The 142,444-nt window shown below is 47.8% G+C and overlaps 2 protein-coding genes, 1 long non-coding RNA gene and 1 pseudogene across 6 annotated transcripts; 2 read left to right on the top strand and 2 right to left on the bottom strand.

The window, feature by feature from the left end:
- Positions 1-22,536: 22,536 nt before the first annotated feature.
- On the bottom strand, positions 22,537-25,674 carry GBX2 (gastrulation brain homeobox 2). Of its 2 annotated transcripts, XM_039470199.2 has the most exons (3): positions 24,738-25,302; positions 24,434-24,471; positions 23,591-23,740 (listed from the first exon to the last, which is right to left on the bottom strand). In XM_039470199.2, the coding sequence occupies exons 1-3, from the start codon at positions 25,266-25,268 to the stop codon at positions 23,632-23,634; spliced, it is 678 nt and encodes a 225-aa protein (XP_039326133.1). In that variant the 5' UTR covers positions 25,269-25,302; the 3' UTR covers positions 23,591-23,631. The 2 variants fall into 2 exon arrangements, with proteins under 2 accessions (XP_039326132.1, XP_039326133.1); XM_039470198.1 differs by lacking the exon at positions 24,434-24,471 and having other exon boundaries at positions 22,537-23,740; positions 24,746-25,674.
- Positions 25,675-40,901: 15,227 nt separating this feature from the next.
- On the top strand, positions 40,902-42,066 carry LOC101029502 (nucleophosmin pseudogene; annotated as a pseudogene).
- A 9,259-nt stretch (positions 42,067-51,325) lies between these two features.
- Positions 51,326-129,904, bottom strand: ASB18 (ankyrin repeat and SOCS box containing 18). Of its 3 annotated transcripts, XM_039470205.2 has the most exons (6): positions 129,621-129,904; positions 106,432-106,554; positions 102,889-103,156; positions 77,938-78,442; positions 60,882-60,995; positions 51,326-59,668 (listed from the first exon to the last, which is right to left on the bottom strand). In XM_039470205.2, exons 1-6 carry the CDS (start codon positions 129,823-129,825, stop codon positions 59,483-59,485), a joined length of 1,401 nt encoding a protein of 466 aa, XP_039326139.1. In that variant the 5' UTR covers positions 129,826-129,904; the 3' UTR covers positions 51,326-59,482. The 3 variants fall into 3 exon arrangements, with proteins under 3 accessions (XP_039326139.1, XP_039326138.1, XP_039326136.1); XM_039470204.2 differs by lacking the exon at positions 106,432-106,554; XM_039470202.2 differs by lacking the exon at positions 129,621-129,904 and having other exon boundaries at positions 106,432-107,250.
- On the top strand, positions 75,996-77,470 carry LOC141584523 (uncharacterized). The gene is made up of 3 exons (XR_012517590.1): positions 75,996-76,119; positions 76,360-76,459; positions 77,269-77,470. It is a non-coding gene; the product is annotated as an uncharacterized LOC141584523 (long non-coding RNA).
- Positions 129,905-142,444: the final 12,540 nt, after the last annotated feature.

Raw genomic sequence — 142,444 nt, 5'->3', positions numbered from 1 at the left:
GGATTCACTTGTATGCAGGGTCCTCTCAACGTCTTGCGAAGTACTCAATAGACGCAACCCATCCAGGTGACTGTGCAGATGGTACCCTCCTTCCTGCCCTCGGGCTGGGGAGGAGGCCGAGAGTAGCCCAGGACTGCGCCCCACGTGTATGGGTTTTCCAAATGTACGGCAAATTGCCTTTGCCAAACCACACTCAGCTGGGACCACAGGCATGCACCATCACGCCTGGCTAATTTTTGGCAGAGATACGGTTCTGCCATGTTAGGAAGGCTGGTCTTGAACTCCTGGGCTCCAGAGATTCATCTGCCTTGGCCTCCCAAGGTGCTGGAATTACAGGCGTGAGCCACCACACTGGCCTGGGATTAAACTTGATTTTAATTTCTTCTTTCTGCTTATTTGAATTGTCTGACTATTTATTATTTCTATAACTATTTTTAAAAGAAAATGAAATGAACAATTATCAACCCCCCAGAGATAGGCAGTCTTAGAATGTGGATGTGTGTTCTGGCATCCTTCTTAAAATATACACGTACTTCTTTTTTTTGAGATGGAATTTCGCTCTTGTTGCCCATGCTGGAGTGCAGTGGTGCAATCTCAGCTCGCTGTGACCTTCGCCTCTCAGGTTTAAGCAATTCCCCTGCCTCAGCCTCCCAAGTAGCTGGGATTACAGGCACCCACCATCATGCCCGGCTAATTTTTATATTTTTAGTAGAGACAGGGTTTCACCATGCTGGCCAGGCTGGTCTCGAACTCCTGACCTCGGGTGATCCATCTACCTCAGCCTCCCAGAGGGCTGGGATTACAGGTGTGAGCCATGGTGCCAGGCCACAAGTACTTTTAATTTTATTTAATTATTTTATGTTACTTTTGAGACAGAGTCTTGCTCTGTCACCCGGGCTAGAGGGCAGTGGAGCAAACATGGCTTACTATAGCCTTGACCTCCCAGGCTCCAGTGATCCTCCCACCTCAGCCTCCTGAGTAGCTGAGACTACAGGTATGTGCCACCATGACTGGCTAATTTTTAAATTTTTTGTAGCGATGAGGATCTCACTATGTTGCCCAAGCTGGGCTTAAGCAATCCTCCTGCCTTGGCCTCTCCTAGGGCTGGGATTATAGGAGTGAGCTGGCATGCCCCACTGTACTTTGAAGAATAAAACAGTATTCTTCAAACTATCTTGTAGGTTATGCATCCCTTCAAATACTTGTTTTGAAAAATGTCAAGCCAACAGAGAAGTTGAGGAATTGAATAGTTCAGTGAACACTCAAAGATGCCCCATCTCGGTTTACCAGTTGTTAACATGTGAACACATGGCCATCTCTCTAGATAGATAGACAGATAGACACTATACTGAAACTTTTTTTTTTTTTAATAGAGTCTCACTCTGTTGCCCAGGCTGGAGTGCAGTGGCACGATCTCGGCTCACTGCAACCTTTGCTTCCCAAGTCCAAGTGATTCTCCTGCCTCAGCCTCCGGAGTAGCTGTGATTACAGGCACGTACCACCATGCCCAGCTTATTATTTTTTATTTTTTTGTATTTTTAGTAGAGCCAGGGTTTCCCCATGTTGGCCAGGCTGGTCTCGAACTCCTGACCTCAGGTGATCAGCCAGACTTGGCCTCCCAAAGTGCTGGGATTTCAGGCGTGAGCCACCACGCCCAGCCACATTTTAAAGTAAATGAGCAACAGCAGAATTTTACACCCTTAAATAAATAAATAAGCACAAGGACTTTCTCCTCTGTAACCACAAAACCATGATCACTCCCAGGATGGGCACCATTGATATGATATAATACACATATTCAAATTGCCTCAATTGTCCCAGTAATGTCTTTCTCAGCTGATTTTTTTTCCTTATCCAACATCCAATCACTAATCACACAGAGCTCTTAATTGTGAGAACCTACTTCTTAAAACTTAAATGAATATGAACAACTTTTCATGGCAAAAAAAAAAAAAAACAACAACTCTCTAACAAGATTGAACACTTATCACAGGGAATAAGGCTGCTGGGCTCCCCAGTACTTCACTGATATGGGATAACTTTTTTTCCAGTTTGAAAGGCCAAAAACAGTTTCTCTTAGTTTATCCGCATTTTATTACTATTAAGGATAAAATGTTTTATGTTTAACGGCAAATTGTATTTTGTGGTTGTTACCCTTGCATAGTCTTTATTCACTTTCGTATTTATCTTATTTTTGTATTTTGTATTTTTTTTATTTTTAGAAACGGAAATTTGCCGTGTCACCTAGGCTAGAGTGCAGTGGTGTGAACCCCTGGGCTCGAGCCATCCTCCCACCTCAGCCTCCAGAGTAGCTGGGATAACAGGCACAATATTTTGTTATTGATGCGTTAACTTAGAAGATACTAACCCTTTATATAACATAATGCGTTACAAAATGTATCTCTTTCTTCTTTGTAATCTTATGATTTTTTAATGCTGCAGAACTCTAACATTATGAACTCAAATCACTCTTTACTCATGACTCCTGACTTCGGTGCTATGCTGAGGCAACAAACCACACTGCCACTTATGTACCTATGCAACAATCCTGCATGTTTTTGACATGTACCCCAGAACCTGAAATGCTATAAAATATGTGTGTGTGTGTGTGTGTGTGTGTGTATTTATTTATATATATATGAAAAGAAAATCCTTCTTGTGGCTGGGCAAAGTGACTCACATCTGTAATCCCAGCTCTTTGGGAGGCTGAGGGAGGCAGATCACCTAAGGTCAGCAGTTCAGAGACCAGCCTGGCCGACATGGCAAAACCCCATCTATACTAAAAATACCAAAATTAGCTGGGCATGGTGGCAAGTGCCCATAGTCCCAGTTACTCGGGAGGCGGAGGTGGGAGAATCGCTTGAACCTGGGAGGCAGAGGTTGCAGTGAGCCAAGATCGTACTATTGCACTCCAGCCTGGGTGACAAGAGCAAAACTCTGGCCCCCCGCCCCCTAAAAAAGAAAAGAAAATTATTTTTTGCTTAAGAGTATCCAAAACTCAATATCTTTCTAGTAGACGTCTATTTTATGGCATTTTATTACATTCAAATTTTCATTCATTGTTCATTTGTGAAATTTTTACTTTTTCCAAATGGTTAGCTAATTGTGCCAATTAACGATAGGATGGAAGTCTTTTTTAATGCATGACACATAAATTATGGAATATTCACATGATAGGTTAGTATTAGCCACTGAAAAGAATCATGTAGACCTTCATGTGCCAACATGGGAAGATGTGCAGAATATACTATTAAATAAAACATTTGGCTATGTGTGGTGGCTCATGCCTGTAATCCTGACACTTTGAGAGGCTGAGTCGGGTGGCTCACTTGAGCCCGGGAGTTTGAGACTAGCCTGGTCAACATGGCAATCCCCGTCTGTACAAAAAAAAATACAAAAAATTAACCATGTGTGGTGGCAAGTGCCTGTAGTCCTAACTACTCAGGAGGCTGAGCTCGGAAGATCACCTGAGCCTGAGAGGTTGAGGCTACAGTGAGTCATTATCTCATGACTGCATTCCAGCCTGGGCAATGGAGTGAGACCCTGTTTAAAAAAAAAAAAAAAATCAAATTGCAGAGGAGTGTATAGACACGTAGCATAGGACCCAAAGCAGAGGCTGTGTGTGCTCACACATGCACATACACACACACACACACACACACACACACAACACATTCTGTTGTCCCTCTTGCTTTCCTTTCTGGCCCCTCCTTCTCTTTTGATTTCCAAATGTTGGAGGTCCCAGGACTCAGTCATCAATCCACGATATTCGCTACCCACAGTACTTTTTAGCCAATCTCATCTAGTCCCAGAGGGTCCAGTATTAGCCTTTGACTTCCAAATGTATATCTCCAGCCTTGCCACTCCCTGGATTCTAGACTCATATCCACTGATGAATAGGTATTGAATGTAGTTAGGAATGCTTTTGGCTGCAAATAATAGAATCCTCAAATAACAAATGCTTGTACTAAAGACATGTAATGATATCACATAACAACATATTTAAAAACAGCCAGTCCAGAGAGTCCAGAGCTGGTCTGTGGCTCAGCAATGATATTTCTTGAAATCGAGTTCCCTCATTTTGTTCCACTATCGTTAGCAAACCAGTTGCCACCTCACAGTCAAAAGATGGCTGCCATGACTCCAGACATTACATTCATGTCTAAAGCAAGAATAATGGGATAAAGGGATGAAACTTGCCATACCTATCATTTCTATCAGGAGAGTAAAGACATTCCTGGATTTTCTGGCATCTTCTAGCAAACTTTCCCCTGTGACTTTCTCATTGGCCGGAACTTGGTCATATGGCCATGTTTGGTTGCAAGAGAGGTTAGACAAGCAAGTATCTGTCCCTTCCAGCCAAATGCTCCGATAGTGGGAAACAGAAAAAGGAGCTGGGGACAGGTGTTGCCGTAGCCAAGAAACAGTGCCTCCGATGGCAAACAGTCATCTCGGGTGTAACTCCCAAAACAGAAATGCACAATTCCTTCCCTGTTTGACGCTCGTAAATGTACCCCATTTAGGAAGCAGCAGTTTGTCGTCCCCAGATGCTTGCCCAAATGGCCATAAGCCATCCTACACTCCTCTCTCTCCCCACCTCCAATCAGGCTGGTCTGTCATCTCCAGAGACCCATCCTAGAGTTGATCACGTCCCTGCCGCAAATCTGAGCTCCTGGTTGCTCCAGTCGCCCCAAGCTGGTTTCCTGCTGCCCCAGGTTTCATCTTCACTAGGAAGCCAGAAAAACCCTCTTAAAGTGAAAGTCGGCCTGGCGCAGTGGCTCACGCCTGAATTCCCAGCACTTTGGGAGGCCAAGGTGGGTGGATTGCCTGAGGTCAGGAGTTTGAGACCAGTCTGACCAACATGGTGAAACCCCATCTCTACTAAAAATACAAAAAAGTCAGCCAGGTGGGGTGGCGGGCGCCTGTAATCCCAGCTACTTGAGAGGCTGAGGCAGGGGAATGGCCTGAACCATGGAGACGGAGGTCACAGCGAGCCAAGATCACCGTCACTGCCCTCCAGCCTGGGTGACAAAGCGAGACTCCATCTCAAAAAAAAAGAAAAGCGAAAGCTCATGAAACCAGTGTTCGCCACGCAGGCAACTTCTTGGCCCCCCAGGATAAAAGCAAGATGCCTACCACGCCCTGCAAAGTCCCACGTGATCTGGCCTGCCTCCTCTTCTGGATCACTCATCCTCAAGCTCCTCCAACCCCGTGCACTGCCCCCACCCTCAGACACACCAGCCTCACTTTTTCTGAACGACCTAAACCGGTTCCCACTTCTGCCCTGGCGGTCCGCTTCTCGCCCGTCCCCTGCCCCGTTAGCTCATCTTCCAGTCTCCCCGCGGCTCCTCCCTGGCTTTCTTTAGGTCTCTGTTCAAAGCTCACCTCCCTGGAGAGGCACAGCCTGCCCCTGTAACTCAGTCCTCTCTCTCCTCCCTTATTTCACCTTCTTTGTCTCTGGGGCGCTTACCGCTACCGAGCAACAGCGCGCCTTCACTGTTACCCACTGGAGTCTACATCCTCCGCAGCACGTGAATCCCAGGAGGACAGGTCCTACTTCTGTCTCACTGTCCACTTTCTCCCAGCACCCAAAACAACACCTTGCACATAGTGTTTAGTCGATCTGATGAATAAATCAGTGTTGCCCTCCCCTCGCTGCTCAGGAAACTCATCAGCTGTAATTAACCTGATGGGTCTGTCCCGGCTCCCAGCTCTGGCCATGCAGAGTTGCCAGGTGGAAAGCAGCTGGATGGGTCGTCAGTGGCGACATCCGAGTGGCCGCGAGGAGGAATTCGCGATTGCTGCTGCTGGCTTGCTCTGCCTGCAGTGTCCTGGTGTGCCCTGGGATGGCTTCAAGCCACGTTCAGACGGACTCTGAACAGCTGCTCTGCCAAGGACCCAGAATCTGGAGGTAGAGACGGATGGGGCACAGCCGCCACAGCCTGAGACTCCTTCTTCCTCCCAGGTCCTGAGACTCTCAACCCCCACCACCTGCATTGCACCAGAGTCACCCTGTTTGTGGGTTTCGGGGAGGGAAAAACACCAAGCGCTCAGGAAGGGGCACTTTCTGCTCATTATTAGGCGGTACAACCCCAGATAAATCAGCTCCCAGCCACTGTGCAGGAGTCCACGATGGGGAGCAGGCAGGGCTGAGCCAGACTGCCGAGTGGACCCTCAAGGGAGGCCCCAGAAATGTGTTCTTGGTGAGAACCGGGTTGTCCCCTTCAGCCCTGACTACCCCAGGAGAGGCCTGAAAATCACAGAAATGTCCAATAGAGGGCACTGGTTAAAGAGGATATGGACTGTTCGGGAGTTAGGAGGCCGAGGCGAGCAGATTGTCTGAGGTCGGGAGTTTGAGACCACCCTGGGCAACATGGTGAAACCCCCTCTCTACCAAAATACACCAAAAAAAAATTAGCCAGGAGTGGTGGTGGACACCAGTAATCCCAGCTACTCACAAGAATTGCTTGAACCTAGGAGGTGGCATTTGCAATGAACCAGGATGGCACCATAGAACTCCAGCCTGGGCTACAGAGCAAGACTCTGTCTCCAAAAAAAAAAAAAAAAAAAAAGACGATATGGATCACATGGGCCAAGAGAGCCAGGCCCTTCCATATGTTCTGTGTGTTGTGATTATGGAAAAGTGTTCGTGATATAGTAATTTTTTTAAAAGTCAAGATACAGAATAAAACATCTCTGCTAGTATGAAATACAACACATAAACTTATCATTTACCGATTTATATATACTGATGCATGCACGAAAACAATTTCTGGAAGGAACACTTAAAACTCTCAGCTGCGTAGTGAGTCCAGCAAGTGCCGTGACTATCCAGCCCTCAGGGAGCAGAGGTCTTGTGAGATGTCAGTTACCTGGGCAGTGATGTGCTGGTGGTGGTTTCGCCAGCTCCCACCAGCTGATCATGAGTATCTCTTCCCAATTCTGTGTTCTGTGACATCACATGGGTGGCTTGGAGTTGGCCGTGGTGGGAGTATTTACACCGTGGAAATTGGCAAATGCTACAAATCAAGCTCCTGTACACACACACACACACACACACACACACACACCTCCAGAGCCAGTTGTTAAGCCTTTACCACCACACCTGAAATAAAGTGTTCTGCTCTATAGAACCTTCAAAGATAACATGACGTTGTGGTCACATATATACAGATGGAAATGCTGAATATGGGACCTCGCTCAGCCTCTCAGGGCTCATGCCCCCCCTCAGCGTAGTGGAGTCTCCTGAAACAGGTTGAGTAAGGAGGTCTAATTTAACTAATTGGCTTTTACATGATGTATCTTTTGTTTCTGTGTTCTCAAGGACATCCTAAGGAAAACATAAGATTTTGAGTTAAAAACTTTCATGATCTTTGTAGTCCCATTCACCTACACAGTGTACCATTCTAACGCCATGACCTTAAGCACAGTATTTGCCCCAGGGCAGCACAGCCACGAAGGGTTAGGCATCCCCTAGGTAGGAGCTCATCATTGTCTCCATCTTACGGAGGAACAGAATGAGGCATCAAGAAGTCAGGAGCCTGCCCAACGCCACACAACTGTGTGAAAAGGCAAAGCTGAACCTGGTCACCCCTTGAAGTGTTATTAGCTACATCCCTGGGTGAGTGATCTAAGCTCTGGCGTGGTGGGTGCCTGCCTGTCCACATGATCTAAGCTCTGGTGTGGGGGGTGCCTGCGTGCTAAACTTACACCTGAGGCAGCCGTGGATTAAAAAGCAAAGGGAAGCATTCCTGGCAAAGTCAGGAACACACCAAAGATGCAAATTAACACCACGACTACTCATTACTATATTGGAGGGTCTAACAAGTGGAATAGACAAGAATAAAAAGTAGTATAAATATCGGAAAAGGAGAGAGAAAACTCATTAAAAAATCAATTGCACACTGACAGCATCTGAAATTTTCACGTATGATAAAGGTTCCCATTTATAATAACAACTGATATTTGTTAAGCACCTAGGAATCCACTGCAGAAGGCATGTGTGAGGCCCACGTGAGCAGAAGTCTAAATCTTTCCAGAAGCACAGCAGAGACCTGAAGAACAGGAGAGCCGGCCATGATCGTGCAACATGAGTATATTGTGAAAATGTTACCCTTCCTTCTGGTAGCCTATAATTTCAGGACATTGGCAGTCAAAAGTCCAAATGGGTTTTTCCAAAAAACTCAAATAGGTTATTCTAAAATAATAGGAATGGACAGATTTTACCTATATCATTTGGAAGAGAAAATGTGAAAAATTAGCTAAGAAAAAGTAGAAAATGAAGAACAACAAGGAAGAACTGCCCATACCAGATATCAAAATTGTAAATATTCAGGTGATATGGTGTTGGAGCAGGAAGTAACAAATAGATCAGCCTGGCACGGTGGCTCACGGCTGTCATTGCAGCACCTTGGGAGGCCAAGGCAGGCGGCTTACCTGAGGTCAGGAGTTTGAGACCACCCTGGGAACATAGTGAAACCCTATCTCTACTAAAAATACAGCACTTGGCCGGACACAGTGGCTCATGCCTGTAATCTCAGCACTTCAGGAGGCTGAGATTGGCAGATCACAAGGTCAGGAGTTCAAGACCATGGTGAAACCCCCTCTCTACTAAAAATACAAAAATTAGCCTGTAATCCCAGCTACTCGGGAGGCTGAGGCAGGAGAATCACTTGAACCCGGGAGGAGGAGGTTGCAATGAGCCAAGATCACACCACTGCACACCAGCCTGGGCAACAAGACACGACTCAGTCTCAAAAACAAACAAACAGATGAGTGCTATACCTAGGTTCTAGAAGATAGATCATAAGCATATGGGAATTCAGAATTCTATAAAAGTAGCACATCACATCAATGGAAAAAATTAACTATTTAATAACTAGGGAGGGACAGTGGACCAACCATTCAGGAACAAATATCCTTAGACTCCTACCCCACCACATGCAAAACATAAATTCCAAATAGAATTTATCTAGCAAATGCAAAATCCAAAAGTATTAAAAAATATGGCATATTTTTAGAATTCTGGACTGAAGAAGGCTTTCCTCATCAAAATATAAAAACCAAAAGCTTAGAAGAATGGACAGATTTTAACTGTATAAAAATTATACAGCAAAATGCATCATTTGTTTTTTCTTAGAGGCTTTTTTTCCCTCAGCACTTTAAGCAAGGCATCAGCAATACGAAGTACAAAGGCTAGAAGAAGATAATACTTTGACAAACCTAGTCGGGGCGGTACATTCAATGAGGATACTTGCATGAAACCTTCAAAAAGTCAATGTCATGAAAGGGAAGGGGGGTGTTCTAGAATAAGAGAGACTCAAATTTGACTGGGTGCTGTGGCTCATGCCTGTAATACCAGTGCTTTGGGAGGTTAGAGTCAGAAGATTGCTTGAAATCAGGAGTCCAAGACCAGCCTGGGCAACAGAGTGAGATCCCATCTCCACAAACAAAAAATTAAAAATTAAAAAATTATCTTTTTTGAGATGGAGTCTCACTCTGTCACTCAGGCTGCAGTGCAGTGGCACCATCTCAGCTCACTGCAACCTTCGCCTCCCAGGTTCAAGTGATTCTCCTGTCTCAGCCTCCCAAGTAGCTGGGATTACAGGTGCCTGCCACCACACCTGGCTAATTTTTTGCATTTTTAGTAGAGATGGGGGTTTCACCATGTGGCCAGGCTGGTCTTGAACTCCTGACCTCAAGTGATCTGCTCACCTCATCCTCCCGCCGGTTCAAAGCTATTCTTATCCCAAGCTCCTCAAATATCCTCTTGGGGTTTTGATTGGAATCCCACTGAATCTTACAAACCAGTTTGGGAATAACTCACACGCTTATGACATTGAACCTTTCTATCTAAAACTGTGGTGTCTCTCTCCTAGTCGGATGTTCTTTCACGTCTCCGAAAAATTTTTATAATTTTTCCCATGTATTTTATATTTTTATTGTATATATGTATGCATGTATGTATGTATTTTTTGAGACAGAGTCTCACTCTGTTGCCAGGCTGGAGTGCAGTGGCACAATCTCGGGGCACTGCAACCTTTACCTCATGGGTTCAAGCGATTCTCCTGCCTCCGCCTCCCGAGTAGCTGGGACTACAGGTGTGTGCCACCACGCCTGCCTAATTTTTTGTTTGTATTTTAGTAGAGACGGGGTTTCACCATGTTGGCCAGGATGGTCTCGATCTCCTCACCTTGTGATCTGCCCACCTCGTCCTCCTAAAGTGCTGGGATTACAGGCGTGAGCCACTGCGCCTGGCCTGATGTTTTCCAATGTATCTTTTCATGCTTTTACTTTCCTCTTCTTCATTCTATGCCTTTTATTTAATTATCTTATTGCTTTGGTTAGGATATATAGTAACAATGTTGAATAAAGGTAACAAGAGTGGTTTTCATATTCCTTTTCTTTTTAATAAGGCTAGTCAAGGGAAGCAGTGAGACTAGAGAAGGAACAAAGAAATCTGTAACTCACTGTGATCGATTAGTTGTAGACACCACTGCCCTCAGACTAGCCCATTCCTGTGTTTAATGCTTATTGTTTAACAAACATAAAATAGAACATTTTAGCTCCACCTCCTGAACATAGATCCCTTGTCTCTCTTGTTTGGTGTTGCCTGCCCAACCCCTCAAAGATTATGTGGCTTGGAAGGGCACTGTGGTTTATGCCTGTAATTGTAACACTCTGGGAGGTGAAGAGGTGAGAATTGCTTGAAGCCAGAAGTTTGACATATGGGTGCACTTCAGCCTGGGTGATAGAGTGAGACCCTGTCTCTAAAAAAAGGCCGATTGTAGTGGCTCATGCCCGTAATCCCAGTACTCTGGGAGGCCGAGGCAGGCAGATCACGAGATCAAGAGATTGAGACCATCCTGGCCAACATGGTGAAACCCCGTTGTGAAGCCCACTACAAATACAAAAATTACTAGGGCGTGGTGGCGCACACCTGTAGTCCCAGCTACGTGGGAGGCTGAGGCAGGAGAATCACTTGAACATGGGAGGTGGAGGTTGCAGTGAGCTAAGATCATACCACTGCACTCCAGCCTGACAACAGAGCAAGATTTCATCTCAAATTTAAAAAAAAAGAAAAAAAAAGAACAAAACAAGCATGATCTGGCTCAAGGTTTGTGGTGGTTGCTCAGTTAATATTTACTGATTTAGTGAGCAGCTATATTTCTTCCAGCCATGGATGAGTGTCCATCTAACTGCGCCATATCAGTGTCTGGTCTTAAAAATTTTTGATATTTCATTTTGGTTTTAATTTTTATCTCTTTGAGTTTGAACAATTTTATATGTTTATTAACAAAGAAAAAAATGGGCTCCTCATGTCATAACTCCACTAATATCTTCCTCTATCACTTGAAATAAAATTCAAAATTCTCTGCAGAGCCTCCAGACCTCCTCGTGATGAAGTGCCTGGCTACCTCTATGGACCCACCGTTCATCACACTCCTCCTTGCCCAGTTTACGCAGTCAACGTTAGTCTCATTGCCTGTCCTTCTGCCCGGAATGTTCTTTCCCCAGCTCTGTGCATTTCCTGTTCTCTTGCTCCCCCCCTCCACTCCCTTTCCCTTCCCATTTTGAGATGGAGTTCTGCTCCGTTGCCCAGCCTAGGGGTGCAATCTTGGCTCATTGCAACCTCCACCTTCCAGGTTTAAGTGATTCTCCTGCCTCAGCCTCCTGAGTAGCTGGGACTACAGGCACATGCCACCACGCCCAGCTAATTAATATGATTTTAGTAAAAATGGAATTTCACCATGTTGTCCAGGCTGGTCTCGAACTCCTGCCCTCCAGTGATCTGCCCGCCTCAGCCTCCCAACGTGCTGGGATTACAGGCGTGAGCCACCATGCCTGGCCCCTGGCTTCTTTCAAAAAGCTATTCAACAGTCACCTTATCAGCAAGAAGGTCCTTGACTTCCTCATCTAAAATAGTGCCTTCCACTCCCTATCTCCTTACTGTGCCTTATTCTCCTTCCTGTCACTTACATGTCATCATAACACCTGAGACTTTTATTACATGTCACCTGTTGATTTGTTTAGTGTCAGCCTCACCCCATAGAAAGCAGGCTCCATCTTCAAGCCCAGAACGGTATCTGGCAAGTCATGACTGCCCCACATGTATTTGTGGAATCAATGCGTTTGCTTTTCACCACCTATGAACTGGTCATCCATGACCTTGCCCAATTTTCTTCCGCTTTCATTCTAGCTCTTTATGTGGAAACATACTAATTCACCTTGTCATGTTTCTGACAAGCATTTTTCCCAATTGTTCCTCATATTTTCCATTGCTTTTGATCTTTTTAGTGAAAAGAAACCTCTGTTTTTTATGTAGACAGCTTTGCTAGTCTTCCCTCATGTTCTCCCCACACAGCAGATAATTATTCAGCTAATCCTCTTTCATAGTTTTAAAGGTTTCCTTTTATACATCGAATACTTTAATCTGTCTGTAATTGATCTGTGGCAAGGTGGGAGGTGACGATTGTTCCATCTTTCCCCCCAATTAACCAGTTTTTCCAAATATATATGCAACAATTTTTCCTTTTCCACAGATTTGCAGAGGTTTATCATAGATTAAATTTTCTTGCATTCTAGAGTCCATCTCTGAATAACGTAATGTGTTGATTATATAATGTAATCTTATGAGCACAACCCCTAGAGCCAACCTATCTGGGTTGAACTTCCCAAGAAACCAGTGGCTCTTCATGACCTTGGACCACATCTTATTTTCTCTGTGCCTTGGTTCTCCAAAATGTAGATGACAATAATACACGATGACCATTTTGTAGGCCTCAGCATCATCAAATACCCGCAATTTTGTAGGGTTAAATGTAACACCTACTTGCTAGGGTTGTTGTGAGGCGTCGTGAGTGCCAGTGCTGGAAGAACACCCACCGCCCATGCACACCGGGCAGTCGCCCCCTCCTCATTATGCGTCCCTTTGAAAACTCTCCAGCTGCATTCATATGTTTATTCTCCCAGATGTGCTTCAGAACCATTTGGTCAGCTTTCCAAGATAACTCTGCTGGGATCTGTTTGGGATTGCGCTGAACTAATAAATGAGTTTGGGGAGCGCTGACATATTCGCAGTCCTTGTCCCCCCACCTGTGCCCACTGGCCTCCCCGCTGACTGCAGTCACCTCTGAGGGCCCCAGCAGAGTTGATTTCATCTGCTCTGGAAGGGAAAGAAAGGGAGAAGGTGCACAGGGCTGAGCATCGGGAACTGCTCCCAGCCTGCATCTGGAGGGTGTGACACAGGCCTGGACAAGGAACGGGGCTCATCTCCCTAAATCAAGATTATCAGAGCAGAGCAGCTCTGCCAAGTAGAAATCACAGAAACTTTCCAGAAGCCTCATCTAATTCCTCCAGCTGGAGCATAGGGGTGCCGGGGAGCTGGCAGGCTGTGGGTTTAATATGCTGAATTACTCAGAAGTTGTGGACTTGCCCTCACCAAGGACTTCACTAAGTGACTCCAAATTAGACTGCAAATCCCTCCGTCTCCTTGGCTGTCAGGCGGCTGAGGCTGGTTACTGTGTGGAGGAAGGGTTATTATTATTTGTTAAAATTTATCATTATCTACTATTCATTCATTCATTCATCTTGAGAAAGCATTCCAAAGGCCCGGGGGGTTAGCACAGCCACCTCAAGAGCTCTGCGTGGCTGGAGCAGACCCCCAGGAAGGTCCACATGCCCCTGAGACACACCAAGGGTTCCTGAGCCCGAGGAAGTGGCCCTTGAATCAAGTAAGTGCTGTCCAACCTTGGTAGAGGAGAGGTGCCTTGAAGCCCAGGTGCCCACAGGGCAGGGATCCCTCAGCCACTGCCCCGGCTCTGGTTGGTTGCGATCACTGAGCTTGAATAGTCAAAATCACTCCTAGAGCTTCAGAGGCAGAGTGAGGCAGGACTACTGGAGCCCAGAGGACCTCCGAGGGGAGGAACCGGTGAACTTGGAAGCCTATGGTCAGAGGCCATGGAGCTCAGGTGGCCAGTCTGAGTGAGGCCTGAATGCAAACCCCATTGTGTTGACTGCAGGCTATGCGGCCCAAAGCGTCTCCACTGCAAAGTCATTCCCTGGGGTGATGCCTGCTCATCCCACAGCCTCTGCCCAGGGCTCCCTGGCCCTGAGCACCTTCCTTGTATACTCTGGGGATGAGGCCCCTTGCTTGAACCTCAGAGCACACTGGCCCCCTCACACTGGAGCTACCTGTCTTCTTTGTGGGCTCGGAACGCCCAAAGGCATGTACTGCACACAGGCGCCTGTCTGCCCCTCATGCCTAGCCCAGTGCCAGCAGAGGACACTTAACCGGGGACAGTTCTGCTTTCCTTGGGGGCACGTTTGGCTGTCACATGACAGGGTGCCCCTCTGGCATTCATGGGCAGTCCCATACCACAAAGACTTGTCATGTGCCAGTGCCCACAGCCCCAGTGGTAAAGCCCTGCCTGTAGGTGGTGAGGGGGTAACTGGAGCCTCTGTGTGGCTGCCACCTACTCAGGACCAAGAGCGCTGCCACAGTCCACCCAGCTGGTCCTGGTGGCCTCCCCTTTGCTGCAGGCCTGCCTGCTAGGGGGAAACAGTAATTAGAGGAAGAATGGAAATCTCCTGACTTCACAAATGTGACTTTGCAAAATGAAGCAGGAAGACAAATCTGTCTTCACTACTATTCATTAAAGAAAGTCCTTTATAAATCCCAAATTAACAATTTCTCATTTAAAGATGGGCGATTATCATTCTTTTCTGGCAATTTATAGCTTTCAAAATGTGAAAGTATGAAAATTATTGGGGGGAAATTCCAGCTGAGGTCATTGAAAATGGAAATTCAGTTTAAGACAATTGATAAACATATTTGAAATGATCAATAACCTCAGGTTCAAAAGTAATACATACCTATGTGTGAGGTGACGGCTTTGGTGATAGAAACACTCTGAGTGATCACATTAAGGTCGACATTCTGCATCCAGGCGGCACGGAGCCCCACGCTACCGGAAAATCAAATGATTCGTCTGGCGGGATCTTACCCAGCTTGGAGATTCTTTGCCCAAGGGTGATGGCAACACAGGGCTGAAATTCTTATCTTAGTTTTGGCAATGCTTGGGGTCCTGCCGTCTTTCCAACTAAACCACCAGGCACCTCTGCAGGGAGATGGGTGACCCCATGCAAAGGAGGAATTGTGCAAATACTAGGAATGGAAAACACCTTTCTGAAATGACAGTTCATTATTCAAAATTGACACCACCTTCATTGAGACCTCCTCGGCCAGGACTGAGAATAAGACAGGGCCTGAATCCTGCCTCTACCCCATGTCACCCGCAGGGACCTCTGCCTCTGGATCTAAGATGTCAAAGTAGATCCAATAAGATAGGACATGAAGGTAATGGAGACGCTCTGGTTTTATGGGAAAAATTGAGCTGAGATGGGTTGAGGTGCGTAGCCGTCCTATGGAATCATCTCTGGGGACCATGGTCACCAGCGCTCAGCGCCATCTCCTTCTACAGACGGAAAGCTCCTCAGGCGGAGGGCACAAGCAGAGGATCTGAAGCTTGTTTGCTAAGTGAGTAAAGAGGGTGCTACCACAAATTCCAAAGCATCTCTGCAACGGCTATGAATGACATGGCCTTAAAATGTGTGGAGACAGATCTGGGTTGAGCAGGTGGAGGGGCTGTCGTGGGAGAACCTGAACCAGACGCACAGCGAACCCTAACCAAGGTCCAGCCACACAGAAGGACTGCCCTGGAGCCTTGTATCTGTTCAGCCTTCAGCAGAAGAGCCAGCCTCTGTGGCTCCGGTGACCGGGGCTCACTGTGTGTCCAGCTCGGCACAGCACTCTTTGCTTGCATTGGACCAGCTGGTGCTGAGGAAGAAACTGAGACTTGGAGAGTTAATCGTCTGAGGATGGAAAGTCAGATGGTCTGAGCTGAAAGCTGTGCACTAGTCCCGAGTGAGCTGCTCGTGTGGGTGTGACATTATCACGCACTGCACCTCCACGACATCACTCCCCTCCTTAGAAACCAAGCTGTCTCCCCTAGAAGCAAAGGGGAAGAAGCACAGGGGCCGCTGGGTGGAGTGGTTTCATCACCTTTGCTAAGGGGAGCCTCTGCCAGGAGGGAGCAGATGCCTCTCTGGTCTCTTGACACAGCTGTGTACCTCTCCTGCATGTCCTACCCAACTTCAAATAACGATGATGAACTCGGCTGAGAAGAGAAGAAAAAGGAAACCTTGAAACAAGAGTCAACATCGGCAGCTGCCCCCCAGCACCATCCCATATCCACCAGGAGGGGTGGTCAAAGCTCTGCCTCTTCCCCCTCCCAGGACAGGGTCCGTTGTCCAGCCCTCCCCCCAGGCCGGGCCTCTGCCTTGAGCCCCGACCCTGAAAAGAAGTCAGTGCCAGTGGCCTTGGCTCAGAACCGGAGGCTTGAGGAGGGGACGAGGTCAGGCTTTGGAGGGATCCAGGCTGCTTCCACTGCAAGTGGGGCCCTGCCCTAGTCCCCTGCCTGGGTCTGGCTGCTCTGTCTGCAGAAAGGGACCATCACCCTGCCTCCAGGCGGCTGTGCCATACGAGAGGGCAGCTGAGGTGCTGGGTGCAGGGACACGTCTTTCCCGTTTCTATAGCACCGCGGTCCCCAGCTGGTGCGGTGGGAGAGGTGCCTCGGAAGCTGCCACGCAGAACCGCAGAGCGTGCCTTCGGGCGGTCTCGACTGCACACACCTCGGCGAGCTCTGAGACCCGCAGGCTGGGGTGGGGTCTGCCCCGGGGTCTGCCCCTTTCTTTCCTTCCTCGGCCTGGCCGGCTCCGCTTTTGTTATTTAGAGCCTGGGCGCCGCTCCCTTCCTGGGGTCAGGCGGCCACTTCCAAACCCTTACCGCACTCAGCTCTCTGCCGGTCCCCGCCGAGCCAGGTGCATCGGGGAAGTCGGATGGGGGCGGGGAGAAGGGGAACGCGAGAAGGTGGGGGTGGGAGATCGGTGTCCTCGGGCCGGGTCCTGGGGGCCGGCCGCTAGCGGGCAGGCTTAATGGGATCAGGTCGGTGTAATCCCATTTCAGCCATTGTCATTCAGGAGGCCGCCGGGCTGGAGCTGGGGGGCCCGACCCTTTAGGATGACGGCGGCCACACCAGAGACACACCGGCATTACAAAGGCCGCCAGGGACCCGGTGGCGGGGAAATAAAGAGATGAAGGCTTCGGGGGTGCGTGCCCGGCGTGACGTCGGTCTCCCGGGCCGGGTCCTGCCCCAGGCTTTTGCCTCGGGCCCTCCGTTTCGGCCTCAGGCCCCGGGGAGTATCAGGAGAGCAAAGTCGTCCGAACTGGATCGCCGCGCCCCCGACGGCCTCCCCAGGTGTCCGAGCGGCCAGGCCCGTGCCGCAGCGCGACCTCCCGCCTCTCTCCCTCGAGGCCCGCGGGGTCTCGGCTTCCTCCAGGGCCAGGGGCTTCTCACAGCCTGGCGGCCAAGCCCTGGGCTACCTGGCCTCGGTTTCCCTTGCCCTAGCCCGGCGTGTGGCGCAGCTTGGGCCGCACACTGGCGTCCTTCGGTGCCGGTTCGGGAGAGGGGATGGAGGGTGTGTCCGACCGCGGCCTGAAGTGGGTGTGCTGGGGCGGGGGACCGCTGGGAGTCAGCGGAGGAGCCATAAGTGTGTGTGTGCGCAGCGGGGGCTCGCGGCGGAGGCTGCGGTGTTGACGGCGGACTGCGGGGTTGGGGAGCCGGAACAGCCCGGAGGCCAGACCCGGGAAGAGCTCTGAGGTTCAGGTGGGGGTGGAGGCAGTGTGAACCGCGGAGGGACAGAAGGTAGGGGGTGCTCCACGCGTTGGAGGTTGGGGGTATGTGGGGAGAGCTCAAAGGACAAACCCTGGCGGTGGGGGAAAGTGGACAGCAGGATGCCGGGTGGGGGCGACAGACAAGAGAGGTGGGGGGTGCGGGAGTCCTCTAGGCAGTGGGGAAAGAATGGGGGAGGGGCTTCCCGCCGCGGAAGGGATCCACTGTGAGAGCGGCACTCCGCAGGGGCAAGCTGGGGGTGGGGGGCACAGGGGCCATTCAGTTTTGCTGGGTCCCCGGGGGCAGCATTTTTGGCTCTGCCCGTGGGGTCGGACCCTTGGCTATTAGGAACTCAGATAAAGCCGGCAAAGCAGGGTTAGACGTGGAAGGGACGTCTAACCCTGCTTTGCAGTCTTTATCGCACAAGCACACACTCCCACTCTCACCTGCCCGCGCGCACATACTGCAGAGCTTGCACACCCGCGCGCACGTGCACACTCGCACCCCTGCTTATCACAGAGCCAACTCCAAGGGCACCTAGGGAGGCCCCCACAGGGACTTTTGAGTTCAAGCTGGAAAATCTGAGCGGGTTCCAGGGCAGCACCAGGCACGGCCGGGAGGGCCTGGATCAAGGGGCAGGCTCTCTGGGGATGGACCCCGGAAACATGATTGCTGTTGGCGCCCCAGCCCAAGAAGCCTGCCCACGGCTCCCAAGTGCATGGGCCTGTTTCCCGACCCTCTCTCTGCCCCAGCCCTGCAGAGCCTGCTGACTTCGGTGGCAAAGTGTGCTGCCTGCCTCCCAGGCCCCTGCCCCAGCCAGCGCTGCTGAAGACTCAGCCCAGTCCCTCCAGTCCCTGCCTGTCCACGGACACTGCTGCTTGACCTTTCCCCAAAGCCACGGAGGGCAGGGCGGAAGTCAGCTTAGGCCCCCACTTCTGAACTGTTAAAATAGGCAATCAATTTTTATGATGTAATTTATAATTTATGCAGGTTGTCTTCATACATATGGTGTTGCTTTTGTGCGTCAGGGTTTCAGGTGCTTTATTACTCTGACGGTGTGATCTGCATTCATGTTTGGTTACCAAGATCATATTTCTACTGTTTACTCCATAACGGCCTAAAATGAAGATTAATGCTGCCTCCCTTTGTCTGGGCTGTCCCTCTAGACCCCCGGCCTCAGCTTCCCCAAGACCCCAGAGTCCTGCGACCCTGAAACTGGGCCCTGAACACTGCATGAAAGCTGCCTGGAATGACCCAGCAGCCAGAAGGTCGAAGCAGACCGCCTGATCTGGCTGTGCGCGCCTGGGGTCTCTGCGGACAGAAATAGGTGTGTGTGCACTGGAGCCTCCTTCCCTGAGAAGCCGCAGCTGGGCATGAGCAAGCCACTCTCCCATGCCACTGCCAAGTCCAGCAGGGGAAAGAAGAGGGCCCCGAGTGGGTCTCTGCTGCCAGGGCTGCTGAACTCGTGGACTGTAGCCACTTGGGACTAGGAAGGCCCTGGGATGAGAACCAGAGGGTGATCTAGAGGCTCCTGAGGCTGGAAAGCTACAATGTCACTCCCAGTCTACACCGCATCTAGAACCACCTGCCACGGGGAATAGCACGGGACCTAGCGCAGGGCTCTGCTCCGGACAGATCTGGGGCTGGAGGGAGCAGCCTTGGAAGGCCTGTGCAAGCCTCACCAGACGCAGTTGAAATGAGTAAGCCAATTAAGCCCAAAGAAACAGAAACGAGATAGAGAGAGTGCTGACCCCGAGAGGGAGGGTGTCTTGGAATGCAGATTCCAGCAATAAGCCCAGACTGGTACAAGCAGCCAGGCTGAAGGCCAGGCACACAGACAGCGGTAGAGTTAGGATGTCTTCTCAGGCCAACACAGACTCAAAAGAGCCTAGAGGGCCACCCCCTGATCTCCATTTAGCAGACAAGGTGGCTGTGAAGGAACCACCCAGGGGGCTGAAGACGGGAGGCAAAGGCTGGGCACACAAGCCTGCACTAAGTCTTGAAAATTCCAGCGCAGGTTGGGATTTGAGCAGCCTCCAGTGCAGGTGGTCCAGGCTCCTGGGAGGGTACTCCCCGGCTCCTTTCCGAAGAGCAAGTTGCTTGAGGCCCAGGACCAAGCTAAAGAGGGCCTGCCCCAAGGACAGGGAGATGGTGGCAGATTTTCAGCGTACCTTCTGTTCTCCAAGGGGGCATGGGGGCCTGGCTTGCCAGGGAGCAAGGGCAGGGGGCCACTGGGTGGAGTGACTGTTCTTGGGGCCCCCACCAACCTCTGCCTAGGTCGGTGGCTGCAGGGTTCAGGGGCCCTGAGGCTTCCCAGTGCACAGCTGGGGGCGCAGGTCCGATGAGCTCCCTAGCGTAATTATTTGATCTGCAGATGTAAGTGGAATTTATTGTAACAACAAATATAGTGATGTCAAAACCCAACCTTGGATTAAAGCCGGCAGCCAAAGGGGAAGTGTATTAATTTCCAACAGCATCTCAGGCCAGAGCCTATTAGAACAAGCTATTCTTCAGGCCCCCCCATCAGAATTAATCATTGGGAGTTAATTTGAAGCTCAGACAAGTTGCTGTTAATTTAGTGCAGGGAGGACGGGATGGAATAAAAAGCTGAGGTGCTGGCCGAGCCTCGTGGGTCTCATTAATCAGCCAGCTGAGACGGCCTGGCTTGATTACAATTTGCAAAAAAATTCATTAGGGCTCGGGCGATTGACAATTTTTCTCTCTGCCTGTGATGTGACTCATTAGGCAGCCAAATGAAAGCCATGATGACGGCCATGATGACAGCGGCCATCAAGCTCCGCTTGTTTATCTTCCTCCCCTCGGCCTGTCTCCCGGGCCTTGGCCTCCCCGCCGGGATCTCGGGGGCGCCCCGGCGCTCAGGGGTTGGGGAGAGGGGGTCAGCGCTCTGAGGAGCAGGAGGGCGGGCGGCGTCGGCCGGCTCCGGGAGCCTGGGCCCTTTCCTCGTGCCTCCATAGGGCGAGGACCTCGAGGCTGGGAGGGCCCAGAGCTTGGTCCCAGGAGCCCGGCTTCCTGATAGCGGCCTCCCGGTACTACTGGGCTTCGTTTTCCCGCCGGGTTTGCGCGGTCAAAACTTCGAGTCCCTCTGTGCCCCTCATCCCTGCCAAGGGCTTTTGGAGAAGGCTGGTGTGCGTTACACCTGTTACGGTGGAAGGGGATACGGGGGGCATTGCAGGATCTGCGGGAATGCCAGGGTCTCTTTCCCCCACCCGCAGTCCCGGCGGGACGGAGGCCACAGCTCCCCCACCTTCCCGGCTAAACTCAGTGCCCCCAGCTACGGCTCTCGCCAGGGGCTCAGATCAGGCTCGGGGGTAGACTGGCTCAGGTGTGTGGGTCGGGGGACGGCGTCCCTGCAGGCCTCGAATGCTGCAGCAGCGTCGTGTGGCCAGTGGGGACCAGCCCCGAGCAGATGGCGCTCACCGGCGACCTGCGCTCTTTGCGTCCTGGCGGGCGGGATCCGGGCCGTGCGGTCCCCGCGCCGGGCCAGGGCGTGACCCGGGCGCCATCCCCTCCCTGCCACGCTTATGGCACAGGGCGTGGGGCGGCCAGGAGCCGCTGCAGCTCACGCGGCCCCGCAGAGCAAGCCGAGGCCCTCGGAGGACTGGCCCTTCTATTTTATTGGGCTCGAAAACCAAGCCTGGGCCATTTTCCGCCACCGGAACTGCAGGGACCGCGGCGGGTAAGGGTGACTCGGTCGCTGCCAGCCTTCACCCTGCGCCTGAAGTTTGAGTGGAGGTCTCGTCTCCAGGCCCCTCCGCCGCGGGGAGGTGACGGCCTGTAAGTAGTAAAAATTAAGTCATTGTTAGTGTTAACCCACGGCGGGCCGCGCGCCGCTGCATGGAGGCGGCTCCCCGGCCTTCCCTCCCTCCACTCGAAAGGCTGAGGCTGGCGAAGCCCAGGCTTCTCTCGCGCTTCGGGCTGCTGGGTTGGTGGCATCACGCTCACCCTCGCTGGCCCGCTGCACCGCCCTGGGCGCCCCGGGCCTGTCCACCGCAGACTCTCGCGGGCCGGGCCGCAGCATCTGGCTGCGCGCTTCCGGGGGTGTGACAGGAATGAGCTTGGGGACCCGGCACGCCCCAGCGAGATGCGGAGACGCCCAGCTCCCCGGCCCCTGCACACCGACCCCCTGGCTCCCCTGCGTAGCCTCTCCCCTTTCCCCCTGCGGACCACCGGGGCGTCCTCGGGGTGGGGCGGCGGCCGGGTCCCGCCCCCTCGACCCCGCCCGGAGGGGGAGGTGCCGGGGCCGTGGGCGCCCCAGCCCGCCTCCGCCTCCGACTGAGGGCTGCCGGGAAGCCGGCTGGGCTCGCTGCGGCTTTGCTCCGGTCGGCAGATAACGCCGGGAGCCTGATTTATGGACCCTCCACTCTGCGGGCAGGCGAGCGCCACTTCTTTTCGGGTCTGAGATATTTGTAATGGAAGGACGTTTCCTCCCTGGCTGTAGTCGGTTCGGAGCATCAGGAGTTTGGGCAAAGCCACCAATACCCGCACTCGCTTGCCCCCTCCGGGTACCCACCGCCTCCTCGGGCCGAAGTTTGCCGGCCTGCGGCCCACGCATCGATTAGGCTGTGCAAAACGGGAGATAGATTTCTAAGGTGAGAATTCGGCTTTTTAAAATTCGTAACGCTATTGGCGTCCAGCCTCCTATGCTAGGTGGCTCGAGTCCGGCCTGCCTAAGGAGACCTGACCAGGGGACGTTTCTCCAGTACTGCTCCCAGACCAATTGTCTGGCCACACACTGGCAGTGCCCGGACAGCCAAATTCTGGACACACTGCTGAGGCCCCGGGATTGGTCTTTCTTCCCCCTCTCCTTTTTATTATTCACAAGACTGAAATTGTTTAAGCGTCATAACTTATAAGAAAATAAGCTACATTGAAATAAATTAACACAACGGAGACGTGCTTCACATGGCTCAGATAGGACAGGCAACCCCAGGGGAAACCAAAGCCAGGCACAACCGAAGCAAAGCAAAGCGAATTTCCAGGCCGCCTAACAGTGTCTGCTTTTCAGTCAACTCAAAAAGCCAGAACGCAAACCAAAATCGGTTTCAACCCCAGCGCTTGTTCCTGGGTTTCACGTTTACCTTTGGAAAAGTACGGAAAGGAGGCTGCTAACCGCGCAGATTACAGCAGAGATTCTGTTTTCTTCTGAAATGAGTGGAGAACATTATTGGGTAATTAAGTCCTATAACTTTCAAAATACTGCAGCTGAGATCCAGTCTATGGAGATATTTATGTACAAAGTAGCATAGTATAATAAATATTTCGAGTGTCTTCTGGTGTGGCAGTAAGCCCCTTCAAAAGCAGTCTTTTAAGCCCATGTAGTGAATATATTCTAAATTTGCTTGGGATGGTCACAGTTGGGCTGTGACTTCGAGTGTTGCTTCAAACACAGTGGAGTCCACCATGGGTTCCCTCGGGTGCCGGGGCTTCTCCAGGTGGGTGCCAGACTCTGGCCCTTCTGGACCCTCAGGGCCGGGCCTGCTCTAGCTGCTGATGCTGACTTCTAATGGCGAACCTGCTGACATGGACGGGGATGGGGACGACGATCTTAGGGTTCCGGGAGGGCTCCCCTGTCTTGGAATTGGCATTGCCTGCCTTCACCCGTTTCCACTTGGCCCGTCGGTTCTGGAACCAGATTTTCACCTGCACCTCGCTGAGTTTGAGGGCATGGGCGATCTGCGAGCGCTCGGTCAGGGAGAGATATTTTTTACAGTGGAACTCCTTCTCCAGCTCCAGCAGCTGCTCGCTGGTGAAGGCAGTCCGCCGCCGCCGGTTCTTGCCCGTAGACGTGGTGCTGCCCGCCGCGCCGCTGCTCGGCGGGGTCTCCTCCAGCGCGTGGCCCGGGTCTTCCTCCTTGTGAGCTGCCTGGCCAGTCAGATTGTCATCCGAGCTGTAGTCCACATCGCTCTCCAGCGAGAAGCTCTCCTCCTTGCCCTTGGGGTCGTCTTCCACCTTTGACTCGTCTTTCCCTTGCCCTCGGACAGCCCCGACTGAAAGCAAAACCAAACGGCATTTTATTACATTTCTCACGCTGGCCTTCCTTTCTCCTTCCCACCATCACTTGGGCAATCGCCTCCCCCCCCCGCCCCCACCTTTAGCGGATTGTCTTTCTATGACATTAACACATTGTGATTTCCTGGCCTTTGAGGGGGTAGAGGAGGGGTGGGGGGAGCGTGAGAAAGCTCAAAGGAGAGGAGGCAGCCGCAAAGGCCCTTTGCCCAGAACCATCACTCAAAGGGCTGCCATGCCTCCCCCGCACCCTCCCAGCCTCGGCAGCATCGGGAGAAGTAGCAGGAGGCTCGAGGCCCAAGAGATTGCCCGCTTTGTCCCAGGAGTGGGAGCTGGTTGAGAACTGAGAGGGGATTCACGATCCATCCTGCCTCCTCCACCATCAACATTTAGTGAACCTCAATTGCTTCCTAACCGAGTGGGGGCGTAGGGACATGCAGATCCCAGACTGTCTTTTTTGAGACAGACAACGTGGGTCAAAGGGATGTTTTGTGGCCTTAGAAGTTCCCACCAGACACTCCCAACACACACGCAGACACACAGCCTCCAAGCAATCGGTTTCTCCCGGACGAGTAGCAAGACCAGTGAAGGGGTTTAAAAAGTCTGGGCGCCCGTGGGCACACGCACGGGTGAGACGCGCAGCCCAACCGACTCCCCTAGAGGCTGCAACCTACCCGGGACCCGAGGTCACCGCCGAGCGGGACAGGCAGACCTGGCCAAACGCGCCGCCAGATAGAAATGCGGCCCAGGGCAGCAGCTGGTCGCCGGGCGCTAAATGCCCCCCCACCCCCAGACCCCGCTTGTTGCGTGGCTCTGAATGCCCCCCGGAGGCCCAGCGGCACAGCCTGGCCGCATCCTCCAGCTCCTCGGGCGGGGGTCGAGCGGGGGCGCGGCCTCGCCCCCCTGGTCTCCCGCGGGAACCCGGCGCTGGCCCGCCCCCGCCTCCTCCCGCCCCCGCGTCCCGGCTGCGCGCGCCGCCGGCTCACCGAGCGAAGCCTGCACCGCCTCGGCCGCGGAGAAGGCAAGCAGCGATCCCTCCTTGGCCAGGAAGCCTTTGCCGTCCTCCGCGTCAGCCTGCAGCGCCTCCGCCTTGTCGAAGTTGCCGCCGCCGGGCAGCGGCTGCGGCGCGAACTTGCGGGCCGCTGCCGCCTCCTGGTGCTGGGGCGACGCGGAGAAGCTGCCGGGGAGCGTGGCCATGAGCGTAGAGGTGAGCGCCATGCCCTGCGCCAGGCTGGAGCAGAAGCCAGTGGGCAGGCTGGGGATCTGGTGGTGCGGGTGTGCCGGCGGCAGCGCGGGCTGCAGCGCGGCCTGGGGCAGCGCGGGCGGCGGCGGCGGCGGCGGCGGCAGCACTACCGGCCGGTAGGGCATGAACATGGGGTAGCCGGTGTAGACGAAATGGCCAGGGCTGGGCTGCGGCGGGCTGCCGATCAGCGAGTCTATGCTGAAGGCGGTGCTACTCCCCAGCGGGCGCTGCATCATCATCAGCGACGGCGGGAACGCTGCGCTCATAGACGCGCTCGGGAGAGGCCAGCGAGAGGCGAAAAGTCCCCGCGCCGCGCCGCCGCCGGGAAGCCCGCCGGACGCCGGGAGCACCTCCGGGAGCGCCGGGCAGGGACCGAGCGGGGCTCGGAGAGCAGACGCCGCCTCCGCTCAGTCCTGGGCCCGCTTCATGCCCGGCGGGTGCGCGGGGTGCGCGGGATGAGGCCGTGCGCCCCGGAGTGGAGAGGGCGCTCGGGCCCCGCGGGCTCGCCGGAGCCCCGGTCCGCCGCTTGCCCGTCGGAGCCCGCGCTCGTCGCGGCTGCGACCCTCGGCCCCGGTTAGCTGCCGTCCGTGCGTCCGTCCGTCTGTCCCGCGGGCCGCTGGGGAGCGCGCGAAGCCGGCGTGCGTGTCTCCGGCGGGCGCCGCCAGCACCTTTAAATCGCGCTCCTCTTTCTCATTCACATTTTGCCTGCCGCCCGGGCCGGCTCGCCTCACGTGGGGCCGCGCGCCGCTGGCCATTGGCGGCGCGGGGCGGGGGCGGGGCGAAGGCGGGGCCCCGCCCCTTCCAGCCAGGCCGGCCGCGCGCGGGCTGCGGGCGCCACCGTCGGAGCGCGCAGGCTGGCTGGGGAGCCGGAGCTGCCTGCCCAGCCCGCGCGGCGCAAACTTGAGAGGGGCGGATGGCACCTCCGAGGCTCGGACTCTGGTGCCTTGCGGCCTTGTCGAGGCCGCCTCGAAGGGCAGCCTCCCGGGCCCGCACCCCCGCGGCTGGTCCGGGGGTGCCTTATTTCTTTTACTGTGTTTGGAATGGAACCAACCTGCCTGCCGCTCACTCCAGCGCTGGGTGTTCCGGCTGCGCCTGGGGTCCCGGCAAGGGTCCTGGAGTTGGGGGCAGGGTCCTGCCCCTCCGGATCCACCCCTGGGGCGAAGGCTGGGAGCTGGCAACCTCTGCCCGCCGCCGGGAACCCGCCGGGTTGCTCGTTGCGGGTCCGCGCTCCGGGTGGGGCGGGGAGGCTGCTGCTTACCCCGTCCCGGGCTGGGCCCTCCCGCGAGCGATCCCGCCTCTCATTTTTCATGACATTCTTAATCATCGCACCTATTTACACACTTTGCCTGCGCGCACCAAAATAACAACCACGATAATTATGATAATAATGAGAGTCCTTTATCCACTCCATCCTCGGGGAGGAAGGGGGAGTTGCTGCGCCTCCAGATTGTATAACGTGAGATTATCCTGATGAAAGCTTTATGATGTTTGCTCAAATAAAAGCTGCGTTTTGTAAATAGGCGCTAATTAAGCACGTTGCGAACGCGGGGAGTGCTCACTCTGGCGCCGCCGCCCAGTTTCCAGCGCGAGGACTCGAGGGCGCGCGGTTCCTCTGCTGACTGCGGGATGGAGCCGATCCCTCAGGATGTTTCCCTTGTTCTCGACAATGGTAAAGACCCTCAGATTTGGAAGTAAGGCAATTTGGGGATGGAGGGAAACGAGGGACGTTCTTATCTCCTCCTCCATTTTAAAACAAAAACTTTCAGCTCTTGTCTTCCCTTTAAAAATGGAATCATTTGTGACAAGGGCAGACCGTGCAAAGCGCGCCAGCGCGCACGGGGCTTCCTCGCGCCTCCAAGGCCCGAGCTTCAACTTCCCGGGTCTAGACATCAGCCCTGAACCGCCAACAGCACCGGGCTGGGGAGAAGGAAAGAAGGGCATTGTTAGTTAGGTCATTAAAAATCTGCTCACGCCGAGGAGCTAGTGGTTGGGGAGTTGGCCCGTGTTGGACGTGTGTTATGTATCACTTACAAGCACATTTAATTGGGAGATAAAGATAAATCGATCTTTATGAATTTATCGACCCGATTCTTTGAAGCTCCTTTTTCGCGTTCTTCCTCCTTCTCTCGCTCTAACCCCAATCCCCCCACCCCCCACCCGGGGGACGTCTTAATCCCAGATCAGCTCCTCCGCCGGAGTCCCGCTGGAGACCCACTGCCCACCCAGCGGGCCTGAAGGAAAGAGGGGAGGGTTCGTCCTTCAGGGGCGCTGGGAAAACTCGCTGGTCCCGACAGCCAGCCCTCTCCTCCTCCTTGCCTCCTCCTCCCTCCCCACCACCACGCGGACAAAGACGTCTGGAGCGCGTTTCCCCACTCCAGGCCGCAGTAATAGATCGCTCCGGTAGCAGGCGGTTTGAAAGGAATTCATTAGGACTCTGCCTGTATCGCCTCCCCTGACTTCACGCCCAGACCCCGAGGTGGCTTAGGCGGTGTAAGGGGAAATGAATTCCCTTTGGGATCCATGGGGAAGGAGGTGTCTGTGGGGTCTCCAGGCTCTGCTCCTCCTTTTTCACTCCCAGAAAAGAAGAAAAAGAAAAAAAAAATCGAAGCTCAGGGCAAAAGGCTGATTTCTTTATGAGCATAATAAGTACTCCTTCTCGTTGTGAGATAGTTACAGTAACACAGATTTGGGTGCCATTACCTTGTTTTTTGAATACTAAGAAACGCTCCGCTCCTTCCTTGAACAGCCGGGGCCCTTCCGGCTTGCCACTGGCAGGCCGGGGAAGTTGTTATTCATGTTGCCTAGGTAGGTTTGCCATGCACTTTGCTGTTTCGCCCCAAAACTATTGTTCTAGGGACTTTTGTCGCCTGATTACCCTCCGAGAGACAGGGATTCCTTGGATTATTTTGGTAATAATTCTACATTTAAAGTTCAGCAAGAAGATTTAGGTCTGTTGAATTATAGCTACACTTGAAATAATTTGATGGCATGTTATTTGCATCCATAAATTGCCATAGAAAGTATTGACCGCAGGGGTTATAATACTAATCTTTTATTAGTGAGTTCAGATAATTCTCATCAATATGAATTTTATTTACTAGTGCCTTTTTTGCGAATGCGATGCAGTAATACTTTCTCATCTAATGCTTAACTGCTTAGAAAACGACTGTTCGCGTCATAAAAGGACCCTTGTGTTTCGGCGTGATTAACAAGATTCATTGGGGGCACCTCAGCTACCTGCAAAGCGTTCACAGCGTGGGGACTGCGATGATAAACGTCTTTAGAGTTTTTCCTCGGCTTCTCGGAGAGATTTATGGGCAGGAGCGACAGATACAGGGCTTATCCACCCTCCAGATTCCTACCTGCTTAGCTCGCAGCAGCCTCCAACTGCAGGGTCTTCCGTGACTCAGCTCGGCCCAGTCGGCGCGGGAAAATTACGGGGCACAGATGTTTGCAACTTTGTCCCCTCCCCCCTCCAATTAGGAAAAATGAAGGGCGCACCCGAAGGGAGAGCTGGGTCCTCCAACTCCAGTTAACTTCGTGGACTTCCCTCCCCCCTAGATGAAGATAGCTCTGCTCCTGGGCACTTTACTCGACAGGTGCTAGGCTAGTGCCAGGTTCACATTATGCCACTTAAAAGCGCAGACATTCCGAGAAAGTGATGCTAATTAAGTTGGCCCCTCGCTTCGGGGCTGTCCCAGGCTGCGCTTGCAAGCAGATGTGTGAAGGCTGAGGGTAAAACAGAAAACGCGAAAGTAAATGAATATTCATGCAGCAAACTTGCGCTGGCCTGCCCAGCCCAGGCCAGCCCAGAGGAGGAAGCACCGCGCGAATCGCGGGCTTTGCTGCCGCCGCCAGACTCGATGTCGCGGGTGGTCGTGGAGAGGAGACGCTGTGGGTGCCCGTGGTCTCGGAGGACGCCGGGAATCCTGCGGGCCTCGCGGGTCCGGCGCGCTCTCCAGTCGCCCAGTCGTAGGCGACCGGCTGGTTTCTCGGGCAACCGAGTTGTTTTTATTTACAGGGATTTTGAGGAGCCCGATCGTTTGGTCATTACTGCAGCTCTTGCTCCTGGCAATAGTTGGAAAATAACTTGGGATGGGTTTTATTTATGGAAGGGCAATTGGGATTCACACTCAGCTAACCCTGAACAGTCCCTCCCGAGCCCAGGATGACTTACAAAGGGGTGCTTGTGTAAAATTCCCCATCAGACACACCAATTTGCAAGTAGCAGAAAGCATTGAAGCCTCATCTTTTTAAACATTTTATTCAGCTTTTTTTTTTTTTTTTTTTTTTTTTTTTTGTAATCTGAAAGCCCAAAATAGACTCCATGTGGTTCTAAGTGAAGTCAGCCTCTGGCTGGCTTTGAAATAGCTCCTGCAATTATGTAAAAGAGCCATTCACCAACAGGGCCGAATTAAAAGGGATCTCGCCCGCTTCCCTTTCATTGCCCAACCTCTCATGTTTGGCTTTTCAAAGCACTTCCAACACGATGTCTTTCTCTAGGACAAAAGGCAGAACAAAAAAAGTCCCCAAACTTGTAAATTGAACGTCAAGGGAACTTTAAACAATTTAAAGCCCATAAATAATGATAAAGGGGACTGGCAAAAAAGGCAAACCCATTCAATTAATAGAGTTTCCCAAGCAAAGATCAAGTGGTTTATAAAATAAAAGTCTTTGGTTTCATTATTCAGCTCCTTGGGCATGCAGAAAGCAGGACAGGGGGTTTTTCTAAAGCGCCCTGAAGAAGAAACACTTTGCGGGACTGTGTGTGCTGTGACATTCTTATGTAGAAACTTTGCTTTTTGTCCCCCACCCTCAAAGTAGCAGAAACAAAACAACCGCAAAATAGAAATGTGAAGGGGAGGGACTTTTTCCCCTTCTTTATTTCCTCCTGGGAGTTGGAAAACGTTATCCGCAGGCCTGAAGGCCGGGAAACGTGACCCTTTACACCTGCGCCACCCTCTCCACCCCAGCAGCGAAGAAAAGGCGGAGCCACAGCCGCTCGGCCTGCAAGGCGAACCCTCACGGGATCTGGGGACAGGAGAGAAGGGGGTGGAATTCTGCACAGCCCCGGAGCCCCTGGGGCTGCAGGCGCTCTCGGGCCGACGGCGCACCCGGGTGTAAGCTGCGTGCGCTTGGAGCCCGGGGCTCCCCCAACTCCACGCGGAACTCGGCTCCCCTGGCCGGTGTCCAGATGTCCGAAGACGCTTGCGGGTGTCCTAGTTCTTTTTCAGAGCAGTCCTCAGGGTTGAAGTTGGGGAGTTCAAGACCACTGGGGATGACTGATCACCCATCACCTTCGTCCTGGAATCCCAGCGCCCGTGCTCACCGCGTGTCTCTCCGGGAGCGCCCAGCCAGGCCAAGGGAGATCGTGGAGACTGAGCCGTGCACTCTCCCCGGGGCTCCCAGCCTGGGAAGAGGGAGCGCCAGGCGGAGTCCAGGCTGGGGGCTCCGGCCCCAAGGGCTGCAGCTGTGCAGGCAGAGGCTGGGGGTAGGGGTGGGAGTGGTGTCCCTTTGTGTCCCGCGGGGGCTGGCTTCGGCCGGGGTTCTGGAGGCCACATCAGTTGGCGAACCCCAGACCCCGGAGTGTTGGGGAGGGAGACGCCGCCGCCGTGCGCTTCTCACCTGGCTTTATCTCCTCCCATCTGCTCCCTCGGATTCCCGAGGCCCCACCTTTCGGGGACTTCAAACGCGCCCTGCCACCCAGAGCCCGGCTTTCATCTCCCGCACAGCAGGCATTGTTTGCGGGACTTCACAGAGATGCTAATCCCCTGCCCGGCCTGGGAGGCGGGCGGAGGGCACACAGGGGTGAGGGGGTGCGTCTTGGCCTGGGCTGGGGACCATTGGGACAACTGCACCCCTCAGAACCCCGAGGAGCCGGAGTCTGCTACGGTGTCGGCGCTGCATCCTGCCTGCCTCGTCCTGGAAGGCGGCGGATATGTCGCGATGGGCCTGGGCTGGACGAAGCCAGCGTCCAACACACGGAGAAGGAAGAAGCGGCGGGCCTGGGACGATGGCCGGGAGCAGTTGTGGGCCCCATGAGCTTCCAATGCTCGCCAGGAGACCGTGTGTCTAGGAGAGGGAGGCCACGGACCCTATGAGTCTTCCCTGGATGCTGGAATCCCGCGAGACTCTGGGACACCCCAAACCAAGTTCCCAGCTGCAGCCTCCACCGTGGTCCAGATCCCCTTCAGGGACCTGGTCTTTTAAAGAGAATGCCGTCTGCCTAGAGTGCACGCATTTAACCCTTTAGAAACCTCACCGGAGGGAGCAGGGGGGTGTTGGATCAACAGCCATCCATGCCAGGGGCACCCCTCCAACTTTAACTTCTTCCGGGAAAATCCTGCAAAGCAGAGCCTGAATTTTCTCTGGGTATTTCCTCCTCCCATACAAAAAAGAGACCTGAAAAGAATGTCACAAGACAGGGCCCAGGCACTGGATATGAACGGAAAGGAGAGATGTTGGCTAAATGGGGAGGGAGAATTGGAATGGCCTCTGTCACTCGTAACAAATGCCCCAGGTGGAACTCCCAGGGGAAAGTCATTGTAAAAGTCATTCAAAAGTCATTAGAAATTCCAGAGAAAAGTCACTCGGAAATAAGCTCCTGTGGAAAACTCAAGGGTAGGTGAGTCTGTAACTGATCAACTAGCCCCATTGACATTGCCCTAAAGGACCACTGTGCCTATCAGAGAAAGCTCCTCAGGGAGATCAACCCTAAGTGACGGACTTTTCCCAGGAGAGAACTGGAGGGAGTGTGTGCTGATGTGAAGTGGTGGTGGTGGTGGTGGTGGGGGGGTCCATTTTGTTAACAAAAAAGTGAGGGCAACAGATTCCGGCCCCTTACAGAAAGTAAATAGGATCACTTCACTTAAAGTAGGACACCAGACTTACAGAATCAGGGAAAAGGAAACTTTCCCTGAAACCACCTGGGGCAGACATATTTCCATATTGGAGGAGCATCCCAGGGTAGATCACAGCTCTTGTTTGAGAGGCTTGAAAGCCCTGGAGAACCAGAGGCACTGGCGACAGACTCCGCTCCCCCGCTGCCTTCAAGCTCTTGGAACCCTCACCTGTCCTGGGCTCTGAGGTGGCCTGTGAGGTCTCCCAAGAGGCTGAGCCAGCTCCTGAGCTATGAGAACTGCAAGGTAGACTGGGGTCATCTCAAATAGTCCCACAGTCAAGTCACACCTCCTGTTCATTCTCTGCCACTGCCAGAGAAGGTCGGGGTGAGTTCACAGGAAGGAGAGCCTCTTTGTTTTTAGATCTGCAATTGTTCCCAGTGCCGGGTTCTTTAAGTACATAACCCCTTCTTGGTGATCGCAGAAATAATTGGGAATAGTGACCTCCTTGGCCTTTGAAACAGAAGAACCTCTGAGTTTCTTCCATTTATCATCGGAAAAAATACAGAGAACTCCATTTGCATGACTTTGCTGCCAACAATTACATCTCCCTATGGGTGTGGCCTGAAGTTTCCAAGCTTTAGAAAAAGAAGGAACCAAGAGTGAGGTCAGAGAACAAATCCAAAGATCCCAAAGTATTTCCAGCTAGTGACCAACAACTGCTAGAGTGCGTGTGAATTAAATGGGTAACTGAGGGAATGAGTAGAGTAATTCTTTGAGTCACAGTGGGAAAAATCCAGAAAATTGCTGGAATCTAGAATGCTGTCTCTTAGAAATTCCTAGAAGACATTTCTGGGTTTTGTAGGAAATAAAAACATTTTGCATGGGGCACCTGGCATCTTCTCTCTCTCTCTCTCTCTCTCTCTCTCTCTCTCTCTCTGTGTGTGTGTGTGTGTGTGTGTGTAGCGTATTTTTTCCCCCAAATGATGAATACAGAGTAAAAGAAAAGATGTTCAGACTTCACTATCTGGTATTTATTCTGCACAGTGACTTTAAAACACCCCTGCAGGGGAAAGTCATTCACAGGACCCCGTGTCATTTCCCTGTGGTTCCTTTACACCCACCCTGGAGGCGGGCAATTGCTGTCTGCAGGGGACACAGCCATTGACACCAGAAGAGGAGCTGGGGGCTGGTTCTGGGGGGGTCCCATGTGTGTCACATGCCTAGTGTGACCAGGCCACAGCACAGCAGCCACTGCTGACAGCGACTTTGTGAATGGACCTCTCCTCCCAGCTCTCCTTCTGGGCATATGAGAAAAGCTAGTATGGGAACTAACCCAAAGTCAGAAGCTATCTGTCTTGTCTCTACCTGGACAAACCTGTTCCCTAAGTCTGTGACAATAATGAACACTGAAACTTTAGAAAGAGCTGAAATTGATCATGGCTCAGAAAATGACGATGATTGGACTGGATAGCATGTGACCAACTTTGATGCCTTCATTGAGTTCAAGGACTTTCTTCTTCTTCTACTTACCCAACCTCGTTCTCTCCCCATCTCCCTATGTTATGAAGGTGAGTGTTTTAGAATCTAATGTTACTGTGACATTCCTAGTCTATCTCTTGGCTGTTAATCAATCTCCCCCTGTTCTCAACGTTTCTTGTAGACCCAGTTAAAGCACAAACAAGAAAATCCTGGAAACCTTAAGAGATGAGAGACTTTTTAGAGTTTAACTTTATTCTAACTAAAAAAGCTTCACATTTAGTTCATTCCTCATATTGTAAGTTATTTGAAGATTCACACTTTGTAGTGAACTTTGTAATGTAGTTTTACTATATATATATATATATATATATATATATATATATATATATTTTTTTTTTTTTTTTTTTTTTTTTTTTTGAGACGGAGTTTTGCTCTTGTTACCCAGGCTGGAGTGCAATGGCGCGATCTCGGCTCACCACAACCTCCGCCTCCTGGGTTCAGGCAATTCTCCTTCCTCAGCCTCCTGAGTAGCTGGGATTACAGGCACATGCCACCATGCCCAGCTAATTTTTTGTATTTTTAGTAGAGACGGGGTTTCACCATGTTGACCAGGATGGTCTCGAACTCTCGACCTCGTGATCCACCCGCCTCGGCCTCCCAAAGTGCTGGGATTACAGGCTTGAGCCACCGCGCCCGGCAATATATTTTTAACTAACAAGTTTATTTCATATCTGTAAACAGAACTCAAGTAAGTATTATAGATTTTATATTTAATGAGGGAATGGCAGGAAACAGTTTTATTTAAGGCTTCACAATTTCTGAACTATTAGCAGCCTGAAGAGCCTTTTGAGTGTGCAGGGCGCTCAGCCCCCGGAGCGCCCCCTATGCACCACGTGAGTAATGGCATCCGCGGTGGAGGCTGGGCTCTGATCCAGGGTCGGATGGGACTGTCCATCCCCAGGGGTCAGAAGGGCTGAGGGGTATGTCTTTCTCATGCTTATAGTTGGACAGGAAAAATTTCTCTAATTTCTTTTCATTTTAAACACCCAAGCCACCCGAGAAGCCTTTGACACAAACGATGGGGACAAAAGATCAGACCTCCCGGGTTGCTGAAGTTGTTAAGAAACAGCGTCAGAGTTTGAAGGTGATCTTAGAAAACCCACCTCGGCTTCCTTACAGAAGCCATGTGAGGTTCTCCCGGCTCTGCCTCACCCTGAGCCGGTCCTGAAAGGGGATGGATAGGAAGCCCTCGGACGTCTGGGCCTGAGGGTCCTGGGCTGCCCCTGAGTCCACCCTGGCCTCTGCAGTTCTATTTGTCTAGTGGGCAGAGTCCCCGCTCTCCTCCACCAGCGGCCTGTGTCCCAAACATGGGGATAATTAATATAGTGCGTGTATCAAGAGTTGTTGTGGTCACTGGGCACTGAACTCAATCGTGTAGCACACGTGGGCTGGGCACCTGGCCCAGAGAGGATGCTTGGGAGGGCATCTGCAGGGGAGGGAGGGCAGGCTGCAGGGCGTTTGGGGAGCGCGGGCCAGCTAGGGGTGAAAGCTTGTGCTCTCTTGGAGTGAGGGTATCCGTGAGAGGGCAGCCTCTGGACACCAGATTTTGGAGACCAAATTTATTTAGTATTAATTAATTTTTGAGACAGAGTCTCACTCTGGCGCCCAGGCTGGAGTGCAGTGGCACAACCTCTGTCTCCCAGGTCCAAGCAATTCTCCTGCCTCAGTAGCTGGAATTCCTGAATAGCTAGACTTACAGGTGTGCACCACCAAGCTTGGTTAATTTTTGGATTTTTAGTAGAGACAGTTTCACCATGTTGGCCAGGCTGGTCTTGAACTCCTGACTTCAAATGATCCACCTGCTTCGGCCTCCCAAAGTGCTGGGATTATAGGCGTGAGCCACCGCACCTGGCCTCTGGAACATTTAAAAACAGACCAGAGGCGATACAATGGAGCAGGATGCAGTGTGACATTTCACAACACAGGACGCCTCCCCGGGAAGGGAGAGCCTGCGAGCACCTCTCCTGGGTGGGCGCAGCGGCATCCCCATTGCACGAAGCGAGAGAGGCGCCAAGACTGTCCCTCGCCCTGGCGAGTCATCCCTCTGCCGTCTGCTCTCAGCACCGTCGGGCATCGCCAGGGCGCCAGGCACAGCCTTCCCAGGGAGAAGGCTCTTCTGCCATTTTCGATTATTTTACTTTAAATATGTGTTAAAAACCTCAGTTACATTCTTCTTGTGGGCCAGGGATAGGCAACCCGTGCATCTAGGCCTCCTGCTTCCCCCCCACGCTCCGTCTCCCCAGGGCCACCCTACCCACCCATGCCATCAGAGTTTTGAACCTCGCAGGAGATGGAGCGGGGATGGGCACAGCTGGGGGCAGGACGCGAACTGCCAGCCAAGGACAGAGGGCTGGGCTAGCCCTTCGCTCCCACCGGCCCCGTTCTCGCCGCGGGACCCTGGCTTGAGCGCGCCCCCTGCGGGCCGCGGTGGGGATCGGCCCCTTGGAACGAGGGAACTGGCCGCGCGCTCCGGGGCAGGCGGGGCGCTGCCTCCAGGTCCCCCCGGCTGGGGGTCTCCCCTCCCAGACCCCCGCGGGAACCCGTCCTGTGCGCTCCCGGATTTCCGGTCTCTGACCAGCCGGGGTTTCATTTCTCCACCTGCTTTTGCCGCTCTCCTCCTCCCCACGCGGTTTTTTTTTTTTTTTTTTTTTTTTAAGGAGCAAACATCCCCAGCTTTAATGCGGCCCAATTATCTCGTTTGCACGACTTAAAATGTTTCTCTTTAACTCATTTCAATCTAGTAAATATGCTTCAGCAAGTAGCTAATTTCTCAGGGATGGCTTCGTCTCGCTATTTGCATATAAAACGCGTTGGGGGCCGGGCCTTTCTCGGAGTGCGTGGGGTGCGCGGGCGGCAGGCAGCCAGGCCTCCTCGTCCAGGGAGGTCGCCTAGGTTTGGCCTAGGGAAGGCGGAGGCTGGGGTCTGCGACAGCGCCTGGGGGCCAGGGTGGCAGGGAGAGCAGATGAGCTGGGTCCGGGGGAGGGGGCAGGCCCCTCTTCTGAGCCCCCCGACCCCCGCGCCGCCCCGACCCCCCGGTCCTTATCCCGAGGAGGGGGCGCCCTTGGGGTACCGCGTCGGCGCGAGGGTCGGGGGCGCATTTATCCTCAGGTGCGTTTATTAAATCGCGCCTGGAGATGGATGGACGTGGATACAGGAGAGGAAATCTCAGGGCTCAGTCGAGCAATCTCCTGGCTTTAGATTCCGAATAAAAGTCTCAAATATTCCCGGGTCATGGGGGCACTGTCTCATTAAAACCACTCTCGTCCTGAAACTGCAATGCAGACATTAAAGTGCAGTATTTTTCAATTAGAGCTGACGAATTCAATCAAAATTCCATAGATTAGGATGAAATGAGGCATGGGTCATTTACAGGGGAATTTAATTGCCGAGCCATTAGACAAATAGTATATTTGCCATTCCCACGTTATCCATCATTTTCGACATCAATACCGGGGCCGCATCTCCCCGTCCCGCGGCCGCCCGGCGTCGGCTGTAAACACTCCCTTTCCTGTATCTTCTGATTATATCTGATTTCATTTAGGGCCATGGGGGATTATAAATGTTCACGCAATCAAGTTCATTAGGACTTCAAATCGCATTTCTGATTGGGATCGCTCTGCAGCCGTCCTCCAGCGCCTTTCAAACCCCAGCGCGAGGCTTTCAAAACATCTTTTTTTGAATTTAAAGCCTCACATCCTTTTGTCTTCCGACGCCCCCTCCCGTCCCACCCCGCCCGGCGGCTCCAGGCTCTTCTGGCCTCCTTCCCGGCGGAACCCCCCTCTTGCGGCGCGTGGGGCTGGGGAGGGAGGGGCTGGACCCCCGCGCCCCCCCCAGGCCCGCGCGGCGCTGGGCTCCTCCGCAGGCTGTCGGAACCCGACCCCCGCCACCCCATGCCATGCAGCCGCGGGGCGCTCGTGTCTCTGAGGCCTGAGCTCGGCGCGAAGGACGGGCCCCGCGTGTTCGCGGATCGTGACTGGGGGCCAGCCCCGCACCGCCCATCCTGGCTGGGTGCTGCGGGTAAGGGAGCGGAGCGGGGGGGCGGGTCGGCGACTCCCGCCTTTGAATCTCCTGGCCGAGGGCCTCTGGGCAGCGATTAGACCCAGCCTTGGGGACTGGCGCTGGGGACCCCTTCCTGGGCTGGTCCCATTCACTCCAAAGCCTCAGGTGAAGGCGGTACCTGGGGGAGCAGCGCCTCTTTCTTATCAGCAAACCCAAGAAACAAAGGGGAAGCCTCTTCTGGGGAGAGTGCGACAAGAAAGGCTCCAGACATCCCTTCCAGCACAGCTGAAAAATAATAGCTTAATATTAACTGCTTCTCATAAAAATATACTTTCACAGAGACACAGTTACAAGAAGCAAACCCTCATTTTATCCAGTACTTTGTGCTCATGGCTGTTAGCTGCCTCAGTAATTTAATTGGAATGGAACGTGAGAAATGTGTCATTTTTGAAGAATTTATGCATCACTTCCTAGAAATCTCATTGTGTTAACTAGGAGCCTACTGCGTTCTGTTTAGAACCCATAATCACATTTTTATGTGTCTGTATTACGAGTTAATGTGACCTCCTGTCTTTAGCAGATAAAAAAAAAAATGTTCTCTTGCGATAACATCTGTATCAAACTCTGACTTACATCAAATACGCCAAAACCCTGGTTCTCCAAACTTACGAACTTTCTTAAGAGCAGGGAAAATAAATGTGAATGGGAAAAGTGTCTACGAAATGAATAATTACCCACCAAATTAAAACCCTGCGTTAAACATAGTCGACAGCAAATCCTGCATTCTCAATCATGTTTATTGCTTACAAATTGCATTACAAAGAAATCCACTCTTTTTATTGGAGTGATTAAGCAAAGAATGTTAGGACTGCAGAAGTACCATTCTGGAAAATTAGAGGAAGGCTGAAAACCCGGCTAGTTGCATTGCTATAGTAAATGTATAATTTTGTTAAAGAACACGTTTAACACACAGATGAGGATTGGGCTGCTATTATGGCATCATAAAAGAGTCGACTGAAAATTATATTTATTTATAAACACATTGCCTATAAACTGCACATATTTAATACAAAGGAAGCTGGCAATTCCATAATCGATATTTTAATTACTGAATTTTTTATTATGGGAGCCCGATTCTATGTGATAGTTTACGAATCTGTAGTTTTCCGGGCTCTCCTCCCCTTTTGCATGTGAGCTGAGATCTTCTGTTTTCCTCCGTTTTGAATTCTGGGGAGGGCAGGTTGGTGAGCGAGGGTGAGACCGTTTGCTGATGGCGCCACCTGCAGGCCTCTCTGAAAATGAATCTCAATAGTCCCTCCGCAGTCTTCCGCAGGGTTCTAGATTCTCAGCCTTATTTTAGCAATTTAGTGAAATTAATTTCTGTTGTAACAGAGAAAGGCATAAACAATTTCAAGGCAAATCCGGGAGTTTGAAAAGGATTTTGATGTTTCCAAACTATACTGAAATCCTAGAAATCAGATGCAGTATTGCCATCATCGAAACACAGGGGTTTCTGAATATCCCATCTGCACATAGAAAATTTGGCTAAGCAGCCGGGCGCGGTGGCTCACGCCTGTAATCCCAGCACTTTGGGAGGCCGAGGCGGGTGGATCACAAGGTCAAGAGATCGAGACCATCCTGGTCAACATGGGGAAACCCCGTCTCTACTAAAAATACAAAAAATTAGCTGGGCGTGGTGGCGCGTGCCTGTAATCCCAGCTACTCAGGAGGCTGAGGCAGGAGAATTGCCTGAACCCAGGAGGCGGAGGTTGCGGTGAGCCGAGATCGTACCATTGCACTCCAGCCTGGGCAACAAGAGCAAAACTCCGTCTCAGAAAAAAAAAAAAAAAGAAAAAAAAAGAAAATTTGGCTAAGCAGTAATTTATCCTTAAAATAATGGAATAAAAGATACAACATTCTTCGTTTATCCCTGGGTCCTTGGGCAGCCCTTAAGAGATGAAAAGCACTTGACAAGCTAATGGCATCCTAAATTGCAGTGATTGGACAGGCTTCTTCGGTGCCCAGCGTGGACAGGAGGCGGGGCCCCTGGAGCGGACCAGCTCATTCTCCAAGCCTGTATTTTACACCATTTCTGCAGAGGGTTTAGTGTTGTTTGCAAAAGTTCAACAGCCTGCCCCATCAGTGTGTGTCTAAAGGGTCATTTCTGAGATTGGAAATTTGACAATTATACAGTTACTGGGATCAGCAAATGCTCTGTAGACTTAGAGAGTCAGTGGCTCTGATTTTCTTCAAACCATACTGAGTCGATGACTATCAGGTAACTTAAATCCACATAAATATACTAAAAAGACAAGCCCAGTGCTGGGCTCAGGATTTCAAGCATAACATGTCATGCAGTGCCGGCTTCAGGTACTAATTGCCCGTGGATTGTGGATTGTGTCCGATGGTCCAACCCTGAATGTTTCATCCTGCGCTGGACATGGTTGGTGCTGACAGAGGCCAGCTTCCCAGGACCAACGCTGGTGGAGAGCCTCATTTGTGTATTTTTTTTTTCACTCTGCCACCCAGGTTGGAGTTTGTAGCAGGATCTCAGCTCACTGCAGCCTCTCCCTCCCAGGCTCAAGAGATCCTCTCCTCTCAGCCTCCTGAGTAGTTGGGACCACAGGCATGTGCCACCATGCCTGCTAATGTTTTGTATTTTTGGTAGAGACAGGGTTTCGCCATGTTGCCTGGGCTGGTCTTGAACTCCTGAGCTGCGGCAACCCACCTACCTCAGCCTCCCCAAGTGCAGGGGTTACAGGTGTGAGCCACCGTGCCAGCCACTTGTGTCTTTTTAAATTCTCTGTGGTCAAATGACAAGTAATAATCAAAGACATTCAGTAAAAGTTGGGGAAAAACATTCCTCGGTTGTCTTTCTTTTTTCTTTGATGCAGGGTCTTGCTCTGTTATCCAGACTGGAGTGGAGTGGTACAATCATAGCTCACTGCAGCCCTGACCTTCCAGGCTCAAGTGATCCTCCTGCTTCAGCCTCCCAAGTAGCCGGGACCACAGGCGCATGCCACAGTGCCTGGTGAATTTTTAAATTTTTGGTAGAGATAAAGTGTCACTGTGTTGCCCAGGCTGGTCTTGAACTTCTGGGCTCAAATGATCCTCCCACCTCCCAGAGGGCAGGGATTACAGGCGTGAGCTCCTGCCTCCAGCTGTCTGCTGTCTTTTCTTTCTTTCTTTTTCAAAAGTAGAAACAGGGCCAGGCACGGTGCCTCACGTCTGTAATCCCAGCACTTTGGGAGGATGAGGCGGTGGATCACCTGAGGTCAGGAGTTTGAAACCAGCCTGGCCAATATGGTGAAACTCCATCTCTACTAAAAATACAAAAATTAATCAGGCGTGGTGGCAGGCACCTGTAGTCCCAGCTACTCAGGAGGCTGAGGGGGGAGAATCTCTTGAACCCTGGAGGCAGAGGTTGCAGTGAGCTGAGACCATGCCATTGCCCTCCAGCCTGGGTGACAAGAGTGAAACTCCATCTCTCTTTTTCCCTGGTGTGAGTCCGTCCTGAGTGGCTGTTCTTTCGAGCAGTCGTCGTTTATCTCCGTCCGCCTTCTCTTCCACCTAAGTGCGTGTCGCCACCCGATGGAAGATTCGATGGACATGGACATGAGCCCCCTGAGGCTTCAAAACTATCTTTTCGGTTGTGAACTAAAGGCCGACAAAGATTATCACTTTAAGGTGGATAATGATGAAAATGAGCACCAGTTATCTTTAAGAACGGTCAGTTTAGGGGCTGGTGCACAGGATTTGTTGCACATTGTTGAAGCAGAGGCAATGAATTACGAAGGCGGTCCAATTAAAGTAACACTGGCAACTTTGAAAATGTCTGTACAGCCAACGGTTTCCCTTGGGGACTTTGAAATAACACCACCAGTGGTCTTACGATTGAAGTGTGGTTCAGGGCCAGTGCATATCAGTGGACAGCACTTAGTAGCTGTGGAGGAAGATGCAGAGTCAGAAGATGAGGAGGAAGAGGATGTGAAACTCTTAAGTATGTCTGGAAAGCGATCTGCCCCTGGAGGTGGCAGCAAGGTTCCACAGAAAAAAGTAAAACTTGCTGCTGCTGAAGATGATGATGAAGATGAAGATGATGATGATGATGATGGTGAAGATGATGATGATGATGATTTCAATGATGAGGAAACTGAAGAAAAAGTGCCAGTGAAGAAATCTATACGCGATACTCCAGCCAAAAATGCACAAAAGTCAAATCAGAATGGAAAAGACTCAAAACCATAATCAACACCAAGATCAAAAGGACAAGAATCCTTCAAAAAACAGGAAAAAACGCCTAAAACACCAAAAGGACCTAGTTCTGTAGAAGACATTAAAGCAAAAATGCAAGCAAGTATAGAAAAAGGTGGTTCTCTTCCCAAAGTGGAAGCCAAGTTCATCAATTATGTGAAGAATTGCTTCCGGATGACTGACCAGGAGGCTATTCAAGATCTCTGGCAGTGGAGGAAGTCTCTTTAAGAAAATAGTTTAAACAATTTGTTAAAAATTTTCCGTCTTATTTCATTTCTGTAACCGTTGCTATCTGGCTGTCCTTTTTATAATGCAGAGTGAGCATTTTCCCTACCGTGTTTGATAAATGTTGTCCAGATACCATTGCCAAGAATGTGTTGTCCAAAATGCCTGTAGTTTTTAGAGATGGAACTCCCCCCTTGGCTTGGTTTTAGGTATGTATGGAATGTTATGATAGGACACAGTAGTGGTGGTCAGACATGGAAAGGGTGGGGAGACTAAAATATACATGTGAAATAAAACTCAGTGTTTTAATATAAAAAAAAAGAGTGAAACTCCATCTCAAAATAAAAAAATTATAATAAATAATAAAGTAGAAACAGCTGGTAAAGGCATCCCTTTTTTTTCGTTACTTTCTGAATTTTGAGCTATGTGAATGCGTCATTAAAAACTAAATTTGATTTTTAATTTTTATTTATTTATTTATTTATTTATTTTTGAGACAGTTTCGCTCCTGTTACCCAGGCTGGAGTGCAATGGCGCGATTTCGGCTCACCGCAACCTCCGCCTCCTGGGTTCAGGCAATTCTCCTGCCTCAGCCTCCTGAGTAGCTGGGATTACAGGCACGCGCCACCACGCCCAGCTAAGTTTTTGTATTTTTAGTAGAGACGGGGTTTCACCATGTTGACCAGGATGGTCTCGATCTGTTGACCTTGTGATCCACCCGCCTCGGCCTCCCAAAGTGCTGGGATTACAAGCTTGAGCCACCGCACCCGGCCAAAAACTAAATTTGAAATTAAAGGAAATAATTTAGGCCTTTTGAGGTAGAATTGTGTTTAGATAATATACTCAGTGAGAAAAAGAATGCTGTTCAATGTGAACTGTATAAGAAAGAAACACATTTTTAGACCCTTTAATAAAACAAACCAACCAGAGTGTATTTTGCTTACCAGAAAAGAAGCCGAGATAATTTTAGTCTTAAAGTAGAATGCCTTGCCGATGTTTGTCGACTGACTTAACTCCCTCTCTCCTTCTTTCCTTCCTTGCTTCTCTAAGTGCCTCCTATCTTTTCCTTAGTCCTGTCTCCCTCCTCCTCTTCCTCCTTCTCCGCCTCTTTCTTTTTGATAGGCACAGATATTGACACCATGCTTCCTGTATAACCTACAGAACCCTGAGGCAATTAAAACTGTTTTCTTTATATATTACTCAGCCTTAGGTATTTCTTTATAGCAATGCAAGAATAAACTAATATAGAAAATTGGTACCAAAGAGTAGGGTGTTACTATAAAGATACCTGAAAATGTGGAAGTGACTTTGGAACTGTGTAGCAGGCAGAGGTTGTAAGGGTTTGGAGGGCTCCGAAGAAGACAGGAAGATGAGGGAAAGTTTGGAACTTCTTAGAGACTAGTTAAATGGTTGTGACAAAATGCTGATAGTGATCTGGACAGTGAAGGCCAGGCTGAGGAAATCTCAGATGGAAATGAGGAACTTATTGGGAACTGGAGCAAAGGTCACCCTTGTTGCCTTAGCAAAGAGCTTGGCTGCCTTGTGTCCACGCCCTGGGGTTCTGTGGAATTTGAACTTAAGAATGATGACTTGGGCTATCTGGTAGAAGAAATTGCTGAAGAAAATTTTTTTTTTTTGAGATGGAGTTTTACCCTGTTACCCAGGCTAGAGTCCAGTGGCATGATCTCAGCTCACTGCAAACTCTGCCTCCTGGGTTCAGGCGATTTTCCTGCCTCTGCCTCCCAACTAGCTGGGATTACAGGCACCTGTCACCACACTTGGCTAATTTTTGTGTTTTTAGTAGAGACGGAACTTTACCATGTTGGCTGGGCTGGTCTTGAACTTCTGACCTCAAGTGATCTGCCCACCTTGGGTTCCCAAAGTGCTGGGACTACAGGCATGAGCCACCGTACCCAGCCTGGTAGGAAAAAATTTTAAAAAAATATATTTATTGCATTTTAGGTTTTGGGGTACATGTGAAGAATATGCAGGATTGTTGCATAGGTACACACATGGCAGTGTGGTTTGCTGCCTTCCTCCACATCAGCTATATCTGGCATTTCTCGCCATGTTGTCCCTCCCCAACTCCCACCCTCTGCTGTCCCTCCCCTAGTTCCCCTGCAACAGACCTCAGTGTGTGATGCTCCCCTCCCTGTGTCCATGTGTTCTCAATGCTCAACACCCACCTATGAGTGAGAACGTGTGGTGTTTGGTTTTCTGTTCTTGTGTCAGTTTGCTGAGAATGATGGTTTCCAGGTTCATCCATGTCCCTATAAAGGACATGAATTCATTGTTTTTTATGGCTGCATAGTATTCCATGGTGTATATGTGCCACATTTTCCCTGTCCAGTCTATCATCGATGGGCATTTGGGTTGGTTCCAGGTCTTTGCTATTGTAAACAGTGCTGCAATGAACATACATGTGCATGTGTCTTTATAACAGAACAATTTATAATCCTTTGGATATATACCCAGTAATGGGATTGCTGGGTCAAATGGAATTTCTATTTCTAGGTCCCTGAGGAATCGCCACACTGTCTTCCACAATGGCTGAAATAATTTACACTCCCACCAACAGTGTGAAAGTGTTCCTATTTCTCCACATCCTCTCCAGCATCTGTTGTCTCCAGATTTTTTAATGATCTCCATTCTAACTGGCATGAGATGGTATCTCAATGTAGTTTTGACTTGCATTTCTCTAATGACCAGTGATAATGAGCATTTCTTCATATGTTTGTTGGCCTCATATATGTCTTCTTTTGTAAAGTGTCTGTTCATATCCTTCACCTACATTTGAATGGGCTTTCTTTCTTTTTTTTTTTTTTTTTTTTTGTAAATCTGTTTTAGTTCTTTGTAGATTCTGGATATTAGCCCTTTGTCAGGTGGGCAGATTGCAAATTTTTTTTTCCATTCTCTTGGTTGCTGGTTCACTCTTATGATTGTTTCTTTTGCTATGCAGAAGCTCTGGAGTTTAATTCAGTCCCATTTGCCTATTTTGGCTTTTGTTGCCAATGCTTTTGGTATTTTAGTCATGAAGTCCTTTCCTATGCCTATGTCCTGAATGGTTTTGCCTAGATTTTCTTCTAGGGTTTTTTTGGTGTTAGGTCTTATGTTTAAGTCTTTAATCCATCTGGAGTTAATTTTTTTTTTTTTTTTTTTGACATGGAGTTTCACCCTTGTTACCCAGGCTGGGGTGCAATGGCGCGATCTCGGCTCACCGCAACCTCCGCCTCCTGGGCTCAGGCAATTCTCCTGCCTCAGCCTCCTGAGTAGCTGGGATTACAGGCACGTGCCACCATGCCCAGCTAATTTTTTGCACTTTTAGTAGAGACGGGGTTTCACCATGTTGACCAGGATGGTCTCGATCTCTCGACCTCGTGATCCACCCGCCTCGGCCTCCCAAAGTGCTGGGATTACAGGCTTGAGCCACCGTGCCTGGCTGGAGTTAATTTTAGTGTAAGGTGTCGGGAAGGGGTCCAGTTTCTGCTTTCTGCACACGGCTAGCCAGTTTTCCCAACACCATTTATTAAATAGGGAATCCTTTCCCCATTGCTTGTTTTTGTCAGGTTTGTCAAAGATTGGATGGTTGTAGATGTGTGGCATTGCCTCCAAGGCCTCTGTTCTGTTCCATTGGTCTATATCTCTGTTTTGGTACCAGTACCATGCTGTTTTGATTACTGAACCTTGTAGTATAGTTTGAAGTCAGGTAGTGTGATGCCTCCCGCTTTGTTCTTTTTGCTTAGAATTGACTTGGCTATGCGGGCTCTCTTTTGATTCCATATGAAGTTTAAGGTGGTTTTTTCCAGTTCTGTGAAGAGGCCATTGGTAGCTTGATAGGGATAGCGTTGAGTCTATAAATTACTTTGGGCAGTATGGACATTTTCACAATATTGATTCTTCCTAACCATGAGCATGGAATGTTTCTCCATCTGTTTGTATCCTCTCTTATTTTGTTGAGCAGTGGATTGTAGTTCTCCTTGAAGAGGTCCTTTACATTCTTTGTTAGTTGTATCTCTAGGTATATTATTCTCTTTGCAGCAATTGGGAATGGCAGTTCGTTTTTGATTTGGCTCTCTTTGAGTCTGTTATTGGTGTATAGGAATGCTTGTGATTTCTGCACGTTGATTTTGTATCCTGAGACTTTGCTGAAGTTGCTTATTAGTTTCAGGAGATTTTGGGCTGAGACAATGGTGTCTTCTAAATATACAATCATGTTGTCTGCAAATAGAGACGATTTGGCTTCCTCCTTTCCTAATTGAATACCTTTTCTTTCTTTTTTCTTTTTCTTTTTTTTTTTTTGCCTGATTGGTCTGGCTAGAACTTCCAGTAGTATATTGAATAGGAGTGGTGAGAGAGGGTATCCTTGTCTAGTGCCAGTTTTCAAAGGGAATGCTTCCAGTTTTTGCCCATTCAGTATGATATTGGCTGTGGGTTTGTCGTGAATAGCTTGTGTCATTTTGAGATATGTTCCATCAATACCTAGTTTATTGAGAGTTTTTAGCGTAAAGGCTGTTGAATTTTGTTGAGGGCCTTCTCTGTATCTGTTGAGATGATCATTTGGTTTTTGTCTCTGGTTCTGTTTATGTGGTGAATTACGTTTATAGACTTGCATATGTTGAACCAGCCTTGCATCCCTGGGATGAATCCTACTTGATCGTGATGGATAAGCTTTTTGATGTGCTGTTGCAATCGGTTTGCTAGTATTTTATTGAAGCTTTTTGCATCTATGTTCATCATGGATATTCGCCTGAAGTTTTCTTTTCTTGTTGAGTTTCTGCTGGGTTTTGGTATCAGGATGATGTTGGGCTCATAAAATGATTTGGGAAGGATTCCCTCTTTTTGGATTGTTTGGAATAGTTTCAGAAGGAGTGGTAGCAGTTCCTCTTTGTATGTCTGGAAGAATTTGGCTGTGAACCCATCTGGACCTGGGCTTTTTTTGATTGGTAGGCTATTAATTGCTGCCTCAACGTCAGCCCCTGTTATTGGTCTATTCAGGGTTTCGACTTCTTCCTGGTTTAGGCTTGGGAGGATGCAGGTGTCCAGGAATGTACCCATTTCTTCCAGGTTTACTAGTTTATGTGCATAGAGTTGTTTATAGTAATCTCTGATGGTGGTTTGCATTTCTGTGGAATCTGTGGTGATATCCCCTTTATCATTTTTGACTGCATCTGTTTGGTTATTCTATTTTATTTTTTTATTTTTCTAAACTCAACAAATAATTTAATTGGAAAATGAACGGAAGACTTGGACACTTCACTAAAAGATGGCTATAGTTTTTCTGTATATAGCAGCAGCCACTGTATACAGATGGCAAAATAAACACATTAAAGGTGTTCAACATTACTAGTTTTTTTTTTTTAGAGAAAGAAAGAGAGAAAGAAAAAAAAAAAGAATAATAAAAAAAGTAATAAAGAAGAGGAAGAAAGAGAAAGAGGAAGAGGGAGAGAGAATGGGGGTATTGCTTTATTGCCCGGGCTAGAATGCAGTCTAAATATGGGTATGCCTATAATTGTGCTTAATAATGGAGACATGAAAAAAAAATGAGGGAATAAAATAACAAACAAGGAGCCAACCAATATTTCATTTAAACTTCTAAGTTGATGTGATGTGGTACTGATAAGAGTGTATATTTTGTGTATTTAAAGTGGAGAGTTCTATAAAGTTAATTAAGTTTACTTGTTCCAGATCTGAGTTCAAGTCCTGGATATCGTTGTTAATTTTCTGTCTCATTGATTTGTCTAATATTAATATTGAAGTCTCCCACTATTATTATGTGGGAGTCTAAGTCTGTTTATAAGTCTTGCATATCTGGGTGTTCCTGTATTGGGTGCGTATATATTTTAGGATCTTTAGCTCTTCTTGTTGTTGCATTGATCCTTTTATCATTATATAATGTCCTTCTTTGCTTCTTTTGATCTTTGTTGCTTTAAAGACTATTTTATCAGAGGCAAAAATTGTAACTTCTGCTTTTTCTTTATTTATTTATTTATTTATTTATTTGCTCTCCATTTGGTTGGTAAATCTTTCTCCATCCCTTTGTTTTGAGTCTTTGTGTATCCTTGCATGTGAGATGGGTCTGGATGCAGCATACCAATGGGTTTTAGTTTTTTATCCAATTTGCCTGTCTGTGTCTTCGGATTGGGGGATTTAGTCAATTTAAATTTAGAATTAATAATGATATATGTGAGTTTAATACTGCCTTTTAATGTTAGCTGGCTGTTTTGCTCATTAGTTGATGTAAATTCTTCATTATATTGATGCTCTTTACTTTTTGGTATTTTTTAGAAAGGCTGATACTGGTTTTCCTTTTTATGTGTAGTGGTTCTTTCAGAAGCTCTTGTAAAGCAGGCCTGGTGGTGATGAAATCTCTGAGTGCTTCCTTGTTCACAAAAAATTTTATTTTTCCTTTGCTTATGAAGCTTAGTTTGACTGGATGTGAAATTCTTGGTTGAAAGTTCTTTTCTTTAAGGATGTTTAATATTGGCCCCCACTCTCTTCTGGCTTGTAGGGTTTCTGCTGAGAGATCTACTGTAAGTCTGATAGGCTTCCCTTTGTGGGTAACCTGACCTTTCTCTCTGGCTGCCCTTAGTATTTTCTCCTTTATTTCAACCCTGGTGAATCTGACGATTATGTGCCTTGGAGTTGCTCTTCTTGAGGAATATCTTTGTGGTGTTCTCTGTCTTACCTGGAGTTGAATATTGTCCTGCCTTGCTAGGTTGGGAAAATTTTCCTGAATAATATCCTGAAGCATATTTTCCAGATTGGATTCATTCTCTTCGTCACATTCAGGTACACCTATCAAACTTAGATTAGGTCTTTTCACATAGTCCCATATTTCTTGGAGACTTTGCTTGTTCCTTTTTATCCTTTTTTCTCTAATCTTGTCTTCTCATTTTATTTCATTAAGTTGGTCTTCGACCTCTGATATCTTTTCTTCTGATTGATCTATTCAGCTGTTGAAACTTGTGCACACTTCATGAAGATCTCATATTGTGTTTTTCAGCTCCATCAATTCACTTATATTCCTCTCTAAATTGTGTATTCTTGTTAACATTTTGTCAACCTTTTTTCAAAGTTCTTAGTTTCTTTGGATTGGGTTAGAACAAGTTCTTTTAATTCACAGAAGTTTCTTATTATCCACTTTTTGAAGCCTGCTTCTGTAATTGGAACACACTCGTTCTCCATCAAGCCTTGTTCTGTTGCTGAGGAGGAACTGTGATCCCCTGCTGAGGGAGAGGCATTCTGATCTTGGGTATTCTCAGCCTTTTTTAGCTGTCTTCTTCCATTCATTGTAGATTTATCCATCTGTGGTCTTTATAATTACCGTCTTTGTAATTGGGTTTCTGAGTGGACGTCCAACTTATTGATTCTCATCACTGAAATCTGAGCAACCCACTGCGCCGACTAAAACAGCGGCGTTAAGATTGATGGTGCTTTTCTGATTCTGCACCAAGAACTGATGCTCCAAGTCACTGGCAAAACTGCCTCACTGGTCACAAGAGTCGCGCTGGTGACCCATGGGGCTCCTCCGCTGGGAATCTCCTGGTGCGTGAGCAACAAGAATTCATCTGAAAGTGTGGCGTCCTCTCGTTCTCTGCGCTTTCACTGGGAGCTACAGTCCCGAGCTGCTAGCGATCAGCCGTGTTGGATCTCTCTCTTCTTTTTTATTGATCTGATAAATTTTTAAGCAGCAAAGTGTTCAAGAGGCAGCCTGTCTGCTTTTAACAACCTACAGTTAGGTATGAAAGCAAAGAAATGACTTAAAGTTGGAACTTATATTTGAAAGAGAATCATTGCATAAAAGTTTGGAAAATTTGCAGCCTAGCTGTGTGCCAGAGAAAGAGAAAGCATTTTCAAGATCGAGAGATGATTACAAGCAGGCCATTGAGCAACCATTTGCTAGAGAGATTAGCAAGATTAAAAGGGAGCCAAGTGCTAATGTCCAAGACAATGGGAAAAAGGCCTTAAAGGCACATTTCAGGGATCTCCAAGGCAGCCCCTCCCATCACAAGCCCAGAGGCCTAGGAGGAAAGAATGGTTCTGTGAGGCATACCTAGGACCCTGCTGTCCTGTACAGCCTTAGGATGGTATTCCCTGTATTCTGGCCACTCTGGCTCCAACATCAGCTCAAAGGGGCCCAGCTACAGCTTTGGCTGCTGCTTTGGAGAGCATAAGCTGCTGTATGCATTGGTGGCTTCCACATGGTGTTAAGCCTGCAGATGCACAGAATGTGAGAGTAAAGGAGGGTTGGCCGCTCCCACTTAGATTCCAGGGAATGTATGGAAAAGCCTGGTTTCCCAGGCAGAAGTCTCCCACAGGGATGGAGCCCTCATAGAGAAACAGTACTAGAGCCATACTGAGGGGAAATGTAGGTTTGCTCAGCTGCTAAATGGAGTTATGGGAAGGGGATCTCCACCCTCCAGACCCAAGAATGGTAGAACCACTGGTAGCTTGCAACCTCAGTGTGGAAAAGCTGCAGGCACCCAACTCCAACTGATAAGAGCAGCTCATGTGGGCTGCATCCAGGGAAGCCATAGGAGTGGGTCACCAAAGGCCTTATGGGCTTACCCCTCACACCAATATGGAGGATATGGAGTCAAATGAGATTGTTTTGGAGCTTTAAGATTTTGACTGCCTTGTTGGATTACAGACTGCTGACCCTTTCTTTCAGCCAATTTCTCCTTTTTGGAATGGGAATGTACCCTCAATTCCTGTACCACCATTGTATCTTAGGAATAAATAACTTATTTTTGACCACACAGGCTCATGGATGGAAGGAACTCTTCTCCAGATAAGACTTGGGGTTTGGGACTTAGGACTTTTGATTTAATGCTGGAATTAGTTAAGACTTTGGGAGGCTATTGCAAAGACATAATTGTATTGTGAAATGTGAGAAGGACATGAAATTGAGGGGTGTAAGGGTAGAACTATATGATTTGGATATTTGTCGTCTCCAAATCTCATGTGGAAATGTAATCCTCAGTGAGGACTACAGGGAGCTAGGGCCTGGTAAGAGGTGTTTGGAGTATGGGGCAGATCCCTCATGAATGGCTTAGTGCCATCCCCTTGGTGATCAGTGAGTTTTCACTCTGGTAGTTTGCATAGGATCTGGTTGTTTTTATGAGTGTTGTGCCGAGCTTGGTGGCTCACACCTGTAATCTCAGCAGTTTGGGAGACCAAGACAGACAGATCATCTGAGGTCAGGAGTTTGAGACCAGCCTGACCAACATAGTGAAACTCTGTCTTTACTAAAAATACAGAATTAGCTGGGCATGGTGGTGCATGCCTGTAATCCCAGCTGCTTGGGAGGCTGAGGCAGGAGAATCGCTTGAACCCAGGAGGTGGAGGTTGCAGTGAGCCGAGATTGTGCCATTGCGCTCCAGCCTGGGCAACAGAGTGAAACTCCATCCCCCTCCCCCCCCAAAAAAAGAGTGTTGTACCTTCCCCCTCTCTTGTTTCTGCTCTTGCCATACAATGCACCTGCTCCTCCTTTGTCTTCTGTGATGATTGAAGCTTCCTGAGGCCCTTGCTAGGAACAGATGCTAGCACCATGCTTCCTGTAGAACCTGTAGAACCCTAAGCTAATTAAACCTCTTTTCTTTATAAATTACCCATCCTCAGGCATTTTATTATAGCAATGCAAGAATGGACGAATATACTTATCTATGTGGAATTATGCAATTCCTTTAATTGTGGAACTTCCTAACACATGTAGCACAGAGCATAGCTAGACACAGTCATTGAAACAATATTTTTGTCAGGCATTTTATTTTATTTTTTGCTTTAACAAAACAATTTGCTGGCAATAAATTCCACAAAACTATGTATGAATTCCATCTCATCTGATGATGAAGATACAGCCAAAGAACCCACTAGTCATTTTCGTCCCACAGAATCATGGCCATCCATAAATCAGGTACAACGTTCAGCACATCACAATGATCACTAGAACCCAGGTGACTCAGAACTCATTTCTAGTGCCAGTTTATTTCCTACCCATTCTCTTGCTGCTGTGATATCATGTTCCTGAGAAGTTAGGGGCAGAGTGAAGGATTCTTTCCAGCTGAGGAGATTCAGTTAATTGCTGTGTGACTGCTGTGCATGCTCCATGCTGACCGAGAGTACTGGTTGATGGTCTGGTTGCCATAGTTCATATGATATTGACTTGGCAGGGTGGGACTAAGGGAGTGCTTGTCATAGAAATTAGGCACCTGACTCCCTGCGGAACACTGGTGAGCGCTATGGCCAGGGAAGCTACACAGTGCACAAATCGCCACCTGCCCTGGAAATACGACAGTCTCCATTCAGCACAGGGCCATAGGCAGAGATAATGTGGCCAAGAATGGGAGCCCTTCCTCTCCATGCCTTTCTAAGATGCCCAAGTCTCTTCAGCAGCCTTGAAACAAGTTGTCCTATACTTGGCTGTGAGCACCACAAGGAGGGCACCAGTCAAGTCTGTCTTGTTGATGATGGATCCTTGGCCCCAAACACTGGGCTCCACCCCCCAGCAGATTTTCAAAAATGATAGTTAAATGAATCAGCAAATGTCAAGAAAAATAATAGAAACCCAGAAAATAGTTAAGTGTTGATGTGCATATGGGGGCATTGAAACGCTTGTGTATTGCTGGTGGGAAGGTAGAACTGTGCAGCTGCTGTGGAAAATAACATAGAGGCTCCTCCAAAGAATTGCTGTATGATCTGACAATCCCATTTCTGGGTAGACATCTAAAGGATTTGAAAGTAGGATCTGGAAGAGTTGTTGGGACACCCATATTCACCGTAGCATTCTTCACCATCACCAAGAGGTGGAAGCAGTCAAAGTGTTCTTTGACAGATGATTGGATACACAAAATGTGGTATGTACAACAGACTATTGTTCAGCTTTTAAAAAGAAAGAAGGGGCTGGGCGCAGTGGCTCACGCCTGTAATCCTAGCACTTTGGGAGGCTGAGGCAGGCTGATCACTGGGTCAGGAGTTCAAGACCAGCCTGACCAACATGGTGAAACCCCGTCTCTACTAAAAATACAAAAATTAGCTGGGTATGGTGGCACATGCCTGTAATCCCAGCTACTTGGGAGGCTGAGGCAGGAGAATTGCTTGAACTTGGAAAGCTGAGGTTGCAGTGAGCTAAGATTGCATTACTGCACTCCACTCTGGGTGAGAGAGCAAGACTCTGTCTCCAAAAAAAAAAAAAAAGAAAAAAGAAAGAAAGAAGGAGGCTGGGGGAGACTATAGGCATGGGGGCTTATGCCTATAGTCTCATCACTTTGGGAGGCTGAGGCAGGAGGATCAACTGAGCCCAGGAGTTCAAGACCTGCTAGGCCAATATAGCGAGACCCTGTTTCTAGAATTTTTTTTTTTTTTTTTTTTTTTTTTTTTTTTTTAATGAGACGGAGTTTTGCTCTTGTTACCCAGGCTGGAGTGCAATGGCGCGATCTCGGCTCACCGCAACCTCCGCCTCCTGGGTTCAGGCAATTCTCCTGCCTCAGCCTCCTGAGTGGCTGGGATTACAGGCACGCGCCACCATGCCCAGCTAATTTTTTGTATTTTTAGTAGAGATGGGGTTTCACCATGTTGACCAGGATGCTCTCGATCTCTCAACCTCGTGATCCACCCGCCTCGGCCTCCCAAAGGTGCTGGGATTATAGGCTTGAGCCACCACGCCCGGCGAAAAATTAAAAAAAAAAAAATTAGCCAGATATGGTGGCCTATTCATGTGATCCCAGCTACTTAGGAGGCTGAGGCAGGAGAATGAGCTGAACCCAGGAGGTCAAGACTGCAGTGAGCTGTGTTCATGACACTGCACTTCAGCCTGGGTGACAGAGTGAGACCCTGACTCCACAAAAAAAAAAAAATAAAAGAAAGAAATCCTGTGGTATGCTACAACATGAAGGAATGTTGAGGACACTATGCTGAATGAAAGAAGCCAGTTGCAAATGGACAAATATTGTATGATTCCACTTAGTATGAGGTATTTAGAGCAGTCAAGACTATGGGTACAGTAAGTAGACTCATGGTTGCCAGGGCTGGGGGGAGGGGAAACAGACAGTTCCTTTTCAATTTGAAAAAGTTCTAGAGAACTATTAGCAGGGTGAATCTACTTAACACTACTGAACTGCACACTTAAAATAGCTCAGAGGGAAAATCTATATTATGTGCTTTTTACCACAATAAAATGTAAAAAAAATTTAAAAATAAATGAACAAATGAGTGAATGGTTTATTCCAAAGGAACTTCATGGATCAACTCTTCCCAAGAGCATTGAATTTTAAAATTCTTAGGGGTGAAAATAATGAAAAAGAACTCTTTCATGACGGCAAAGTTCAGGCAGCTCTGGGGAGACCTGTGGGAATCACTGGGAATCATGTTGCTATTTTTAAGCTGCAATTTGGGGAAAAATAAATTTTTGGAAACCTAATAATTGGTTGTTATTCATTAGATTTTTGGAAGTATAAAGTCAGTATGTTTTATTTTATTTAATTGATTAATTAATTTTTTGAGACAGAGTCTTGCTCTGTCGCCCAGGCTGGAGTGCAATGGTGCAGTCTTGGCTCACTGCAACCTCTGCCTCCCAGGTTCAGGCAATTTTCCTGGTTCAGTGTGCTGAGTAGCTGGGATTGCAGGTGCTTGCCACTGTGCCCAGCTAATGTTTGTATTTTTGTTATTTTTATTTTATTAATTATTTTTGGATTTCGCCATGTTGGCCAGGCTGGTCTCAAACACCTGACCTCAGGTGATCCACCTGCTTTGGCCTCCCAAAGTGCTGGGATTGCAGGCATGAGCCACCACATCCGGCCAAGTCAATATGGTTTAAAAAAGAGCTCTGCATTTTTACATATTTAAAATGTAATCAATATTAGAAAGTCAACCAAACCATTTTCTATGGTAGGGTGGGGTGGAGGGGGTGGCCAAAGGGGAGTCTTAGAAGACAGGCATTTGTGCTGAGATTTTCATTTTCAGAATCCAGTGAGGATTGGGCTCCTTAAAGGCCATGGTGGCTGTATTTCTTACTGTTCCTACCCTTGCTATTTAAATAATGTTGTTGGCTGGGCATGGTGGTTCTTGTCTGTAATCCCAGCACTTTGGGAGGCTGAGGCAGGCAGATTGCTGCGCCCAGGAGTACAAGACCAGTCTGGGCAACAAAACGAGACTCCATTTCTACCAAAAAAAAAAAAAATTGATGATGTCCACTTGTAGTCCCAGCTATATGGGAGGCTGAGGCAGGAGGATCACTTGAGCCCAGAAGATTGAGGTGGAAGAAAGCCATGTTCAAGTCACTGTAGTCCAGCCTAGGTAACAGAGCAAGTCCTTGTCTCAGAAAAAAAAAAAATTGCTATTTTTCTCCATTTTTTATAATCTCTATCTTAACATTAGGCAGTTTTCTTCTCCTAATGATAAAACAATCCTAATAACAGAAGGAACCATTTACTGAGTTCCTGCTTTGGGCTGGGTTCTGGGCCTGCCTGGGTTTTTGCAGTTTCTTGGCTCAGTGGGGCATACGGAACAGATCCAAGGCTAACAGAAACATCCAAATGCTTGGAGCCACAGAATCTGGGCCCCATCCCAAACCCCTAAAGTCTGAATCTGCATGTCAGCAAGATCCCTTCAAAGTTGAAGACCTGCCTTACATCAGACATCTTACTAATTCCTAAGTAAATGAGAGAGGCGCAGATACGCTCACTTCCCAAGTAAGCAAACTGAGCCAATTTCAGTTAATAATTGTTTTTCTTGTTCAGTGGAGAAGCCTGGCTCTGAACCTGTCTGTAAGGTTGGGCTGCTACTCTGAACCTTGGGCTGCTACTCGTCTTCCAGAGTATTGCATCCCTTTCCAGGACAAAGCAATTCTCCTAGACTCCCACTGTGACCAAACCTGCTCACCTGCTTCATGGTTCCTCACAGCCTGTCCAATGAAGTTCAGAATCCTTGGTCTGGAAGCCAAGTACTTCCTGATCTGCCCCCACTCTCTCCAGCCTTGCCTCCTTTTAGCTGCCTAAGTGTGGGGATCCTCCCAGCCAAGAGGATAAATCACTATCCCTCTACTGAGCCCTGTACTTTCCTGCACCCCTGCCTTCATTCAGGTTTTCCTTTGGAGGCAGTGGTAACTCCTGAAAGTCTATGTAGGAGAGGCTTGGGGAGAGTCATATGCCTGGGATGGGGATCTGAGGGGTCTCAAAGCTGTGTTTCCATAGCCCTTTTGTAGGACAGATCAATTGTCCATCTCAAAGGTTGGGTGAGGGTGGGTCAGCTGACGGAGCTGGGGGATTCTGTCTTATCACTCCCTGGGCAGATCCACCATGTGAAAATTTGACTGCCCACCAAGGTGTGGCCTGGCTACCTCCTTCATGATGCCCATCCTCGCTTCCTGGGCTCTGCCTGGGCCTCCCTTTCGCTCCATAGTGGGCTTTACTCATGGTGCATACAACATCCCACCTCACACTGCAGTTATTTGCTGGGGTCTGAATTCCCTTTCCTGACTCTACCAGTGGGTGGGTAGCATAGCTTGGGTATTTGTTCCCTCCAAATCTCATGCTGAAGTTTGATCTCCAGTGTTGGAGGTAGGGCCTCATGGGAGGTGTTTGGGTCACAGGGACTTGGTGCTCTCCCTGCAGTAATGAGTGAGTTCTTGCTGGATTAGTGCACTTGGGAACTGTGTGACACACTGGCTCCCCTTCACTTTCTGCCATGAGCAAAAGCGTCTTGAAAGGCCTGTCCAGAAGCAGATGCTGGCACGTTGCTTCTTGTACAGCCTGCAGAACTGTGAGCCAAATAAACCTCTTTTCTTTATAAATTGCCCAGCCTCAGCCATTCTTTTAGAGTGATGCAAAACAAATCAGTACATAGGGTATGTCTCCTGAGGCTCATCTGGGCAGCACCTTGCAGTGGCTCTAACTGGAAAAAAAAGAGTCACTGCTTGTCCTTGGAGGATGACCATGAAAAGTCTTTGCTTCAAATTACAGTGTATTTGTAGATAATTTGATGGCTTGTAGGGCCAACAGATCAGGAGATGATTGCTGTTGAAAGGTGTTTAATTGCTCTCTGATGCTAAGAGGAGAGGGCATGCATGCCACGACATGGCGGCAGTCCACGGGGAAGCTCCAGGGTCTCTCAGGAGGTGGGGGAGGAATGGGCAAAGGAGGGCAAGGCTGAAGTTTGGCTAGTTTGAGTAACTTCAGCAGACTCTGGGGCATAGGGCTGTCCCAGGTTGTGTCGCACCTGCTCTGGGGTAGACAGTGGTCTGGCATGTGAGGAAGAGCTGGATGTGAGAGGTGGTTGGGGTGTGGCTCTGGGCTCCAGGGTGGTTGGCTAACATTGGAAAAGGATGCTCTGTGTGGAATTGTTTCCTGTCTCTAAGAACTGGCTGGGCCTGCGTGTGGGTGTGGGGGAGCAGTTCCTTTTGGGTCAACAAGGCCACAGATGTCAAAGCATCTGAATAGAGATAATAAGCTGGGGGAGGGGGCTCACTCCTATAATCCCAGCTACTCAGGAGGCAGAGGCAGGAGGACTGCGTGAGGCCAGGAATTAGAGCCTGGGCAACATGCGAGGTCCCGTCTATATAAAATACAAAAAATTACCCCGCTGTGGTGGTGTGCACCTGTAGTACCAGCTACATGGGAGGCTGAGGCAGGAGGATCACTTGAGCCCAGAAGGTCGAGGCTGCAGTGGGCTATGATTGTACCACTGCACTTCAGCCTGGGTGACAGAGTGAGATTCTGGTGCATATATATATGAGAAAACAAGACAAGGTTGACATAGTCCTTGAGGTCCAGAGCATCTCTCTTGGCATGTGACACTCAGGCTGAGCTGAAGGCCCCTTTGAGCAGCCTGTGTCTATCCCTGGCATCTGACTTCCCGGACTGTTCCTGGAGCTGGAACAGTGGCCTCTGGTGAGGGTGTGACACAGAAGACTCGCACAGGATGGAAACGTCTCACTCCCCATCCTGCTGGTGTCCTCTTGGGGAGCTCTGCACTGTAATGTGCTTGGGGGCCCCAACAGGCCCTGGGCAGGCGCGCGGGCTGTGGTGCCAGTGGCCTTTCTCAACATGCAGCTCCGTCGTGATCTGGGGTACAGAGCTTTCCCGGGTGGCTGGGCTCCAGTGGGGTGAGAGGCCTCTCTGTGAGGAGCGGGTCCCAAGGCTCAGGGGCAGCATGTGGGCTGCTAACACATGGGGATAGTAGGTATATGCAGGTCCTTAAATAATGTTTCAATGTCATTTTATTATAACACTGATAAGAAACAAAATTGATTCCTGGCCAGGGCCGCTGTGTGTGTGGGTTTTCTCTGGGTGCTCTGGTTCCCTCCCACATCCCAAAGCTGAGCAGATGAGGTGAGCTGGCGTGTCTGAATTGTCCCAGTGTGTGTGTGTGGGTGAGTGTGGGGGTGTGTGGGTGGGTGGGTGTGTGGGTGTGTGAGCACCCTGCAATGGAACAGCATCCCATCCGGGCCTGGCTCCTGCCCTGCACACTGAGTTCCTGGGGTGGGCTCTGGCCATCCACAACCCTGAACTGGAATAAGAAGGTTAGAAAACGAATGAATGGGCCAGGCACGGTGGCTGACGCCTGTAAGCCCAGCACTTTGGGAGGCCAAGGTGGGTGGATCACAAGGTCAGGATTTTGAGATCATCCTGGCCAATATGGTGAAACCCTGTCTCTACTAAAAATACAAAAATTAGCTGGGTGTGGTGGTGGGCACCTGTAGTCCCAGCTACTCAGGAGGCTGAGGCAGGAGAATTGCTTGAACTGGGGAGGTGGAGGTTGCAGTGAGCCAAGATAGCACCACTGCACTCTAACCTGGGTGACAGAGCGAGACTCCATCTCAAAAAAAAAAAAAAAAAAGAATTAATGAATGAATATAAATTATTATAAAATAAAAATTGACAAGGCATATAAGAATCATCCAAATGCATGACAATAAATGATGCTGTATCAGAGGGCCTAGAAGCCTGTCACATTGGTGACTGTTCTGAACTTCCTGGTGGCGGGAGGTGTTCCTGGTAAGGTTCATTTTGCAAACATTTATTCCCTGATCTAACCCACCCAGGACAACCACTGTCACTTACTGTTTCACCAAAAATTGGACAAATAATTCTCTTGTTATTAATCTCTCTTAAAGGTATGCATAGCTTGCATTTATTTCTGTGTTTACTATTAGAAATGTATTGGTCTTTATTTAGAAGTGTGGCAATCTTTTTGTGACCAGAAATGTGCTGTAGGAACTTCACTCTTGTTTATTTCAATTAACCTTGGGAAAACTGGCTTTGCTATACATCATTTCACCTAAAGCTGGTTCCCAGGAACCTATCAAAGACCTGAAGTGAGGACTCGCTGTACCTTTTGGCTGAACTTTTGTTGAAAGGTACTTTCCGAGTCCAAGGGCTGTGATAGTCGTGATTTCACTGGATTCTCACAGGTGACCCTGAGAGGCAGAAAGGGCTTTTGTTGACAGTTTCATTTCGAGATGAACCTGAAGCTTGCCAAGGTGTGCGCTTCACCCAGTCCTAGTGAGGGCAAGCGGGAAGGGAGCTCGCATCAGATCTGTCTTCATCAGGGCACTCTCCTCAACGCGTGGTCTCCACAGAAGGGCAGCTAGGAGAACAACAGCGATGGTTGTAGCATTCTGCTCTTCAGTGCAAAACACCCTCTGGCTCCAAAAGTAGATAATTCTGCAGGGGCTTTGGCAAGGGTAACAGAGGAACGAGGTCAAAGCACCTTTTGCCAAACAGTCTGCGAAGGGTACAGCGGCAGAGATGCTGCAGGCAGCGTGGGGTGCGGGCCAAGGCAAAGAGGGACTGGTAGAACGGCTTGTACATCTGGAAGGGAAGGCCGGTGGATTAGAATCTGGGCACGTGGAACCAACATTTGCTTTCTTCCTAGCCAGACCGCTGATGCGACAGTGGGCTTTTCTGTGGCTAACTGATCCCAGATAAGCACACTGGAGAGAGACACATCATTTTGTGGGAACCACCCTCTACCCCCAGGCACAGTTCCTGCTGAGCGAGGGGGAATTCTGACTGCGGTGACTTCAGATGCTCCAGGTGGTCTCCCTGAATTCCGTTTGGTTCCATCCTCTGCACAGGAGTCCTGCAGCTCCGGGGTGGCCCTGTTCATTTCACCTGATCATGACCAGCCAGGGAGGGGCTCAGGAGTGAGTGCATGGCAGTGGTCTGGTAGTCAGTCATGCACACATGACTCAAGTCAGTGAAACAGGAGGGAGAATTTTCTAGAACCTCCTGGAAAAAATGAAAAATACGCACAACTGTTCTTACTCTCTCTCTCTTTCTTTGACGCGGAGTCTAGCTCTGTCACCCAGGCTGGAGTGCAATGGAACTCTCGGTTCACTGCAACCTCTGTCTCCTGGGCTCAAGTGATTCTCCTGCCTTAGCCTCCTGAGTAAGTGGGATTACAGGCGTCCACCACCACGCCTGACTAATTTTTGTATTTTTGGTAGAAACGGGGTTTCACCATGTTGGCCAGGCTGGTCCTGAACTCCTGACCTCAGGTGATCTGCCTGCCTTGCCCTCTCAAAGTGCAGGGATTACAGATGTGAGCCACTGCGCTTGGCCTGTTCTCACTCTCGTTTAATGGTCAGTCACCTGTGGACTTTGTCGTGGAGAGATGTAATGCCCACAGCCTCCTTGGTCATATCTTGAGCTGCTGGAGCATGAGGCTGACACACAGGGCCGGAATGGTATGTCCTGACATGGAGCCAGGCCCATGGATTCAGGTGGCTCTGGCCTTTTTTTGGACACTGGTTAAGAGAACTCTGGCGTTTTTCGGGCCAGCACGGGCCTCTGTGCTCCTTGAGGGCACAACACTGCAGCTACTAGAAGAAGCTCCTGGCTGTGTGATGACGGAGCCTCCAGAGAAAACGAGAAATGTGCAAATACACCCTCATTTCCCATCCTCCTTCCTCTTTCAGATGTATTATACTTAGCTGAATATCAGTGCAAATCTCCCCATGCAAAGAGGCAAAAACAGACAAAAGCTGTGTACTAAAGGCAGGCAGAAAGGCAGCTCTCTTGCCTGAAATACTTCCTCAGGAATCACCTCCTTCCAGGACTCTGACACACAGAGTTGAGGGTAGGAGTTGAAAAGCACCTCGATGACTGCAGGGACTGATGCGCAGGTCTTCAGCACCTGGTGGGAAGAGGTGACAGACACAGCATAGGCCAACTGGGTTCTGGGTCCCAGTGGGGAAAGGGTTGGGGATGTGGGGGCATGCTCTCCTTAGCTGCGTGACCTTCCTGCACCCAAGCCACACAGGGAGCCACCACAGAACAGTACCACCGGGTTGCTGCAGGGATCGTATGAGTTAACGCACACAAAGACACGAAGCGGGCTGGTGGGCGGATCACCTGAGGTCGGGAGTTCAAGACCAGCCTGGCCAACATGGAGAAACCCTGTCTCTACTAAAATACAAAATTAGCCGGGCGTGGTGGCACATGCCTGCAATCCCAGCTACTTGGGAGGCTGAGGCAGAATAATTGCTTGAACCCGGGAAGCAGAGGTTGCAGTGAGCCAAGATCGTGCCATTGCCCTCTAGCCTGGGCAACAAGAGAGAAAACTGCATCTCAAAATAAAAAATAAAAAAAGACACAAGGCAACAGCTCTGCAAGGGAGCCCTTCTTCCCATTGTGATGGCCACCCATGGAAAGGCTGGGCCAGGAGCCTAAGCATTCAGGTTCCCAGGGGGGCTATGCTGATGACTTGGCAGGCCTTCTTGGCCCCCAGAGAGTTACTCAGAGAAAAGGAATGAAGTTCTGCTGGGAGGAAGTTTGGCCTGAGGATGGGGTTTCCAATTTCTTGCCTCAAATTTCAAATGTGTCAGGAAATTGAGACTTGGGGGAGAGGTATTGTTTTGCTGTTGAATTTCCTCTTGACTTGGCATTTCCATTTTATTTTCACAGTCCCCACTGGCAAATATTCCTATTTCCTTACTCGCAAATTTATAATTCAAGTCCATTCGCTTTACCATAAAGATGGGAACTCTATTTGCTTTTTAAAAATAAACTCTTTTGCTATTGTTGTGGAGAAATTTGAACCATCATACACAAAAGTAGCGCCAATAGTATGTGATAAACTCCCATGTACCCACCATCAACCCATGGGTGATCCCGCCCCATCCACTTCCCCTAATATTAAAGCAAATTCCATGTATCCTATAATTTTATCTGTATTTCAGTGCATCTTTTATAGGCCCCTCTGAAGAAACAAAGAACATGACTGTAGCAGCAGAGAAATTAAGAATAGTTTTGTCGTATGTCATATACAGGTAGTGTTGAAATTCAGAGATTTCTCTGAAATGCCATTATACTAACAAAATAATGTTTGTTCGAATAATCATTATTCCAGTTAAGGCCGGCATAGTGAGACTGGTTGGTGTGATAGGGCTCTGGGTCTCTTTTTGGTTTCATGTGACTTATTTATAGTGGGAACTGGGTTATTTGTCCTGGGGCGTTCCTCACTTCGGGGCTTTTGCTGATTGCATCCCTGTTGGGTTTGTGGACATGCTACTCTTCCTCTGTTTTCTGTAAATTAGTTCTTGGATTTAGAAGCTGGACCAAATTCATATTCGATTTTGGAGAGGGGCAGGGCCGTTTCAGAGCGCCGTCTTTTTGAGGTCTAAGATTTGCCAGGTGTTGCACAATTCTTCTTTCCACTTCTTCATTGAGAGACCTGAGGTTATGCAACTTCTCTAAGCATAGCTGCCATATGTCTGCAGCAGTGGCCTGACCGCTACTGGGGACTGCCCTGCGTCATGTCTGCTGGGGCGCTAGGGACACAGAGTCAAAGAGAAGAAAGTATTTAAATCACCCATGGTGGCTGCTCACTTCACGACCTGCCTCCCATCTCCACAGCTCCAGACCTAAAACCCCTTTAAAATACAAATATGACAAAAAACAATTCATCTTTCTTTGGTCAGAGGTAACTACTATTAACATTTTGTATATGCTAATGTTTTATGTGTTTAGACAGAAAATTAATATGTACAACAAAGGGGGAATGCTTGGCATATGATTTTGAAATCTGATTTTTTCCCATTCAGAATATATTGTGAACAACTCACAATCTATTTACAATCAATTATTGTTTTTTGTTTTGGATGGAGTCTCGCTTTGTTGCCTAGGCTGGAGTGCAGAGGTGTGATATTGACTCACTGCTGCAACCTCTGCCTCCCACTTCAAGCTATTCTCCTGCCTCAGCCTCCCACGTAGCTGGGATTACAAGCACACACCACCACACCCCGCTAATTTTTTGCATTTTTAGTAGAGATTGGGTTTCACTATGTTGGCCAGACTGGTCTTGAACTCCTGACCTTGTGATCTGCTTGCCTTGGCCTCCCAAAGTGCTGAGATTACAGGCGTGAGCCATCAGGCCCGGCCAATATTTCTTATCTTATTACACTGGCTAGAGCTTTTCAGTTCAGTACTAAATAGCAACATTAATAGCATGCATAATCATCTTATTCCTAATTTTAATAGGATTGTCTCTAATGTTTCACCATAAATATGACCTTGAATATTAGTTTTGAATAGATACTCTATTCTAAGTTAAGAAAATATCTTTCTACTCCTAGGTTATTACAAAGTTTAAGATATAATTTCTGTTTTGTGTGTGTGTGTGTGTGTGTGTGTGTGTGTGTGTGGTGGCTCATGCCTGAAATCTCAGCACTTTGGGAGGCTGAGGCAGGTGGATCACTTGAGGTTAGGAGATCAAGACTAGCCTGGCCAATATGGTGAAGCCCTGTCTCTGCTAAAAATGCAAAAACATTAGCTGGGCATAGTGGTGCACACCTGTAGTCCCAGCTACTAGGAGGCTGAGGCAGGAGAACTGCCTGAACCCAGGAGGCAGAGGTTGCAGTGAGCTGAGATTGGGCCACTGCACTCCAGCCTGGGTGACAGAGTGAGGATCCATCAAAAAAAAAAAAAAAAAAAAAGAGATGGCAAGTTCCATATGGGATCATTATCATTACAGCGGTGTTTATTGATACAGGAACTATTTAGCCAGACATGGGTACAAGGAAACTGTCAAGGGTCAAAGCAGTAATGTGGGGTCGGAGGCAGAGCTATTACCACTCTGGGCTGAAGGGCCAGTCAGGTGAGCTGTCTTAGCAGAAGCAGCAATCTTTGCTGGGGGATACACAACCAGCCGGAGGCAAAGAGCTAGCCCAGAGAATATGTGTTCCACCCTCACTCTCCTTTCTTCCCTCCTGCTGCTGGGACACCCCACTGGCTCCACCCAGCTGGGAGGCAGAGGCCGAGAGCTGTAGAATGAGGTTCCCATGGATCCTTAAGGATGGAAGGAAGAGATCTTCACTGTAGCGATGAATAAACACCCTCTTCTTATTTGAAATTCACTGTATTTTCAATGCTTTTTCCGTTTAGTTTTGCTGGAAGTTTTTCGGTTTTACTTCTTTTTCCAAGCAATCAGCTATTGGATTTTGTTGATCAGTTCTCTTTTAAAATATTCTAACCCATTCATTTTTGCCTTTATCATGATTAATTCCTTTCTCCCATCGCCTTAGGTGTATTTTGTTTCTCTTTCATGCTCCTTGGATTGACTGCCCAGTTAACTTTTTTTTCTACAGTCATAATAAAAGCTACTTTTACAATGGTATAAATTTCCCTTTGATCATTGGTAGGATCATAGCCAAGAATTTTGAGGCAGTTTTCTCTCCCTCCGTCCCTCCCCTCCCTCCCTTCTTCTCTCTTTTCCTTTCTTGAGACAGGGTCTTGCTTTGTCGCCTATGCTGCATGCAGTGGTGTGATCACGGCTCCCTACAGCCTCGACCTCCTGGACTCAAGCAATCCTCTCACCTGAGTAGCTGGGACTACAGGCTCATGGCACCATGCCAGGCTAATTTTAAAAATTTTGTTTTGTAGAGACAAGGTCTCAATAGGTTGCCCAAGCTGGTTTTGAACTCCTTGGCTCAAGCAATCTTCCCGCTGCAGCCTCCCAAAGTGCTGGGATTATAGATGTGAGCCACTACACCCAGCCGGACTTTCTCAAATAGTCTGCAATTAGATAACTGTTGATGCACCGGTTATTTGGGAGTGTGCTGTAACGTTTTCAAATGGTTATGACATTTTAAAAAGTTAACAGCCTTTTTACTATTAATTTTCTGGTATACTGAAATATGGCTGTAGCAATGTCAGTTTTGGGGGTACTAGCAGAAGTTGCATTTTGTTTGGTTCGAAAGTTCAAAATATATTTGTCACATTTATGGATTTGGAGCTACTGCACTTGTGATAGATATGAGTTAAGAATCACCCAAATTTCTCCATTTTAGCACAATCTTCTTTGGCACATAAAGTTTATAACAGTTATCTTTTCACTATAGACTGTATCTTTTGTCAATATCAAGTGAATCTTTCTTCCCCCTTTCATTTTGTGTATTTCCCTGGAATTCTATTTGCATACTGACATAAAAATATGTTTTTTTGGTTTGTTTTTGCCAGATTCATCTCTGCTTATTCTTTATTAAAAATTTTTTTTAAAAAATATTTTGAGACAGACACTCTGTTACCTAGGCTTGAGTACTGAGGGGAGATCTTGGCTCACTGCAACCTCCGTCTCCTGGATTCAAGCAATTATCCCACCTCAGCCTCTCGAGTAGCTGGGATTACAGGCACCTGCCATCATGCCCGGCTAAATTTTTTTGTATTTTTTTAGAGATGGGGTTTCACCATGTTGGCCAGGCTGGTCTTGAACTCCTGACCTCAGGTGATCTGCCTGCCTTGGCCTCCCAAAGTGCTGGGATTATAGGTGTGAGCCACCACTCCCAGACTCATTTTCAAATTTTAACCTTTTGTTTCACTTTGTTTTAAATGTGTTTGAGAGCCTGTGTTGGTAAGAGGATAGTTTAAGCAATTTACATTTATTGTTATAAATCAAGTGTTTGGTCTTACTCCTGTCTCACTTTATTCTTTTTTTTTTTTTTTTCTGCTTCTTGTTTTCCTTTGTTTTCTGGTTCTGTTGTACAGGCTTATATTTTCTTTGGATTCATCTGTATTTTGGAAGTATGCATTTTCTTTAAAATGCCATTAGTTTCTTTCTTTTTTTTTTGAGACGGAGTCTTCCTCTGTCGCCCAGGCTGTAGTTCAGTGTTCGTGGCATCTTCCACCACCTGGGTTCAAGCAATTGCCCTGCCTCAGTCTCCTGAACAGCTGGGACTACAGGTGTGCACCACCACACCTGGCTAATTTTTTTGTATTTTTTGTAGAGATGGGGTTTCACCATGTTGGCCAGGATGGTTTCAATCTCCTGACCTCGTGATCTGCCTGCCTTGGCCTCCCAAAATGTAATAGTTACTTTTAAAATAAAAAAAGGCGTTAACCTATAGTTCTCTAAAAATCTAAATAGCATCTTTTATGTTTCAGATATGCTGTCATTCCTTCTCTCATATTTCTCTCTTAACCCGTTCTTTTCTCTCCTTTTCTTAATAATATCTGGAGTTTTGGTTCCAGGGTGTGATTATTACATGATCATATTTTATGTTGTGTATCTCCTTCGGTAACCATTTTGGAATCTGCATTTAGTTTTACAACTCGCTGCCCAATTATCTGTCCCTATTTTAGCTGGGTTGTATGCCCACCACCTGTCCTTTCAGCTGTTCCTTCTGTAGGTATCTGCCGAGTTTCTACTAGAAGGCAGGGATTGTGTTATGTCTGCGTGTTAGGATGGCCAGCTCCACCTTCACAGAGCGTTACAGTCCCAAACATAACAACAACAGTACAGGTACTGTGGTCCTATGAGGAGATGTTCCGGGAAGATTTCTGGAAGAAGTGACATCCAACCTGAGACCTGGCTGTGGAGCAGGAATTAGCAGGGAGAAAAAAAGGCATGGGGAGTTCTGGGGTCAAGAGCAATCTAGGCAGAGAAAACGTATTACACCAGGTTTGGGAGGTGAGAAGGAGCAAATAATGTTGGCTGGGGCATGAGTCTGACATGGGGAATGCTGGGAAATGAAACAGGAGAGGAAAGCAGGGAAGACTGTGAAGCCCACTGTCTGCAAGAGAAGGAGGCCGGCTCAGAGAGCACTTGCTGGGTCCAAGTAGAAGAGTGGTCAGGTCGAATTTTAACTTGAGAAATATCGCCAAGGCTGGGTGCAGTGGCTCACACCTATAAGCCCAAGACTTTGGGAAGGCAAGGCAGGCTGATTGCTTGAGTCTAGGAGTTTGAGACCAGCCTGGGCAACATGGAGGAGCCCTGTTTCTACAAAAAAACACAAAAAATTGGCTGGGTGTGGTGGTGTGCACTTGTAGTCCCAGGTACCCAGGAGGCTGAGGTGGGAGGATTGCTTGGGCCTGGGAAGTCAAGGCTGCAGTGAGCTGTGATTGCACTGCTGCTCTCCATCCTGGGCAACAGAGTAAGACCTTGTCTCAAAAACCAAACCAAATCAACCAACCAACCAACCAACTAACCAAACAGGGAAATGTCACCAAGGCTGAATGTGGGGAAGAGTTTAGAGGAGACAGAGAGCCCAGTGAAGATGTGTCCCTCTAGGAGAGAGAGGGTGATGGCCTCACCTTGGTGGTGGCAGTAAGGAGGGAAGGCGATTCTGGGAGATATTTAGGGGGCAGAGTGGGGAGAATCTGGGGATTGATTTTCTCATTCCTGAGCTCTGCTTCAGTGTTACCTCTTTGTCAGCTGGAGTACGTCCACCTCAATGAGTCATTAGCCCCAACCACTTCCCCATACTGTCCTTGCCAAGGGCACCAATGCTGCTCTCGGCTCAGGCTCCGCCTCGCCTGTGGTCCATGTGCTGCCTCACTTTACTCACTGTGTCAGCCACACGTGACATGTTGATGATGCCTTCCACCTCGATGCAGCCTTCACTTGGCTTCAAGGAACATGTGCTCTCATTCCTTTCACCTTGCTGGTTGCTCCTCCTCAGTTTGTTTATCTGCTGTCACATCTCCATCCTTCAGATGTTACACATCCCTGCATTCAGGACTGTTCCTCTTTCCCATGTACTCTCACTTGCTGGTGATCTTACATGGTTTCCTGGCTTTAAATACCATCCATATGTCACTCACCCTCAAAGGCATATCTCCAGGTTGGCCGGATCTCTCCCTCTCAAACTCTGGGCTTGAATATCCAGCTGCTTACATTGTAGCCCCATCTGGCTGTATCTCACACCCAATAGACCAAAAACTGGGCTCCCTGGTTCCTCTGAACCTGCCCCATCCCAGGTGATGGCAAATCCACTCTTACAGTCTCTTGGGCTGGAATCAGAGTCATCTGTGGCTCCTGTTTCTCCTACACTCCACACCCAATCTGTTAAAAAGTCCTGTTGGCTCTACCTCCAAAATATATCCAGGGTCAGATCGCCTCCCTTGTCCACACCACCATTATCCCTCATGTGAATCACAGCAACATCCTCCTAACTCATCTTTCCATGTCTTTTCTCCTTCTCAAGTATCTGCTCAACATGGTGCCAAGAGGAAGATCTTTACAAAATATTGCTGGAATGTACCACTCCTCTGCTCAAATCCCTCCAATGGCCAAAGTCATTACAATGCCCTGTAAGACCCCACACAACCTGTGCCCTCTCCCCTACCACCCCTAATCTCATCTCCTACTTCCATCCCACAAGCTCCTTCCACCTCTGGCCACACCGGTTCCCTGTGGTTCCGTGCACAGGGCCAGCCCACTCCAGCCATAGGCTACAGACAGCTGATCCTCTGCTGGACTGCTCTTCCCCAGACATCTGCACAGCGGGTCCCTCATGTCTCTTAAGTCTTTGTTCAGCAGTCACTGACCCTAACTTTCCAACTTAAAATTGTAACTGCCTCCCATCCTCTTCATTTCTCTACAGTCCTTATCACTTTTTTTTTTTTTTTTTTTTTTTTTTTTTTGAGACGGAGTTTCGCTCTTGTTACCCAGGCGGGAGTGCAATGGCGCGATCTCGGCTCACCGCAACCTCTGCCTCCTGGGTTCAGGCAATTCTCCTGCCTCAGCCTCCTGAGTAGCTGGGATTACAGGCACGCGCCACCATGCCCAGCTAATTTTTTTGTATTTTTAGTAGAGACGGGGTTTCACCATGTTGACCAGGATGGTCTCGATCTCTTGACCTCGTGATCCACCTGCCTCAGCCTCCCAAAGTGCTGGGATTACAGGCTTGAGCCACCGTGCCCGGCTCAGTCCTTATCATTTTTTTGGCCTACTGATCATGCTCAATGTTTAATGCCTGTCTTCCCCATTAGAATGTAAGCTCCACATAGGCAGGAATACTTTTTTCCTCTTATCTGCTCACTCACTTATCCCATGTGCCAGTATGTTGCTGGGATATGAATGGTGCTCAATAAATACTTGTTAATAAATAATTGAAGTATTTTTCTTTTTCAGAAAATGCATTAGAAAGCCATGTTTATGAACCCTTGATATCTAAAAGTCTCTTTCATCATCAAAATGAAACTGTCTTCACTGAGTCTAAAATTCTAGTGTCCAAACACTAAAACAATCATCCAGACACTAAAACAATCAATTCTGAAGCCTGCTACTTCTGTGCTTACTGTTATGTGAGACGAAACCATATATTTCCTTATTTAAACCTGTTTGAATTGGGTTTTCTGCTGCTTGTGATTTAACCACCTGTATCAGCGTCCAATCAGGCAAAGGAAACCACTCTAGATATTGGAACCTGACTCGATTTGGTTCCAGCCCCCACAGGGTGGCCCTAATCTCTGGAATCTGATGAGATTACTTCATCCCACTGTCCCACCAACTCTAAGAGTCACGACGGCTTTCTATTTTGCTAATCTCTGGGCTACTTCACCTTATCCTTGTTGGAATCTCAGCAGTTTGATTACCCACATAATCGATTCCAGGTGTAAAACTGTCTTTGTTTCCAATGTCTAGAGCAGGCGTCCCCAAACTACAGCCCGCGGGCCGCATGCGGCCCCCTGAGGCCATTTATCCGGCCCCCCGCCGCACTTCAGGAAGGGGCACCTCTTTCATTGGTGGTCAGTGAGAGGAGCACAGTATGTGGCGGCCCTCCAACGGTCTGAGGGACAGTGAACTGGCCCCCTGTGTAAAAAGTTTGGGGACGCCTGCTCTAGAGTGGTTTCCTTTGCCTGATTGGACTCTGATACAGGTGGTTTAAATCACAAGTAGCAGAAAACCCAATTCGAACAGGTTTCAACAGGAAATGTAGGTTTCCTTTAGTAGAGACCAGGTTTCACCATGTTGGCCAGGATAGTCTGTGTCTCCTGACCTTGTGATCCACCTGCCTCAGCCTCCCAAAGTGTTGCGATGACAGGTGTAGGCCACCGCGCCCGGCCTGGTGTATACTTTAATCTGACTGTGCTGTCAGTTTCTTGGTATAACGGTATCGCCTCCATCTTCCTTCTCATGTCACTCTATTGTGTTTTCATCTTAACCGGTCCTGTGTCAACGATCCCAGAGGCCACACCTTCTGGCACTCCACTGAGGATGGTACATACTTTCTGAGATTTTCTTGGATTTCCTTTCCGTTTTCTGGATGCTGTCCTATTTTTCTTTGCTTGTCCTCTTTTCTTCCATAAATTCATTCCTTTTTCTCTTTATTAGTTTTTGATGAAGGAGAGAACCAGACATGAAGTTTGCCAGCATGCAGGGAAGTCCATGCTCCTGCTCTGTGCCCACCCGGGAGACTGTGGAGGGACAGCGTGGAGGGAGGGGGCGAGGGCCTGACCCAGCACTGTTCCCAGTCGGATGGTTTGCTCAGTAGACTTGAGCTTTGGCCTGGAGGCTTCCTCCTGCCACCTCTTCCTGGCAGTTGGCAGGTTGCTCTGCAAACTGGGTTCCTCCAGTTTTCAGCTCTGCACGTTTCTCTGGCTCCACAGCCTTCCCCCACTCCTTTTTTTTTAAATTGGTAATGCCTGCCTGACAGCCTGGAAACTTATAGCCGTGCTGCAGAAGGGCATTGGTTCGGGGTCTTCCTTAGACTTACACATGAGGGTTGCTGTTGCTGTGGATTTCCTGTCTCCCTCCCTCCCTCCCTCCCTCCCTCCCTCCCTTCCTTCCTCTGTCTGTGCCTTCGAAGGTATTCTTTAGAGGACAGGAGCTGCTCTTTTTAGACTGGGCATCATATTAAGGTAAGAGTTATTATTGCTGGTCCCCTCCCCACGCCCAGTTATTTTTTTTCTCATCCATTACTGTCACTGAATCAGGCTTAGCAGGCTTTAGGGAAAGAGAGACAGAGCATGAACATAGAGACACAGAGAGACTGAACCTCACAGGGAATGCCTGGCGGGCGGCCTGGGCTGGCACAGTCTCCCCAGCCCGGTCCCTCTCTGTGCCCCACATGTGTCGGTATTTCCGGCTCACACAAGCCCCACTAACGTGCCATTTCCTCGTGCATGGCAGTCTCTGATGTCAATCATCCCCTTCTGTGTGGCAGAAAATCACGCCAATAAGAAAGGCTCGCGCTGGACCCCTCGGGATGGAGTCTGCTGCTCTTTATCTGGTACCCTAGGCGATGCTCACGTCGTCAGGCCTTGCTCACCGCGACCCTCCAGTGACCCTCCCACTGACCCTGTCGCTTCTCTGCAAAAAGTGAAATGGCTCCCAGGGACCGCAGGTAACGTGGACATGCCCCGCCCTGGGAAGAGCTGCCCTCCCTTAGAGCCAAGGCACCGCCTCCTCCCGCCCCTCCCCCACTGGGCCACAGACTGTGACAGAGTCTTATTGCCTGTCTCTGGGAATTCATTTTCTGTCTCTCCTCTGTTCCACCTCTCTGGGGCTCCCTGCCCCTCCCCGTCCCCTGCATCGTGCCCCCTCATGTTTGCCAGGCAGCTGGCTGCCTTCATTATTTTTACGCCAACACAGTTTAAAAATCTCCGCTGCCTCCCTGTTGTCTGCGGAGAGGCGGCTGCCACATTACTCTGACATGCTGATGTCATTAGTGTCCACACGCACTCTTCAGCTAATGAGGCGGCAGAAAGAAAATTAAGGGGAAAAAGCACACAGGCACGTTGCTTTATATGTAGATGGAGAAATAAAACAAGAGCAAGGAAAACACAGGCGCCCTACTTACGATCCCCGCTCCCTCCTCCCGCTGGGGACTGGGCGCACCGGCTCTGTGAGGACGGGAGGGGGAGCCCTGATTTTTGACTACTGCTACCCCAGAAATCTCCCACTAGAAATCCTGTGGATCAGGATAAGCAAAGTCCCTTTACCTGATTCTGTAATTAGGTTTAAAAAAAAAAAAGTAAACTTTAGATCCCCATTTTTAGTATAGTTAGTGCCCAGAGGCTGAGACAAGACCAGAGATTTGCAGATGTTTCTAGAATTTTTTTTTTTTTTTTTTTTTTTTTTAAGACAAGATCTTAGGCTGGGCGCGGTGGCTCACGCCTGTAATCCCAGCACTTTGGGAGGCTGAGGCGGGTGGATTACGAGGTCAAGAGATCGAGACCATCCTGGTCAACATGGTGAAACCCTGTCTTTACTAAAACTACAAAAACTAGCTGGGCATGGTGGCGCGTGCCTGTAGTCCCAGCTACTCGGGAGGCTGAGGCAGGAGAATTGCTTGAACCCAGGAGGTGGAGGCTGCGGTGAGCCGAGATCACGCCATTGCACTCCAGCCTGGGTAACAAGAGCGAAACTCCGTCTCAAAAAAAAAAAAAAAAAAAAGACAAGATCTTGCTCTGTCGCCCAGGCTAAAGTATAGTATTACAATCATGGCTCACTGCAGCCTCCACCTCCTGGGTTTAGGTAATCCTCCTGCCTCAGCCTCCTGAGTAGCTGGGACTACAGGTGCATGCCACCATGCCCAGTTAATGTATTTTTAATTTTTTTTAGAGATGGGATCTCACTATGTTGCCCAGGCTGGTCTCAAATTCCTGGGCTCAAGCCATCCTTGTGCCTCCCCAAGTTCTGGGATTCTAGGTGTGAGCCAATGCCCCTGGCCTAGAATTTGTTATTCCTGCATCAACCTTCATACCCATATTCAAGCCATGTGACTTCTTCACCTGGACGGTCACCACAGCCTGTGGTTTCCATTGGCCCCGACCTGGTGTGTTCTCTATGTTGAGCATAGACATTCCAAAACACTGATTTGATGATGTCATCTCCTTCCTTAAAATGATATAATAGATTCCCAAGGCAAAGGCCCAGACCCGTAAGGCCCCGCCTGGCTGCCCAGTCTCAGTTGGTGCCCCCCTAGCTGTTTCCTCTCCAGTGACTCGCTCATTTTTCCAGCTGCACACATCGCAGTGCCTGTCCTGCTCCAGGACATTTGCCAGGACTTCTGTCTGGAACGTCTGTCCCCTGCTTCACACAGCTAAGTCCTTAGCCTTTAGATATCAGCTCACCTCATCATGTACTTGAGGGAGCCTCGGACCCCAACCCCAGCCAGGTGAAACCCCTGTTCTGTGCTTTCAGGGTGGAGTGAGTCCCGGCTTTGCAGCACTTCTCACCATGGCAACTTCACTTCGGTGTGTGCACTTGTCTGATTCACGCGATAGGCAGCTCCACCAGGTTGGGAAATACGTATGCTCCTGCTCCTCACCGTGACTCCTGTACCAAGCACCCAAATTCCCTCAAAATGTTTGTTGAAAGAATACACAAGCACTTAAGGGACACCCCTGGGGAGCACGGCAGGTGCCTACATGGTTTGGGGGGTTCGTTCATTACTGGTCCTTTCCCTGTACTTCCCTGACTGGTGGACAAGTTTGAGTTTGCAGTATTATTAGTATTTCATTTTTACAGGAGAGAGTGCAGATGCAGCCCCTCTCAACCACAAATCATGCAGTTTCTGCATTTATACGTTTCACATATCCGGGAAAACCATGCAGGTCACCAGACCCGGAATACAATCCGTAAGTCTCATCCTGAGAAAACCCTCTTTGTGATCAGGGCATCTCCTCTGCCAGGTGAGAGTCTGAACCCTTTACAGCCCCCTGCAGGTGCGTTTCCACGGGCTGCTGCTGACCTCTGTACCACAGGAAACAGAGGGGCCTTTGGGAAATCTCATGAAATAGGAGACAGGGCAGGAGAAGCTGGAGTGTGCTGGCCACACACACACTGACTGCAAATGAAAGGTGTTCATGGATGGGTGTCAGGTGAATCCGGGCACAAATAAAACTGGCCAGGTCAACTGAGCAGTGAGTCAAGCAGGTTTCCAAAGGAACACCTGTGAAGAAGGCAGAGGAGGGCAGGGGTGTGAGCCCTGGTTTGGTGCTGTTATTGTCCAGCTCTGTGCCCCTTCTTGGAGCGGGGCTGGACTTACACCCTCCCATACTCTTTGATGCTCCAACATTGTCTGGAGTCAAACCAGAAATGTGTTCTTTAAAGAGGCAAGAAGAGCGAAGCAGTGTTTCCCTGGGAAAAGATCACATGGGACTTCATGACTGTTTCACAAATTCATCTTCCAGGTAAGGAGAGAGACACCTGAGTGCAGCCCTTTATCCAGACCAAGCATCCAGCCCACACAGTCACCTGTGGCAGGTGGCAAACAAGTTCGCGTCCACACCTGTGTGTGCTTCTCTGCCTTCTTGCCTGCTGTACAATAGGCCCAGCCCCCTTCTGGAAGGTCCTGACACCTTCCAGAATCCAAACCTGCCAGAATCCACAGCCTGCCCCCTGTGCCTGCCCTCAGCCCCCTGTTCCTGCCCCCAGTGTTAACTAGCGGTCAGCCGGGCAGAAAGGCCTGGCACTGTCAACATACTGGCTTCCGAAGCCGTGATACTGCTTCGATTCTTGCTGCAGAGCACTGGGCCGGCTCGGATGGATGCCCTGTGTCCGCCTGCCATGGTGATGGTGCCTTTGTCTGGGCATGGGGAGCTGTGATTTATGTCATAAGCTCGCTGTGAAACCCTTTGCCTCAGTAATTCCGCACTCCATGGGTGTCTCTTTACATCTATTCACAGTACGGCTGCTGCCCACGGACGACGTGCCCCGTGATAGTGCTGGTGCCTCTGCGCCCGCCTCGCCATGGCGCCTGTGTGGTGCCTGCCCAGCATCTTTGTGGCCAGCTGCAGCGTCTGTTGGGTCTGTTGCTTTGATGTCGCATATGATTAGGTGCCATTCCTGGAGGAACGCTTGCAGGGAGACTGGGTGGAGGAAGAGGCCGCCTCCAGCTTTCCTGAGTGGTTTGCTTTGGCTGTGGGGACCAGACTAGAACATTACAGGCACTGCTACCCTTGCTTAAGGGATTCTCAGCATGGAGAATGCATCCTCATCCGCCATCCACTCCTGGCCAGGGGTGGGTATACCCACTGGACGTTTCAGGGGATCCTAGCACAAAGAGGTGGAATCCCTATTTCCAGAGATTTAATGCAGACCACGAGCCTAGAGTGGCTGGAATCCCTTTCATTCATCTAACAAACACTGATGGAAGGTCTGTGCTTGCAGGCGCTATGTGCAGGGAAGCAGTGGTGGGCAATGCTTTTTTGGTGAAAGCCTCAAGGTATTAAGATTTCTCAAGAAAACTCCAATTCCTTCTAGGATGGTAGGAACTGATGCCTTGTCAAACACTTCTCAAGGCTTCTTGGCCTCCAATTGTAACCAACTGTCCCCCAAACCTAAACCTACCCACAACCTGAATGGAGGATGATCTGTACCAGTGACTGACCCCATTCCTGTGTGGCCGACAGAGTGCTGGGGATCCCATCCCAGAACAGGGCCCCTGAGCACCCGGAGAGGAGGCGCCGTGCTTTGCCCAACATCTCTTACCAGGGCAGGGTAATTCCTACAACCTGGGAGGCAGAGTCCAGGGCTCAGAGGTCCTTTTCCAAGAAATGATGCCTGTGGGGCTGCCCCTAGGACTTGAAAGCCTGGTCGGAGAGCACTCAAACGGAAATAATGTCAAGGCTAACAAAGGATTACTTCTAGTCACAACTGAAATATATGGACTCCTTTTTTTTTTTTTTTTCTTTAAAATAAATTGCCCCATTCTGTCCTGGAGAAGTAAGTCAGAAAAAAAAATTGCCCCCAGATATTTTCCCCTTGTGACCCATCCTGTAAAGTTTGTTTTCTCTTTGCATTCCTTTTTTTTTTGGAGACAGGGTCTTACTCAACCACCAGGGCTGGAGCGCAGTGTTGCTATCACAGCTCACTGCAGCCTCCACCTCCTGGGTTTAGGTAATCCTCGTGCCTCAGCCTCCTTAGTAGCTGGGACTACAGGTGCATGCCACCATGCTCAGCTAATTAATTATTTTTTTTTTATTTTTTATTTTTTTGTAGAGCTAGAGTCTTGCTATGTTGCCCAGGCTGGTCTTGAACTCCTGGACTCAAGCGATCCTCCTGCATCGGCTCCCAAGTGTTGGGATTACAGGTGTGAGTTACCATGCCTGGCCTCTTTCCATTCTTTATGCAGTTTCAAATGAAATAGTTGAAGAGTGCATTGGTTTAATGCAGACATAATGTGCCTGGGCAGGGCAGTGGGTGAGTCTTGTTTCCATGTTATAAGTTGATGAACTAAGCCTGCTAATAGTGGGAAACATTAAAATGTAACTATAAATATAAAAGGTAGCAGTCACAGAACATGAAAACGCTAGCATTTCTTCCCTTTCAGGAGTCAACCATATTGAAATCACTGCATTAGTGGGGCACCACAAGACAATTCCCCGGGGCACCGGGAGACAGCATCGGGAAAGTGCCGCCCTGTCTGGCAAGTAAGGAAATGCTTGGGGAGCTGTCTCGGGGGATTTTCTAACCTTTCCTAGACACAGTCTTTTTTTTGAGACAGAATTTTGCTCTTGTTGCCCAGGCTGGAGCGCAGTGGCATCTGAACGCATCTGTAGTGCAAAGTTAGCATTTGAGAGAAATGTGTGAATCTCAGTTCTTTTTTTTGAGACGGAGTTTCGCTCTTGTTACCCAGGCTGGAGTGCAATGGCGCGATCTCGGCTCACCGCAACTTCCGCCTCCTGGGTTCAGGCAATTCTCCTGCCTCAGCCTCCTGAGTAGCTGGGATTACAGGCACGCACCACCATGCCCAGCTAATGTTTTGTATTTTTAGTAGAGACGGGGTTTCACCATGTTGACCAGGATGGTCTCGATCTCTCGACCTCGTGATCCACCTGCCTCGGCCTCCCAAAGTGCTGTGATTACAGGCTTGAGCCACCGTGCCCGGTGAATCTCAGTTCTTGATGGTTCAGACCACTGAGAACACTGTCCTTTTGAATATTAGCTTTTCAGTTATTTGTTCAAAACTAATCAGGCCAAAATATGTCTCATGCCTGAGTGATGAGCCTTGGTTGATGGAGATAACTTTCAAATTAAACACACCCAGTCATTGTAAATTTCAAATTTACATCTCATGGAATGACTTTCCTTCAGTGAAGTCGTTTGGGGAGGACCACCTCTTATTCCAACCATTTTTGGAAACATTTTCCAAAAATTCCAACCAATTTTGGGAACATTTTCAGTCTTCTGGTTATTTTCTAAGGTGAGAAATCTTTATTCTTTATCATTATTATCTCAGGGTGGATCTGACAGGTGGAATAAGGGATGAGTTGCTGAGAGTCAAGTCTGCAGAACCGGGGTGACGTAGCAACACTGCGGTGACCTGGACAGGGGGCTGTGCCTGGCTGAGACCCAGGCAGAGGGAGAACGTCACCGGACTGTCGTGTTTCACAGCAATGTGGTGAAGACCGAAACTCGTGAAGCGCTGTCATTAATAAGGTGGGTGATCAGATTGGGTAATTTCATTTCAGATCAAACGCCAGATGCGACAAGAGACTGATTTTCATCTTTCTGAAAATTACACCTAAAGATGAGCTGCCAAAATATTTGGAGCTCTGACCGCATCATCAAAATAAGCGCCTGGCGTCCGTCCCCAGGTGACTACTCTGAAAGGATGCATTCTTGACATGCAAACCCTTAATTCTCTAGAGGTTCTAACGAGAAGGCTTCTAGGCCCCGCTCCTCAAGGTGGGGTTCCAGGACCAGCAGCCTAGGCTCCACCTGGGAGCTTGTTAGCAATGCAGCCTCTCCCGCCCCAGGCCCGCTGAGCAGATTCTGCATTTTCACACGTCCCCAGGGGTGCCTAGGCCATTACAGTTTGAGAGCGCAGCATGCAACCTGGCTCCCAGGCAGGCACAGCGTGGCAAAGCTCCAAGGCACGTGCCAGCCCGGCCGGGTCCTGTCTTACCTTGGGGAAGGCGTCGGGCCACACGGTGGGCGAGCCGTGGTTGAGCAGCGCCTGCACCGTGCGCTGCGGGGCGGCCTGGGACGCGCAGGCGGCGGTCTGCAGCGCGCGGGCCAGCGGCGAGGCCCCGCCATAGTCCAGCGCGCCCGCGTCGGCGCCGTGCCGCAGCAGGAGCTGCACCAGGTTGTGGCTTGCGTGGCCGCAGGCCTTGTGCAGCGCGCTGCGCTCGTCCTCGTCACGCGTGTCAGCCGCCGCCCCGCCGCGCAGCAGCAGCGCGCACAGGCGCAGGCAGCGCCCCTGCTCCTCGGGCCTCCGTGCAGCCCCGCAGGCCGCGCTCAGGGCCGTCTCCCTGCGGCTGTTCCTCGCGTTCACCGGTGCCCCGCGGCCCAGGTAGAGGCGAACGTGCTCGTCCAGGCCGTGCTGCGCCGCCACGTGCAGCGGCGTGTCCAGGCCCGTGCCGCCCGCGCGCTGCACCGAGGCCCCGTGCTCCAGCAGCGCCTGCGCGCACCTGCGGGAGGCCAGGGCCCGTCACCATTACGCCCCGCAGGACGCCCGCACCCCGCCACACCCTGGCCTGCTGCTCCACAGTATCAAGAGTGACCCCTGAAGTAAAAAGACATGCTCCATTCTCCCGTACCAAGGCTCTGGGAGTTCAAACTAAGCTGGGGGAAAAAAAAGATTATAGCAAAACCAGTTCCCAAGTGGTAGAAATAGCCAAAGGCGTCATCAAAATCCATGTGCAGAGTTAAGATTTTTTATTTTTTTATTTTTATTTTTTTTTGAGACTGAGTCTCCCTCTGTCTCCCAGGCTGGAGTCAGTGGCATAAACTCGGCTCACTGCAACCTGCCTCTGGGTTCAAGCGATTCTCCTGCCTCAGCCTCTTGAGTAGCTGGGACTACAGGCATTCCACCTTGCCTAGCTGATTTTTTTTGTGTGTATGTGTGTATTTTTAGTAGAGACAGGGTTTTACCACATTGACCAGGCTGGTTTCGAACTCCTGACCTCGTGATCCGCCCGCCTTGGCTTCCCAAAGTACTGGGATTACAGGTGTGAACCACTCACTGTGCCTGGCCCAGAGTTAACAGTTTATGAGGAAATCGTAATTGCTTGGAGCTACCCTGGGAATGTGATGTGGTTCAAATGACAGTGCTCCATGCACTGGTTACCTGGGCTCTTTGTCACACCCGGAAGTTAAGGGTTTGGCATTCACAGTTCTAGGGAGAGGCCCTTGGGGGCCAGACTCTTTCCCGGCCCCCATGTAGCTCTCCTGGAAACTGCTCAGCTTTGTGAGGGTGTAGGCAAGCCTTGCCTTGCACGAAGGGACTTTCCCCATCCCACAGGGCACTGACCCAGGCTGGCACCAATCTGTCCTCTGACAGTTCGGGGAGCATTAGGTGGAAAGCACAGCCGTGCCCTGTAGTGAGCCTACCTGTGCTCCAACCAGACTCTCCTTGAACGGACTGGATATTGGCTGCACCCACATTCCCCAGTGGTCTCCAGGAGCTTCTAGACTCCATGGGACCCTGTGGTCTCCGCCAGAGGTGAGTGTCTTCCTTCTGCTACCTCCAGCAGCATGACTCTCCTCTACCCCAGTCACCAACGCTTCCTCAGAGCCTCTCCCATCTGCTGGGGGCACTCTCAACAGCTCAGCCTAAACTCAGATACCTGGTGAGAAGTGTGCCTCAGCTTGGAAGCAAGAAGATAGTCATACAGACCTCCCCGCTCTGCTGGTCCTTGTCCTTCATGGACACTGAAGAACACAAGCCCACCCCCAACTTCAGCCACCTGCTCCCCCAGTCACCTGCCATCGATACGGACGCCCCAGCCTTGGAAGTCTGCAAACACGCCGACTTCAGGCCACAGCCTGGTCCCTCCCCAGTGCCAGTACTTGCCATCTTTGCTCTGTGGAGAGCTGAGCCCTGGACCCCTTGTTTCTCTCAACCCCTCCTGGCTTCGTTTCCTTTCCTGGGCAGCACTGCAGTCATCTCCTCATCTACATCGTCAGTTCCCTTGAATGGAGGGGACCATGGCCATCCGCTACTCGAATGGCTGGTCTTCAAGCTGGAGTCCGTTCTTCGCCCCGCTCCTCTTCTCTGCCGGGCTGTCGAGCCCTGTTGGAGGACGCAGCGCTCATGGAGCTGGCCGTGGTCTCGCTGGGGCCTCAGTTAACCGACGCTTTCAGAGTTAAGGCCACCTCCTCATGCCTTGCTCTTCACTCACCACTCCTGACGTTGACGATTGTCCTCAAGCGTCCGTTCTCTTGCCACCCTCCTCCTTCTCAGCTGTCTACACTGGCCTCATTCAGGATGCGGCTCCCAGGAACTCCCTCACCTGCCTGCCTTCTGCAAACACATCTGTTTCAACACTGATTAGAATCTGTTTTGACAACTACTGTTGCCTCCCTCTTCCCCACACCTAAGGAAGGCACTCCCGCTCCATCATCTGGGCCCAGAGTCTGTCCTCTTTGGCTTCTTTGGGGTCTTGCTCTAGACGACTTGATCCTTGCCATTTTCCTGTCCTGTTCCCCTGCCCCATTTCAACTGGTCACTGAGCCGTTCTGGGTCCATCTCATCTCCTGAGCTGCTTCCTCCCGTTGTCACTGTCCTTTGTTGAGGCCACATCTTTTCTCGGAATGCTTATGAGTCTCTTCATTTGCCCCTTGCTGCAATCTAGCAAGCTGCATGCTACCTGGAAAAAGCCTTTTCAGTGCGAATCAGACAAGCGCCTTCCGACAGCCCCACCGCTCCCCCTGCCTGCTGGGCAAAGCCCATGCTGCTCTCCCCAGGACCCAGGACACAGCATGATCCGGCTCCTGGGGGCCTCACCGGGTTCACTTCCTGAGGCTCCACCTCCCCATGCTTCAGTTCTACCTGATCAGGTGTGGTGCTGAGAGCGCCCCCTGCCGTGCCATGCCCCCACGGCCTCTGCTTGCTCCTTCCAGGTTGCCAGCTGCACGCAATGGCCCACACAGTCCCATCTTTCCTTCCTGTGCCACCAGGCAGAGGGCTCACACCTCTGTGTTGTCACGTGCCTTGCACTGTGTGCCCAGGCACCATGTTGGTCATGCCGTATTTCCAGTATGTGTTGGGCTGGGGGCAGTGGCTCATGCCTGTAATCTCAGCACTTTGGGAGGTGGAGGCGAGTGGATCACCTGAGGTCAGGAGTTTGAGACCAGCCTGGCCAACATGTTGAAACCCCATCTCTACCAAAAGTACGAAATTAGCCAGGTGTGGTGGTGCATGCCTGTAATCCCTCATGCTCAGGAGGCCGAGGCGGGAGGTCGAATCTGGAGGCAGAGGTTTCAGTGAGCTGAGATTGCACTGCTGCATTCCAGCCTGGGTGACAGAGCAAGGATGTCTCAAAAAAAAAAAAAAAAAAAAGGGAATTCTTGGCACCTTTAACTCCTTGAATGTAGAAATGGAGGTTTTGTTCATCTCCGATTCTCTGTACCTATCACACTATTGGTATTCCCTAAAAGCATGTTGAACAAACACATTCCATCAATTAACATCTTTCAGCTTTTCTTTATGTTGCCGCTGCTTTTCCTACTATATTGACCTAACTGGGTCTCTGAACAAGATCATCCATTGAGGGTTTCTGAGCTGCCCTTAAATCCATTTATATATATATATATATGTGTGTGTATTTTGAGATGGAGTCTCACTCTGTTGCCCAGGCTGCAGTGCAATGGCACGCTCTTGGCTCACTGCAACCTCCGCCTCCTGGGTTCAAGCAATTCTCCTGCCTTAGCCTTCCAAGTAGCTGAGATTATAGGTGCATGCCACAATGCCCAGCTAATTTTTGTATTTATAAGTAGAGATGGAGTTTCACCATGTTGGTCAGACTAGTCTCGAACCCCTGACCTCAGGATCTGCCTGCCTCAGCCTTCCAAAGTGCTGGGATTATAGGCGTGAGCCACTGTGCCTGGCAATCCATTTATATTTTTACCTAGAGGCTCTCAGTGTTTTAAATTCTCCCTTTGGATTGTCTAGTTTCTACACCAGCAGTGTCTTGGGAAGTGTTCTGTCTTGAGTGAAAGATCTTTACAAACAAGTACAGTTTGATGTGGAGTCCTGTGGGACCAGGACTGGCTAATAGAGGGTGTGCATTTTACAGTTACAGGGCTTCACTTTGCTTCCTACCTGCTTCTCTGGGAGGAATTTTGAACAGTGCAGCAGGAGATTAGAAATCAAGGGTTTCAACTTATTTTGCCACTGAGCCTGTGTGCACTTGCAAACAATTACAAAACATTTTCTTCTTTTAAATAATTCTTTTTTTAAGGAGCTCAGTCTCTCTAAAGAAGTCCCCAGGAAAACATGACCAGTCCCCTTTTCACATGCACAGCATAACTGGCTAATGGCCAGGCTGCTATTTGCAACACAGATACCTTTCAGAGGAATGAGGACACTGGCCCGCCTTCTGGAGGACTGTGGATGGCCTTTTCATTTTTAATGAAGAGCTTCTAATTGGCTAAACCTTGGCACGTTTTTAGAGTGGGCGGTGGTGTAAGTTGCAGAACTACAGGCACGGTAAAGAAACAACAAATTGCCAGGGGCGCGTCTCTGCTGGTGCACGGTGGCAGTCATTAAAAATGAAGGTGAAAGAGCCTGTTTAATGGCATGGAAATGTATTTGCAGTGGATATGTGAACAGATCAGGTTACAAAATAGCACCTCTGTACAGGCCCATTTTGAAAAAGCGTAAATATGCCTATGCGTATAGGAATACCAGAAATTTTTATTTTTAATTGATTTTAATTTTAATTTTTTTAGAGACAGGGTCTTGCTCTGTCATCTATCCTTGAATGTAGTGGCGTGATCATGGCTCACTGCAGCCTTGAACTTCTGGGCTCCAGCAATCCTCCTGCCTCAGTCTCCTGAGTAGCTGGGATTATAGCTGAGGGCCCCCATGCTATAATTTTTTTGTTTTATTTTTGTATCGATGGGGTCTTGCTGTGTTTCCCAGGCTGCTCTCAAACTCCTGGGCTTAAGTGATCCTCCTGCCTTGGCCTCTCAAAGTGTTGAGATTACAGGCATGAGCCACCATGCCCTTTCAAAAAAACGTAGAAATTGAGAGGGCAATGTGTGTTTATCTCTGGATGACGGCGGTAGTGGGGGCTTCTGTTTCCTTTTTTGCCTGCATGTCTCTTTCAAATTTTCCAAAATAAGTCAAGGTGCAGTTTACTACAAGAACCACAACAAAGGTAATTAATAACAAAACCATTCCTACCTGCTCCAGCAACATCTCATGGATTCTAAGAATATCCCTTTGGCTTTCCAGGTTCCCAGAATACTCTTGAAATTCCCATTGATCTGTTTAGGTATAAGCAGCATTTTGGACCATCCATCTGGCAATGCCCATGAGACGGTGAGGAGAGGAGAGGGCTGAGCTGGCTGGGAGCTACTTGGTGATAAACAGAGAAGCGGAAAACAATTGAGGGGACCTCTCAGACCCCAGGCCCCAGGCCCATCTGTGAAACACAATTCCTCATATCACTGTCACCAGTGGAAGGAATGGCCCAGTGGGGAAAGCACACTGTCATTTCAGTGCTTTCTCTGTATCAGCGTCACCAGTGGAAGAAGAAATAGCTCAGTAGGGAAGGCATCCCTTAAGCCTTTGCAGGCCTATGTGTGGGACCCAGCCTTAGCTGAGCCTTTGACTTCAAGGCAAGATTTTGTGAGTGGGTTTCCTGCTCTCCTGATAGACAAGCAAAAGTCAGAAAGGCCTGGGGTCAGGATAGAACAGTCCCTGTTGGGATCCAAGGGTAGAATTCCCATCTGAGGATGTCAGAACAGCTTTGTCTTTATCTTGCAAGGATTAAAGAGACACCATGTTGTCTCAGCAGCCTCTGATATGAAGCAACTTGGACAAACACATTCAAGCCCGGGTCCCCCTTCTCTGTCTTCGATAATGACTGCAATGACAGGCTGTTATAGGGGCCCAGGATTGACAGCAGAAAGAAACAGTAACTTGAGCCAAAAGGCAGGAGTTAATAGAGATGAACCCATCAAGGACTGTTGAATCAATGTCATTCCAGCTCGTGTCTACGGAGGGAGTTGGGGATGTGGAACTTCGGCCACTCGTTAAACACCCTCCCGTCCACCCTCCAGCACCTTCCCAAAGTGCTGGCTTTTCCTAGTCCCCTCCCAGGGCTCAAGGCCTGAAGGCCTCAGGCTGGGCTTTCCTGCTGTTCGTGCCTTCCTTTCCCCAGCTGTCTCACCCACCCGCTCCCACCTGCCTTGCCTGCTGCCAAGCCTCCACGCTCCCTGCATGCTCTGCCCGATGCTGCTTCTCAGCCAGAGCATGTTCAGGCTTCCATTCTCTCGTCTCTCCTGCCTCCTGATCACCCTCTTTATTCAAAGCCCTGGAAATCTGCCTCCTGATTCTGTATTAAAAAGGTCTTTTGGATTCCCTAGTACCTGGCAGTTTTTTTTTTTTTTTTTTTTTTTTTAAGACAGAGTCTCTCTCTGTCCCCTCAGCTGGAGTGCAGTGGCACGATCTCAGCTCACTGCAACCTCCACCTCCTGGATTCAAGCAATTCTCCTGCATCAGCCTCCCGAGTAGCTGGGACTACAGGCACCCGCCACCACGCCCAGTTAACTTTTTTTTTTTTTTTAAAAACAAATATTTACCTTTAGTCTCTGCAACAACTTTGCATTGTAGGTAGAATTTACAGTTAGGGAAACTGAGGCTTAACAGGCCAGTGATATGCATAAGGCCATACGGCCAGGAAGTGGCAAAGCAGAGCTGTCATTGCTCTGTGTGGCTTCCCAGTCACACAGCCCTCTACTGCCCCCTCCACTGCCCCTTCCCACTCATTCTGCTTGTTAAGCACCTTGTCTGAGGCAGGTTCTGTTCAAGGCATTTTCCGTAAGTTATCACTGACCTTTTCATTCATTCGATAAGCAGAGAACATGTGCCATGTTCCTTTTGAGGCAGGGAGAAGTGTTTCTTCTTCTCCTTTTTTTTTTGAGACAGAGTTTTGGTCTGTCACCCAGGCTGGAGTGCAGTGGCATGATCTCGGCTCACTGCAACCTCCACCTCCCGGGTTCTAGAGATTCTCCTGCCTCAGCCTCTCAAGTAGCTGGGACTACAGGCGTGTGCCACCATGCCTGGCTAATTTTTTGTATTTTTAGTAGAGATGGGGTTTTACCGTGTTAGCCAGGATGGTCTTGATCTCCTGATCTCATGATCTGCCCTCCTTGGCCTCCCAAAGTGCTGGGATTACAGGTGTGAGCCACTGTACCTGGTCTGTTTCTTTTATCATTCCACAAGAATTCCTGGACAGACTCACAGGACGCTGAAGGCAGGGCAAGGCAAGCCGTGGACCTCATTCTATGGGGCGGCACAGTAACCGGCTCTCACCCAGTCCTCCCAGCTACCTGGTATGGTAGATGGCATCCTCCCTCATTTTTGGTGAGGAGTTCGTCTGTGAGGTTTAAGTAGTGGTCTAAAGGGAAGGGACCTGCAGAGGATGGTGGCCTTGCAGTCAGTGAGTCCTGTTTGGGATATGAACTCCAGCCCCACTATTCAGTGGTGGATACAAGAACTCCGCAGCCACCAAAAGATGATGCTGAGTGAGCAGTGCAATAACAACAACATGAACAACTGCTAAAAGTAAGGCTGCATTCAGGACTCAAACGTCACTTTTTTTTTTTTTTTTTTTTTTGGTGGGGAAAAGGATCTTGTTTCAGAACATTTGGTTGGAAATGTTAAGCATCTGATATGGTTTGGCTGTGTCCCCACCCAAATCTCATCTTGAATTGTACTCCCATAATTCCCATGGGTTGTGGGAAGGACCCAGTGGGAGATAATTGAATCATGGGGGTGATTTCCCCAGTACTGTTCTCGTGGTAGTGAATAAGTCTCACGAGATCTGATGGTTTGGTAAGGGGAAACCCCTTTCACTTGGTTCTCCTTCTCTCTCTTGCTGCTGCCATGTGAGACGTGCCTTTCACCTTCCAGCTCCCCAGTCACATGGAACTGTAAGTCCAATAAACCTCTTTCTTTTGTAAATTGCCCAGTCTGTCTTTAACAGCAGCGTAAAAATGGGCTGATATAGCATCTGTCTCTGGAAGTCGCTGGAGTCCTTGGGCCATGCTGACCTCCCTCTCCTGTTCTCGTCATGTGACTGCTGCTGGAATCCCTGCTGGCAGACAGTGTGTTCAGTGGGCGTACTGGCTGTGATGAGCTTGCCTCGCTGAATTATTGCTACTGCTGCTTTTCCCGCTCAGACATGACACGGAGGCAGATGGGCCAGAGAGGCATCCCAGAGGAAGGGTGGCTGCTGGGTCCGAAGGCTGGGTCCAAGGTTGAATGCTGGGCATGTGCCAGCCTGTGGGGGCAAGGTTGGGGGAGAGCCTTGGGAGGAAAACAGAGCCGTGTTTTCTAATGAAGCTGCTGCAGAGAGGTTCCCTCCTGTGGCTCAATGCCCCAGCTGACTCCAATGAAGGACGGGGAAGCCACAGCTCCACGATTTTGATGGAGGAGCAGTTCTACTTTATTTCCCTGGACCTTCTGCTGAGGCTGTCCTTTGGGGACCTTCCATCCACCTCCTTTCTGTTCTGCATTTTCTTTCTCTCTCCCTTTCCCCTGGGATGCTAAGCTATGAGACTATCAAACATAAACGTTTACAATGGAAATGGCTGATGTGAACAGACACATCCTTCAGGGTAGGAGGGTGACTGAGAGAGAAACGGATTGGCCATTTCTATCACCATGATTTTCCTTGGAGCAATGACTGCCATCTTATGTTTTTCTGAAGTGTGGGATGACTGCGGTGGATGATGATGTTTTGGGTAAATTCTCTCCCCATTGTAAATGAAAGCTTGCACCTTGGCAAACTGAAAAATGATTTAGTGAACAAGATTTGAAAAGTCGGTTTCACTGTTTGGCCCATGATATAGTTTGGATATTTATTGCTGCCGAAATCTCATGTTGCACTGTTATCCCCAGTGTCGCGGGGGGGTGGGGCCTGGTGGGAGGTGGTTGGATCATGGGGATAGATTTCTCACGAATTGTTTGTCACCATCCCTTTGGTGTTCTCCTCATGACAGTGCATTCACGGGTGACCTGGCTACTTAAAAGTGTGTGGTGGCCAGGCGTGGTGGCTCACGCCTGTAATCCCATCACTTTGGGAGGTCAGGAGACCAGCCTGGCCAACATGGTGAAACCCCATCTCTACTAAAAATACAAAAATTAGCTGGGCCTGGTGGCAAACACCTGTAGTCCCAGCTACTTGGGAAGCTGAGGTAGGAGAATCTCTTGATCCCTGGAGGCAGAGGTTGCAACGGTCTGAGAAGGTGCCACTGTACTCCAGCCTGGGCAACAGAGTGAGCCTCTGTCACAAATAAAAAGTGTGTGGCACCTCCCACCCCTGCTTCTGCTTTCACTGTGTGGTGTGCCTGCTTGCCCTTTGCCTTCTGCCCTGAGTAAAAAGCTTCCTGAGGCTCCCCAGAAGTAGATCCCAGAATTATGCTTCCTCTACAGCCTGCAGCACTGTGGGTCAATTAAGCTTTTTTTCGTATAACTTTCCCAGTCTCAAGTATTTCTTTATAGCAGTGCAAGAATGGCCTAATACACCTCACATACCCACTAAGCAGTATCTGTCTTTCTGGAAGCTTCATTGGTATCCCTTCCTCAATAAGGCATGCATCACTTTTCTTTCTCTTTCCCTCATCCCCTGGTCCCAATATACTAGATGAAGAGGAAGACCCAGTAGCATTGGTGTGAGAGAAAAGAAAAGGAAGGCATTGGAAAGAAAAGACTCTACTGGCTTCTTAGACAGAGGTAAGGGTGAGGTGGGAGGAGCTTTAAACTGGATGAGCAAAACATTGTATGCATGTAGGTACGTATGTATATTTTAATACAATATCTTCTGTGATGTACACACAGAGAAACACACAGGTCTTACGGGCACAATGGAATGAATTTCAACAAAGGAAGATACCTATGTAACCAATACCTCAATCAAGATGTAGAGTATTTCCATTTTGCCAGGAATTTCTCTTGTGTTTACCACCAGTCAGTCACAACCCCCATAGGCAACCACTGTGATGATTTTTCTTGTCCTGGGCTAATTTTGCATTTTCTAAAATGTTTCCCTCTTTTGTATCTGGCTTCTTTTGCTCTGTGTCATTCTGTTCACATTCATCCATATTGTTGCATGCATGGAGTAATTCATTCTTTTTAGAAATTGCTGAGTCATACTCCATTGTATAGACATACCATGATTTTTAAGCCATTTTCCCATTGCTATTGATAGACATTTGCATGTTTCTATTTTTTAACTATTATGAATAAAACTCTTATGAATGTTTTTGTTTAAGTCTTCCCAGGGACATATGTTCTCATTTTTCTTAGGTAAACACCTAAAAATTGAATTGCTGGTAGGTATGTATTTAACTTTGTGAGAAACTACCAAACAGTCTTCTGAAGAGATATCATTTTACTCACCCAAAACTATTGGTTGCTCCCTGATCTTGTCAACATTTGGTGTTGTCAGGTTTTTTTTTTTAGCCATTCTTATGAATGTGAAATGGTGAATATTTCATTGTGGTTTAATTTGCATTTCCCTGATGATTACTGATGTTGAGCACCTTTTCATTTGCTTATTGGCCATTTATATATTGTTCATAAAGTGTCTGATCAAGGCTTTTGCCCAGAGAGTAAAGTTTTGATTTGCTCTGGAGTGGCTTTTGGGTATTAAAATGGGACTTGGCAAGTGACCAGACAGCTGAGGAATGTGCCTGGGATGCCATCAAGGGGCAGGAAGGGGACATACTTGTAACAGAGCATGTTTGAAGGGAGGTGGCCAGAGATAAGTGGAGCTACTTCCTGATTATAGACAGTTTTTGGAAAAAAGTTAAAAAACAAAAAACTTCAGTTAACAAAGGAGAAGCAATATTTTAGCATTGTTTTCACAGCCTTTGGCTTTGGGTCCTGGCTTTGCCAGTTTCTATTCTGTGCCACCTTACTGGCATAACACGGGCTCTCTCTGAGCCTCAGTTTTCTAACCTGTGTACCATGCCTTGCAGGCCTGAGAGACTCAGAGGAAAGAAGACATTTGCAAATGCTCAGGAATGTGTGACATTCTGTAAATATTAAATCATCCATTGGGGGCCTCCTCTCTCTGACATCTCATTCTTCAGTATTCCTCAAGATGCCTTAAAGTCCTATTGAACGAGATGTTCTTCTCTTCTCCACTTGATAACCAATCAGCCACTCACCTGGGATGTGGAAAGAGTGTATTATTTTCTGGATTATGTATCAATCCCTGTGAGCCTGTCATCTCAGGCAGGTGAATCTCCTGTTCTTAGGTGGAGACTACTGGGTTCTCCCACCCATAAGATAATTAGCTGCTTTTACAGTTGCAACTCCAGCTGATGAATCATTTATTTTTATTTTTTGTTTTTTTTTTTTAAAGACAGACTCTCACTCTGTCACTCAGGTTGGAGTGCAGTGGTGTGATCACAACTCACTGTAGCCTTGATTTCCGGTAGCCTCGACTTCCTGGGCTCAAGTGATCCTCCAGACTCAGCCTCCCAATTAGCTGAGACTACGATTGTGTGCCATCATACTTTGCTAATTTTTGCAGAGATGGGGTCTCACTGTGTTGCCCGGCTGGTCTCGAACTCCTGGTCTGAAGTGATCCTCTAGCCTTGGCCAAGGGAATTACATTTAGAAATGTAATCCCATTTCTAAAATGATGGGATTACAGTCATGAGCCACTGTACCCATATGAATTATTTTTTATTTAGTTGAATTAACATAGCAGGGACAAAAAAGTAAACTTGCATGCTTTCCATTAATAAGTTCCATGAGGAAAGCATGTCATCCTAACTTTTGTTTAAGTCAAGACAACTATAGACAAGAAAAAGAATAGGGCTTTAACACATTCTTTTCTTATTTTAATTATCTCAAATAAAAAAGGGTAAAGGAGAGGGATCTGATAATAAATAGGGCGAGGCTGGCATGCGGGCTACTAATGTGAACACAGTAACTTTACTAGAACTTTTCTTTTTGGGAAAATCTCTTCAAAAGGTTCCTAGATTAAAGCTCTGATGTCCCTTTCAGTGTGTCAAATTCTGAATTCTGAAGCTTGCTGGTTAGAAGGAAGCACAGGTAATTTTTTTTTTTAATCCCAAGAACTCAGAGACTCAAAGGTTTTAAAGTCCTGTGCCCATGGTGAATTGCCAGCTAAAAGGGGATGGAGCAGAACAGGGTCCCTAGGTGTGGAGACCATTGTCATCAAGAGTCAGAAAATGGAATGGCTCTGTATGTAGGTCAGCGACCCCCTCTCTACTGTGAGGTAAAAAAATTAAGGATGACCTAAAATCTACTGTGTTTAAAAAGATTCCAGAGAAAGTAGCTCTTTCTTGTCAAAGTGATAATGTTTATACTACCCGAAGCCAGACCTCCTCAGAGTGTAACTTTAGGGGGACTCTTTAGAGCTGAAAAGCCATGGTCAAAACCTCAGGCCCTTTCGACATCTATTAACTTTTTATCCTTCAAGGTAGTTGGCTGTGTTATTGTAGAGGTGTTCAATGCGACCTGCCGGCATATTCCATTGTCATCATTGATATTGAAGGGATTCTAAGTCAGCTGTTACAGAGTTCTGCCTGAAATACTGGTTTATTCATCACTTATCTTAAACTTTCACCTAATAATCCAGATTTAAATAAGTCAAGACTGTCAAATTAAACAGCCAAGGGGAAAGATTCCCATGGAGTGACACAGAGAAAATGAAACGAGAAAGAAGAGGGGAAGAAGAGGAAGACAGAAGAAGAGATATTTTTAAAATCCCTGCTTTAATAGAAAGACATTTAAAAAGTCCTTATTAAACAGTAGCCTGGGCCTGTATGATTTTTGTAAGACCAACGGAAGCCAGCATATTAGATTCTGTGACACAGTGTGTAAGCTGAGCCGCTCCAGTGGTCTGCACATGGCCTCAGCTCCTTATGGTGTCCAAATGTAAGCTTGTTGGCCTCTCTGCAGGAGCATTAGAAAGATTCACAATATTTTGTGCTCTGAGTGGGTGCTGCATTCTCAGTTCTTAGTAAGAAGCAATATTTTTCTGATCCTATAAAGTGGGAGAGGAATTGGGGACCAAGGTATGAAGCAAACTTGATTTTTAAAACCCTTTTTATTTTAAAATTATTTTAGATTTTCAGAGGCGTTGCAAAGATAGTAGAGCGAGTTTCTGGTAACCTCTCACCCAACTTCCCCTAAAGCTAATATCTAATATTATTATGGTATATTTGTCCAAATGAAGAAATTAACATGGGTACAAGACTATTAACCAAACTGTTGACTTTATTTGGATTTTACCATGTTTCTCACTAATGTTCATGTTCAGTTCTAGGATCCAATGCAGGATACCATGTTGCATTTAAAGAACTTAATTTTGAACAAGAGAATGGTAAATATAGTCATGCTTTTTGGTGAGGTGGGGAGGGAGGAATGGTGAATACTCAGACTTGGAGTATCACCACATGAGTTATATTTTCCATAGGAACATGTTATAATGGGGAGTTATGTTCTTGACTAAAGACATGATAGCAAATAAATCGTAAGTGGCCAAAAACTATGGAGAAAAAGGAAGGAAATAACAAGCCCCCAAATACATTTGAAAGAGTAAAATATAGCTTCAATTCCAACAAAAGAAACACAGTATTAGACGTGAGGCCCTAGTACTGCAGTCAGTGCCTACGTAATTCTTACTAATGCTAGGTACTCTTCTCAGAAATGTAGGTATAGTGATTCATTTCATCCTCTAAACCATCCTAGGTGTAGGCTCCATTATAATCCCTATTTTACAAATGAGAGAGACACAGGAAAATTAAATAACTTGCCCAATCTTGCACAGCTAGTAAGTGTTGGAATTAGAATGCAACCTGGGCCTCAAATGTGATAAAATATGTACATCTAGATATAAAATTGTATGGTATGAAAATATGAGCAAACTTGAATGCAATCAATGCACAATTGAATAATTTTGCCTGCTTTCTTAGTATGTGGAAAGACTTTTGCAATTGATTTGGTTGGCTTACGTCCTTTGATAAAGCTGATGCTTCTTTCTGTCTTAGAAACTTTCTGGTAGAAATCCACCAGCCTCCCGTTTTCAGCCTCTATGCACACAGTACATTTGATGTATTTCTGGTCCAGTGTTTAGCACATTGCCATATCATTACCTTCCTCTTTCCTGAAACTTCCAGGATTTTGAGGGCAGGGACTATGTCTAATGCAGCTCAGCCTCAGTCCCTCACAGGGTTCAATAACTGGTGATTGAATGCTTGTAGGAATGGAGTCAATATTGGTTGACCTTGGAGCTGAGTGTTTCAACACAAATGGAATTTCTATAATTTTGTCACAAGATGACACCTTTCTACATCCCAGCAAATCATCTACCAGGTGAGTCAAGAACAAAAATTGGAAGTGAATGCAAAGTAGAAATTCATCCTTATCTAATTAATAATTGGAAAGAAAACCTCCTGGTGGAAAGTGGAGGATGCCTGCAGCTAAGGACAGAGATGGGTCACAAGCTTTGAACCTACTCTCCAATATGATTGGCAGCATTGGATTTCTTACCCTCCTAAAGGGCCTCTGGGCTCCCAGGCTGAGGGTCCTATGAAGAGGACCCAGGCAGAGACTGGTGAGCTCTCCGAGTGGCGGAGATGGCACTGGAAGTCTAAGGATGCCAGGGCAGCTGGAGTTTGTAGGGTCGGGTACCAGAGAGGAGAAAACTTCACACAGAAAGAACTTTGCAGAGGGCTCCCTTGAGTATTCAGCTCAATACTAATTCGTGTGTGGGTGTGAGGAAACTACCTAAGTTGTGGAGAGAACCACCTGAAAGGAAAGATTAGAACCGACTGAACTGTACCAGATATATTGTGTGCATAGAGGTTGAGAGTGTGGGCTGGTGGATTTCTAACAGAAAGTTTCTAGGAGAAAAATGGTGCAGTGCTCATCACAGGCACAGGTTCAGGAACAGTGGCTGTTCTCAGCAACTGAAGTGTGAAACCCCATAAATAATGAGGTGTGGACAGAGTACCCAAATGAGTGTTGTCTCAGTAGCAGAAAAAAAAAATTAACCTTAGACCAAACACTGAATGAATTCTTACTAATAAAGCTTAAAAGCAAGAGCCAAAGGGATCAAACTATTTCCAAGTAACTTACATTCCAGAGCAGAGATCAAGAATATTGACCGGAATACAAAAATAGCAAACACCCAGTGAAATATATAGAAATAAACAAACAAAGAAAAAAATCACAAATGACCTAGAGGCTGGGAGCAGTGGCTTATGCCTGTATTCTCAGTACTTTGGGAGGCTGAGGCAGGAGAATCATTTGAAGTCAGAAGTGTGAGACCAGACTGGGCAGCAAAACAAGATCCCAACTATACAATAAATAAATAAGTGACCCAGAAATGACACAAGTGATAGAATTAGTAGTCAGGGCCATTAAAACAGTGGCTATAACTATATTCCATCTGTTTGAGAAGCTAGAGGAAAGACTGACCATGTTATGTAAAATACAGAATATAAAAGTCCTAAGATTGGAATTCAGAGATTGAAACTACAATGCTGGAAATAAAAATATACTGAATGAGGTTCATGGTAGATAAGGTATTTCAGAAGAGAAGATCAATTAATTGGACGGGTGGGTGGAGAGAGAGAGAGAGAGAGAGAGAGAGAGAGAGAGAGAGAGAGAGGAAGAAAGGCTGAGCAAAATGAACACAGGATCAATTGCATCAAATTGTTCCAACTGCACATATACCATGCCACTTAAAATTGTTCCAGTTGTGGACCAATTTTAAGTGGTATAGTATATGTGCAATTGGAGTCCCTGAAGGAGAGTACTGGTTGTATAGAAAAAAAGTGAAAAAATAATTGCCAAAATATTTCCAGATTTGATGAAAAGTATATAAACCCACAGACCCAAGATACTCAATGAATCCCAAGCATACCATAAAAACAACAACAACAACAACAACAACAACAACAACAACAACAAAAAACTGGCCAGGCATGGTGGCTCATGCCTGTAATCTCAGCACTTTGAGAGGCTGAGGTGGGTGGATCACCTGAGGTCGGGGATTTGAGACTAACTTGGCCAACACGGTAAAACCCTGGTTCTACTAAAAATACAAAAATTAGCTGGGTATGGCAACATGCACCTGTAATCCCAGCTATTCAGGAGGCAGAGGCAGGAGAATCATGTGAATCCAGGAGGCAGAGGTTGCAGTGAGCTGGGTTCATGCCACTGCACTCCAGCCTGGGTGACAGAGTGAGACTCCATCTCAAAAAAAAAAAAAAAAAAAAAGGAAAGAAAGAAAGAAAGATCACCTCATAAACAGATTGCTTAAAACCAGTGATTAGAGAAAATCTTCAAGCCAGATAAAAGGCTACATTAGATATAAAAACAAAGATAAAGAAGATAGTAGATTTCTCATTAAAAAAAATCAAAGTTAGAAGACAGTAGAGTTATGCGTCTAAAGCACAGAAAAAAGAAGAAAAAAAAAAAAAACCAGACTCTCAACTCATAATGCTCTACTCAACAAAAATGCCTTTGAAATACTCAGGTGAAATGAAGACTTTTTCAAACATACAAATGCTGAAAGTACTCATTACCGATAGATGTGCAGTGCAAAAATATTAAACAAAGTCCATCAAGCAGAAGGAAAATGACACTAGATGGAAACTTGGAGCTACATAAATAAATAAAAGGAACTGAAAATGGTAACTATGTGAATAAACATAAACACTGGTTTCTTATTACTTCAATATATTTAAAAGAAAATTCTCTATTTAAAGAAAAATAACAACAATGTATTGCGGGACTTCTACATAGAAGTAAAATGTATATTACCAACCATAGCACAAAGGCCAGGAGGAGAAAAATGGAAGTATACTGCCATGTAGATTTTATGCTACACATGAAGTAGAATAGTATTACCTGACGGTAGAGTGTGATAAAGTAAAGATGTATACTTATAAACCCTGAAGAAATCACTTAACACAACAAAAAGTTCTATCCAGTAAGCCAAAAAAGGAGATAAAATGAAATCATGAAAAATGTGCTGTATAAAAGAAGGTAGAAAAAGAAGATTAAGAGAACAAAGAATAGATGAACCAAATAGAAAAGAAATAGGAAGATGTTTGCTTTGAATCTAACCATATCAAAATTACATTAAATGTGAATGATCTTAGCACCCAATTAGAAACTGTCAGATCGGATTTAGAAAACCAAGATTCACTTATAATTTGCCTAACAAGAAACCCACTTAACAAATAAAGACATAGATAAGTTAAAAATGAAAGGATGGTGTGGTAGGCAGTGTCTAGTGTGGTCCCCTACTGAACTTTATCTTCTGGTATCCATGCCCTTCTCTCCTCTTCTTGAGTATGGGCAGAACCTTTGATTTGCCACCAACCGGTAGACTATGGCAAAGGTGACAGGAGGTCGTTTCTGTGAGTACATTACAGAAGATTATAACTTCTGTCTTGGAAGCAGATTATCTCTATTCTCTTCTTAGCTTGCACACTTTGATGAAGCAAGTTTTGTGTTAGAGAGCCACGTGACAGGTGCTATGGTTGCAATGTTTGTGTCCCTCCAAAATTCATGTTGAAACTTAAGTCCCAATGTAATAGTATGAAGAGGAGGGGTCATTAGGAAGTTATTAGGCCCTCATAGATGGGATTAGTGCCATTATAAAAAGGCTTGAGGGATTAAATTTACCTCTTCCGTTTTTTTCTGCCCCTCTGCCTTGTGACAGTGCAGCAACACAATGACATCTTGGAAGCAGAGAACGGGCCCTCACCAGACAATGAATCTGCTGGCACCTTGATCTTGGACTTCCCAGCCTCCAGAACTATGAGAAATAAATTTTTACTATTTATAAATTACAGGCTTAGGCAACAAGGAACTGAGGATGGCCTTCAACCAACAGTTGGTAATGAACTGAGATTCTCAGTCAAATAGTCCTTGATGAACTGAATTCCACCAATAACCATAGAAGCTTGGCAGCAGATTCTTTCCCAGTTGACACTTCAGATGAGACTCTAGGCCTTGTTGTGATCTACACTGGAGTCTTGTGAAAGACCTGGGAGCAGGAGACCCAGCTAAGACATGCCCGAACTCTTGACCCATAGAAACTGTGAGATAATACATAGATTGTTTTAAGTCTCTAAATGTATGCTAATTTGTTACAAAGCAATAGATTCAGGTAGAAAAAGGTATTCCATGCTAACACTAATCAAAAGAAAGCTGTGTTGATATCAGACTGGCTAGTTTAATATCAAAGTAGATTTTAAACCAAATGAAAAAAATATATATATATTTATATTTTTGAGACAGAGTATCAATCTGTCACTCAGGATAGAGTGCAGTGGTGGGATAATGGCTCACTGTGGCCTTGGACTCCTGGGCTTAAGTAATCCTCCCGCATCAGCCACTCGAGTAGCTGGGACTACACGCATGCACCATCAACTCTGGCTAAGGGTTCTTGCTATGTTGCTCAGGCTGGTCTCAAACTCCTGGCCTCAAGCAATCCTCCAGTCTTGGCCTCCCAAAGTGCTGGGATTACAGGTGTGAGCCACTGCACCTGGCCTAAACCAAAGAGTATTACTAAAGATAAATATTTTCATAATGACAAAAAGGTCAGTTCTTCAAAAGGACAGAATAATGCTAAGCATTTACATATGTAATAATAGAACTTCAAATTTCTTAAAATAAAAACTGATAGAACTGCAAAGAGAAACAGACAAATCCACAATTATACTTAGAGTTCAACACTCTTCTTTCAGTGAGTTGTAAAACAAGTCCAGTGAAAATCAGCAAGGATATAGAAATTGTAAACAACACTGTTAGGCAACTTGATTTAATTGACATTTATAGAACACCCCATTGAACTCCTGCAGAATATACATTCCTTTCTAGTACACATGAAACATTTACCAAGATATAGCATGTCTTGGATCATAAAACAAGTCTCAGTAAATTTAAAAAGGAGTAAAATCATACAAAGAAAATTCTCTAGTCACAATGGAATTAAATTAGAAATCAATAATAGATACCTGGAAAATCCCCACATATTTGAAAACTAAATAACATACTTCTATATAACCCATGATCCAAAAAACATTAGAAAGTATTTAAAACTGATTGAAAGTCAAAACACATATATTAACATTTGTGGGATTCAGCTGAAATAGTATGTAGTGAGACATATCTAGCACTAAAAGCCTATATTAAAAAATATGAAAGTTCCTGAATCAATGACATTAACTTCCACCTTTAGAAATGAGAAAAAAAGAGCCAATGAAATGCAGTGTGAACAAAGAAAGAATAATAGAGAGTATAGTGGAAATCAATGAAATAGACAAACAATAGAGAAAAGCAATGAAACCAAAAGCAAGACTGATTGGGGAAAAGACAAATTCTAGTATCATGAATGAGAGAGGTGATATCACTGTGGAATCTACAGCTCTTAAAAAGATAATTAGGAACAACTTTATGGTAATAAGTTTAACAACTTATCTGAAAGAGGTCAGTATCTTAGAAAATACAAACTATTAAAGCTCACTTAAAAAAACAAACAAAAAAGAATCGGAGTAGCCCTATAGCTAGTAAAGAAATTAAATTCATAGTTAAAAACCTTATCACAAAAAGACTCCATATCCAGATAGCTTTACTGATGAATTCTACCAAACATTTCAGGAAGAAATAATAATTTTAAGCCGGGCGCGGTGGCTCAAGCCTGTAATCCCAGCACTTTGGGAGGCCGAGGCGGGTGGATCACGAGGTCGAGAGATCGAGACCATCCTGGTCAACATAGTGAAACCCCGTCTCTACTAAAAATACAAAAAAAATTAGCTGGGCATGGTGGCGCGTGCCTGTAATCCCAGCTACTCAGGAGGCTGAGGCAGGAGAATTGCCTGAACCCAGGAGGCGGAGGTTGCAGTGAGCCGAGATCGTGCCATTGCACTCCAGCCTGGGTAACAAGAGCGAAACTCCGTCTCAAAAAAAAAAAAAAAAAAAAAAAAAAAAGAAATAATAATTTTACACAAGGTCTTCCAGAAAATAGAAGAGGAGGAAATACTTCTCAAATTATTTTTGAAGCTAGCATCACTCTGATAGTAGAACCAGACAAAGGTATTACAAGAATATAAAACTACAGACCAATATTTTTCAAGAACATAGATGAAGATATTAATTTTTTTTTTTTTAGCAAATCAAACCCAACAATATATAAAAAGGATAACTCCTCATGACCAAGTGTGGTTTATCCCAGGAATGCAAAGTTGGCTTAACATTTGAAAATTAATCAATATAAGTCATTATATTAACAGACAAAATTTACACCATATGATCATCTCCATATATGTAGAAAAAGCACTTGAGAAAATTCAGTATTAATTCATTCGTAATACACACTGTCAGCAAACTAGTAACAGAAGAAGCTCTCTATCTCTGAAAAAGGGAATCTGTAAAATTTTACAGCTAATATTGTACTTAGTGGTAAATTAATACTTAGGATCAGGAAGAAGAAAAATTGTCTGCTCTTATCACTTTTATTCAGTATTGCATTGGAGGTTCTAACCGGTGCAATGAAACAAGAAAAAGTAATAAAAGGCATCTAGATTGCAGAAGAAGTAAAATTGTATTTATTTGTAAATGGCATGATTGCTTCCAAGAAATCCTTTGGAATTCTACTATAACACTTAGTGAGTTTAGAAGGGTTATAGGATACAAGGCTAATATAAAAAAATTATTATAAATTTTATAAAGTAGCTACACATAATCAGAAATGGAAATTTAAATATGCAATTGACAGCAGTATCAAAAAATGAAATAATTAGGGGTAAATCTTACAAAATACATGCAAGCCCTGTACCTCAAAACTATAAAACACAGCTGAGAACAATTAAGGAAGAAATAAATAAATGGAGGAATATATTGTGTGCATGATTTGGAAGCCTCAATATTTTTATTTTTATTTTTCTCCAAGTTGATTTATAGATTCGTGGTAACCCCAGTCAAAACACAGCAGGCTATGTTGTAGAAATGTATGAACTGAATCTAAAATTCATCTGGAAATGCAAAGGAGGTAGAATAGCGAAAAACAACTTCGAGAAAGAAGAACAATGCTTGAAAACTTAGACTATCTGACTTCAAAATTTATTACAAAGTTACAATACTCAAGACAGTATGGTATTGGTGTTAAAATAGGCAAATAGAGCAATGAAACAGAATAGAGATGAAGGGGGATGGCTTTGCTGTCGCACCCTGGTGACCTTGCACATATCCACATAGGCCACAAAGCAAAACTGGAACCACTACTGAATCTACATCTTGGCAGAATACCTGAATGCTCCTGGACTGGAAGCTTGTAAGGAGTTGCTGTAAGGCCCTTGCCCCCGTGCCTGGCTGTGTCCCCTAGGAGGCTGCCATGAGACAGTTTCTCAACGCCTTCTGGATTCTGCGGAGGCAGGGAGCTTCCTGCTTTAGCCCCTTCAGAATAGAGATACAGACTATGAATCTCTCATCTCGGATCCAGGCATGGCTGCTCAGCAATGGGGTATCCTTCAACTTGTGTTGACATCATCCAGCCCCTTTTGCCTTGGTGTTATCTTTCTTGGTGTGTGGGACAAAGACCATGAGGAGCCAACACCACTGGCTACTCTTCCTTTCACACTTTTTTTTTTTTTTTTTTTTTTTTAGACGGAGTCTCCCTGTGTTGCCAGGCTGGAGTGCAGTGGCCCTATCTCGGATTACTGCAGCCCCTGCCTCCCTGGTTCTAGCGATTGTCTTGTCTCAGCCTCCTGAGTCTAATTTTTGTACTTTTAGTAGATGGGGTTTTACCATGTTGGCCAGGATGGTCTCGATCTATTGACCTTGTGATCCACCTACCTTGGTCTCCCAAAGTGCTGGGATTACAGGCATGGGCCACCGTGCCCGGCCTTCCTTTCATTCTTTGTGTAATAAAGTGGCTCCTCACATCTTCACCAGGTGAATCAGTCAGACCTTGCCCTGTTTTGCACATGCTTGACAAGGTATCCCAGAAATAAACTCATGCATATATAGTCCATTAATTTTTGACAAAAGTCAAAGATGATTTGGTGGAAAAGGAAGGGTTTAAATACATAAATATTTATGATTTTTGACTAACAGTGCTGGAACTGTCAGATATCCACATGCAAAAAAAAAAAAAAGAAAAAAAAGCTTTAATTCATACTTCACATCAAATTCAGAAATGAACTCAAAAGGGATCACAGACTTAAATGTAAAATGTAGAGTTATGAAATTTCTAGAAGAAAATGTAAGAGAAAGTCTGTATGACCTTGGGTTAGGCAAAGATTTTTTTTAGATACCATAATCCAACATAATCCTTAAAAGACAAATGGATAAACTGGACTCCATAAAAATTAAGAACTTCTGTTTTTCAAGATATTGTTAAGAGAGTAAAATCTAAGCCAGAGATTGGCAGGTAATACTTATAAATCACTTATCTCACAAGAGACCCGTATCTAGAATATCCCAAGAAACCTCAAAATTAAATAAGAAAACCACAAGAAGACATAGTCATGTACTTTATAATGATGGTTTTGGTCAACAACAGACCACATATACAACAGTGGTCCCATAAGATTATACTGTACCTTTCCTTTTCTATGTTTAGATACGCAAATACTTCCCATTGTCTTACAGTTCCCTACAGTATTCAGTACAGTAGCATACTGTCCAGGTTTGTAGCCAGGGAGCAAGAGGCTAAACCGTATAGCCTAGGTGGGCAGCAGGCTATGCCATCCTGGTTCGTATAAGTACACCCTATGTTTACACAATGATGAAATGACACATTTCTGAGAATGTATCCCCATTGTTAAGTGACAAATGACTATGTGGATGACAAGTAAGTTCATGAAACCATGCTCAACATCACTAGTTACCAGGGAAATGAAAATCAAAACTGTAATGAGATATGTCTACGCACCTATTATAATGTGTATAATTAAAGCCTGACCATAGCATGTATTGGTGGAGCAACTGGAATACACAGACTTCGCTGGTGGGGATGTGAAATGGTACAGCTTTCTAAACTAGTTGAGCCATTACTTAGTTATTATTTTTTTGAGACAGGGTGTCAACTCTATCACCCAGGCTGGAGTGTGGTGGTGTGAACATGGCTTACTCCTGGGCTCAAGCGATCCTCCCACCTCAGCCCCCTAAGTAGCTGGGCTGCATGCCACCATGTCTGGCTAACTTTTGTATTTTTTGCAGATGCGATTTTGCTGTATTGCTCAGGCTGGTCTTGGACTCCTGGACTCAAGTAATCTGCCTGTCTTGGCCTCTCAAAGTGCTATAATTAGCGGCGTGAGCACTACACCCAGCCTAACAGTTATGTTCTTAATCATATCATATGACCTAGCCATTCCAATCCTAGATATTTATTTAAAAGACATAAAAGCATATGGCTGTTCAAAGGCTGGCACACAAATGTTCATGGTAACTTTGTTTGTAAAGTACCCAAACTGGAAACAATCAAATGTCTCCCAACATATGAGTAGATGAATGCACTGTGGTTCATCTATACCATAAAACCCTACCCAGGAATAAAAAGGAATGAGCTAAGATACACACAGCAACACAGATGAATCTCAAAATAGTATGTTGAGCGAGAGAAGCCAGATAAAAGCAGATTCCATTTATACAAAATTCTAGAAAACGCAGACTAAGCAAAGTGATAGAAAGCAGATGCTAGGGATGGAGGAGGAGGAAGGGGCCATGGGAGGCAGAACAGTGGGCACAGTGAGGCCCCGGGGTAATGACGAGTATCCTCCGTCCATGGACGGTGGGATTTTGCATGAGTGTGTAAGTCTGTGCAGTTTATCAAACTGTAAGCCTCAAACACGTGCTGAATGCCAGTCACACCTCGGTAAACCTTTTAGAGAACATTGCTAGGACTTTGTTTCCCTCCTCATTCTCAATACTGGTGCGGGTCCACGTGGGCCTCTGAGTTCCCATCTGAACTCAGCTGATCTTTCTTAGGTGGGGCCCCTGCTGAGCGCCCAGCAGCCCCGCCTGCCTGCGTTGCTGCCCCTGCCGGGCGGGACATACAAGCAGCTTGGACAGTCGCTGGAAAAGTAGCAAGGGCGATGCGGTTTCTGAGAGCCGCGCGGGTTTCCAGCACTAAACGTGGGTGACTTAATCTTCCCCAGAGACAGAGGCCACGCAATGGCAACTCCAAGGCCAGGGGCCGGAGCATTTGGACTAATAGAAATGTCAAGACGACACCATGCAAGCCGAGGAACCCCAACACGAGTCCTGTGCCAAGACTCGTGGCCCCGCTGCCTCTCTGGGACCGGGGTCACCCGCTGGGAGGGCGCTCTCCACGGGCGGGGGGCTGCGGGACCCCCGGACCCCGCGCCCGGGCGCGAACTGGCTGCGCGGCCGCTGGGCCTCCCTAGAGGCCGGCACAGCTCCGCTTCGGTGCGGGCCTGGAAGCCCCGCCCGAGGAGCTAACCATTTATGTCACACTGTGACAATTATTCTGCATAAAATTATCATTAAAACCCCTAATTTTTCAGCCTCCAACCCCGCCAGTGGCCTTTTAGCATCCCCGGCGCCGGCGGCTGCGGCCGTGATCACCGCGCTCATTACCTCGGCGTGGCGCCTCCCGCGCGCGCTCGCAATCAAGCGCTAATTAAACCCGCCGGAGCCGGGGCGTGGGGCGAGGGCCGGGAGGGCCGGGTCTGGGGTCCCGGGTCAGGGGCCTTGGATCTGGGTCCCGAGGCCAGGGCCAGGGTAGGGACGGGGCGGACCCGGGCCTGGGGACAGGCGGCCACGGGCGGGCCAGGGTGCAGGGGCTGGGACGGAGACGGGGTCGGGGGTCCGGGTGGGGGGGGTCTGGTCTTGGGGCGGGGCGGGGCCGCGGGCCTGAACCCCGGTCCTTACCCGAGCGAGGCGGCGGAGCGGCAGAGGTGCAGAGGCGCCAGGCCCTCGGCGCTGAGCAGGTCGGGGTCGGCGCGGTGCTGCAGCAGCAGGCGGGCGCAGGCCGTGTGGCCCCCGAGGCAGGCTTCGTGCAGGGCGCCGCGGCCGCCGGGGCTGGCGTCGGGGTCCGCGCCGCGGCCGAGCAGGTGGCGCACGCAGGCTGCGTGGCCGTGGGCCGCGGCGATGCACAGGGGCGTGGTGAGCTCGCGTTTGTACTCCAGGGTCCAGAGGCCTGCGGGGAGGGAGCGGGGGTGTCAGGACGGGGGCGGGGGGGGAGGACGCGGGGGCGGGTGACGGTGGGCGGTGTCCATTAAGGCAGAAAGAGGGAGAAGCTGTCTTTTCCAGGTAGATACCAGGTGGGCGTGTAGGGCGAAGAGGGTAGAATCAGAGACACACACACAGACAGAGAGCAGAGAGACACTGGGAAGAGACAAGCGGAGACGGAGGAAGAAATAAAAAGGAGATATTGAAAAGGCTAGAACTGAGTCAGAGAGATGGGGCGCCAGGAACCAAGCAGCAGGAGGGTTTTGCCAAATACGGGGTGACTGGGAAATTGGGTCAGTTAAAAGCTGTCCAAGCAGGGTGCACGGTAGGCGAATTTAAGTGAGGAATTCACACGTTCCAGGCCCTGAGTTAGGGGCAGCTTGAAAGAGGAAAGTAGGTTGTGGAATTTTCCCGAATCCAGTCCTCCCTTCGCTGAGCCCCACACTTGTCCCTTTGTCATTAAGAAGAGACAACAGACAAAATAAACTGACCCACGCATCACCAAGGTTGTTCAAGACAAGGACTCAGAAAAAGTTTAGCTGTCTTGCCAGGGGCTGCGTTTTTAGAAGCACCCTTTGATGTGGCGGTCCACATTCAGCACAATCCTGGTTTGTTTCTTTGCGCCTTTTAGGGGTATGTGTGTGTGTGTGTGTGTGTGTGTGTGTGTGTAGGGTTGCTCTTTCTTGAGTGATGAATGGAGCAGGTGCTGTATATTTTTACTTCTCTGAAAACTTTGGCACTTTCAAAAAGCCCGTAGAAGGTTGTTAGCGGCCAGGAGCACTAGTGGAAATGAGGGACAGTCCCTGGTGAATACACATCAAGGGGCAGGATTTCACATGGCAGGAAGGCCTCTGATAATGATGGAAGAATCGATACCACGGCTGTAATGAGCCGCAGAGGAGACCCTTTTCACAGGCCACCTCCTTCCTGGGACCCATGCTGAGCAGCCTTGAAAGCCCATTCATTAATTACCTACCTGCATGTGGTGCAGAGTTCCAGCCGCTCTGAGTCCCCAGGGCCCAGCCTGGAGCTTGTTGTGCGCTCTGTGGGGGAAGGGGGGCCTACGGGACTGGCGTGGAATGGTGGTGGCCAGACGCCCGGCAGACAGGGACTCTCATGGGTCTGGGCTGCCCTTCCCAGTGAAACCCAGGTCTGATCTGGAGAGGGTGATGGATGTAGTCTATCTACATTGTTAGCCACATGATAATAATAACCTACATTCCTGCAGGCGCCAGCTCTTGGTTTTTTGAGTCAACTCATTTTTCTGAGAGATGAAGGCTACTTACTGCCATCTTTGGGGAATGAAAGTCCCCAACGCAGCCCCACCCTCCCCGAGCAGCTCGGTAAACCCACCCTGGATTCCTGAGTCTCCCCAGAGACTGATGGGAAGAAGCCGTAGGTGGGCACCGAGCTCAGGCTCAGCGTGGGCCAGCACCATCTCCAGGTCCTTGGAGATGCGGTCAGGAAGCCTGAAATCAGCTTTCTGTAACTCCCACCCTCTGGTTTCAGTTCTGACACCAGGAGGGACATGGATTAAGGCTTCTCTGTGTGTTGTGTGTCCCCCTAAGTATTAGCTCCCCCAAGCCAGCAGTGCTCTCCGTGACTGTGTGCTGGATGGACCAGCATTCCACCACAGAGGGGCACTGAGGTGCTGACCACTGGGGACTGGCTCCCTGTGCTCAGGCAGATCCCTTCCCCACCAGGGGAGCTGGAATTGGCCACCGGGAAGCCTTCACCAGAGTGGGTAGAGCACATGGGGCCGCTGTTTTCAAACAGGGTCTGTTTGTTTCTGCTGCTCGACCTGCTGCAGGGCAGTCAGGAAGGAGCCTGGAATCCAGGCAGCCTGAGCGCTCCCTCCCCATCTTCCCAGCCTGCATGGAGGCCCCAGGCCGCTACTTAGTGTTGGGGCTGTGATTTCCTCAGTACCAGCCACATCCCTTCACTGTGGGTGTGCTCCAGCGTCCTGTCGTCCAGGTGTGCCACAGAACAGCAGCAGAACTCGGGGGGTGGGGGGGGGAAGATTCAGGAGGGAAAGAGGAACCGGATTTGGGATATAGACAATGTGCAAATAATGGGTGAACATGGCTCTCTGTTCGAAACTGTGACATTTGCGTATGTGTATGTCCAGGGTTGCAGTTGGCATTTTTGGTCTGGGACAGGCAAGGGAGAGGAGGCCCAGAAGGGCTCAGCTGGGACGCGCAGCCCCAGCTGGAAGTGCTGTTTCCCTTTCCTGCGGCCCCCACCGCCTCCCTGGTTGGCAGCAGCTGCTCGGCCCTCTGCAGTGTTTTGAGTTTATTCCCTTCTCCCCGTGTGAGGTATAAACAGAACTGTGTTGGAAGCTGACCTTCTGCATTCTTTGCCTGCCAGAGCTCAAGAGTCAATAACATGGGGCATTGGCCACCAGCCACTGACCTCAGATTCTCAAACCCCATGGTCTGGCAGAACTGCTGCAGATTTCAACACATGAACCTTCTTGGTAAACGTGTTGCCTCTGAGCCTGTGGTGGGTGGGGTGCCCAAAGCAGAGTGCCAGCCGAGAAAGCCCCAGATGCAGCCTGGTGGTCAGCAAGTGTCTGCATATCCTGAGTGGGCCGGGGAAGGAAGGGACCTCTCTCCACTTGGGAGGTCTGCTTGCCTGCCCAGCACACGGTGACCGTGTTCAGGCAGCAAGGGCACCTGCAGACATGTACGAAGTCAGGACCTCTGGTTTCTTCCTCTTTCCTTCCCCATTCTTAGGCTTCCCCAGATTTCAGGAGGAGGATCTACAGAGAGCCCTGGGGTTCTGACCCTACTGATGCTCGCTGTGCCCTGGTTACCCTGCTGTAGCTGTGGCATTTGCAAATTCATAGAAGGACCTCATGCAAAGCTCTGTGCCAGAGGCTGTTCCAAGTGCAATCGAAAGAGAGACTTTCCTTTTCCAGCACCCACCTCCCTGGCTGCCAGAGGCAGTGCAGGCAGCTCTGCACCCAAACCGATGCTCCTTTGTAAAGACAAGAGGCATACCCAGCATCATCAGATAGCCATTCCCACCAGTGGCTGCTTTGCCTTTCCAACTGGATCTCTTTAATGCCATCACCTAAAACGTACACTTCAAAGCCACTGCAGAGCAAATTTCATCTGATGTTCTTTTTTTGTGTATGTTAAACCCAGGGCCACTGTGCCCAGTCTACACACAGGAGCCTGACGTTTCAGGAGAGTATTAGTAGCCCCTTAAAAATAAATGAGCTTTAAAGAACACGGGTACCTGACAGTCCAAACGTGGCTGGAGATTTCACCTGCCATTCCAGCTCATCCTTATTGATCTCAAACACCACGTTGGCATCCCGGAAGAACTGGTCCATGAGAGGCTGAAGATGATCCAGGTCCCCTGCGACCAGGGCAGTGTGGTACTCCAGCACTGGGGACCCTGCTGTAGCTTGAGGCTCCTTCTCCATCTTTTGAAAGATTTGAAGTTTTCCTCTCACTGGCCCTGGCTGTCTCTCCATTGCAGTGCCGTTGATTTCAGAACAGTTCTTCAGGAATGGGAAAGATGGTCTTACGGAGTGTGAGCTATTTCTATTGTCATTACTCAATTGTCATCCAGTTGGGGCTCAATGGTGGTGTATTTATAACTCCTGTGGGCTCCGATGTGATAAAGGTTACTTGATATGACAAGAGGCATGTGACCACTGGGATGCCGCAGCACTCAGCCACCCCTTTGTGATGATATAGATGTGTCCGGAGACAGACACATCTGGATAGCTCCAAAGCAGCTCTCCATGCACTGAGGGCAGACTCCCAGCGCACACTGAACTGTGATGGACCCTTTATCCTGCAGTTGGGCAGATGATTCCCCAATCTTAAATAGCATTGCATTCACCTGTTTGTGTGGAGTAAGTGACTCACTTATAAATATGACTTTAGTGACCAGATACTTAGCAAATAAGTAATATCCTCTCAGGTTTAAATAAAAGTACCATATTTAGAATCTGGAAATGAAAGTCTTAAACTCAGAGGAAAGAAACAAGTATTTATAAAGCACCCAGTGTACACCAGGTGCTTTTTAAGTATTACCATATTTACTCCCAATAACAACCACATGAAGGAAAGAGCGTGGTCACCACCGCTCAGCCAGTTAGTGGCTGTGCTGTGACTGGAACCCATGTGCATCTGTCTCAAGAGTCTGTCCTCTGTCCACCATGCCACTCAGGTGGCTTCCAGTTGCATCAGGCAGGACCTACTCAGAACTGGGCCAGCACTGCCAGGAGCCATTTTCCAGAGAGGGCTCTTGGCCGCCCAGGATTTAGTTTCTCTCCAAGCGAAGGTGGTGGCAGGTAGCAGGACATACTCTTGGGTTGATAGGGCTGCAAGGGTCTGTCTGCCGTCACTGCCTGGCGCTCTCCACTCCCAGCTCTTGCCCAGGCTGGAGTACAGTGGCACAATCTTGGCTCACTGCAACTTCTGTCTTCTGGTTTTAAGTGATTCTCCTGCCCCAGCCTTCCAAGTAGCTGGGATTACAGGCACATGTTATCACGCCCAGCTAAATTTTGTATTTTTAGTAGAGACGGGGTTTCACCATGTTGGTCAGGCCGGTCTCCAACTCCTGACCTCATGATGCACCTGCGTTGGCCTCCCAAAGTGCTGGGATTACAGGTGTGAGCCACCACACCCAGCTGGTTTCTATATTTATAAATAGTTGGGAAAAATCAAAAGAAGAATATTTTATGATACATGAAAGTACATCAATTCAAATTTCACCGTCCCTAAATAAATTTATTGGGAGCCCCGCCATGCTCATACATTTACATATGCTTTTGAATTTATAATGGCAGAGTTCAGTTGTGGTGACAGTGACTGCATGGCCCACAAAGACGGAAATGTTTATTATCCAGCCCTTCACAGGAAAAGTCAGCCTCTGCTCTGGAAGTTAAGACTTAATCCCAGCCAATTCTTGCTAATAAGTAATTACTGGCTGGGCATGGTGGCTCACACCTGTAATCCCAGCATTTTTTTCCTTCTTTTTGAGACAGAGTCTTGCTTTGTCACCCAGTGCAGTGGTGCCATCTCCACTCACTGCAATCTTTGTCTTCTGGGTTCAAGTGATTCTCCTGATGCAGCCTCCCGTGCAGCTGGGATTACAGGCTTGCACCACCATGCCCTGCTGATTTTTTTTTGTATTTTCATATTTTTAGTAGAGATGGGGTTTCACCATGTAGGCCAGGCTAGTCTCAAACTCTTGCTCTCAAGTGATCTGTCCATCTCAGTCTCCCAAAGTGCTGGGATTACAGGCATGAGCCACCTTGTCTGGCCAATCCTAGCACTTTGGGAGGTCGAGGTAGGAGGATTGATTGAGTCCAGGAGTTTGAGAACAGGCAGATAGCAAGACTTTCCCTATCTCTAAAAAAAAAAAAAAAAAAATTAGCTGGGCATAGTGATGTGCACCTGCGGTCCCAGTTTCTTGGGGGGCTAAGGTGGGAGGATCAGTAGAGCTTGGGATTGTGCCACTGTACTCCAGGCTGGGCAGTGGAGTGAGACCCTGTCTCAAAAAAACAAAAACAAAAACAAAAAGTACTACCTAAAATAAGTAAGGCTTCTCTTTCTTGCTTTGAAGAGTGTCTTTTTGCTTTTTATCCCACCCATGTTCTCTGTTGCCATGACCAGTGATGAGCAGATGTGTGTTTCAAGGGCTGTGGCCGCTCTGAGGATGTGTGAGGGAGGCCTGTTGGACACTGCAAATGCTCAGGTTCTGACATTCAGGCTGGAGGGTAGTGGTGTGATCTATGCTCACTGCAACCTCTGCCTCCAGGGTTCAAGTGGTTCTCTTGCCTCAGCTTCCTGAGTAGCTGGGATTATAGGTATTTGCCACCACACCCAGCTAATTTTTATATTTTTAGTAGAGGCAGGGTTTCACCATGTTGGCTAGGATGGTCTCAAACTCCTGATCTCAGGTGAACCGTCCACTTTGGCCTCCCAAAATGCTGGGATTACAGATGTGAGCCACCATGCCCAGACTGTCTCTCCCTCCTTCTCTCCTTCCGTCCCTCCCGTCTTTCCTTCCTTCCTTCCTTCCTCTCTTTCTTTCTGTTTTTCCCCACCAGGAAGTTGGAATGGGCCAGTGACAGTGGGCTACAGAATCCTTTGGCCTGTGCACAACACAAGCCACATGAGCAGAGGCTGGAGGGAGGTGAAAGGCTCAGGAGAGCTTTGCTTGGATGAGTAGAGAGAAGGCCAGTGGAGCAGTGCCCAGGAGGGCTAAGCAGACCCTCTCCTAGGGAGGTCGGAATAGCATAAGCCCCCATTTGCTCACGGCCCGTGTTAGACCTGGGGACCGATGGGATCCCGTCCCCATGTGGTATTGCAACCAGGAAGAAACGGCAGAGAAACAACAGGGAAAAAGATGTGAAATCAAGGAATAGAGCTCATCGGGCTGTGCATCCCTGGTCACAGTCAAACTTCTTAAGCCTCCTCTTATCCTGTTTCTTCTCTCTCAGTCTTCTCTGCACACAAAGGCTGCCCTGTGACTCCCCCTAACCCTTGCCAAGTGCCCCCTGACCTCTGAGTGTCCAGCCAGAGCAGGCTTTCTGTGTGGGCTCTTTATTTGGAAGAGTAGCCTGGCCTTTGGGTTGCCCCTTTCACCCAGATCTTCTACAATGAAGGGGTGCCCAGCAAAGGGAGAGCTTTGATTTTCCTTAGAAGAGATTGCAGCAAAGGGTGGAGTAGAAATCACACACATTTATAGTTTGATATCGATGTGTTCTGACCCTTGTTGTAGAATCCTTGATCTAACCCTAGTTACAGGCATGAGTTTATGTGCATGGGCTGACCCAAGGCCTGGAGGTTCACCCCATGATAAAACCCACCTCTTTTCTTCGACAGAGGAGGGCAGCAGGGGTGCTGGGTGGGGAGGGATGAGGCCACGTCTGGCCATCTGTGATGCAGGGGGATAAGGGACAGGGGCTGTGCTATGAAAGCTGAGGGGCTCACACGGGTGAGAGTTAGCCTTGGCTGGGTGTTTGGGGAGACTTGGCCATGACCCAGGTTGGTTGCCACAGGGGCCGTGGGTTTATCTTTTACCATGTTTGTCTGACCTCCGGGTGGAGGCTCAGTTCTGAGGCTGCAGAAGGGCCCACCGGGCTTAGCTCTTGGGGGTCAGGGACAGCTGCGCTGGGGGGCTGCTGCTCCCTGGACATCCACTGCTAGTGACTCTGTGTCAGGTGTCTCCCTGCAGGTGGATACTCTTGATGCCATTTGCAGATGAGGAAACTGGGACTCACAGACTCAGTTACCTTTCTCAAGGCTTCTCAATCCTGGCAGAGCCAATGCCCAAGGGCTTCCTCTGTTGCCCTCACTGTTGTCCCCGGAGCATGCCACACCTGAGCACAGGGATCTGCAGTCCCCCGGCTGTGCCTTCATCTCTCCAGGTCTGCGCGGGCTGTTCCTTCTGCCTACGGTCCTTCTTTTCCTCTCCTTGCCTGGCCAGCCTCATTCATCTTCCAACACGGCTTAGCCTCCCCTGACCTCCAAGACTAGTTCCGATGTCTGTCCTTGCACCCTGACGGTGGCACCGGGCACTCTGCTATTACTGCTGGGTCCTTGTCTGTGTCCCACTTCACCGTGAGCTTCTCGAGGGATGGTGGAAGCTGCTGCTTCCTCTCTGGGAAACTCTCCATGCCCCGCAGTGTTCCACGCACAAGGTCTTCAATGCAAATGGTGGAGAGAAAGAATGGACTGGACTCTTTGAAATGTGCTCAACATTAAAATTCCTCCCTGGTTCTTGCTCTCATTCTTGGCCATCTGTTGCCTTTGCCCTTAGGGAAGAATGCCGTAGTAACGTGGGTGCTCAGCTGGCCTCGGGCAGGTCTCAGGTGCTCAGGGTGAGGACCTGCCTCAGATCTGTGGGCCTCACTGCGCAGCCCACCTTACCACCTGAGTAGAGATCCCTACAGGTTTTTTTTTTTTTTTTTTGAGACGGAGTTTCGCTCTTGTTACCCAGGCTGGAGTGCAATGGCGCGATCTCGGCTCACCGCAACCTCCACCTCCCGGGTTCAGGCAATTCTCCTGCCTCAGCCTCCTGAGTAGCTGGGATTACAGGCACGCGCCACCATGCCCAGCTAATGTTTTGTATTTTTAGTAGAGACGGGGTTTCACCATGTCGACCAGGATGGTCTCGATTTCTCGACCTCGTGATCCACCCGCCTCGGCCTCCCAAAGTGCTGGGATTACAGGCTTGAGCCACCGCGCCCGGCCCCCTACAGGTTTTGTAAGAAGACCTGGGCCAGCGCGGTAGCTCATGTCTATGATCCCAGCACTTTGGAAGGTCTAGACAGACAGATCACTTGAGGTCAGGAGTTCAAGACCAGCCTGGCAAGATGGTGAAACCCCGTTTCTACTAAAAATACAAAAATTAGCCTGGTGTGCTGGCACACGCTTGTAATCCCAGCTTTCAGGGAGGCTAAGGCAGGAGAAGCTGGGAGGTGGAGGTTGCAGTGAACCGAGGTCACACCACTGCACTTCAGCTTGGGTGACAGAGCAAGATTCTGTCTCAAAAAAAAAAAAAAAAAGCCCTTGGCTACCATATGTCCCCTGAGAACTCTTGAAAACCTTGCGTCATATGTTTTTAAAGTTCATCTTCCTTATCCATATCATCAGTAGCAAAAGCAGCATCAATGAGAACAGCAGAGATTTCCCCCCCCCACCCAAAGGATCTACCGTGTGCCTAGGAGTCTGCTGGTACAGTGGGAAATGCATTAGTAAAGAAGAAATAGACCCTGTTTGTAAGGAACTTAGAGCCTTCATCAGAGATAAAATGCATTTGCTTGGGTAAATGACCAACAGTTTCACGGTGCAGACAACTTCCCTTCTCAAACGTCCACCAAAACAACATGGCGTGCTTCGGTGTCAAGTCCTTTCCGCCTTCACGTGTGTGTCCTGTAGCTGCACTATGCATTTCCCCAGCAGTATGAAGCTCTTTGGGTCTTCATTTCTCTAAGCATAGCCATGTTGCCGTTTAATTGTTTCTCTGATTGATTGTTTGTGATTAGATAAATTTCTTACTCAGGCACAGCTATAATCTGATCCAGCTTGGACTGGTGTTTCACTTTAGCAAATTTTCTGATGCCTGATAGAGCTTGTCATTGGTTATTTTTAAAAGGAGTGGGCCACTGGAGGTAAGTCCAGGGATAAAAGTCATTCCACACTGCATTAGATGCTAAATTTGGCTTTCCAGTGTTATTTGTCAACAGCGCCCTTAATATCCAAGCTTGATTTCAGTAGGTAAGGTGTAGTAGTCAAGGAACAGACTTCGTGTGTGTGTGTGTGTGTGTGTGTGTGTGTGTGTGTGTGTGTGTGTGTGTGTGTGTGAGAGAGAGAGAGAGAGAGAGAGAGAGAGAGAGCTTTAAAAATAGCTCCTGGTAGATAGCATTAGTTCATAAGTAAGACATGCAGATTACTTCAGAAGCATGGCAGAGAGCCGTCTTTATTTTTTAAAGAAGAGCCACATGATCATGACTGCATTAAAACCAACAAACCGACCGGAAAACTAACCCATTCATTCATTTATTCATTCATTCAATAAGCATTTATGTAATCTTTATTATGTTTTAGGGTGAGTCTTATGGTTTGAGGGTTCAGAGGTGAAAAAACCTAACAATGCCTCTACCTGCCAGGATCAAACAGGAGAAAGCAAGGAGTGGAGGGCTCCAGCAGACAGGGGTTCCTTAGTCTTCTTTTCCGGCAGCTGAACGATGTCCTGTAGTTGAGTGAATAACTGTGTTCTGACCCAGTGCTCTTGGCTGTGCTCTTTGTTAGCTGCTGCCTTCATATTATCTATACCTTGCTTGGGTCAAGTCATTTTAATCTCATTATCTTTTTGGTCCTCACCCTTCTCCGCTTAGTCAAAGCCAATACATAGCCTTAAGATACCACTCAGGTTTTATCTTCTCTGCCAGCTTTAGTACATATACAAATTCAGCTTCTTTCAATTTGTGTATGAAGTTCCTGAACAATTGTCAAAATCTTTGAGGAACTGTGGTAAAAGAAAAGAAGGACCAGAAGACTAGGGCTTTAGTTTTCAGAAGGAAAGAGACCTTGAGTTCCTCAGACTCACAATCTTGACATTAGATCTGGACAAGATCCCTACACGGATTGTGGAAAAGATGGTTTGGGAGTATTTAGAAATGCAGTGGAGTCCTCTGGAGCTCCGTGAGTCACTAGGAACACATCGGCGTGAACCAGAATTTCCTTTTGCGACATGGTTATCGTAAATATGCAGAGAAGGTGTAGGCAACAACTTGTAATGAAAGTTTCATGAAAGCCTCTTGGAGAAGATGGAAACAGTGTGAGTCATTCTTCAGGAAACTGGCTACATAATGCAAACTGGAGAAATACTACACACGGTGTCTCGACAGCAGTGGTTCAAACCTTGGCTGCAGAAATGAATCACTTGGGGAACTTTAAAAAACATGATGCCTGGAGCCCACCTGAAAGTTTCAGGCATAATGGGCCAGAGGTGCAGCCTGGGTATCAGGACTGTTAGAGTCTCCAGGTGCTTCTAACAGGCAGCCAGGGTTGAGAACCATTGCTGTGAAAGGCAGCCATGGAATGTGTGATCCTTGCCATGCAGCGTGGAATGGCTTTTATCCCTGGACTTACCTCCGTTTTGTATGATACATATCAGTGATTTGAATGAATACATGGAAGGAGAGCTATCAGATGGGTGGCGTGGAGCATGACACAGACAAGATTCCAAAAGATCTCAACAGGTCAGAGCAACAGGTTGATTCAATCAATGCCACAAGGCATGCAAAGGCATTCAAACCCCAGGCGTGTAGGAATCTGTGGCTTAGACAGCTACTCACTGCTATGGGTTCCCTATTTGGGGCTCTAGAAATTTCTTTCTCTTGTTTTTAAGTTCAGAGGTTGTTGGTTGTTTTGATGCATTAATATTTATACTCAAATTTAGGTGGCATAAATGCAGCAAATTATCTGAAAACATTCAGAGCATGTCTGTACAGTAAGAGTAACGTGTCAGATAGATGTCGATTCAAGTTCTCTTTCTCCTTGGGACTCTTGGCTTTGTGGAATGGAGAGTCCTCCGAGAACTCCGGAGCGCACCTGTGCTTTGCTTCCTGGTGTTGCCCTTGACCTCTGTTTGCTTGTGTTGTGTACCTTCCGCTCTCCTCCCACAAGGCAGCCGCAATTGGCTCCTTTGATTTGTCTTGGTTGGTTGGTTTGTTTTCAAGCTAGCCCAGTAATACCATCACTTAGCGTATCTGGCAATCACACTGAGCATGTGAAGGGGCCAGTCACAGTTTGCACAGCCTTATTCGACTTTTCGTTTCCACTTCTACTTCCTTTCTCTCTGGTACAACCACAGGAATCCTTCCACTTTTTCCTTCAGTGTTGTTCTGTGCATTACCAGGACCCATGGGGTTTCAGCTTCTTCTCCAGGGTGCTGGTCAAGGAAATGCTTCTGAACAAATACAGTGCCCTTCTTGAAAGACAGGGATTCTGATGAATATACTTTTCTCCAAACCAGTACATTTAATGTTTTTAGTTTTTCAAATGGTACTTATTTGACGGAGGAAGCTCATTTGTGTGGGTGGACCATGGCAGAGTACTAAGCAAAGGTAATTGCTGTGGTCTTTTGTTGCAGAGCATGAAGTAAATTTAGGAAAAGGAAGCCAGGAATGTAAGCAGGGGGCTGGGTGCGGTGGCTCATGCCTGTAATCCCAGGACTTTGGGAGGCTGAGGCGGGCGGATCACGAGGTCAGGAGTTTGAGACCAGCCTGGCCAACATAGTGAAACCCCGTCTCTACTAAAAATACAAAAAATTAGCCAGGCGTGGTGGTGGGAGCCTGTAATCCCAGATACTCTGGAGGCTGAGGCAGGAGAATCGCTTGAACCCAGGAGGTGGAGGTTGCAGTGAGCTGAGATCGTGCCATTGCACTCCAGCCTGGGCGACAGAGTGAGACTCTGTCTCCCCCACCACCCCGCCTAAAAAAGGGGGAAAAAAAAAAAGAATCCAAACGAGAGGAGCCTGGCTTGTGTCTGGGTTGCTGAATGAATAGATTGAATTTCTCTAACATTAGCCAGGTAGTCAACTGGATTTAAATATAATTTTGCACAGAATATTTTGGAGACTTAAATAATAAACATAATGTTCCGTCTGCAGGAGACAGAAAGATGAGTTCTTTATAACTGAGTCCTATAGTGTCAGTGGCTAACGAGAGGCAGTTTTTGCCTACGGGATCAAATGAAATGATGAAAGTAAAATCCACCTTGAAATTATAATGGGATATCCAAATGGTAGTTTTTAAATGGTGATTATTATTTTCACATGCTATTGGGATCTTTGCTTCCTGCCATTGAGTAGACTAGTGATTTTCCTTTTTCTAGAAGTCTCCTAGGATTAATCTAGCTCAGGCTGAAACCTGGGGCTGGTGAGCTGTGTTCTCCACAGCCACAATTTTCCATGCCTTCAAGCCAAGAGGTAGAGTTTTTGAGGTTGTAGGATGCCCCTGACATTTTCTTTTGTTCTTGGGAAAGGGAAAATGTCTGGCTTCCTTCTGGGGTCAAGTGTCCACGTGGACAGACAGGAGCAGGAAGTCCACCCTTGTGGCCACTGTGGGATTTCGTGCACCCTTTCTTAAATATGCCAGTGCACGTTGTTGACCTGGTCAATTTCGTACTTCCCAGGTGAAGGGTTTCTGTAAATGTCCATGAACGAAGTCCGACTGGACTCTGGGATAAGAATATCCCTACCAACCTGTGCAACAGCTTCAGGCCTTCCAGTGGAGTTACTTTCACACCTTTTTCTGGTCTTTATTTTTCCTGTTTTAATGTCTAAAGCCACCTTGCCTTCACCCCACTCCCTGCAGAATTTAAAAAAAAAATATTTTAAAAATAAGAAGCTGGGCAGGTGTATGAAGTTCTGCTTTAAGAGTTCCAGGACACATCCATCCACCGGAGTTAGTCACACAGACACTAATATCAAAAATGTTAAAGTAGCTCAACCTCCTCTCTGAATAACAATGTTAGCACAGCACACCTCATTTAACAAAACATTAAAACATTTTACTTCCTCGGATCAAGTGCATCTATTAATAATGACTTAAATTGTCTGTGCTGATTTCACATTATTAAGAAATCTCATTTCCATCATGTGGAGGAACACAATAAGGGAGGGAACCACCTCACTAACTTATTTTCCCGTCATTGCTACCAAGCCCAGTGTGGATAATGCAGAACAACAGTCACTTCCCATTATTAATGTGATCTTATCCAAAGGTCAAGTGCCGCTTTCATTGGCAGCCCAGGAGGGCTTTTTTGGAAGCTCAGAAACAAAGGTGCCCTTGAACGCCGTGTATCTGCTGTGGGTGAGTGCAAAACGCAGCGACCCAATCCTCAGCGTGCACAGCCATGAGTAAATAGCCTTGGAAGGGCATTTATAGGCTCCGGGGACATTGCTGGAAAGCATATCATTGAAGCTTTCCCTGATAAAGGCGAAGAAGTTTTTTTACAACTGGCATGGGGATTTAATTACATGATAAAATTGCAGCTCCTGCCTCTTGAGACAAATTGCATGTTCAGACTGATTGTTTTTTATGAATCTCACACAGGGAGCAAAATACTTCTCTCTTGAAGTTGGTTTGGTCTGATTGTTCTGCCCTGTGATCCTTTATATCCCTTCTAGAAATGAGAAGTTTACCTATGCAGTTGAGAAAGGTGGTCTGGGAGACGATTTGGTCGTCACTGCATCCAGCAACATGAGGCCAGTTTTGTCTGATGGAGTTAAAGCCCAAAATTAGAACTTCAAACTTCCAACAGAAAAACAGGAAAAAAATGATAAGAACTATAAGTGACTCCCAAAACCTACACATCATGTCCAATTTTACTAACTTAAAATACAAGTTAAAAATGACAAGCGATCTTTTTGCCTATGGTGAAAGATTTTTTAAAAGTCAAGTTTTTGAAGAGTTCAGTGACACCAGCGCTCTCCTAGTTTGCAGGTGGGAGGGTACATTTCTGTTCAGTTTGGAAATGTTCTATACTGAGTTTTGTACAGAGCATTCTTCAGGTATTAAAAGCTTAGAGAAATAAATAGAAATCTGGCCGGGCACAGTGGCTCACACCTGTAATCTCAGCACTTTGGGAGGCCAAGGCAGGTGGATCACCTGAGGTCAGGAGTTCCAGAGCAGCCTGACCAACATGGTGAAACCCCGTCTTTAATAAAGTACAAGAATTAGACAAGCACAGTGGTGTGCGCCTACAGTCCCAGCTACCTGGGAGGCTGAGACAGGAGAATTGCTTGAAACTGGGAGGCAGAGGTTGCAGTGAGTTAAGATTGCACCACTGCACTCCAGCCTGAGCAGCAACAGAGTGAGACTCCATCTTTCTCTCTCTCTGTCTCTCTCTCTCTCTCTGTCTCTCTCTCTCTCTCTCTCTCTCTCTCTCTCACACACACACACACACACACACACACGCCTATGAAATTCTTGCCTTTAAGGAATATTGAATTGAGTGGGAGGGCAGACGTGGCCGCTATTAACCAGGGTGGAATCAGATCACTGCTATATGGAGGTACAGGTGTTAAGATGAAGATGCCTCAAATAAGGGATCAGAGTGATGTGGTAGGGATAGGGTCAGCTTCCCCCTAACGTGGCATCTGAGAAAAGCGAGCGGGATATGTGGGATGCGGAAGGTGCATTTCCTCCCCAAGATGTCTGTTTCCTCCTCTTGATCTATTGCTGCGGGGAGCTGTACCCTATGTTCTGGCCTGAGCAAGAGGCAGGAGTCACTAGCCACTATGCTATGGTGCCTGGGGACACAGGTGCAGTCAGGAAGGCAGCCAGCCCTTTGATGATGCGGAGGGGTCAGGCAGAGGGGCCCCTGAATAGGAAACGAAGCAGGCCTGTGATTCAGAGCTGGGAGGAGAGAGAGGCCTAGAGCCTTTGGTGCACAGAGATGAGCCCCCAGATCCCAGCTGTAGGGAGGACTTGTCACCCCAGCTGGCAGCTCCTCCAGGGCTTACCACAGCTGCAGGGCTGCCTCACCCAAGAACACCCTTCCCAAGATGGCCAGATCCAGTGATGGATCCAGGTGCAGCCAGAGCTGTCCTGCCATTTTGGCCTCATGCAGGGAAAACTGTGACAGATCATATCGGTTTCAGAGCTGCCGTTGCGGTCAGCCAAGGCACAGTTAGGTGGCGTCAAGGATCCCCACCACCCTCGCTGGCCTGGCTTTCTGGGTGTTGATCCTAGGAAGTTTCCTGCCAAGCAAACTCTGGTTAGCATCCAACGCTGACCCCTGAGCTCGCGAGCCACCTGGGAGGATGGTGGGTGTGTTGCTGGCACACGAGAGGACAGGAAGCAGCAGAGGAGGTGGCTGTGCGAAGGCCAGGAGGGGGCTGGGGACTGGGGCGTTGGGAGACATGGCTTGAACCAGAGTTTCTCTAGCACCCAAGGTGAGGGACCAAGGATGTTCTTTTCTGGTTCTAATTTGTTGCGGATTGATTCTCATTCAAGGGGCTCAGTCTTTATTTTTATTTTTATATTTTATTTTTTAAGGCTAGCGTCTCACTTTGTTGCCTAGGCTAGAGTGCAGTTCACTGTAACACTGAACTCCTGGGCTCAAGCATTCCTTCCACCTCAGCCTCCTGAGCAGCTGGGACTATAGCCACTTGCCGGTTAATTTAATTTTGGGGGGGAGATGGGGTCTCACTATGTTGCCAGGCTGGTCTCTAACTCCTGGCCTCAAGCAATCCTCCCACCTCAGCCTTCCAAAGCGCTGGGATTACAGACCTGAGCCACTTCACCTGGTCTGATTCTCTTTCAGAATACTATGAAATTAGTTACTGGCAAAAATAAGACCAAAAACCGACAGGTAATTACACATCTGCAAATGACACACACGGATGTTGTGTTAATGTGTTAAATTGCTGTAAACATGTCTAAATGCTTACTGTCAATTTCGGTGCCAAACCCTTCCGAGTGACTCCTGCCTCCCACCACATTCAGAGTAGCCATGTGACTAATCAGTCTCTGGGGAGGGGGGGGGTGCAGGGATGCCCGGAGAAAATGGCAGGGCTGAGTGAGCTCAGGGCACATTTTTGGGCCTTTGGGTGCCTGCTGTAAAATTTAAACTGTGTGTTGTTGGACAGGAGTCATCAAACTTATTCCATAAAGTGCCAGACAGTCAATAGTTGACATTTTGCAGGTCATATGGTCTCTGGGGCAACTGCCCAATTCTGCCACACTCACATGAAAGCATAAAGAATATGTAAATGAAGGAGGTGACTGAGTTCCAGTAAAACTTTATTCATAAAAACAAGGCAGCCAGCCCACAGGCCATAGAGCCAGCCTTTGCTGTAGGCAGTACAGAACCATGGCAGGTCTGCGGGAGGAAGAGTTACATGACTCATCTCCATGTATCGAACGTACTGCACCCTTCTCTCTGCTCACATTTCACCCTTCACTCCCATGAAACCTGCTCTTTTTATTTGAGACAGAGTCTCACTCTGCCAGGAGACTTCCTGGTCTCCCCTGGAGGCTGGAGTGCAGTGGCATGATCTCGGCTCACTGCAACCTCTGCCTCCCGAATTCAAGCCATTCTCCTGCCTCAGCCTCCTGAGTAGCTGGGAGTACAGGCACCAGCCACCATGCCCGGCTTACTTTATTATTATTATTGTTTTTTTGTATTTTAGTAGAGATGAGGTTTCACCATGTTGGTCAGGCTGGTCTCAAACTCCTGACCTCGTGATCCAACCTCCTCGGCCTCTCAAAGTGCTGGGATTAAAGGTGTGAGCCACTGTGCCAGGCCGATGAAACCTGCACTTCATTCTCAGAGTAAACCTGACTCAACAACAGCAATTGAATATTCAGGCATGCGAGCCCACACACCTGACTCTCTTCTGCCAACTCTGCCCTTCTTCTGGTTGGCTGAACTTCTTGAATCTGTAAACTTATATCTTTTACCACTAAATTTGGGAAACGTTTGGTAGTTATTTCTTTAATCATTTATTTGCCATCTCTTTTTCTTCTCTTTCTTGGACTCCCATTGAGTATGTTAAACCTTTCATCTTGTCCCACAGTCCCTGTTCATTTTATTTCCCATCATTTATCTTTCTCTTCTTCAGATCAAATACTTTTCTATTGATGGTTTCAAATTTGCAGCCTCTGCCTTCTGTCATCTTCCATCTGCTGTTAAGCCCATTGTTGAGAACGAGACCAGCCCTAGCTTCAAGGGAAGCAGGTGATTTGGTTTGAATTTGTGTCCCTGCCCAGATCTTATGCGAACTGTCATTCCCAATGTTGGAGGTGGAGCCTGATGGGATGATGGGGCGGAGCTCTCATGAGTGGTTTAGTGCCTTCCCCTTGGTGCTGTTCTCAAGATAGTGAGTTCTAGTGAGATCTGGTTGTTTAAAAGTGTGTAGCACCCCACTCTACTCTTTCTCCTGCTTCTGCCTCTGCCACGTAAGCTGCCTGCTCCCCATTTGCCTTCCACCACGATTAGAAGCTTCCTGAGGTCTCCCTAGAAGCAGAAGCTGATATGCTTCCTGTGCAGCCTGCAGAACTGTGAGCCAGTTCAACCTCTGGTATTTCTTTTTTCTTTTTGCTTTTGAGACAGATTCTCACTCTGTTGCCCAGGCTGGAGTGCAATGGCGCCATCTTGACTCACTGCAACTTCCGCTTCCCAGGTTCAAGTGATTCTCCTGCCCCAGCCTCCTGAGTAGCTGGGATTACAAGCACCCACCACCACGCCCGACTAATTTTTGTATTTTTTGTACAGACAGGGTTTCGCCATTTGGCCAAGCTGATCTTGAACTCCTGACTTCAGGTGATCCGCCCATCTCTGCCTCTCAAAGTGCTGTTATGAGCCACTGCGCCTGGCCTGGTAATTCTTTATTGCAATATGAGAACAAGCTGACACAATGGGGAGATATATTTCTTTTCTGGGTGGGCACATTGCGTGCCCCAGGGATTTTGTTGGTAAAGCAGGAGAAGAGGGTGGCTGTGAGGGGACAGCTGGTGGCATCTCCTGGCAGTTGTCCTTTTTCCTCTATCTTCCTCTTTACCTAGGTAAAAGAGTCAGATGTTTTCTTTCCAGATTGAGATGACCTCATTCCTTTGCTGAATGGCTCCTCGTGGGGCTTTCTGAGTAAGGGTAAACACCTGTGCCTAGAATTTGTGGCCTCAAACAATATCATCCCAATCTCTTTGCCTGGGGCTTCCTCTTCCTCCCTTCTCTGATTTACACACCCAAGTCCCAGTTGGGTCCTGCTTCCCTGTCCCATGTGACATGCCTTGGGTGCACTGTGTTCACTGCTCGCCTCCCTTTATTTGGGTTTCCTTCCTTTGGATCACAGACTCTCAGGAACATGTTCCTCTTTCGAGGGTCTAGCCAGAGGAGTTCTACAGTGTTTTCCCTGTGCTATTTGCCACATTAATATTTATTTTTATTTATTTATTTTTAATTTCTACATATTCATCTATTTTTTGGAGACAGGATCTCACTGTTGCCCAGGCTGGAGTGCAGTGGCACTATCTTGGTTCACTGCAGCACCTTCCAGATTAAGTGACTCTCCTGCCTCAGTCTCCCAAGTAACTGAGACTATAGGTGTGTGCCATCACGCCTGGCTAATTTTTTTATTTTTTGTGGAGATGGGGTCTCACCATGTTGCTCTGGTCTCAAATTCCTGGGTTCAAGTGATTTGCTCACCTCAGCCTCCCAAAGTGAGGGTTACAGGCATGAACTACCATGCCTGGCCCATAAATATTTACTAGGCACCTACTATGTGCAGGATGGGGCAATCAGACAAACCTAGCCCTTATCCAATATCCAGGTGCAGAGGGTGGCATTAAAAGATAGTGGGGCATTGGATGGGAAGCTAGAATCAGGCTAGAGAGGGCATGCCTACCATTTCCAATTAGTTCCTTCAGAATGTTTATTTCCCAAGTAGAGCACTTATGGCAAGAAACTGTCATCATCTTGGGAAGGTAGAAAAGACTCTTCACTATTATTCTCATTTCTTTTTGTTCTTTCCAAACTCCAGTGTGCTTGGGAGTGATGCTAATAGATGTATGTCATCAGCATACATTATTTCTTTATTAGCCCGTTTCTCAATTTCGATTCTGAAAATATCCTGATTTAGTCTAATTGCAATTTCACTGTGTTCCACAGGCAGTGACAGTTTGTACTTGGGGGGAGCGGAGACACGACCCTGTAGGATTTTTTTTCTTGCCCATATGCCTTTGAAGCCGGACCATTAGCTCTAAGGAATGCATCTCATCTCATCACAGTGTGATCCAACCTGCTTCTGGGAGAAAAAAAAAAGAGCCCAGGGTGTGTCTCTCATAGAAAGCAAAGAAACATTTAAATTCTAGGTGGTGGGGGATATTTTTCTATATCTAAAGTAAGAGCTGCCGCTGCAGCCATTTTATTCCTAAATAATTTAACTATATTCAAAGATAATCTGATGTTATTGTAGGAAAGTGTATTTCTAATAAATTCCACTTGATCTGGGTGAATCAATTCAGGCAGCGCATAATTGAGTCTGTTAGCAAGGACTTTAGCAAGAATTTTGCAATCAGCGTTAATTAAGAAGATGGGACAATAATTTGTGCATAATTCCGGATCTTTTCCTGGCTTGTGAATCAAAGTAATAAGAGCAATGCTCAGGCTGGCGGTGGGATAGTGTCATTAGGTGCTGATTTATAAGTACTTAGAAAGGTTTAATTTCATTTTGCTTCGAGCAGGGTCTCCCTGCCCCCATGCTCTCTGGTGGGGGGAGCAGCCAAGACAGCAGAATGCTTCTCCTCCTGCCTGCCCTGCCTTGGGTGACCTCTGGCTTCCCATTTCTGTTTTCATTCTCCAGCGTAGCACCCCACTCACTTGTCCGTGATTTTTTGGATTATTTTTTCTCAATGATTTGAAGCCAGGGACTCCAGCGTACTGAGATTGTGTGTGTGTGTGTGTGCACATGTGCATGAATGTGTGTGTGCCTGTGTGTACACATGCATATATATGCATCGTGTCAGTTAAAGAGTGGTAGACAGCTTCACTGGGAAGTTTTTTCATGGACCTTCCTGCAAAATGTCCCTGGGTGGGCAGGCAGCAAGAGCCCCCGACTACGAGTCAGGAAGCACACGTGCCCCTGCTCTGCTCCTAAGTGGTTGTTGACCAGCAAGGGAACACAGGTGAGCCTCAGTGTCCCCGTTTGTAGAGCGCAGCTGTGGGAAGAACCGCAGGCATCGTGGAGCACGGGAAAGGGCACCAGGTTTACAACACTGATTGTCTGTGGAACCCGAGGTATGTCATGCAACTTCTTCAAGCCTCATTTTCCTCAGCTAGAGAACTGAAAAGGGGAGAGCCTTGGGGGTGCTCTTACTTGTTATCCAGGGAACGGCAGGTCCTCGCTGTGTTGCCAGTTCCTCCTTCTTTGCCTCTGTGTAGGACCATTTTCAGTTTGAACATGCCCTGATTTGGGGACTTAGTCTTCGTAAGCCTTGAGCCAAGCTGCTTCATCTGTGCTTATGAGTTCGTAAGCCTGCTTCTTACGCACAGCCGGTACCCTCACTGCCTACCTGACCTGAAACTCACCACCAGAGCCCTTTGTTTGAAGGCAGGGTGTGGTCCACACAGGCCCCTGTTAGAATCCGCCGCTCCTGGGAGGGCAGTGGGGGTAGGGATGCTTTGTTTGTCCCCTCCACAATCACAAGCCGTTCGTCTTAGAACCTGAGTTAGCCAAATTTGTAAAGATGCTTAGAGATGATCCAGACCAATCCCATTTTTGAAAATGAGGAAATTAAGGTTCAAAGAGGTGGTCTGACATGTTCAAGGTCACACAGGTCACGGGAGAGCTTAGGCAAGAGCCTGGGTCCCCTTCCGCTCAGTCACGTGCCCTTCCCATTACACCGCATCTTGGCGCCATCATCGATGGGTACGCGCTTGTCGCCGTGCTGGAAAATGATTCCTCTAAGGCAGGAGCTGTGCTCATTTAACTTAGAGTCAACTGCTGGGTTTGTCCTGAGTGATGTCATTATCCAGGCACAAGGAAGGACGTCTGACACGGAATATGGTCCATGTGTCGTGGTTCGCCCTGCATCAAGCCTCAGATGAGCAGTCTAATTCCATAAATGGACACCATTTCCACATGTGTGCATATGTCCATGGCGTGTTTACCCACACTCATTCCCCACCTGTACATGCTGCTGGTGAGATCTCTTAATAAAAACTCAATTAGTATTTCTTTAACTTTACTCTGGGTGCTTAAATACTATTACCCCAAACACAACATAATGCCTCTATTTTTCTATTTCAATCAAGAATTCAAGTAGCATCTTGACTTGTATATATCAGCAGTAAAATCATGGAATGCTGACATCCTTAATAATAGCAATTAGTAATCAGTTGTTTCTTAAGTCGTTTGATTACACCAGTTGCCAGATTGTACAGTTGATGCATTTGGGGGGCGAGATGGGTCTCATCGCCCCTCCCCCAGCTGTCCTTTCTCCCTCTCTGTGTTCTCTGCAGCTACTGAGCCAACTGGTATTGAAAAGAGGCAAACCCAAATAATGCGGTTGTTGCTGGTACTAAACAGTAGAGACTTGGCTTTAGCAGAAGGTAGAATTGAATATTTCCTTGCAGAAACATAAATCCCAGTAGTGTCTGTGGAAATGCAGTCTGTGCCCACACAGCTGAGGGTGAGCACAGGAGCTTGGCACCTCCATGTCAATCACTTCACCCAGAGTCAGAGATTCCTCTCGGGGCTAAAACCCCATTCTAGGCTCTGGATATCATCGAGTGTCAGGTGAGGTTCTTGCCCTGGAGAAGGTTGCATTTGGGTTTGAATCGTCCAGTCAATATATAAAAACCAGCCTAGCAAGGCCATGCATTTCAGTAATGGATGGAGACTCAGGGCATTATGCTTTCATGGAGGGAGGACGCAAGATTTCTGTCCCAGTGGGCAGGGATGGCTTTCCAGTGGAGGTGACCTTTCCTACGTGGGGTCTGGAAGGATGAGATAGCAGAGGTGAGCAGAGGAGGTGCAGCCCTGGCTAGGAGGATCCTGTTGGGATGGAGGCTGACCGTGGGGAGTCAGAGGCTCAGTCTCAGTGAGCCCAGCAGGATGTTGGACATGTCCCAGGTCCATCCTTGCAGGAGAACAGGTGTCTTCACAAGGGCACAGGAGAGTTGCGTCTTTAAGAGAACCCTAATGGATGACCATTCTCTTGCCTAATGCCTGCCTCAGCAGGATACGTTCTGTGCTTTGCCCCACTATCTGCGGGGGGCGGGGGCAAAATGTTCAGTTCCTTTGATTTCTGCCTGCACCAAGGTGGGGGCACATGTTCACTCAGGGATTTCTCCAGAAAAAGCCTTTCCATCGTTGGATACCATGCTGCTTTTCCTCTATGCTTTTTTTTTTTTTAAATGATGTTGACATGGATGCATCAAAATAAATTATGTTTCTTTCTGTTCTATTTGGTGGGAATCGTAAGTTCACAGGCCAGTGAGCGTGATGAGCACACTGTAAGAGGCAGGGTCCTCAGGTGATCCTGTTAACACGCAGAGAGAATGGTCACTTTTCTTTCTCTCATTTCTGCACATGGTCATCTTTTGACCAAAACTCAAGAGTTCTGTCTACTGGGGTTGTCCTTGGGATGGAAACCTCTTCCCTCTTCTTTCCCCAGGTGCTTTTGCCAACATGACCCTTGACTCTGGCCTTCTCCTGGCTTGGATGGACATCCCCAGCTCAGCCCTGTTTCTTGGTCCAGCCCCGTTTTCCAGTGTGATCATCCCTTCCTCTTCACAGTCCTCCTCTCAGGGATTTAGATGCTTGACAGTGTCCGTTCCCAATATGTGCTGTATTTCAAGATCATTGCTGTAAGTTTTGACCACTCTTCAAAAACTGTAAAGACCCTACATGTAGCTTCGAATCCAAACAACTCTTTCTTCCATCAAGGACCATCCCCCCAAACTTGCCCTTACCTTGAGAAAGAGAACATTTGCTCCCCTCACAGAAAAAAGGAACCTATGCCCATTTTAGGCTGCGACAGTGAGTCTTTGGGATGATGGCTTCAGAGAAGCATGGAGAAGGAGGGAACCCAAACAATGATCCAACCAGCAGCGATTCCCCAAGAGCATCTGCAAATCACCAATTCTGTGGTGGTCAGCAGCCATAAGAGTGAGGTTCCGGGGTGAGATGAGAAGCCATGCCCAACGCAGTCGCAATCCTTAAGTCCCTTTGTGTTAACTACTCCAGGCCTTTGATGTGTCATCGTGCCAGTCTCTGAGGGGAGGACCCAGCAGAAAGCAGTTCCCAAGCTCATTCCACCATGGAGCTTTTCTCAGGAAGCTTGTGGTTCTGTGTGTGGGAAGCACTAATCTAATCTCATACCCTAGTTAATAAGTGGAGTTGTTGGTCCCGAGAGAGAAAGCGACTTTCCTGAGGTTACACAGCTCAGCAGAGTAGAGGTTCAATGAATAATCATAACCACAGATACCGTTTGTTTCTGTCTTAGCTGGTGGCCCTGTCCTCTACCCATCACCAAGACCTTCCCATCGAGCCTCCCAAATCTCTCTCATCTTTGTCACTTGGCTTTTGTGTCTTCCTCTGCCTTGGCTTAGACTCTTGCCTCTCTCACCTGGGCAACAGCCTTCAATGAACTCCCAGCTAGACTCAACTTCTTCCTAGCCTTTCTCTGCTCCTGCAAGTCCTAGTTTCCATGGTAGCCAGAGTGGCATACCCCAAATGAATGTCTGAACGTGTTGCTCCCTGCACGCTCGTCCTGAAGTCCAGCCTGCTTTCTCTGTGATAAAATCACTGATAACAAGGTGTGCCCCGGGATCACGTGTTTAATCATTTAGCATACCATCATCCTAAACTGAACCAACTTGGATCAGACCCAAGCACTTTAAATATGTCGCCAGTATCAAATTGTCCCTGCACTGCTGAATCGTTAGATAGGAAAAAGTACATGTGTATGTGTATCAGCCTATTTTCATGCTGCTGATAAAGACATACCCGAGACTGGGTAATTTATAAAGAAAAAGAGGCTTAATGGACTCACAGTTTCACGTGGCTGGGGAGGCCTCACAATCGTGGCGGAAGGCAAGGGAGGAACAGACACCTCTTACATGGTGGCAGGCAAGAGATAATGAGAGTCAAACAGGAGAAGCCCTTTATGAAACCATCAGATCTCGTGAGACTTATTTACTACCACAAGAGTAGTGTGAGGAAAACAGCCCCCATGATTCAATTATCTCCCACTGGGTCCCTCCCACAACACGTGGGAATTGTGGGAGCTACAATTCAAGATGAGACTTGGGTGGAGACACAACCAAACCGTATCAGTGTGTAATTTATAACTTAACGGACTCATTGCGGAAGGAATGTAAATTTCCTAACACAGTTTTCATAGTTTCAAGCATTTGGTAAAATGAGACCCACAGTAAGGACTTTGCAGGGCAATTAGTAATGTGAAAAGAGAGGATATTTAGGTTAAAGATTCCCAATATACAAATCTTCAACCGGCTGGGACAGGTTTATGAAGGAAGAGCTGTTGAGAGGACGCTTGCTGCTGTCAGGGTCCCAGCAGAAAGCAGATGGCATGAGTTCAGGGTATACTAAAGGCAGACAGGGTTACAGGGGCTACAGGAGACCACCTATGGGTGGCAGCAGCCACAGTGGGTAGCCATTCCTGACCCTGTATGTGATGGGGCCAGAGGAGGGGCGGGAGCTGTTGGGCAGAGCCTAGCCTTCGGCAGAAGGAGGCTGCTAAACCCAGCAGCTATCCGGCAGGAAGGGGCTGGGGAGTACTCTCCCTGCCCTCGCCTCCCCCCAGCCCCTTTCATTAGCAGCCCCCAACAGGAACCAGAGGGCAAGCAGGACCAATGCAGTTGGCAGAGATCAGCCTCGGGGGCTGCTTGGGCAGGGTGCGCCCCGAGAGGGAATGCAAGGTGTACAACTCAGCACTCCCCGTCCCATGGCTGCTTATGATGACAACCTCCCCTAACGCCCCCAGAGCAATCTCCTACCAAGTTTGGGATCCCAGCTCCCGGGCCTGTGGATCCCCACCAGATGTTAGGAAAACCAAGGTGAAGAGGAAGCAAGAGAAGACTCCTCCCTAAAGCGGCTTGCTTAGGTCCCCTCACTGTCAGAGGCAGCCCAGGAAGTAGACCCAAACCGAGGGAGGGTTGGTGGAACCTCTTGGAAACTCCAATCTCAGTCTGCTCTCCTCAGCACTGAAAGCTCCATTCCCTAGCAGCCGCTCCCTTGCATGTCCCGTCCATGCTCCTCCTGCGTGCTGTGCACATGTGTGTACGTGTGCATGCATGTACGTGTGTGCACATGTGTGCGCCTGTGTTGGGAAGGAGAATGAGGGTGGAGAGGAGCCCTCAGCATCCCTGAGGGGCCAAGGCTAAGTTGCCCCCTAACCCGACAAGCTGGGAAGGAGCACAACACCACTAAATCTAAATCACACGTCAGGAAGCACTTTCAGCAAACATAACGAAGGGATGATGTGAACAAAGGTGAAGAAGTCCTAAGAAATCAGAATGATTCAAAGAGATGGCGCGATCCTGCCCAAGCCCCAGATAGACAAGTCTTGCACCTGATGAGGCCTACAAAGAAAAAATCCTGTGGACCAGACTTCATCCAGACCTGCAAAGAAGGGATGAGTGACAGGCAGGGAAGAATTAACAGTGTACACGTATGAAACGGCAATTTAATACAAACATTCATTACTGGCGATGCTCCTTGGTGAGGCTGTGGTAAAACACATCACCTCACTGTCAGAGGGAATAGAAACCCTTGTGGAAAACAATTTGGCACCAATTTAGAAACAATACACTTGGAGAAAATGTTATGTTCTTGTTCTAGTTACATGGCTCCTAGGAATTTACGCGAAGGATAGAATCCCAAATCAGAAAAAGGCCGTATGAATCCTAATACAGATGCTCATTACAGCATTATTTGTAGAAGCAAAAAGGTAACCAACTATTATCTTTTTGTAGGCATTTGGTTTAAGTATTTCGATAGGAGATTGAAATTAGGAAGACTGGGTAGCAACACAGAAAATACTTTAGATTTGGATTTTTTAGATCTCAGGGAACAGAACACACAACTGTGTCCATGACATGGTTATCAGTGGGTGAAATTTACACATGCAAATGGAGGAGCTTGGAAAACAGCGCAGCCATAGAGCAGCCGCTGTGGTAGGATGGGGGCAGCAAGAGTGAGTTTCTTGTGTTGCCTTGCACTTGTGACGTAGCACACACGTACACGGTCTATGCAGCACGCATGTATGCACATATGTATGAGAGTCAGATATCCCAGTACATGTCATTTGCTTTTTACAAACAATTGCCCCTCTCCCTCCAAGATCTGCCCACCCTGTCAGCATAACTTAGTAATTAAGTTATACTGACATGTGGTAAATAACTCATTCTGGTTACCTAGCAGCATGCCGGGGGGCAGCTGAGCCGAGGGGTCTTTCATCCAGTCGTCATTGGCCAGTTCTATCACGGCGTCCACAGGCGTGACTTCAGTGCAGATTAAATCCCTCATTCTCTCCTCGTCTTTGGCATCCAGGGCGCACTTTAATCTCTTCACTAAATCGGAGTTGAGTGGGTAGTCGGGAAGGTAATCCCAGTTGGACATTGTTGTGTCGTTTGTGCAGCGACCAGCTTTTCTTTTCTTCCTCTAAAGTGACTCCAAAGTCAGCAGCTGTCCCCAAGAGTGGCGTGGGGGCCTCTATAAATAGCAGCACCCTGGCTCCTCTTACAGTCCCTCGGGAGGGCCAACCCCCCAGCAGGGAGGTGTGAAGTAATCTTTCCAGAGGCCTCAGTGAAGGATTATTCTAGGGATGGGGGCAGCAGATATGTTTGTAAATGATACGGAAGGAGAGAGAATATTTTCAAAGAGAGCTTTCATGGGTAATGTTGAATAATGTCTTTTTTGATAAAAAGTGAGGCTCTCTCCTGAAACTTTGAAAACCTCTTCCTGGGACTGGGCTTGGACCTCTGTTCTGTGGAAAGGAACATTTTCTAATATTTTATCCCTCGTTCTCCTTCACGTCCTCTGAAAGGAGTGTCTGGTCACCTGTAAATTGGCATGCCTCGAACTGCATAGAACGGAATGGAATCTTTGGTTTCCAAATTCAGGGAAGAACTGGCTGGTCTTGGGAAGACAAAAGCATCACAGAAGTGAACAAAAAAAGTAACCTAAATATTACCCATGAACTCCCTGTCCCTCAAAGCTGGCAAATGTGGCTCAAAGCCTGTAATTCCATGACTTGTGGAAGGGCAGAGCCCTCAGGTGGATTTCTGTGCACTCTTAGGGGCAGAGGTGGGGCTTTCTCTCTGTGACCTGTGTCTTCAGTGTGCTTGGGTTTCCTCATGCCAAGCTGTGCACAAGCACAGCTGTTCCTGCAGCTTCTCTGTTGACACCAGTGTGCTGTGGCCTCTGAGGATCCAGGGTGGGCTGCAGAGCTTACAGGGCTTCCTTTGCCTTGCCTTCCATCTTGCCACCTTTTTCCTTCCTTCCTTCCTTCCTTCCTTCCTTCCTTCCTTCCTTCCTTCCTTCCTTCCTTCCTTCCTTCCTTCCTTCCTTCCTTCTCCCCTGTACTTAATTTTATGTGTCAGCTTGGCTGGGACCACAGTGCCTAGAGACTTGACCCAACGCTAGTCTAGATGTTTCTATGAAGGTGTTTTTGGGATCAGATTAGACTTTCTCGAACCAGCAGACTTGGAGTAAAGCTGATGGCCCTCCCTAACATGTGTGGGCCTCCATCAATCAGTTGAAGGTCTGAATAGAACACAAGACTGACTTTCGCTGAGCAAGGAGGAATTCTGGTGGCAGACAGACATTGAGCCTTTGGTCTCAACCTCAGCTCTTCCCTGGATCTCCAGCCTATCAGCCCACCCTGCTGATGTGGGATTTATCATGTCTGCACTATACTATGAGCCAATTCTTGAGATAGATTCTCTCTCCCGACACACTGTTGGTTTTGTTCCTCTGGAGAACTCTAATACACCCTCCCTCCTTTCAGTTCCAGTGTGTTCCATCTGCATTTTCCTGCTTCTGTTCCATCTGCATTTGAGGTGCCAGGCACTGTAGTTCCTGCCTAATATCCATTCTCCTTCCACCTGAGTGCCCAACACGGCCTGGCTTTCTTGGCAGGGGCACTGTGCCCAGCCCCTAAGGATGAGTCACGTTGATTTAGGTCAGTAGTGTCAGTCCCAGTCTGCTTTGCCAGCTACTCAATGTCCAGTCTCTCTTGTAACCCAGTTCTGGCTGGTGGGGTGAGTCTGGGAAGTTATCTGCTTTCCTGATCGAGAGGGACAGAAGCGGCTGGCATCTCCCTTTCCTTTTCTTGTTTCCTTGAACATGGACATGATATCTGGAGCTGCAGCAGCCACATCACAGCCAGGAGGCGACAGACATGAAATGAAGGATCAACACACAAAGGAGAGTGGGACAGAAAGCTGGGTAGAGACCGGAGGTGACATTTCAGCCACCAGAACTCTTATCTTTATGCCTTAAGCAGTTTTTGTGTGTTTTCTGTTACTTGTAACTGAAGACATTCCTGGTTGATACAGGTAGTCTGTTTACTCTGCCTTTAAATCATGGAAATGTCCTGGGTTTAGTCTAAGAAGATGCAGGGGGAATGACTCAGCCAGTGAAGAACTTTAGTGAATCCTCCCAAGCCTTCTATTCTTTGATAATAGTAACACCCTGCCTTTTATGATAAAATCCGAATGAATTTTGCAACAACAGCAGCCAACCCCAGAGTCCCCAAGTGGAATGTGGAGGAGCCATGGCACCATAGGCTGGGCTCACAAATTAGCAGCAGCCAGGGCCACTGGAGTGACTGCCTTTTGGTGTCACGGACCCTGATGAATGGACCCCGATGGAGACATCCCTGGAATCTCTGGTAATGGACTCCGCCCACGAATGAAATACGAATGCCCAGGATCTGCCTGCAGTTCAGAGGCTTCACCGAACTGCAGAATATAACTGGTCTTTACTTCTTTCTTTGGTCAAAGGACTGGGAGTTTTGAAGGAGATTTTTGAGCTTAAATTTCTGAGCACAAATCCTTTGCAGCATCAAATGTCTTATATTTAGGGAGAAATCTAACACTAGCACATGTGTGTAGATACAGTGAAAGGGAGGGTAGTGACCATAGGAAAAACGATCAGCACTGGGCCAAGGTAATTTAAAGAAACAAAATGAGAATTATTAGAGACTGCTATCAAACTTCAAATCAGAAGGGAGGTAAAGATGGAGCACTTGTTGGGCAGATAATAAGATGACAAAGCCTCAAAATACGGCACTCGCTGATCTTAATTACCAAGCTATCTGCTGGGTGTTTAATCAGTGGCACATACACTATGCTAATTATTCCAGCTAATTTCATTATAATGCAATTCTTTATCAACCCTGCTATGTATAAATTAGGAATTGAAATGTAACTAACACAAATTATATTTAAGGCAACATGAATTTCTTTATTTCAGCACAAAATCTTCTTCTATTTCTTTATCTTTCTTTTTTGATTAGCTAATGTCACCCCGCCCCTAGTCCAGTCCCACACAGCCTAAACCATCATTTGAGGGGAAAGGAACCCAGCACAAATATTTCCCCCTTTAACTTCTTGGAAATTATCTGACTCTCCTTCAGCGACTGTCCTTGAAAGGTGCAGAATCTATTTAAGCAATCAGTGACAGACGGATCCTGCCTTTCTCTGCGTCAGATAAAGGTCGCCTTATTGTTCTATTTTAATTTTTAAATAATCAGTGGAGGGTACCATAATTCATGTATTTTCAGTGATATATTGTATATAACTTATGTAGAGTTATGTTTACAAATGTGTTTAGATGAGGACTAATAACATGTATCTTACAGAGAAGCATAAATATTGTCTGGAATTTTTAATGTCATGTGGCACTGCCATGCTTGTGACTTTCTCCTCCATCAATACTTTTGGTTTTGAACAAATTCGCAGCAAAGTAACAAAGCCTAATAAATCAGTTGATAAAACTGGGGTTTAATTTAGTCCCAGCACTGAGCCCGTCGCCAAGGGAGAGCCATGGTCTGGGAGAAATGAACAGTCCCAAGTCCTCAGACCCCACTGTGACCTCAAAGTAAGGAGCAAGCACTATACGCATCTAGACTCACTCAAAGTGATCGAGACATAGCCCTGTAAGATGGATTCACCTTTGAAACTCATTGCTTCTTTGGGCCTGAAATGTCCCTGCTTTTCCCTGCGAGCCTGGAGAGCAGCTCCTCCATCCCCTGGTCCCCTGAGTGCTGTTGGGTGCTCCCTTGCCTCCAGCTCCAGCTGCTGGGCCCTCCACATTCTGGATGAGCTGGAGCTTTGCTCCCAGGCCAGAGGTTTTCATCACCTCACATCATCCCCTCTCCTGTCTCTGGTTCCTACTGTTTTATTTTTATTTCTCCTAATTCCCAGCTCCAGTGACAAAGATGTTTCTCCTTGTGGTCAGAAGCTTTTTAACTTTGCTAAAGATTCTTTTGAATTCTGTTTTTTTTTTTTTTTGAAAGGGTCTCACTCTTTTGCCCAGGCTAGAGTGCAGTAGTGCAATCACTGCTCACTGCAGCCTCTATCTCCCGGGCTCAAACTCATCCTCAGCCTCCTGAGTAACTGGGCCACGGGTGTGTGCCACCATGCCAGGCTAATTTTTAAATTCTTTCTAACGCAGAGAGGAGCTCACTATGTTGCCCAGGCTGGTTTCAAACTGCTGGGCCCAAGCGAGCCTCACACTTCAGCCTCCCAGAGTGCTGGGATTACAGGTGTGAGCCACTGTGCCTGATTTGAATTCCATTTCAATGAGTCACTTCTAGCTTTTCTGTCTCTACAGTTTTGACCAAGATGTTTGTGTGAATGTATCTACCATTCTGTGTGGGGCCATGCTCGCCCATTGACCCAGCAGGCTGCAGTAACTACTTTGTAGTGCAGTCTTGGTACACAGACTTGATGGGTAGTTCTTTGTGCAGTGGGATAGCAGGGACCACTTTCATTTCCCCTGTGTCTTCAGAGGCTGGAAACAATGCAATGGGGTGTGGGTACAGACTAGATGTGATGAAAGTCATTGACAATTCTTGCAAGATTTTTTTTTTCTCTGTTGGTGCATGGTTTGTAATGATGCAAGGTTAGAGTTGAACAATTGGAGATACAGATATTTCCTATCAATATAATCATCAAAGCCCAAATAATGCACAAATGATTTTAATTCAGTAAAGATGTTTTGAGCCCTGGTTAATTCCCGGCACTTCATGATGTGCTGAGATTACAGTATGTTGATTATATCACAATATGTGCCAGGCACTTTCTTTTATTTTATTTTATTTTTAAAAAATATATATTTTGTTGAATTTTAGGTTTTGGGGTACATGTGAAGAACATGCAAGACTGTTGCATAGGTACATACATGGCAGTGTGATTTGCTGCCTTCCTCCCCATCACCTATATCTGGCATTTCTCCCCATGTTATTCCTCCCCTAGTTTCCCCCCACAGACTTCAGTGTGTGATACTCCCCTCCCTGTGTCCATGTGTTCTCATTGTTCAACACCCACCTATGAGTGAGAACATGCAGTGTTTGATTTTCTGTTCTTGTGTCAGTTTGCTGAGAATGATGGTTTCCAGATTCATCCATGTCACTACAAAGGACACGAACTCACTGTTCTTTATGACTGCATAGTATTCCATGGCTGCATAGTATTCCATGGTGTATATGTACCACATCTTCCCTGTCCAGTCTATCATCAATGGGCATTTGGGTTGGTTCCAAGTCTTTGCTATTGGAAACAGTGCTACAATCCTTTGGATATATACCCAGTAATGGGATTGGTGGGTCAAATGGAATTTCTATTTCTAGGCCCTTGAGGAATGGCCACACTGTCTTCCACAATGGTTGAACTAATTTACACTCCCACCAACAGTATAAAAGTGTTCCTATTTCTCCACATCCTCTCCAGCATCTGTTGTCTTCAGATTTTTTAATGATAGCCATTCTAACTGGCATGAGATGGTATCTCAATGTAGTTTTGATTTGCATTTCTCTAATGACCAGTGACGATGAGCATTTTTTCATATGTTTGCTGGCCTCATATATGTCTTCTTTTGTAAAGTGTCTGTTCATATCCTTTGCCCACTTTTGAATGGGATTGTTTTTTTCTTGTAAATCTGTTTCAATTCTTTGTAGATTCTGGATATTAGCCCTTTGTCAGATGGGTAGATTGCAAAAATTTTTTCCCATTCTTTTGGTTGCCGATTCACTCTAATGACTGTTTCTTTTGCCATGCAGAAGCTGTGGAGTTTGATTAGGTCCCATGTGTCTATTTTGGCTTTTGTTGCCAATGCTTTTGGCATTTTGGTCATGAAGTCCTTGCCTGTGCCTATGTCCTGAATGGTTTTGCCTAGATTTTCTTCTAGGGCTTTTATGGTGTTAGGTCTTATGTTTGTCTTTAATCCATCTGTAGTTAATTTTAGTGTAAGGTATTGGGAAGGGGTCCAGTTTCTGCTTTCTGCACATGGCTAGCCAGTTTTCCCAACACCATTTATTAAACAGGGAATCCTTTCCCCATTGCTTGTTTCTGTCAGGTTTGTCAAAGATCAGATGGTTGCAGATGTGTGGCATTGCCTCCAAGGCCTCTGTTCTGTTCCATTGGTCTATATCTCTGTTTTGGTACCAGTACCATGCTGTTTTGATTACTGAACCTTGTAGTATAGTTTGAAGTCAGGTGGTGTGATGCCTCCAGCTTTGTTCTTTTGCTTAGAATTGACTTGGCTATGCAGGCTGTCTTTTGGTTCCATATGAAGTTTAAGGTGGTTTTTTCCAGTTCTGCGAAGAAGGTCATTGGTGGCTTGATGGGGATAGCATTAAATCTGTAAATTTCTTTGGGCTGTATGGTCATTATCATGATATTGATTCTTCCTAACCATGAGCATGGAATGTTTTTCCATCTGTTTGTATCCTCTTTTATTTCGTTGAGCAGTGGCATGTAGTTCTCCTTGAAGAGGTCCTTTACGTTCCTTGTTAGTTGTATTCCTAGGTATTTTATTCTCTTTGTAGCAATTGTGAATGGCAGTTCGTTCTTGATTTGGCTCTCTTTAAGTCTGTTATTGGTGTATAGGAATGCTTGTGATTTCTGCACATTGATTTTGTATCCTGAGACTTTGCTGAAGTTGCTTATCAGTTTCAGGAGATTTTGGGGTGAGATGATGGGGTCTTCTAAATATGCAATCATGTCATCTGCAAATAGAGACAATTTGACTTCCTCCTTTCCTAATTGAATACCTTTTATTTCTTTTTCTTGCCTGATTGCTCTGCTTAGAACTTCCAATACTATATTGAATAGGTGTGGTGAGAGAGGGCATCCTTGGTAGTGCCAGATTTCAAAGGGAATGCTTCCAATTTTTGCCCATTCAGTATGATATTGGCTGTGGGTTTGTCATAAATGGCTTTTATTATTTTGAGATATGTTCTATCAATAAAATACAGTTTATTGAGGGTTTTTAGCATAAAGGGCTATTGAATTTTGTCAAAGACCTTCTCTGTATCTATTTAAATAATCATGTGGTTTTTGTCTTTGGTTCTGTTTATGTGGTGAATTACGTTTATAGACCTGTGTATGTTGAACCAGCCTTGCATCCCCAGGATGAAGCCTACTTGATCATGGTGGATAAGCTTTTTGATGTGCTGTTGCAATCAGTTTGCCAGTATTTTATTGAAGATTTTCGCACCTATGTTCATCATGGATATTGGCCTGAAGTTTTCTTTTCTTGTTGAGTCTCTGCCGAGTTTTGGTATCAGGATGATGTTCGGCTCATAAAATGATTTGGGAAGGATTCCCTCTTTTTGGATTGTTTGGAATAGTTTCAGAATGAATGGTACCAGCTCCTCTTTGTATATCTGGAAGAATTTGGCTGTGAACCCATCTGGACCTGGGGTTTTTTGGTTGGTAGACTATTAATTGCTGCCTCAACTTCAGCCCTTGTTATTGGTCTATTCAGAGTTTTGACTTCTTCCTGGTTTGGGCTTGGGAGGATGCAAGTGTCCAAGAATTTATCCATTTCCTCCAGGTTTACTAGTTTATGTGCATAGAGTTGTTTATAATAATCTCTGATGATAGTTTGTATTTCTGTGGAATCTGTGGTGATATCCCCTTTATTGTTTTTTATTGCATCTATTTGATTATTCTGTCTTTTCTTTTTTATTAATCTGGCTAGTGGTCTATTTTGCTGATCTTTTCAAAAAACCAACTCCTGGATTTATTGATTTTTTGAAGGGTTTTTTTGTGTCTCTATCTCCTTCAGTTCTGCTCTGATCTTAGTTATTTCTTGTCTTCTGCCAGGTTTTGAGTTTTTTTTATCTTGATCCTCTAGCTCTTTCAATTTTGATGATAGCATGTTGATGTTAGATCTTTCCTTGCTTCTCATGTGGGCATTTATTGCTATGTATTTTCCTCTAGACACTGCTTTAAGCGTGTCTCAGAGATTCTGGTATATCGTGTCTTCGTTCTCATTGGTTTGGAAGAACATCTTTATTTCTGCCTTCTTTTCTTTGTTTACCCAGTCAGCATTCAAGAGCCAGTTGTTCAGTTTCCATGAAGCCATGCAGTTCTGAGTTGGTTTCTGAATTCTAACTTGATTGCACTGTGGTCTGAGAGACTGTTTGTTATGATTTCCACTCTTTTGCATTTGCTGAGGAGTGATTTACTTCCAATTATGTGGTCAATTTTACAGTAGGGGGATGTGGTGCTGAGAAAAATGTATACTCTGTGGATTGGGGGTGGAGAGTTCTGTAAATGTCTATTAGGTTTTCTTGGTTCAGGTCTGAATTCAAGTCCTGGATATTCTTGTTAATTTTCTGTCTCATTAATCTGTCTAATATTGACAGTGGAGTGTTAAAGTCTCCCATTAGTATTGTGTGGGAGTCTAAGTCTCTTTGTAAGCAATTAAGAACTTGCTTTATGTATCTGGGTGCTCCTGTATTGAGTGCGTATATATTTAGGATCATTAGCTGTTCTTGTTGCATTGACCCTTTTACCATTATGTAATGTCCTTTGCCTCTTTTAATCTTTGTTGGTTTAAAGTGTGTTTTATCAGAGACTAAGATTGCAACTCCTGCTTTTTTTTTTTTCTCTCCATTTGCTTGGTAAATCTTCCTCCATCCCTTTATTTTGAGCCTTTGTGTATCCTGGCATGTGAGATGAGTTTCCTAGATACAGGACACTGATGGGTTTTGGCTTTTTATCCAATTTGCCAGTCTGTCTTTTGATTGGGGCATTTAACCCATTTACATTTAAGCTTAATATTGTTATGTGTGAATTTGATCCTGGCCATTTTGATGCCAGCTCATTGTTTTGCCCGTTAGTTGATGCAGTTTCTTCATTGTGTTGCTGCTCTTTACCATTTGGTATGTTTTTGGAGTGGCTGGTACTGGTTGTTCCTTTCTATGTTTAGTGCTTCTTTCAGAAGCTCTTATAAAGGAGGCCTGGTGGTGATGAAATCTCTGAGTAATTGCCTGTTCGTAAAGGATTTTATTTCTCCTTCACTTATGAAGCTTAGTTTGGCTGGATATGAAATTCTGGGTTGAAAGTTCTTTTATTTAGGATGTTGAATATTGGCCCCCACTCTCTTCTGGCTTGTACGGTTTCTGCTGAGAGATCCACTGTGAGTCTGATAGGCTTCCCTTTGTGGGCAACCCGACCTTTCTCTCTGGCTGCCCTTAGTATTTTCTACTTCATTTAAACCTGGTGAATCTGATGATTATGTGCCTTGGGGTTGCTCCTCTTGAGGAATATCTTTGTGGTGTTCTCTGTATTTCCTGGACTTGAATATTGGCCTGCCTTGCTAGGTTGGGGAAGTTTTCCTGGATAATATCCTGAAGAGTGTTTTTCAGCTTGGATTCATTCTCTCTGTCACATTCAGGTACACCTATCAAACATAGATTAGGTCTTTTCACATAGTCCCATATTTCTTAGAGACTTTGTTCATTTCTTTTTACCCCTTTTTCTCTAATCTTGCCTTCTTGTTTTATTTCATTGAGTTGATCTTCGATCTCTGATATCCTTTCTTCTGCTTGGTCAGTTCGGCTATTGAAACTTGTGTATGCTTCGCGAAGTTCTCGTGTTATGTTTTTCAGCTCCATCAATTCATTTATATTCCTCTCTAAGCTGTTTATTCTCGTTAGTATTTTGTCAAATCTTTTTTCAACGTTCTTAGTTTCTTTGCATTGGGTAAGAACATGTTCTTTTAGCTCAGAGAAGTTTCTTATTATCCACCTTCTAAAGCTTGATTCTGCCAATTCCTCAGACTCATTCTCCATCCAGCCTTGTTCCCTTTCTGGTGAGGAGTTGTGATCCCTTGGAGGAGGAGAGGTGTTCTTCTTTTGGGTGTTTTCATCCTTTTTGTGCTGGTTTCTTCCCATCTTTGTGGATTTATTTACCAGTGGTATTTGTAGTTGGTGACTTTCAGATGGGGTGTCTGAGGGGATGTACATTTTGTTGCTGATGAAGTTATTTCTTTCTATTTCTTAGTTTTCCTTCTAACAGTCAGACTCTGTTGCTGTAAGACTGCTGGAGGTCCACTCCATGCCCTGCTTGCTTGGGTATCACCTGCAGCAGCTGCAGAACAGTAAGGGTTGCAGCCAGTTTCTTCTTTTGCTATCTTTGTCCCAGAAGGATACCTGCCAGATGTCAGTCTGAGCTCTCCTTTATGAGGTGACTCTTTGGATATATGGGGGTCAGGGAGCTGCTTGAGGAGACAGTCTGTCCTTTATAAGAGCTCAAGTGCTGAGCTGTGAGCTCTGTGAGCTCTGTTGTTCCATTCAGAGCTGCTGGGCAGGTACGTTTAAGTCTGCTGCAGCAGAACTCATAACTGCCTTTTTTTTTTTTTTTTTCCCCAGGTGCTCTGTCCTGGGAAGGTAGGGCTTTATTTATAAGTTTCTGTGGTGCTGCTGTCTTTTTTCAGGGCTGCCTTGCCCAGCAAGGAGATAGCCTAGTCACTGTCTGCCTGCAGAGGCTTTGCTGAGCTGCTATGGGCTCCACCCAGCTGCCACGTGAACTTCCCTGCAGTCCTGTTTATAGGGGTATAGTTAGAACTGTCTCAGAAATGGTAGCCTGCCTCTGTCGGGCGGACTCTCTCTGTAATGGCGGACTGCCTCGGTAATGGCGAGCTGCCTTGGTAATGGTGGACTGCCTCGGCAATGGCAGGCCGCCTCAGCAATGGCAGACTACCTCAGTAGTGGTGGACTCCCTCAGTAATGGCACACACCCCTCCCCTACAGAGCTGGAGCATCCCGGGTTCAGCTGTGCTTGCTGTGAAACTCTCAATCCAGAGTGTTTCAGATTGCTGGTTTTGTAGGGATGGGACCAGCCAAGCCTCATCACCTTGTGCCAGGTACTTTCTAAAGGTGTTGTGAATATAACTTGTTTTCTCCTCTCAATAGTACTGAGGTTATCACTTGAAAGATAAGGAAACTGTGTGGGGAGTTAATGTTGAGGCCACACTGCTATTAAGTGGTAGGGTTAAGATGCAAACACACAGCCAGGCCGTATGCCCCAGTGCTGTGTGGTCCCACCTCTCACTCTGTGCCCAGTTCTGCAGTCTCCTAGTCAGCTTCTTCCTCTTCCTTCTTGATATGGTTTGGATTTGGGAAGAATGATTTTATGGGCCAGGCCCTGCTGCCGTGTGCAATCTCAGGTTACTGCTCCCTGTGTCCCAGCCACTCTAGATTTAGCTGGCTAAAAGTGCCTCAGGTGTGTCTCAGGCCTCTGCTTCAGAAGGTGCAAGTGGTAAGCTTTGGTGACTTCCACATGGCATTAAGCCTGCAGGTGTACAGAGGGCAAGAGTTGAGGCTTGGGAGCTTCCACCTACACTTCAGAGGATGTATGAAAATGCCTAGATGCCCAGGCAGAAGTCTGCTGAAGGGGTGGAGCCCTTATGGAGAACCTCTACTCGGGCAATGTGGAGGGAAACTGTGGGGTTGGAACCCCCACATAGAGTTCCCACTGGGGCACTGCCTTGAGGAGCTGTGAGAAGTGGGCCACCATCCTCTGGATCCCAGAATGGTAGACACACCAAAAGTTTTCACCATGTGCCTGCAAAAGTGACAGGCATTCAATACCAGCACTTGAGGGCAGCCATGGGAGCTGAGCCCTGCAGAGCCACAGGGGTGGAGCTGCCCAAGGCCTTGGGATTCCACCCCTTGCATCAGTGTGACCTGGATGTGAGACGTGGAATCAAAAGAGATTATTTTTGAGCTTTAAAATGTATGACTACCTTGCTGGGTTTCAGACTTGTATGGGGCCTGTAGCCCTTCTCTTTTGGTTAATTCCTCCCTTTTGAAATGGGCATATTTACCCAATGGCTGTACCCCCATTGTATCTCGGAAGTAACTAACTTGTTTTGGTTTTATAGAGTCATAGGTGGAAGGCATTTACCTTGTCTCAGATAAGACTCTGGACTGTGGACTTTTAAGTTAATGATGAAATGAGTTAAGACACGGGGGACTGTTGAGAAGGAATGAAGATATTTTGAAATGTAAAAAGGACATGAGATCTGGGAAGGGCTAGGGTAGAATGATACGGTTTGGATCTGTGTCCCTGCCCAAACCTCATATTGAATTGTAATTCCCCAATGTTGGAGAAGAGGCCTGGTGGGAGGTGATTGGATCATGGGGGCAGATTTTCCCCTTGCTCTTCTCATTCTAGTGAGTTCTCATGAAATCTGGTTGTTTAAAAGTGTGTGGCACTTCCTCCTTCTATATCTTCCTCCTGCTTCTGCCATATAAGATGTGCCTGCTTCCACTCCACCTTTGACCATGATTGTAAGTTCCCTGAGGCCTCCCCAGCCATGCTTCCTGTATAGCCCATGGAACCATGAGCCAATTAAACCTTTTCTCTTTATAAATTTTCCAGTTTCCAGTATTTCTTTGTAGCAGTGTGAGAACAGACTAATACACTTCCTGTCTGCTATTTTGGTCTTTTTTGATATGCAAGTTTCATGAGAAAAGATGTAGAAGAGGTGGGAGGGAAGAGAAGAGGGGCAAGGGCCAAAGGAAGAGGATATCTGGGGAGATTTCGACAAAAAGAGGCCTGAGAGTAGGTGGGAATTGGGTAAAGAAAGAAAGGCCATTGCTTTGATACAATCTCTTGGCTGCTGGATGGTGTTTTCCTAATCGAGATGCTGATTTGAGACTGGACCACAAGAGTCATGTCTTTTAAATTGTTATTTGACTAACTATGTGAGT

This window comes from Saimiri boliviensis, chromosome 5 (genome assembly GCF_048565385.1).
Source record: "Saimiri boliviensis isolate mSaiBol1 chromosome 5, mSaiBol1.pri, whole genome shotgun sequence".
Taxonomy (NCBI): Eukaryota; Metazoa; Chordata; class Mammalia; order Primates; family Cebidae; genus Saimiri; species Saimiri boliviensis.
This window is presented reverse-complemented; position numbering and strand designations above follow the sequence as displayed.

Coding starts and splice junctions, on each gene's coding strand:
- ASB18 (XM_039470205.2), bottom strand. CDS start 129,825: ATGTCCAACTGGGATTACCTTCCCGACTACCCACTCAACTCCGATTTA. Junction 78,443..102,888: donor CGCTCCGCCGCCTCGCTCGG/GTAAGGACCGGG, acceptor GGCCTCCCGCAG/GTGCGCGCAGGCGCTGCTGG. Junction 59,669..60,881: donor TTCCTGAGGAAGTATTTCAG/GCAAGAGAGCTG, acceptor CTTCCCTTCCAG/ATGTACAAGCCGTTCTACCA.
- GBX2 (XM_039470198.1), bottom strand. CDS start 25,268: ATGAGCGCAGCGTTCCCGCCGTCGCTGATGATGATGCAGCGCCCGCTG. Junction 23,741..24,745: donor GGCGGTGCAGGCTTCGCTCG/GTGAGCCGGCGG, acceptor TTTTGCTTTCAG/TCGGGGCTGTCCGAGGGCAA.